This window comes from Thunnus maccoyii, chromosome 22 (assembly GCF_910596095.1).
Source record: "Thunnus maccoyii chromosome 22, fThuMac1.1, whole genome shotgun sequence".
Lineage (NCBI taxonomy): Eukaryota > Metazoa > Chordata > Actinopteri > Scombriformes > Scombridae > Thunnus > Thunnus maccoyii.
The window spans coordinates 17,505,501-17,623,926 of NC_056554.1; the positions used below are offsets into that span (position 1 = coordinate 17,505,501).

General features: G+C 38.4%; 12 protein-coding genes across 28 annotated transcripts; 7 read left to right on the forward strand and 5 right to left on the reverse strand.

The window, feature by feature from the left end:
- The first annotated feature begins 399 nt into the window (after positions 1–399).
- LOC121889344 (macrophage mannose receptor 1-like) lies at positions 400–16,303 on the forward strand. Of its 3 annotated transcripts, none has more exons than XM_042401227.1 (8): positions 400–488; positions 1,680–1,738; positions 1,827–1,894; positions 3,265–3,305; positions 4,083–4,454; positions 5,993–6,334; positions 8,015–8,330; positions 15,999–16,303. In XM_042401227.1, exons 3-8 carry the CDS (start codon positions 1,830–1,832, stop codon positions 16,006–16,008), a joined length of 1,146 nt encoding a protein of 381 aa, XP_042257161.1. In that variant the 5' UTR covers positions 400–488; positions 1,680–1,738; positions 1,827–1,829; the 3' UTR covers positions 16,009–16,303. The 3 variants fall into 3 exon arrangements, with proteins under 3 accessions (XP_042257161.1, XP_042257162.1, XP_042257160.1); XM_042401228.1 differs by lacking the exon at positions 15,999–16,303 and adding an exon at positions 8,492–9,228; XM_042401226.1 differs by lacking the exon at positions 15,999–16,303 and having other exon boundaries at positions 8,015–9,228.
- LOC121889345 (C-type mannose receptor 2-like) lies at positions 13,049–18,276 on the forward strand. Its single transcript, XM_042401229.1, has 4 exons — positions 13,049–13,835; positions 14,589–14,936; positions 15,352–15,584; positions 18,139–18,276. Exons 1-4 carry the CDS (start codon positions 13,403–13,405, stop codon positions 18,274–18,276), a joined length of 1,152 nt encoding a protein of 383 aa, XP_042257163.1. The 5' UTR covers positions 13,049–13,402.
- A 1,870-nt stretch (positions 18,277–20,146) lies between these two features.
- Positions 20,147–28,452, reverse strand: LOC121889348. Of its 2 annotated transcripts, none has more exons than XR_006093503.1 (3): positions 28,365–28,452; positions 21,221–21,352; positions 20,147–20,906 (listed from the first exon to the last, which is right to left on the reverse strand). XR_006093503.1 is itself a non-coding variant. In XM_042401232.1 (3 exons), the coding sequence occupies exons 1-3, from the start codon at positions 22,079–22,081 to the stop codon at positions 20,602–20,604; spliced, it is 870 nt and encodes a 289-aa protein (XP_042257166.1). In that variant the 5' UTR covers positions 22,082–22,132; the 3' UTR covers positions 20,147–20,601. The 2 variants fall into 2 exon arrangements, 1 of the variants encoding a protein (XP_042257166.1); XM_042401232.1 differs by lacking the exon at positions 28,365–28,452 and adding an exon at positions 21,649–22,132.
- Positions 28,453–28,531: 79 nt separating this feature from the next.
- Positions 28,532–40,648, forward strand: LOC121889522 (protein mono-ADP-ribosyltransferase PARP14-like). Its single transcript, XM_042401533.1, has 15 exons — positions 28,532–28,862; positions 29,487–29,647; positions 30,013–32,151; positions 32,340–32,576; positions 32,707–32,931; positions 33,328–33,394; positions 33,757–33,903; positions 34,008–34,067; positions 35,143–35,319; positions 35,908–36,046; positions 36,177–36,232; positions 37,416–38,123; positions 38,300–38,433; positions 38,525–38,702; positions 39,946–40,648. The coding sequence occupies exons 1-15, from the start codon at positions 28,688–28,690 to the stop codon at positions 40,224–40,226; spliced, it is 4,884 nt and encodes a 1,627-aa protein (XP_042257467.1). The 5' UTR covers positions 28,532–28,687; the 3' UTR covers positions 40,227–40,648.
- A 1,054-nt stretch (positions 40,649–41,702) lies between these two features.
- Positions 41,703–43,228, reverse strand: LOC121889856 (complement C1q-like protein 4). The gene is made up of 3 exons (XM_042402075.1): positions 42,867–43,228; positions 42,448–42,576; positions 41,703–42,135 (listed from the first exon to the last, which is right to left on the reverse strand). Exons 1-3 carry the CDS (start codon positions 43,012–43,014, stop codon positions 41,846–41,848), a joined length of 567 nt encoding a protein of 188 aa, XP_042258009.1. The 5' UTR covers positions 43,015–43,228; the 3' UTR covers positions 41,703–41,845.
- Positions 43,229–44,742: 1,514 nt separating this feature from the next.
- si:ch211-63p21.8 (kelch-like protein 33) lies at positions 44,743–50,696 on the forward strand. The gene is made up of 4 exons (XM_042400329.1): positions 44,743–46,305; positions 46,417–47,365; positions 47,489–47,659; positions 48,277–50,696. Exons 1-4 carry the CDS (start codon positions 45,468–45,470, stop codon positions 48,794–48,796), a joined length of 2,478 nt encoding a protein of 825 aa, XP_042256263.1. The 5' UTR covers positions 44,743–45,467; the 3' UTR covers positions 48,797–50,696.
- Positions 50,697–50,701: 5 nt separating this feature from the next.
- Positions 50,702–52,781, reverse strand: LOC121888820 (autophagy-related protein 23-like). The gene is made up of 4 exons (XM_042400330.1): positions 52,126–52,781; positions 51,810–51,968; positions 51,316–51,456; positions 50,702–50,979 (listed from the first exon to the last, which is right to left on the reverse strand). The coding sequence occupies exons 1-4, from the start codon at positions 52,757–52,759 to the stop codon at positions 50,711–50,713; spliced, it is 1,203 nt and encodes a 400-aa protein (XP_042256264.1). The 5' UTR covers positions 52,760–52,781; the 3' UTR covers positions 50,702–50,710.
- Positions 52,782–57,051: 4,270 nt separating this feature from the next.
- On the forward strand, positions 57,052–65,442 carry LOC121889947 (C1q-related factor-like). Its single transcript, XM_042402191.1, has 3 exons — positions 57,052–57,196; positions 64,129–64,260; positions 65,162–65,442. Exons 1-3 carry the CDS (start codon positions 57,052–57,054, stop codon positions 65,440–65,442), a joined length of 558 nt encoding a protein of 185 aa, XP_042258125.1.
- Positions 64,885–71,613, reverse strand: LOC121889355 (kelch-like protein 33). The gene is made up of 4 exons (XM_042401238.1): positions 70,385–71,613; positions 68,099–69,038; positions 67,826–67,993; positions 64,885–67,204 (listed from the first exon to the last, which is right to left on the reverse strand). The coding sequence occupies exons 1-4, from the start codon at positions 71,346–71,348 to the stop codon at positions 66,682–66,684; spliced, it is 2,595 nt and encodes an 864-aa protein (XP_042257172.1). The 5' UTR covers positions 71,349–71,613; the 3' UTR covers positions 64,885–66,681.
- A 2,171-nt stretch (positions 71,614–73,784) lies between these two features.
- si:ch211-63p21.1 lies at positions 73,785–84,123 on the reverse strand. 2 transcript variants are annotated; one of them, XM_042400409.1, is made up of 7 exons: positions 83,746–84,123; positions 81,834–81,935; positions 80,598–80,687; positions 80,252–80,326; positions 76,565–76,635; positions 76,298–76,469; positions 73,785–75,962 (listed from the first exon to the last, which is right to left on the reverse strand). In XM_042400409.1, exons 2-7 carry the CDS (start codon positions 81,900–81,902, stop codon positions 75,750–75,752), a joined length of 690 nt encoding a protein of 229 aa, XP_042256343.1. In that variant the 5' UTR covers positions 81,903–81,935; positions 83,746–84,123; the 3' UTR covers positions 73,785–75,749. The 2 variants fall into 2 exon arrangements, with proteins under 2 accessions (XP_042256343.1, XP_042256342.1); XM_042400408.1 differs by having other exon boundaries at positions 81,834–81,938; positions 83,746–84,122.
- Positions 84,124–88,748: 4,625 nt separating this feature from the next.
- Positions 88,749–92,425, forward strand: si:ch211-63p21.2 (FH1/FH2 domain-containing protein 1). Its single transcript, XM_042401338.1, has 8 exons — positions 88,749–88,830; positions 89,052–89,234; positions 89,657–89,776; positions 89,886–90,047; positions 90,422–90,684; positions 91,643–91,865; positions 91,961–92,069; positions 92,168–92,425. The coding sequence occupies exons 1-8, from the start codon at positions 88,795–88,797 to the stop codon at positions 92,194–92,196; spliced, it is 1,125 nt and encodes a 374-aa protein (XP_042257272.1). The 5' UTR covers positions 88,749–88,794; the 3' UTR covers positions 92,197–92,425.
- A 638-nt stretch (positions 92,426–93,063) lies between these two features.
- LOC121889408 (heterogeneous nuclear ribonucleoprotein C-like) lies at positions 93,064–104,141 on the forward strand. 13 transcript variants are annotated; one of them, XM_042401346.1, is made up of 9 exons: positions 93,116–93,206; positions 99,376–99,454; positions 100,389–100,663; positions 101,047–101,119; positions 101,277–101,327; positions 101,697–101,860; positions 101,942–102,055; positions 102,732–102,925; positions 103,046–104,141. In XM_042401346.1, the coding sequence occupies exons 2-9, from the start codon at positions 99,450–99,452 to the stop codon at positions 103,139–103,141; spliced, it is 972 nt and encodes a 323-aa protein (XP_042257280.1). In that variant the 5' UTR covers positions 93,116–93,206; positions 99,376–99,449; the 3' UTR covers positions 103,142–104,141. The 13 variants fall into 13 exon arrangements, with proteins under 13 accessions (XP_042257276.1, XP_042257287.1, XP_042257279.1 ...); XM_042401348.1 differs by having other exon boundaries at positions 102,732–102,889; XM_042401347.1 differs by having other exon boundaries at positions 101,280–101,327.
- Positions 104,142–118,426: the final 14,285 nt, after the last annotated feature.

Here is a 118,426-nt window from a genome sequence, read left to right on the forward strand (position 1 = left end):
CCGGTGGTTCCTCCTTCACTTGAATGGGGAACACAGACATGCACAGAGATACAGGCAAACAACTATGACTAATGAATTAAATTACAAATAAATAAACATTACATTACAGTATAGATGCTGAACAATGCTGATAATTGATTAATTGCTGAAGTCGTTTTTCAAGCAAGAATGTCAAACATTCATTTGTCCCAGCCTTTATAGTGTAAGGATTTGTTGCTTTTTGCACAGCTTCTTTGATAATTGGCTGTTGGTTGATGGCCTCCTGTAGAGCGCAGTAAAAGATATGAAACACTTTAGTGTTTTACTGTGGAATGTTTGAGAAATTGGTGTTTGGAGTGAAATGGTTAAATAGCTGGGATACCATTCACAACAGTAGAGGAGCTTGGTCTTTCCTCAGAACAAGAGCGCCAAGAGTTGATGAACAGCATTCCTTTGGTTATCCAAGAAACAAGGACTGAGACACACATACCTAAGTTGTGGCTACGTTTGTAAGCAGTACTAGAGAAATACACTTCCTTTTAATAACTTGGACTAATGTTACTCATGTAATATGTGTAAACGCTAGCTTATCAGGATGGCTAATTTTAGCTAGCATTAATGTTAGCCAAGCTAACAAGCTAAGCTCGTACCATATAGTGCTTGGTGACCCGCCTAGTTTATAATTAATGTTAACATTACAGAGAGCTTTAAACTTTTTTTTAACTTTTAATATTAGTTAAGTTAGGTAGTTAAGCTAACTAATTTGTGAGGTAACAGCCTTAAAGGGTAACTACCATGAATTTATTATAAGAACTGGATACCGGACTCAAAGATGGCGCCTATTTAATCGAGTGAGATTTGCTTGCCTGGCATATGAGCTAAAAAAAGTTTCTACCTTCCAAGTTTACCTCCATGTTGTGCGTCCCACTGAATATGCACAGTAGTGTTTCTCTTGCTGGTCCTGCCCTTGACTTCCCACTTGGCCCATGAACTTTACATTGATGACGTCACAAATTTTAAAAAGGCTTTTCTAGACTCTAGGAAAGTTTTACAAATATAAAACCTTAATGGATCAAAATTTCATGATAGCGGGTCTATTACGAGAGACTCTCCGGTGCATGTATGTCTGTGGGGGAGTATTAGTATAAAGCCATAGCCCTGCTGTTAGCACAGTTATTGTTAGGCTCATGTGTTGTGTTTACTGCCACAGAAAAAGAATACATCTCTTGTATCTTATGTTGAAATTATCACGCTAAAGAAACCGAGACAGTTGCAGTGCGAGAGAAATGTCAAAATAAAAAAAAACCTGTACTGGTTGAGACTGGGTCTGGCTCGTGAGGGAGCATAAGGTATCAAGGAGTCTGATGTAGCTTGGCCCTGATCCATTGAGAGCTTTATAAACGAGTAACATTATGTTAAAATTGGTTGAGATTAGGTCTTTACAGATTGCAGAGGCACAGTGCTGTAGGTAACTCTCCTCTTTAGTAGCCAGTAACTAATAAGTGATACCTTTTCTTTCTGCTTGTTAACAGTCAACGCTGCAAGTGAGACCAACACAATAAACAGTTCAATTTATGAATGAAATGTCTGCAAGAGAGGGTCACTGTAAATAATTCATGTTTTAAGCAGTTTGCTCAGGTAGTATTTTGTGTAATGTACATTTTATCTGCTTGTGTTAACTTTGTTTTCCATTACATTAGAATATGTCTGTCAACAAGGACAAGGACTTACTGTTGTTAACAATGGACAATTCCTGGAAGTAATAAAGATCTTATATCTCCACATTTTCATATTCAAAAGCAGACGTCAATGTGGCAACAGGACTAATACTATTGTATGCATAATAGTCTATGTCAGTGCAGAAGAGAGAGACATCAGAGCAGAGTGAATCTGAGGAGAGCAGGAATCAGAAAATGTAAGTTAAGACTCTGTATCATGTCAAATCTAAGTCTTCTTTTAGGTATTCTGAATTTTGTCTTTTCAAGTGATTTGAACAACTTTTTTTTAATTATGTAGTGTTCAGTATTTTACCTCAGGTAGACTTAAAGACCAAAACACCTGTTACTATATTGCAATCAAGTACAATCCCCCTTCAGTAAATATGTGAAGCTTACTGTGTAATGTAAAGTTTTGGTTGACACGGTGCCAGAGGGGTATTTTGAATTAATTGTAATATAACTCAATGTAGTAATTGAATTTTCACTTTCAAACATGTCTTATGAAACTCAAAGTAATAAGAACTAACATAGATCACTAAATGTGCCAATTATAATAATTACATTTTCTTAAATAGGTAATCGAATTTTAAAAGGGAATTGTAAAATTTAAATTTAAAAGGTTTATACATTTAACTTTTTCGTTCCTCAGATCATCAAGCATGTGTCTCTTAAATGTACCGACAGTTAAATCAGGTGAAGGTGCATTAAGTCACTATGTTGTGGTTCTCTGGAACAAACCTGATACCTGATGACCTGATATCTGCTACAACTGTATCTTCTTTTGAAAGCAGTCTCGAAACATTGCTTTTTTTTCTCAGACTTATGTGTGTGTGTGTGTGTGTGTGTGTTTGTCTTTGTGCACGTCTGCTGTCGTCCATTAGTGAGTGCTGTTGTAGGAATAGGACAACATTTGTAAAAAGCTGTACTTTATGTGTGTGTGCATTGTATGGGTGGCTGAAAGGTTATTTCATTTATATGGAGTATTTTATTATATATGTGTTTTCTATCTCATCTGTTTATTGTTTTCTGTCTTTTACTGTAAAGCATATTGAGCTTACCTGTGTGTGTGTGCTTTATAAATACAATTGATTTGACTTGACTTTTCATCATTCCATTTACCAAAGTGCCTGCTGATCATCTTCCATCTCACAATCCATTTGTCTCCTGCTTTAACATTTACAGTTTCTATTTAAAGATGTTGCAGCAATGTGCCACCTGAACAGTACAGTAACTTAACCCACAGAACAACAGCTGCAGCATCCTCACCATTACCACTACCATCATCCTATTCATCACTAACATCCTTTATATTATATTTATATTTGTACATCAAATCTTACACTTTGATGGGTTTTGATGGGGTTTCTGAATGTGAACCACTGTTGTATCTGATTTGATTATGATTTGCACATTTTCCACTGTATTCCTCTTTCTTATTAGACTTCTGCACAAGCCATGTGTAAGGGGAGAACTACAGTTTATTTAGCCTGAGCTTACAGTGTGTATTTATGCAAATGGAGACAAGCTGTTAAACTCACTGTGTTAAAATATCAGTTTCATCCAACAGGGCAAAGATGCAGTGGAGTCTGTTTCTGCTCATTCTGATGGGTAAGTGGATCATTGTAAAATGTAAATGTAAAACGGACAAAACAGACACTGTTACTGATCCCACCCTCACCCACACAAAGAAAACACACACACAGACACACAAACACACACACACATACACAAAGGAGTCCCACTCACAAGAAGAGACACTGCAATAAGAGGTTTCTAAGTAAGGATGGATGTTAATGACAATTTTACAACCAATGCATGCAACGTGTTGATGTAGTCCAAATAATGCTCCTTTCTAAGACTATGTGTGATCTCATACCATAGCCTCAACAAAAACAGATACAAATACAACTACTGGGCCCTCTGCACATCCCTAATGCACACACACACACACACACACACAAACAAAGGACTCCCACTCACATGAAGAGACAATGCAAAAAGAGGTTTTCAAAGTAAAGATGCATTTTTATGACAATTTTACAACCAATGCATGCAACGTGTTGATGTAGTACAAATAATGCTCCTTTCTAAGACTATGTGTGATCTCATACCAACCAATGCATGCAACGTGTTGATGTAGTACAAATAATGCTCCTTTCTAAGACTATGTGTGATCTCATACCATAGCTACAACTCACTAGCTTGATTCATAAAACAGTTGGACTGCTCACTCTGCTTATCACATAAAATAACCAAGTTAGTGAGCTCAGTCTCATTAAATTAAAAGGATGGTGTAAGTAGTGGGTGTGAGCTGGGATTTTGTTTTATTTATGAAATGCTTGAAATACTTCAGCTCCAACAATGCAGTATTTTCTCTGTTTTTAGGTTCCTTCTTAACATGTCAACAATATGAGTACCACTTTATCGAAGAGAAAAAGACCTGGTATGATGCCCGGAAGTACTGCAGAGAGAACTATACAGACCTGGCCACAGTGTATGACATGACAGACGTGACACGACTCTGTAAGTCTAAAGAGAATCAACAGGAAGCCTGGATTGGGCTGCACAACATGCCAGGCATAGAAAACACGAAGTGGCACTGGTCTCTGCCAGGGGTGGAGTATGATGCAACTGAGACAAAATTGTGTCATGGACAACTAAGGGTTGAGAGATGTTTTCGGATACTTGACTGTATAATTCGCTTATACTGGAGTCCTACCCCTTGTACTGAGAAACATGGATTTATCTGCTATGATGGTGAGAATAGTTTTGAGCCTATTTTGTACATTTTGGTTTTCCAGCAATTGCGCTATATATGTATGTATCTTTTTGGGTGAAAATGATTTAAAACTACATAACTACCTGAGTTTGTTTGTTTCAAAAATCATTCCAAAGCCACATGTATGTGACTTTTTTTTGTCAAGAACATGAGATTAATTTGTAAGTTTGGTGAGATACTTCCACTTGCTTCTTTAACTGTATTTTAATCAATTTCACTCGTGATTGAAAGAATAATAAGATAAAAAGAACCACTCTCATGTTTGTACAATTAATACAAATCAGCCAGTTAGCTCAGCTTAGCTTAGCAAGACTGGAAACAGTGAGAAACAGCTATTCTGTCTCTGTCCAAAGGTAACAAAATCCACCTACCAGCACCTCTAAAGCTCACTAATTAACACATCATATCTCATTTGTTTAATTCATACAAAACCCGCAGTGTTAGAGTGACACTGAGGGGTTTTTGCTGGTACGTTATGGGTCAGACTATTTCTTGAGCAGTAACTTCCTGGAGTCTGTGAAAGAAAATTGAATAGTAGGTTATCATTTTATAAATCTTTTGTATATATGTTACAAATGTTTTCAAACTAAAGAGTCAATGTTTGTTATCAACTGAATGTGACGTAATGTCATTGTCATTTTGGGGATACATGTTGGTGAAGAAATCCTACTCTTAGGCTAGTTGACCTCTTGAACCTGTTTCTATCTGAGGGTTGCTTGCTGACCTCTGGGGTTAGCTAGAGATATCTTTGTCTTAAGCCTACTGTTTTAGAGACCATACTTGTTTGTAAGAAGGTGTAACGGTTTGTGGAAGTGTCCATTTAAGGACCAGAGTGTTTTTAGCTTCTGAAGAGGTATAAAGCTGTCTAGTTTGGGTTCACAATCTTTAGAGAAAGGGCCAGCTGAACAACATGCTTTCTCTCCAAAAATACAAGATGATTGTATTTTTGTTTGTGTTTGGACATTTGTATAATTGTTACTGATGATGTGATGGATTGTACAGTGTTTACAACTGCTTCAACAAGTAACAATGTTTAATGCTTTCTTTATGTCTCCATGTGCCTCTTTCTCGAGAGAAAATTTCCACAAGTCCCTGCTGGGACATAACCCTTCATAAAAGAGCTTATTGGTTTTACACCTCAGTTTTGTATGAATTAAACAAACAAGATATAAAATGTTAATTGGTGGGGTTTAGGTGTGCTAGTAGGCAGATTTTGTTACTGTTTCCAGTCTTTTGCTGAACTAAGCTAACCAGCTGCTGACAGGAGCTTTACATTCACTGAATAAACATGAGAGTGACATCTGCAATAAAGCAAAGAAACGTGTTTCTCAAAATGTTTAACTATTCCTTTAAGTAATCCACCATTCTGTATCTCTCACACACTTCTAGAAAATATCTGAACTGCACTAATCAAGTAAACTGAATCCATTACTTTGCTTTACATTACTGAATAAATGTGTATTTCATAAAAAAGACAGAATATTAGATGATGCAAGTTTTTCTGTTTACTCCACAGGAAAGAAGCCACACAAAAAATTCCACGTGATTCAAATATCAATGACGTGGCAAAAGGCTCAGAGCCACTGCAGGGAAAAACACACGGACCTGGTCAGTGGACTCAACCAGCTAGAAGACAAAGAGCTAATAAGAGAGATACAACAATATCCTTTTCGTAGGTATTGGGTCGGAGATACCTGGATGTGGTCAGATCAGAGTCCTTCCTCTTTCAGACACTGGGATCACAACTATTTTGTCATTAAGCCAGACAAAGAGAAATGTGCAGTGACCATGATGGATGAAACAGGCAGATGGAAGACTGATGACTGTGGTGAAGAAAAATCCTTTTTCTGCTATGACGGTGGGTTTTCATAGTTTGCTCCATGGGAAAAGCACTAAAAACAGTCTGAAGATCAATCTGGATTCATTGATTTATTCATTCATTTTACATCTAGATTCTGTAGCCTATGTACTCTTACCTCACAGCTACATGTACATAAACTAAATCTGTTTTGTTTTTGTTTTTTTTACAATGATTGGTTTCTTAAATTGTACAGCTTTCATTTTATTAAGTCTTGTTTATGTCAGGATGTCAAAGATAATTGTTAATTATTAAAAAATAAAATTATTAATCAGAATTAATAATAATGGGGCACCACCCTGGACTCAGGGAAAAAGATAGCCAATTCGGTCTCAAAGTTTACTAATCTATGAATTTGGGACTTTGATAAATAATTAATTTAATTTAATAATTATAAACAAAATCACCATATCAGTAGTTAATTGTGGTTGAAGGATTTGGAGTTTTTTACAGATCAAAACTCATTCTTGTGCAACATTAAAACAGACAACAGGTATATCCAAAAGCATTTATTTAACAAAGGGTAAAAGCAACACACAATACTAATCTAGCTAAGTATACCTATATACAAGTGTGTGTGTGTGTGTGTAGGGAAGACAATAGCAAGATGGCTGCAGTCACCTGGTGACTGAGCACATGGCATGCCGACAATTTGGCTGATAAAGGGAACTACAGAGATAAAAGGCCAGACCATGTGGTCACACAACACAACAACAGTTCAATGTATAACCTTAAGCAAATCAATGCACGTACAGTACATTGTTTGAGTTAAACATTCTTGCTTAGCCGTACTATGCTTCGCTGTGTTGCTAGGCTATGCCCAGTTGTTACCAGTCCATGAAGGAAGAGATGCTTTGTGGCGTTCTGCTTTGTAGCCGGTGAATCTGTGGGTGAGTCAGGCTGAGAAGGCTTTGGCTCTGAAGCTGAAAGATGCAGGCGTTGCTGGGGAGACAGCATCTCAGTCGTGCAGGGGGCCCAGGTCACTCCTTTGTGTAGAGTTAGCGGAAAGCTAACTCCATTTCACGGCTCCTGTACTTGTTAAACTGGCCAGCAGACTTGTGTGTTAGCTGCTGGCACAAGGAAACTTAGTTTCTGAGTCTTAGACAGGCTCTTGTGTCTTCTGCCGTAAAGAAGACTGTGTGTGTCTGCTGTGAGCAGGCCACACAAGAGAGCAGAGAGCTGCTCCAGCAGCTGCCGGAGGTGTGAAAGAGCAAGCAGCTGCTCCTGCAGCTGAAGGAGAAAGAGAGCAAGGAGCTGCTCCTGCTGCAGCTCGGGGAGAAAAGAGAAAGATGAGAGGGGAATCTCTAGTTCTGATAACCTGGATCCATGGATGGAGCTTCACTCTTTGGGTGCGAACCCCCAGGGCTCAGGTTTCTTGGAGTCTTGAAACATGTGGTAAACTGTGGTCCACATGTAGTCCCAACATTTACATCAGTGACCTTGTGTTTATCAGAGATGCTGCTAGCTCTAAAATAATTCACATACAATCATTTTTTTTAGGATTAAAATAGTCAAAATTAAAGATATTTAACTTTGAAACCAAACATAATATCAGTGACTACAACCTACTTTTTTAATATTAGCTTTTGAAAATCCTTATTGGAGCCCAGAGTCCTCAACAATGAACCAAACAAAACTACTAGTATGATCCTGTGTTTGTCTCAATTTCTTCCATGACAGATAAAGTGATCCTGATCAGAGAAAATAAGACCTGGGAGGAGGCCTTGTATTACTGCAGAGAGAAATACCGTGACCTGGTCTCCATCACTAACCTTCACCAGCAGAATTGGGTCAAAGAGAGAGCCAAGATCGCTGACAGTCCCTTCGTCTGGCTGGGACTACGCTACACCTGCACTCTGGATTTCTGGTTCTGGGTCAGTGATGAGGTCGTCTCCTATAAGAACTGGGACTCAGATGGACAGAAGGACGAGTGTGACATGTCTGGAGCCATGAAGAGAGAAGGACATAAGTGGTTCAGTCGGCATGATAATGAGAAGTATAATTTCATCTGTGCTCTTTAGTAAATTGTGAAATGAAATGTAAAATTACAAATTAGATGTTGCACTGCATGACTACTAAGAATGTTCACATTTCAGTAGCTGCCTGGACAATTATTAATATGAATATATATTTTTCTGTCTCCTTGCCCTGATTCAGGAACATCTGAACTCTCTTTGTCATGCTGGATGACATATAACTACATTGTTTATCCATTAGGATTTTATTACATTTTTCTTTTAAAGTGTGGGCTTTTTATTCATCTTTTGAGGCTATATTTTCCATCCCATCAGGGTGGTAGTATGTATACAAGAGGAAATAGAAATAAATATACCAATCCATACTGGTGTGCTATAGAAAATATCTCATATACTCACTCTAGAATATTTTATCTTAATTTTTAAAGTTTTGGTTAAGATCTGGTGATGGTGACAAAATGTAAAATCATATTTCTTTGAGTTTTATGTAAACAGATACTTGATTTATTTGATGCTCAATAAACTGTTAAACTATGTAGTGTTTTCTTCTTTTTTATGTTCAACCAGTGATGCCTGATTTTATAATGAAAATGCAGACCATAATGTACAGTGTGAACGCACTTGTTAAAGAAAACCATCACAATAGAACTTAGCAAAGAGTAACATTAATGACTGCAAAACAAAAAAAAACAATCCCAAATCTGAAACTGATTTACATATAATTCACTTGTTTTTAAATCTTTCTGGCAGTCATTCTTAAATGACAGTCGATTAAGAGAAGTGGTGGAAGACCTACACAGATCCTTTATTTAAGTAAAAGCACCAGTACCAAATAAAAAAACTCCATTAGCAGTAAAAGTTCTTCATTAGTAAAGGTATGAACAAAATGTACTTAAATTATCAAAAGTAAAAGTTTGTTCAGAATAATGGCTCTGGTGGTGACTGATACAATATATTATTATAGATTGTTTTTACTAATGCATCAGTGTTAATGCAGGTGGTAGCACCACCTAGTGGAAAAGTCATGCCGCACCACTGGTCACAACTCAGTCAAATATGTCCGAGGGGGGGCACACAGTAAATTGGAAAATTTCTAAATATACCAAAGCATAAAACTGAACTAAATAGCTAAATAACAGAGCTGCTGTAAACAACTTCATGCTATCAGCTGCTAATTGAAGCCAGACTAGTGTATCCCAATTGTCTTTTGCCTACTACTTCAACAGCAGAACTTCACTGGACTCTTGTTTCTTAACTTTGACATTCGCATAAAGCAAGTCAGCAACAGTCGACTACTGTACGTTAACCTAATTTGTATAGCAGCAGTCATTTCAACCTGGATTTTTTGACATCAGTATTAGCCTTTTTGGAGGGATTGCACTACACCTGCACTCTGGATTTCTGGTTCTGGGTCAGTGAAAAGTTAGTGTGCTATGAGAACTGGGCCTCAGAGGGAGGGGTGTGACATGTCTGGAGCCATGGAGAGAGGAGGACGGCATCAGTGGTTCAAAAATATGATAATGAGAAGTTTAATTTCATCAAGTTGTTGTAATCCCAGTTGTAAAACCCACTCTTCACTGGTGACAGACTTTATATTCACCTACCCAGCTTGCTGTTTAGTGGTGTGTTTTTCTCGAATGAGAAAAGCTTGCAGCACTGTATGTGTGTTCTCTGGCATAGTCAATGGTATTCAGGGAAATGTATGAATCAGAATATGAGGAGGAGACAAACAAAATTACTATGAGATTTGCTAACTGCAGATTGTAGGGTCAGGAAAAGGTCACCTGGAAAACTTATTGTTCTGTCTCATTTTGTCTTATTTTGATTCAGCAACATCTGAATGAGCCTCTGTTATTCCCTGAGGTTGATGCTATATTTTTCCTTTCATTTGATGTTATATTTTGCATCCTATATAATGTTAAATACGTACTTATCTCTCCAATCTGTGTGGTATACAGTATATTAATATATAAAGGCGAAAAACTGGTACAGGCCTGAATGCTCGACCCCTACAGTGAGGGGATCTGGTGGCTCTGTTATGCTGTGGGAAGCATTTTGCTGGCATAGTTTGGGTCCACTTGTCCCCTTAGAGGGAAGGGTCACTGCAAATCAATACAAAGTTGTTCTGAGTGATCACCTTTATCCTATGATGAAACATTTCTATCCTGATGGGAGTGGTCTCTTTCAGGATGACAAGGCCCCAATTCACAGGGCACGAGAGGTCACTGAATGGTTTGATGAGTATGAAAATTATGTAAATCATATGCTATGGCCTTCACAGTCACCAGATCTCAACCCAACTGAACACATATGGGAGATTTTGGACTGATGTGTTAGACAGCGCTCTCCACCACCATCATCAAAACACCAAATGAGAGAATATCTTTTTTTTAAAAATGGTATTCATCCCTCCAGAAGAGTTCAGAGACTGTAGAATCAATGCCAAGGCTGAAGAACACCATTTTTGAAAAAAGATATTCTCAGATATTGAGCAGAAAAGGCAGTTTTTACACACAGTATCTGTATTGTTGGAGAAATCTCCTGTGTTAACATCATATGCCAACATAACATGTGATTATGCTTACAGCATAAAATAAATAAAATGATTTGGCATGTAGTCACCCTTTAACTGATATTTAACATTGACATCCAGGTTAACTGACTCCTTTGAGCATAATTGTATCTTATGTTGAAATTCTCACACTAAAGAAACTGAGACGGTTGCAGTGCAAGAGAAAATTCTAAATTAAAAAAAACCTGTGTTGGTTGAAACTGGATCTTTACAGATTGCAGGGGCACGGTGCTGTAGGTAACTCTCCTCTTTAGTAGCCAGTAACTAAAGAACAGTGACACCTTTTCTCTCTGCTTGTTAACAGTCAACAACTTCAAGTGAGACCAACACAATAAACAGTTCAATTTGTGAGTGAAATGTCTGCAAGAGAGGGTCACTGAAAATAATTCATGTTTTAAACAGTTTGTTCAGGTAGTGTTTTGTGTCATGTACATTTTATCTGCTTGTGATATCTTTGTTTTCCATTACATCAGAATACCTCTGTCCACAAGGACAAGGACTTACTCTTGTTAACAATGGACAATTCCTGGAAGTAATAAAGATGTGACATTTCCATATTCAAAAGCAGACATCAATGTAGCAACCAGAGAATATGTACAGGATTAACACTATCGTACAACAGTTTCTTTCAGCACAGAAGGGAGAGACATCAGAGCAGAGTGAATCTGAGGAGAGCAGGAATCAGAAAAAGTAAGTTAAGACTCTGTATCATGTCAAATCTAAGTCTTCTTCTGAATTTTGTCTTTTCAAGTGATTTGAACAACTTTTTCTTTCTTTTAAATCATGTGGTGTTCAGTATTTTACCTCAGGTAGACTCAAAGACAAAAACACCTGTTACTATATTGCAATCAAGTACAATCTCCCTTCAGTAAATATGTGAAGCTTACTGCATAATGTTAAGTTATGGTTGACATGGTGCCAGAGGGGTATTTTGAATTAAATGTAATATAACTCAATGTATTAATTGAATTTTTATTTTAAATGATGTCTTATGAAACTAATAAATAATAAAATAATAAAAACTAACATAGATCATTAAATGTGCCAATTATAATAATGTTATTTTCTTATTTTATCTTTAAGGTGGGAATTGAATTTTAAAAGGGAATTGTAAAATTTAAATTTAAAAGGTTTATAAATTTAAAATTTTGGTTCCTCAGATCATCAAGCATGTCTCTCCTAAATGTATCTAGAATTAAATCAGGTGAAGGTGCATTTAGTCACTATGGTGCTGTTCTCTGGAACAAACCTGATGCCTAATGACCCGAGATCTGCTACAACTGTCTCTTCTTTTAAAAGCAGTCTTAAAACATTGCATTTTCCTCCAGATTTTGGTAGTTCGTGTGAGTGTGTGTGTATGTGGTCTGCCATACGCTAACCTTAGGGACAAATTTCAGACTTAGGATCAGTTAATTGGGATGGTTTGTCCAATTGGGGAAAAAAATTGTGTCCCCAAAAGGAAAAAAAAGCTGATTTTTGGGTCTATGTAATGTCCCCCAAGTGACCATTTTATGTGTGTTCATTGTATGGGTGGCTGAAAGGTTATTTTATTTATATGGAGTATTTTATTATATATGTGTTTTCTATCTCATCTGTTTATTGTTTCTGTCATTTACTATTGAGCTTACCTGTGTGTGAAATGTGCTTTATGAATACAATTGATTTGACTTGACTTTTCATCATTCCATTTACCAAAGTGCCTGCTGATCATATTCTGTCTCACAATTCATTCGTCTCCTGCTTTAACATTTACAGCTGGAGTATTCTCACCATTACCAATACCATCATCCTATTCATTACTAACATCCTTTATATTATATCTATATTTGTACATCAAATCTTACACTTTGATGGGTTTTGATGGGGTTTCTGAATGCGAAGCACTGTTGTATCTGATTTGATTATGATTTGCACATTTTCCACTGTATTCCTCTTTCTTATTAGACTTCTGCACAAGCCATGTGTGAGGGGAGCACTACAGTTTATTTAGCCTGAGCTAACAGTGTGTATTTATGCAAATGGAGACAAGCTGTTAAACTCACTGTGTTAAAATATCAGTTTCATCTAACAGGGCAAAGATGCAGTGGAGTCTGTTTCTGCTCATTCTGAGAGGTAAGTGGATCATTGTAAAATGTAAACGTAAAACAGACAAAACTGTTACTGACCCTTCCCACCCTAAGACACACAAACACACATGCACATACACACACACACACACACACAATTGACTCCCACTCACACGAAGAGACACTGCAAAAAGAGGTTTTTAAAATAAAGATGCATTTTTTTTTAACAATTTTACAACCAATGCATGCAATGTGTTGATGTAATCAAAATAATGCTCCTTTCTAAGACTGTGTGTGATTTCATACTGTAGCTACAACTCACTAGCTTGATTAATAAAACAGTTGGTCTGCTCACTCTGCTTATCACATAAAATAACCAAGTTAGTGGGCTCAGTCTCATTAAATTAAAAGGATGGTGTAAGTAGTGGGTGTGAGCTGGGATTTTGTTTTATTTATGAAATGCTTGAAATTCTTCAACTCCAACAATGCAGTATTTTCTCTGGTTTTAGGTTCCCTCTTAACATGTCAACAATATGAGTACCACTTTATTGAAGAGCAAAAGACCTGGTATGATGCCCAGAAGTACTGCAAAGAGAAGTATACAGACCTGGCCACAGTGTATGACATGACAGACATGACACGACTCTGTAAGTCTAAAGAGAATCAACAGGAAGCCTGGATTGGGCTGCACAACATGCCAGGCATAGAAAACACAAAGTGGCACTGGTCTCTGCCAGGGGTGGAGTACAATGCAACTGAGGCAAAATGGTGTTCTGGAGAACCATGTTGTACATTTCATGAGAGCTGTGTGTATATGATATCTCCTAAGAACTGCAGACGGGATGTGCCTTGTACTTTGAGACCCATTGGCTTTATCTGCTATGATGGTGAGAATAGTTTTGAGCCTATATTGTACATTTTGGTTTTCTAACAGTTGCACTATATATGGATGTATCTCTTTGGATGAAAATGATTTCAAATTACATGACTACCTGAGCTTGTGTGTTTCAAAAATCATTCCAGTTTGGTGAGATACTTCCACGTCTTTATCTGTATTTTAATCAATTTCACTTGTGATTGAAAGAAAAATGAGATCAAAAGAACCACTCTCATGTTTGTACAATAAATACAAAGCAGCCAGTTCGCTCAGCTTAGCTTAGCTTAGCAAGACTAGAAACAGTGAGAAACAGCTATTCTGGCTCTGTCCAAAGGTAACAAAATCCACCTACTAGCACATCTAAAGCTCACTAATTAAAACGTTATATCTCATTTGGATTAAACAAACAAGATATAAAATGGTGGGGTTTAGGTGTGCTAGTAGGCAGATTTTGTTACTGTTTCCAGTCTTTTACTAAGCTAAGCTAACTAGCTGCTGACAGTAGCTTTACATTCACCAAACAAACATGAGAGTGATATCAGACATAAAGCAAAGAAACGTGTTTCCCAAAATGTTTAACTATTCCTTTAAGTAATCCATCATTTTGTACCTCACACACTTTTCACTAATTTCTAGAAAATCTCTGAACTGAACTAATGAAGTAAACTGAATCCATTATTTTGCTTTACATTACTAAATAAATGTGTATTTCATAAAAAAGACAGAATATTAGATGATGCAAGTTTTTCTGTTTACTCCACAGAAAAGAATTCATCCAAAAAATTCCATTTGTTTGAAGAAAAGAAGACGTGGCCAGAAGCTCAGAGCTACTGCAGAGAAAATCACACAGACCTGGTCAGCGGACTCAACCAGTTACAAGACGAAAAGCTAAAGGAGGAGATAAAAAACACTACTTTCAAATATTGGGTCGGCCTGTTCAGAGATAACTGGAGGTGGTCAGATGAGAGTCTATTCTCTTTCAGACACTGGGATCACAGCTATTTTGTCAATCAGCCACTTGAGAAGAAATGTGCAATGACCATGTTGAATGAAACAGGTAGATGGAAGACTGATGACTGTAAGAAAACCAAATCCTTCTTCTGCTATGATGGTGAGTTTTCATAGTTTGCTCCATGGGAACAACACTGGATTGAACACTCTGGATTTATTGATTTATTCATTCATTTTACATCTAGATTCTGTAGCCTATGCATTCTTACCTCACAGCTACATGTACATGAACTAAATCTGTTTTGTTTTTGTTTTTAGAGTGATTGGTTTCTTAAAATGTGCAGCTTTCGTTTTGTTAAGTCTTGTTTACATCAGAGACCTTGTGTTTATCAGAGATGCTGCTAGCTCTAAAATGATTTACATACAATCATTTTTTTAGGATTAAAATGGTCAAATTTAAAGATATTTAACTTTGACACTAAACATAATATCAGTGACTACAAACTACTTTTTTAATATTACCTAACAAAGCTACTAGTATGATCCTGTGTTTCTCTCAATTTCTTCCATGACAGATAAAGTGATCCTGATCAATGAAAACAAGACCTGGGAGGAGGCCTTGTATTACTGCAGAGAGAACCATCGTGACCTGGTCTCCATCACTAACCTTCACCAGCAGAGTTGGGTCAAAGAGAGAGCCAAGAAGGCTGACAGTCCCTACATCTGGCTGGGACTGCGCTACACCTGCACTCTGGATTTCTGGTTCTGGGTCAGTGATGAGGTCGTCTCCTATAAGAACTGGGCCTCAGATGGACAGAAGGATGAGTGTGACATGTCTGGAGCCATGGACAGAGGAGGACAACATCAGTGGATCAGACATCTTGATAATGAGAGGTTTAATTTCATCTGTTCCAAGTTTTAAAACCTTTGATTTTCATTTACTCACTTTGTTTGGTTGTGTATTTTTCTTGAACAATTTTATATTATTACTGTTCCATTGCTTCATTCAGTTTTAGAGAAAGTACGACACTAAAGTCAATTACAAGTACTGCAGGGTTACTAAACTTCATCTGTGCTCTATAGTAAGTTGTGAGATGAAATGTAAAATTACAAATTAGATGTTGCACTGAATGACTACTAAGAATGTTCACATTTCAGCAGCTGCCTGGACAATTATTATTAATATGAATATATTTTTTTCTGTCTCCTTGTCCTGATTCAGGAACATCTGAGCTCTCTTTGTCATGCTGGATGACATATCACTACATTCTTTATCCATGATGATTTTGTTACATTTTTCTTTTAAAGTGTGGGCTTTTTATTCATTTTTTGAGGCTATATTTTCCATCCCATCAGGGTGGTAGTATGTATACAAGAGGAAATAGAAATAAATATACCAGTCAGTACTGGTGTGCTGTAGTAAATATCTCATATACTCACTCTAGAATATTTTATCTTAATTTTTAAAGTTTTGGTTAAGATCTGGTGATGGTGACAAAATGTAAAATCATATTTCTTTGAGTTTTATGTAAACAGATAATTGATCTTTTGATGTTATAAATAAATAAACAATAAACTATGGAGTGTTTTTTTATGTTCAACCAGTGATGCCTGATTTTAGAATGAAAATGCAGACCATAGTGTACAGCGTGAAAGCACTTGTTAAAGAAAACCATCACAATAGAACTTAGCAAAGAGTAACATTAATGACTGCAAAACAAAAAAAACAATCCCAAATCTGAAGTTGATTTACATATAATTCAGTTGTTTTTAAATCTTTCTGGGTGTCATTCTTAAATGACAGTCAATTAAAAAAAGTGGTGGAAGACCTACACAGATCCTTTATTTAAATAAAAGCACCAGTACCAAATAAAGTTCAATAGCTCCAGGTAGTAAGATGATTAACTAGCATAAGAAATAAGAACAAAGTTCTGCTATGTCTGTTAATCTGTTTGGACTTTCTACTAATTGTTACTGTTTCTGTGAAATATTGGAAAATTACACCTCTATTGGCCTCAAATAATTATTTAAATCTTTGAAGTTTAGAACAGCTAACTACACCTGAAATGTGACAAGGGCCCCAACAAGATGTTTTTAAGCCGTAAATGTTGGAAACTTGTTTAATCTGTAACAATGTATTGTGTTTTATAAGCTTATCATACAGCATGTTTTTTTAATGTAAAAGTTTTATATGCAAAGTAGCCTAACAGCTGTCACATAAATGTGGGTAAAAGTACAATATTTCTCTCTGCAATGTAGTGAAGTACAAGTAGGCTATGGGAATGCTCAAGGAAGTAGGAAATCATGTTTTTGTTGTTGTCGTCCTTTTAGTTACTGTAAGTTAGGTTTGTTTTTGTTGATCACACCTTGGGCTATTTATTAAATTTGATAGAGGGCGCACCAAGGCACAACATCAGCAACCACCATCAGCAGGTGCCAGCAGCGCTTCACTCTAACATGTTCAGACTCGTATTTGTTTATTAAATCTGTCAAGGGTTTACACAATGGATGATCCTTATGTAACCTGATGAGGGTTTGTCTAAAAACTCAAGTTAGACTATGTTAAAAATCCGACAACGCCATCCTGGGAATTCCACCCAGGGAATACATCAAATGAATTCCTACTTCGATCACACAGGTAAGTTTCACAAAAAGAATTAACAGAGACGTGGCTTTTAAGGTATTAAAAAAAGAGTTGTTGTTTTTAAATCTTCTTCAATGATGCAGCATATAGTAAATGGCAGTAAAAATAGAGGATGTAAAAAAAAAAAAAACATCAAACTGAAGAACATTGGTAAGTGTCTGTGCTTCAGTGATCCTAAAATAATTAAAAAAAAAAAAAAAAAAAAAAACATACTAAAAGAGATAAAAAAATAAATAAATAAATAAAAAAAAATAGGGAGATGGAGGAATTGACTAAAAAGGGAAACGTACAAAGGTGTTACAGTTTGGGTTGGTGTAACACTACAAACAAATCACAAAATATATAAGAACACAGGAGGTATAAATAAATAAAAGCACAAAGCCACCTTTTAAATGTTAGCACCACCTCTGTATGAATCAGCTAGTTAAAAAAAACAATAAATAAGTTACACCAAGTAAACTTCACAACCACCACAAAATGTAAAACAAATTAGGAATATCCTAAAAAAAAAAAAAAAAAAAAAACATAAATACACTAAGATCACTGAATAAAACCTAGCACTTAAAACTCAATAAAAGAAATTAAAAATCAAGTGAGTGTCAGGTATAACAAAGCAGCAGTAGCAGTCACAGCTGCAGAAACAAAAAAAAAGCAGAGGTTAGTCCAATCTTCTTTTTTTTTTACATTTACTGATACACCCAATGATAAAATAAGGTTACCTTTGCTGTATAACTCCAATCAATACCATCAGACTGTGGGGGATACAAAGTGTGAGAGTATGGCACCAAACAGAGCAGCAGCAGCAAGAGGAAGACAATGGATAACAGTGCTACTCCCTGTGTTTATGTGCCACTGATTGGGGAAACTTGGTTCAGGTGTGTGGGACAGGAAGGGACTGGGATACTACAGCTATGTAGCGACCCCAAATGGTGGGGAAAACTCAACCTGCCGGTTACACTTACAAGTATCATATTGTCTTCAAGGGTCCCTGTCTGGATGATGGGAAAAGGAGGAGAATATAAAACTATTTCTACATTCACAGCAGATCAGCAGTAGCCTTACAATGGTAGGTACAGTTACATGAGCAGTTACAATGTAGAAGTCTCAACCCTCAATCATCAAAACTGATGTATACTGTATCTTTCCAACAGCAGAGTCAGTGGTCCATTCTTGCTTCAAGCCTGCCATCAAGTGGTGAAGAATATGAACTACAACTTAATACTTACCTCCTCTGTTACCTAAAGCAAAGTATCAAGGCTGGGAAGGAACTTGAGGGAAAACTTGCCTCTGTCTCTAACAAATGGAGAGATCGTTTTTATGACACTAAATGCATAACAATGATTTTAGCTGCATTTTAATTGTTTAAGTTTATTTTATCCTCGGAGTGACAGCTAACAGTGTGGATGATTTTACACTCTGATTCCATCACTGAATCTCACAATAACATGAGACAACTGTGTGATGACAACTGGAAATAAAAATGAGATATTGTTTTTTATTAAAAAAAAATAATCCACACACTATTAATTGTAATATAATAACCCATGATTATCAATGCAACATTTCATTCAGATAGACCTCATCACTCACTTTTCCCCTCTTTGCTTCGGGAGAAGAAACAGTCTGACATTACTTTTAAGTTTCTTTTTTTGACATATTCAGAATGGTTTCTTCATCATCCAACTAAATAGCAAAAATACACACTCTATATATAAGTCATATACAATAATTCCTACATTTTAAGCCTTAGCCTACTTTTAATATTTAGAAATTATATCTAGTGTTTCTACATACGTTGTACTACGTTGTAATTGATTGATTGTTTTCTGATCTCAGATTGAGTGTGTGAGAAACATCTACCTGTGGCATGCCTATACTGTGTGTAGGCAGCGTATACACACCAAGAACGGTGCAGCTCACCTTGGGGAGAAGTTTCTCTACCATGGATCATCAGCAGAGTCATGCAAGTGCATTGAAAGGGACAGATTTGACAGGAGCTTCGCAGGAACACATGGTAAGGTATGGTGTCATGTTATACTTACTGTAAGCCCCTGAAAAGTTGGTTTCAAAGCTTAAGTATTTGTATATAACTGTATAAAGTTGGGAATAAAACATTGTTAGGTATTATTTAGTACGAGTTCAGTCAAAAACCTTTCTAATCTACTTCATCAGGACTCTGTGAGTGTGGTTTTATCAAATACAATTGATCAGTGGCGTGGCAACGTAAGCCAACAACCCACAACTATCATCACGTTTTGATTCAAATGTTGCTAAATCCTGGTTGGTGCATTAGTGCAGTCCCACCTACAGGTACTGCAAACCTGTGAGAAGACAAAAACACAAATATGTAACTTTATTATGTGAAGTAACCCAAACATTTCAAAATTTTGGAGAAAATTGTGTTTATGTAGAATCCCGTCATTCTGAGTCAGGCATAAGGCCATGATACAGCAACGTATATATATGTTTCTATCTTATATATATTTTGGGGCATTTTATCCCTTTAATGGACAGCAACAGTTTTTCTGTCAGTCCTACAGTTAGAAATCTATGTATTTAGCAGAGTGATTTCAGTATAGTTTCAATATTTTGATTCTCACAGATTTTAATATACAACACGTAATATTTGTATATAATATAAAATAAAAACACATTACACAACAATCATTGTCACATTATGAGCATAATTGATACACCTTTATTGACAATTTTAATAGCAGCAAACCTTTCTTAACAACGCAAATGAGATTATGATTTATGTGGTACATGATGATTTAGGGGTATCAGAAAATGGTTTCAATCATATGACTAATAAATGAAATATCAGCACTCATGGTGCATAATCAAACTATGCTGGATTATTCAAAATGGGCAAAGTCTAAACTTCATTCATTTGGTTATGAGAAGTGCAGAATAGACACTTATTTCAATGACATATCTACCATTCATAAAAGAAACAACAATACATATTCAAATTTTTAAAGTTTTTAAAAGGTAACTGTTAAATCAATTAAATTATACAAACATATAAGTCTTATTATTGCTTCAAATGTGCTCCAGTATAAATCTGTAAAAAAAGAGCTGCATTCCCATTTTGAACTAAGACAGAACATAAAGTGTTTACAGTTGCAGATGGTCACATCACATTTTATAATCTTTCAATCATTATTAAAAGTTTGATCTATTTGAAATCATAATATTTTTGCGGGCTCCACATGGGAAAAAGCAAAAATCCACTGAATGTTGAATATTTATTTACATTATCAGCAATGTTCGCACCCTTCCAAAGACGAACATTGACCTTGTCCCCAGCTTGTAGCTGCAGTACAGCGCTGTTAGATTCAGAGTTAGAGTGTGATCCAGTTTTACCATACCATGACACCACTTTATATCCATTTCGATACAAACTGCCACCAGAAGTTCCATGCCACCAGAGAGAAGTGAAGCTGAAATAATAGACTCCTTGCACTGGTGCAGTGAAATAACCTGTGTCAAACAACAACAATGTAGTATAATTATAATAAAAATGTACACATTTTCAAATTATCTATATACCAAGAGTTATTTGGCAGTGTTTTGGAGAGCAATTTGAAAACCATTTACTGTATATTTCAAAGAGGATTATTGAATTGAATTACAACAGAAGAAGAGGGCGGGAACAGAGAGAAATACTTTTATTATACCAGCAGTTCTCTTTAGATCAACAGACCAGAAGACACTTTCATAGGTGGTTTGTTCATAGGAAGGAGACAAAGTAGAAGAGGGTAACATCGGATTGATTCAGCACACTGAATACTGACCTGTGATTGCGCTGTAGGAGTTCCCAATGTTTGACACAACATTGTGGTACATCAAAGAGTAAAGATTACTTGCAGGACCAATGGTACCATCAGCAATTGGGTTGGTAGCAGAAAATGCCACCCGAGGCTGTCCTGGGAGATATAATTATACTTATCAGTATTATGAACTTTTCAGTTTCAAAATGTAACACAACTGCACATCAGACTGTCATGATCAAAATTACACTGGTTAAAATGAAACAAAACAGTATCTAAACTGTTACCCATATTAAACTGTATCTATGCTGCCCAGGCTGCAGTGCACAATCATATCTTACAGGCAGACCTGCTCTTGTCTCAAAAATAAATTTGCTCATTGAGGTTTTGTTGTTAGGACAAATAAAACTGTACTACAATCATTGTTTATTTTTCATTGTATATTTTATTACCTCGAACCATTGTCCTCAGTTCAGTCACATTGCCAGTAAATGCAGCCAGCTGCCTCTCACTGGCCTCAAGCTTTCTGTTTGTTTCCTCCAAGGCTCTCACAGTGGCATCCAGCCGCTCTCTCATAGTCGCCAGCTCCTTCCACAACATATAGATTGGTGGCTCACAGCCTGCCTGGGTCGTTGGGGTGTCTGTTGTTGAAATAACTAATGTTTCTTGCCTTTGCTTGAAATTCTGGGTATCATTTTTCTCTGCCAGGCCTTCTTCTGTCTGCTCAGTGAGTGTCTCACTCTTGATGCCTTCAGCCTGATAGTCAGATAGACCAACAAGCAAGCACACAAGTATGATAACTGATATTTTTGCCATTCTCCAGTTTAAAGGTATTTGGATTTGTGGGCTTAATATATAAGTGATTGACTGTGAGACGAAACACATTTATAAGCATGTCCGGGTTAATTATTATCATTTACGGTTTTATCTATTCCAGAAATAGTTAGTGCAATAGAGTTCAATACACTGAGAGAATACAACATTGAACTCAAAACATTTTAGCCTTTAAAATGTTTGTCATAAAATACTTTATAACAACTCATAAACTGGTAGATAAAAAGTAGAGGTGGGTCATGCAACAGATGTTGTTCAAACTGGATCATTTCCATAATCTTGTATTGCATATTAACTGGATTTTTTGTTCACTCATTTATAATGTGTGGCAGTTATATTTGTCTATTTATGTTTTATATTTTTAATTGTAAAATTATTTATTTTCTATACTATTTAGGACTACTTAATTGTGTGTATATTTTGACTGTTATGCACCACAACACCAAGGCAAATTCCTTTGTATGTGCAAACCTGCTTGGCAGTAAACCTGGTTCTGATGTTTGTATTTATTGTTGTACCAATGTTTATGCTGCTTTCTTGGCCAATTCATTCTTTAATCTCAGGTTTTAAACTCAATTAGACTTTTTTACTTGCTAAAGGATGAGAAAAGAAAACATTTCTGTGGATGTTCTGATTCCTTAAAAACCTTTAAATCATTAATAACCTTTAATTGTGGTTTAAAGGGGACATATTATGCACATTTCCAGATATATATTTTCAATCTGGGGTCAACTGGAATATCTTGATGATGATTTAGAGTTCAAAAAGCTCCTTATTTATCTGCAGAGGCTACACCAACAAACCATAAAACAAACTATAGTAGTAGGATTGCACTACTTTTTCTCATTCTTTACTCAAAATGTCAACTTCTCAAATACATCTGTACATGTTCAAGCCGAAATCCAAAATATGAGAGTGGACAATGCAAACAACACAAGGAAAAACCCTAGTAACCATGGATATGTAACAGAACAGACAGCTGTTCATGGGCATGCTTGACGAGCCGACGTCAGTAGTAGAAAAAAACCTTGAAAACAAAGTGTTCAGTGCAAGTTCACTTGCAGTGAGCATTTCTATACATTAACCTCAAGTTTTGGAACTTTGGCCATATTTAACATAGATATCCTTCGAGTCAAAATTGTTGTTTTCTTCTTGTGATGAGCTTCACTATACAGAGTTTGACACTAGAAGGCTGTTTTCACATTCATCTGCTGAAGGGAGAAAATGTCTCTGTTCTCACCCTAAATCTGAGTTTAACATGTGTCTCTATATGCAGGAGTAGATGTAATCATAAGAATTTTCACCTATCTTATTGAATTAGGAAAATCATATCAGAAACACATTATTATTCCAAGTAGATTATTTCTTTAGAGTGTGTCTTAACATTTATTTATTTGACAACTAAAGTAAAACTATCTTGTGACCTGACATAATTACAGTAGATGTGATCAGAGAGCAGAGATAGTCAGGCAGTTTTCCATTAATGTCTTACAGATAAATATTGTACAGTACAACTTCTGTCTGTTGGCTAATGAGGACCATGGCATGTTTTCAGACAAGATACAATGGTGAGTGAAGAATTTATTGCCTCTGATAAAGGCAGCACAGTGCACTGTGACCCTGACTTCTGAAGAGGCTTTAAGGTGGAGGAAGAGACATGCATATATTTGATGTCACCCTCAAATGTCAGCTACCACTATGTCAGAATCAGGCACAGTTTAACACATGTCTGTATATGGAGGAGTAGATGTAATCATAAGAATTTTTAACTATCTAATTGAACTGGAAAAACCATATCATAATCATTATTTTTCCACAGATAGTTAAGCAGTTTTCCATTAGTGTCTTACAGATAAATATTGTACAGTGCAATTTCTGTTTGTTGTCTAATGAGGACCATGGCATGTTTTCATACAAGATATAATGGTGAGTGAAGAATTTATTGCTTCTGATAAAGGCAGCACAGTGCACTGTGACCCTGACTTCTGAAGAGGCTTTAAGGTGGAGGAAGAGACATGCAGATATTTTATTGGTACAATCACCGGTTGTTTATGACATCGTAACTTTTCAGGCAAGGTGAACATGCCAGTAAAGTAGTCACTGCTAGCCGCCAGAATAACTTTGAACTGGAGGAAAACAAAAGCAGTTTTCAAACTTTGGCCAATATCAAATTATCATCAAAGATACAGCAACATTTTAGTTGTAAGAATGACATAAAGTGCACTGACCATGTAATAAGGCTCCATCCACATCCAAAATTACATCCCAGCCCACTTTTTCTGCCCACAGCTGTTCAATGGAGCCTGTCCTGCTAAGAAAAACATCACTATAGGTTGTAATGTCAGTCGACAAAAACGACCTATACTTATGTTTGAGTGACAGATGCCATCTAGTGACTGTAGTATTATGACCCAAGTGGTGCAGCTCAGATGATGTCTATAAAAGGTGACAAAGTTCCATATTCAGTGGTTGCAGGTTGGGTGGCTGGAATAAGAGACAAACCTCACCTTTATTTGCCCTACCATGTACTATGATTGACCTTTTGGCTTAGATGCTGATAAAAAAAATGTTTAACATGTGTCTGTATAGGCCGGAGTAGATGTAATCATAAGAATTTTTAATTATCTTATTGAATTAGGAAAATCATATCAGAAACACATTATTATTCCAAGTAGATTATTTCTTTAGAGTGTGTCTTAACATTTATTTATTTGACAACTAAAGAAATAAAACAAACAGAAATTGCACTGTACAATATTTATCTGTAAGACACTAATGGAAAACTGCCTAACTATCTGTGGAAAAATAATGATAATGATGTGGTTTTTCCAGTTCAGTTAGATAGTTAAAAATTCTTATGACTACATCTACTCCTGCATATACAGACATGTGTTAAACTGTGCCTGATTCTGACATAGTGGTAGCTGACATTTGAGGGTGACATCAAATATATGCATGTCTCTTCCTCCACCTTAAAGCCTCTTCAGAAGTCAGGGTCACAGTGCACTGTGCTGCCTTTATCAGAGGCAATAAATTCTTCACTCACCATTGTATCTTGTCTGAAAACATGCCATGGTCCTCATTAGCCAACAGACAGAAGTTGTACTGTATAATATTTATGAGATCTGGAAATGTGCATAATATGTCCCCTTTAAACCACAGTTAAAGGTTATTAATAATTGAAAGGTTCTGAGGGAATCTATGGAAAATAATTTACCTTGTGTAAATAGTCATGCCAGTGTCAGCAGAAAGACAGTACACAGGATGGTTAACTTGCAAGGGAGCCAAGGCCAGGTGAGCACTCATGGCTAGCACTTGTGATGTTTGTTTGATTTTGATTAAAGGCTGCAGGCCCATTTTATTTTTAAGTGAAGAGAAGTTCCAGGAACCATTATCTCTATACCAAATTATAATTGAACCATGGCCAAAATGTAAAGATCACTGATGATGTCATTATGGGATGAGTTTTACTGGAAATGATGTTATCAGAGGAGGAGTTATCAAAGAAACCATAGCAACAATGGTAGACAGTTATTAATATGAATTAAAGAGGGTGAAAACCTTGAAAATAGGCTCCACAACAGGAGTTATGAAGGGTTCATAAGATGATGTTTATGCTTTTTAGGTAGGTTTTTCTATCATGGAGTTTACTCTACACTTGATGCACAGTAAACCTATTCACATTGATCTCTGCCAATTTAAAGTGTGTTTTTTTTTTAGTCTGAATATGTCTGAGTTTTTTTGAGTTTTAAAAATTTTGTGGGAGACCTGAAGATTTATTGGCTCATCTGAAGATTTTCCACCACAAATCCCATCAAAACTATGTTAGCCTTCCCTTCCTGTTAGCTTCTGAGTTAGACACTCTGATTAGCTGCTCTCACAGTAGCAGTGGGAGTTCCATTCAGCTGGGATTGTGTTTTTGAGATCACCTGCACGGACCTCCAGCTTCAGTTCCAGAGAGGCAGCTGGATGCTCACTTATATACTGTATGGGACACATGTATTCGGTAGGCACGTCCTGATTGGCCGGCTACATACATGCAAATTTCAGTGGGCTAATACATGCATGTGATTGGAGAGAGTTATTACCCATAGAGTCCAGTAGAGGGCTCTGCCTGTGTTTATAGAATTAGGGTTACAATATTGTAACCTTCATTACTTCTATACTAAGGATGACATGATGAAATTCACCTACAGGTAAAAAGAGACAGAATCAGTCCACAAATATTCTCTTCTCACTTTCATTAACCCAGATTTTCACACAGATGCACAACTGTGATCTAACCTTTAAATTGATCACATCTTTACATTTATTGCACACATGCTAGTTATGACCCTGTGCAGGACAGTTGGAAGAGGCTGGCTGACTTGCAGGAGTTTAGAAGTAACTTCTCAGTGGTGGTATATGAGGAGCACCTTTATTTCATTGGTCAACACTAATGTAGACTAATGTAGGAGGTGTACAACACTGACACTGACTCCCAGAGGTAACATTAATGCTTGAAACAGACTACCTGACATACCATCAACTTTTCAAAGCAGAAGTAAACCCAAATCTCTGCACCTCCAGTACTGGCATATTTTGACTTTGGCACAGGTTCACCCATCTAAGTTGTGATACATCTTTTAAGTAAAGATGATTGCATTTTAAGACAATTTTACTACCAATACATGCATTGTGCCAAAGGATGTTGTCAAATCTTTTTTGATTTTCTTTCTAAGATTGTGTGTGATCTCATAGCTACAACTCACTAGTTTGATTCATAAAACAGTTGGACTGCTCACTCTGCTTATCAAATAAAATAACCAAGTGAGCTCAGTCCCATTAAATTAAAAGCATGGCGTAAGTAGTGGGTGTGACCTGGGATTTTGTTTTATTTATGAAATGCTTGCTATTCTTTAACTCCAACAATGCAGTATTTTCTCTGGTTTTAGGTTCTTCCTTCTTAACATGTCAACAATATTGGACTGGATTGGACTGTACAACATGCCAGGAACAGAAAACATCAAATGGCAGTGGTCTCTGCCAGGGGTGGAGTATGATGCAGCTGAGGCAAAATGGTCAGGTGTTAGTAATAATGAGAGCTGTATGCGTGTGATGTGGTATATGTACTGCAAATGGGATATGCCTTGTACATGAATACATAGATTTATCTGCTATGATGGTGAGAATAGTTTTGAGCCTATTTTGTTGGATTTGTTTGGTTTCAATCACACTATATATGGATGTATCTCTTTGGATGAAAATGATTTAAAACTACATGACTGCCTGTGTTTCAAAAATCATTCTCAAGCCGCATTTATGTGACTTTTTTTTTTATTTTTATCAAGAACGTAAGATTAATTGGTTTGGTGAGATACTTCCACTTCTGTATTTTAATCAATTTCCAGCACATCTAAAGCTCACAAATTAACATGTTATATGTCGTCAAAACTGAAGTGCAAAAACAACAATTTGCTCTTTTACTAGGGGTTATGTATAGGACTCTTTCTTGCCTGGGAGCAGTTGCCAGGCAAGAAACACTTGTTAAAGAAAACCATCACAACAGGATTTAGCAAAGAGTAACATTAATGATCAAAAAAAAAAAAAAAAAACATGTCTGAACATGTTATGAAATCCATTTATGTTTTGTAAATTATGTTTTTTTAAATTTTCCATGGATGTCATTCTTAAATGACAGTCAATTAAGATAAGATAAAACCTACACAGATCCTTTATTTAAGTAAAAGCACCAGTACCAAATAAAAACACTCCATTATGAGTAAAAGTTCTTCATTAGTAAAATTATTAACAAAATGTACTTAAATTATCAAAAGTAAAAGCATGTTCTACAGAAAAATGGCCCTGACTGTTACTGATACAATATATTATTACATTTATATATGACATTATTGGGTTGTTTATTTTTATTTGTTTTTACTGTTGTAACTAGTTGAAGTGGAGCTATTTTTTATGTCTATATGTATATTTTAATTCAATGGCTCCAGGTAGTGAGATGATTAACTAGCATAAGAAATAAGAATGACAAAGTTCTGCTATGTCTGTTCACCTTTTTGGACTTTCTACTAATTGCTACTGTTTCTGTGAAATAGCGTATTGGAAAATTACACCTCTATTGGCCCCAAGCAATTATTTAGATCTTTGAAGTTTAGAACAGCTAACCAAACTTGAAATGTGACAAGGGCCCCAACAAGATACAAGATGCTGTTTTTTTAACCAAAAACGTTGGAAACAAGTTGTGTAATCTTTAACAATGTATTATGTTTTATGTAAAAGCTTTATATACAAAGTAGCCTAACAGCTGTCAGATAAATGTGGTGGGTACAATATTTACCTCTGCAACGTTGTGAAGTAGGTAGCCTAGAAAGTAGCAGAAATGGAAATACTCAATTAAGTAGGAAGTCATGTTTTGTTTGTTGTTGTTGTTGATGATCTTCTTCTTCTTCTTCTTCTTCTTCTTCTTCTTCTTCTTTCAGTTACTGTAAGTTACGTTTGTTTGCGTCACCAATGGGCGTCCAAAATTTGATAGAGGGCGCATCCGAGTCGGTGTTGGCCATAGTGTTGGCACATCAGCTGCCATCAGCAACTGCCTACAGCGCTTCCGTGTCACATACTCAGACCTCTATTTGATTATTAAATCTGTCAAGTGTTTACACGATGGATGATCCTTACAAGTATCATGTTTTCTTCGAGGGTCCCCGTCTGGATGAAGGGCAAAAGAAGAGAATAGAAAACTATTTCCACATTCACCGCAAATCAGGAGGTGGTGACTGCAGCTCAGTAAAACATATAAATGATAAAGTTTACAGCGTCGCTTTTAAAGATCGAGAGGGTAAGGCATACGATTTTAAATATTTATCTATTAAGCTGTCTTTTTCGTCGATTTCTTGAATTATGTCGTAATATGTCTTGTGCTGGTGAAAGTGAAAGTATTTCTACACAGGAAACAGGTTGACGTTGCACTCGATTGTTAATATTTTTTTATGTCACAGACTAATTTAACAGCTTGCAGACCCACATCCAAACTTTCTAACTGCATATGTTCAGCTTATTTATATTTATCAGCTGTCACTGTCTAAATGCAGACACATATCGGTCTACTTTCACTTTCTCCTTTGAGTACGTACTGTTTTACAATAGATATTTTAGACTGGCGTATTGATATGTGTTTTGATTTCTCTGATATACGATCTCTCAAAATGAAGTAAATAGGTCTGCAAATCCTAAATAACATTATTCAAATATAAGCTCTAAATTAATAGAAAAGTAGGTCATGATCACAGTCACATGACTGATGTCAGATGATTTTATAATCTCTGGTTTTTGGGGGAAATTCTAAAAAATAGAATTGTTTTCTGTTTTTTTGCTTTTTGGTTTTGGTTTTTTGGATTATTCTTAATGTGTATTGCTACATGTTAATCTTTTATATTGTAATAATATCCCTTTTTTATCATAGCTCAGCAGAGAGTCCTGCAGAGATCTCAACATGTGTTGGAGTTTGCGGGTGGTCCTCTGGTGCTGACTGTACGAGACAACCCAGACATCTCCTCTCCCATCACTACCTCCACTCCAGACTACTCATTAAGCCCAAAACTGGACGTGACAGCCTCATCCCAGGTCAGTGTGGAAAATATTCTAAAATAGTGTTTCATCTCTCAGTAAATGTAAAAAGAAAGACAAGTGTGAGTGTCCAATTATTTCTATCAGTTATAAAACAAAATTAATGTAATTATTAGCATTATAAAACATCACAAGCACTGACTGGAAAGAAATCTCCAATTCAGGTTAAAATCAATGCTAATATCAATAAAAAAATGTAAAGATAACTTAAATGAAACAAAGTTAAGGTTAATGAATGTTGATAGTTTAGTCTCATAGGTCGCAATACAAGCCATACAATGGTAGTTATAGTTACAATGTAGAAGTCTCAATCATCAGTCATAAAAATTGATATACAGTATATTCCATCTTTCCAATGGCAGAGTCTGCAATCCATTCTTGATTCAAGCCTACCATCAAGTGGTGAAGAATATGAACTACAACTTGATACATACCTCCTTTGTTACCTAAAGGAAAGTCCCAAGGCTGGGAAAGAACTTGAGAGAAAACTTGCCTCTGTGGCCTGCTCTGCTCAGCTTTACCCAGAAGAGGGGAGGGTTTTAGTCAGGAATTTAGATCAGCCTAGAGATGGAGTCAAAAAGTGGGAAGCTGAGGTGGACAAACTGTTTGAAAGTGTTAAAGAACAGTACCTCTGCCACTATGAGATGGACCCTCACAAAGTCAAAGCTTTGCTTCGGTCCCGCAGCTCTCATCAGACGACAGATGAGGTGAAGTTGTACAGCGAGGTTGGGGTGGCTGTTGTGGTTGGGGAAAGATCTCAGGTCAATGCCAGATTGATGGATGTAGAGGACTTATACGTTAAAGGTCGAAGGTCACGTTTATGTGAGAGGCAAACCAGCATTCGTCAACTAGGCAAGGCCAAGCTCAGCCTCCTCTGGAAAGAGATTGAGCATAGTTTGCCACGAGATTTCCCAGGAGTCAAGGTGACACAGGGAGATGCAGGACAGTTAATCCTGGAAGGTTCTGTGGAGGAGATTCTTAAGGCTGGAGATTGGATCAGTGAGAAGGAGAATATAGTTTTAGATAGATCTGTTTCCAATATGAGCCCACATCTTTTGACCTTCCTGAGAAAGGCATATGGAGGTCCAGGGCCTCTAGGTGACTTTTTAGGGGTTGGTGACAAGTTGGAAATAGAGTTACGAGACACAGAGCTACACCTTTTCTCCCTCTTCACTGATAATCTGGATGACACAGAAAAGGCACTGCAAGGCAAGTTCAAAGAAGTAAATATTGATGTTCCTAACTGCTCTGCTGTGCCATCTGAGCTTCGTGAAACACTTGAGTCCAAGGTAAATGAGATGAACCGAGGACAATGTAGGGCTCGGGTTGTGTTTGGTGCAGGCAACACAGTGTGCTTACTGGGCCACACCAAAGAGGTTGAAGAGCTGAGTGAAGCTGTCACACAGTTCATTTTGGACCAGTCAAGCGTTGAAGGCAAAGTTATACTCCCTTTCCCAGATTCAGCACAATTCTTACCAGAATTGCTGCAGCTGCACGGTTTTAACTATTCAGGGGTTACCTTCCACCCTTTAACATCTTCCTCTAGGCCCATGGTGATATTGGAAGGACCATCCAGAAAAGTGACTGAGGTCAGGAACAGGCTGGGTCCGTTTCTGGACTCCCTTGTTGAGGACAGAGTTGCCATTGGCCTGCCAGGGGCAGTGAGGTATTTTGAAAGTCCCTCCGGAAAAGAGAACCTTTTAAGCGTTGGTCATTCTCAGAAGTGTGTAATAAAGCTTCAAGAACAACCTAACTCTACTAGACAGAATTTGGCATCTGGATTTAGTAAAGGGGGAACAACATTTGCCAGCTACTGCCTTCGTGATGGGCTCCAGGTGCTGGTGTGTCAGGGTGATATTACCAAACAGGATGCTGATGCCCTGGTAAACGCTGCCAATGAGGATCTGGACCATTGTGGAGGTGTTGCTGCTGCACTGAGTAAAGCAGGTGGCCCTCAGGTGCAGAAGGAGAGCAGTGCTATAGTAAAACAGACTGGAAAAGTTTCTACAGGTGATGTGGTAGTGACCACAGGGGGGAACCTAAACTGCAAGAAACTGCTGCATGCTGTTGGGCCTGTTGGTGGAAAATCAGGTGGGAAAGAAAGGGTGTTACTGGAAAAAACAGTCGAGTCTGCTCTGAATTTAGCAGAAATGATGGAGCTCAAGTCCATAGCCATGCCCTGTATCAGCTCAGGTGTATTTGGTGTCCCTGTCAGAGTGTGCTCAGAGGCTATTGTAACAGCTGTTGAGAAGTTTGGTAGTCAGGGAGGGCGAAGTCTGAGCAGAATCATCCTGATTGATAACAGAGTAGAGGTGGTGAGAGCCATGCAAGAAGCATGTGACAGGCTTCTCCAAGCAATAAGCACAGGAAACAGTACATCAAGAGATTTCGGTTTCCTGATGGATGCTGTTCCCCAAGACACAACAAGAGGAGCCATTGCTGGAGCTCCTGGAGGTGGTGTCAATGTACAGATCGTTCAGGGAACCATTGAGACCCAGCAGGTGAGAAACTTTTCTAAGATGTTGAAGCTGCATTGATATATTTATTTCTACTTGAATCAGGATGTTTCAGGATGTTGCTAATTTGCCATAGCTGCTGGGTACTGGTGACCATTTGCATACATATAAGTTAATTGTCAGGACCATTTATTTGTTAACTCTAATAAAATTAGATTATTTTATTCTCCTAGGTGGATGTCCTTGTATCTCCTATGGCTAGCCATGATCCTCTCTCTACCCGTGTTGGAAATGCTTTGTCCAACGTGGTTGGACCTCAGCTCACTGCAAAGTTTCATATGGAAGCAGGAGGAGCAACACTGCCTGGTGACACAGTCCTAGTGGAGGGCTTACCTGCACTTCGATCTAAAGCAGTGATCTTCCTGAACCTCGTTGCTTGGGATAATAACCAGCATGGAACCGCAGTCCAGGTGAAATAGTCTGTTCAGTGAATATGTTTTTGTAGGTTTTGTGCAACCAGGTTTGTCATCTGTGTTTTGTTTTCCCTACCCTTTTAAAATCTAAGGGATGCAGTGACCTTGATAACCTTAAATCTTCCAGGTTCTGAGACAGGGAATCAACAAAATCCTGGCTTCCTGTGAAAACAAAGGTTTTTGTTCAGTTGCCTTCCCTGTACTTGGGACTGGTGCTGTCCTGCGTTTTCCTCACAGTATGGCATCCAGGGTTCTCCTGGAGGAGGTTTGTGTGTTTGAACAGAGCCGAGCTAGCAGAACATCTTTCGTCGTCCGTATCGTCATTCACCCAAATGACAAAGAATCTAGCAAGGTAAAGGAAATGCATTAGCAGTTCTTTTAACAAAAGAAGGAGTACAATAAAATTTACCACATCTTAATGATTGTCTCCAGGCTCAGAATTTGTAGGTTATGCTCTTTGTTATCTATTAAAGAAACACTAAAGTTATACCTACAAGGAACTATAGATATTTATTTTATTTGTCTTAAAATCCACTTAAATGTGAATAATTTAGCCCACAATCAGATTATCAACATTTTTAAATTCTTACATCAAAATAATTGCCTGCAAAAAAGTTAATTAAACTTAAACATTAAATTAATGTTGCTGTTAACCAGCATAATCACTTGCAAAACAACATCCAGGTACCATTTTTTGTTTTGTTTTGTATATGGAACTGGAATGAAACCTCTTGCTGTGCCTTTACAGGCCTTCCAGTCTGCTCAGGAAACTTTGCATCTCAGAGGGTTCACAAATGATGCTAACCCAGATCAAGGTTGGTATAATTAGTTTCTTTTCAATTTTAGGTTGAGCAAGCCTTTTTGTTAAATTACTTAACTTTAATTTTAAAACCACAAGGGGGCAGAACAACATCACAGAGATTCACACAGCTATTAATGTATAAAAGTTACTGCCAGCTAATACAGTAGCTACTTAAACATCCAGCAGAAAACTCTGTTTTGGCCTCCACAAATCCTGAGATAATACCTGGCTCTCAGCTTTCTAGATGATAAACTGCCTTCCTTATCCTTATTCCTGTCCCTTGCTTCAGTGTTACTATCAAACAATATTTATGCAGATTTAATACCAAAACATTAAACCATAATCATACTTTCTTTTTTATTACTATGACTTTAGCTTCCTTTTACCGCCATGTCTCTGTGACTAATGATGAGGTCACAGCCATGCTGGGTGGAGTTAAGCTGCAAATGGTCCGTGGTGACATTGTGAATGCAAGCACTGATGTCATTGTCAACACAACGGACTTCTCTAACAACCAATCTGGTACAATCTAAATGTCTTTATTGAAATATACAAAACACAGAAGCACAGCACCTCACAGTATTATCCTAGGTTGGATCTTAACTGTGTATTCACAAACTCCACAGGTGTCTCCAAAGCCATTCTGACTGCAGCGGGGTCCACTGTCCAAGCAGAGTTAGCACAAGGTAAGCCTTAATAATGGATGGACAAATGCTGTGAAAATACCTTTTTGAGGATGTGAACAATACTATCTTGGCTATATGAATACAAACCTCAGCATGTTAACGTTGACTCTCTCAAAGTGTTTCCATCCACCTGTTTTAAGCCCATGTTCAGTTCACGTATATAAAAACCTGAGTGGAAACACCAGAAATTTGAAAAAAAAGTTGAAATATGGCAAAGATACATGACATACATTACGCAGATTTACGGCAGATGAAAACTATTAAATCTGTGTCAACCAATGAAGAGACTGTAACATCCAACATTTTAATACATGAAATAAACATAAATGCAATATGTCAATCACGTTTTCATCATAGTTTTCCATAGTTTGAGATTTGAAAGTGCTCCTTTAATCATGTCATCTGCATTATACACTCTTCTTCTGCAATTTTTAATGGAATCTGACTGGAGAATTAGTGCTACCAACTGGTTGTCTCAGTGTTCTCAAGTCTTACTGTTCACACAACGGTTTTGGATGAAAACACTTATTAATTTGCATCTTCTTTTGCAAGTTCTCCAGAAATTCGGTTAAAATTTTGCTACATTTGGATGGAAACTTAAAGTAATAATCTTGAAGATTTTCATTTAAATGAGGTAACACAATGGTGATTGAGTCTATGGCCCACTGATGAAAGCCCTTGTATTTGCAGTATAATGATTATTATGAACTGGGAAAAATGGCAAATGGTGCACAGTTAGTGATGTGGTTGGTCTGCCAGAGATGGTATGCAGAGCTAATGCGACTCACTTGCTCTTCAACTCACTTGTGTGTAAGCCGCCGTACTGACGGCACACAGGCAACACTGTTTGGATCTCTGGAAAGTGAGGTCCAAAAACACACCTGCAATTACAGCTTATTGCCATAGGTACTGCCAAAGAGAATGGAACAGAGATATTCAAGGTTGTTACTTTAACCTCAGTCACGTTCTCTTCTTCAACTTAATCTAACCCACCCAAAATCTTATACAGAAAAGAAATCCAACATGATGATTTTTTAATCCTCTGAGATGTTTTTTTTTTTTTTTTTTTTGTCAGTGGGGACTCCAGCAGACTACATGTGCACCACAGGATCTGGGTTGCTTGGCTGTAGGGAAATTATTCACGCTAGTTTTAAGTGTGAACCTCAGACGATTCGCAAGAACTGCAAAAAGATACTGAAGCAGTGTGAGAGCAAAGGCTACCGCTCAGCAGCCTTCCCAGCCATCAATACTGGTTTGTATTGTGTGCATGTGTGTGTTTTGAGTGGTTGTTTGCAAGGTCATGTGTACTAGTGTATTCTGTCAACATCGAATGTGTTTGTGTCTTAATCTTTTAAATATAGTTTAAAAAACAGGATTGTATCTGGTTAGTGGCTTTGATTAAAACCTTATGTGTAAACAAATATAACAACACATAACAACACATAATAAATCAAGAATTGGTGGATTGTCTTTTGGACTACATGGTAGAAGTAGCCAATGTTTTTCCTTTTCTAAATATAGTATTTTATATACTCTAAAATGATAAACCAGGTTATGCTGATATTATTTCTAACATAATTTGTCAAGTGTTTATCAGTGTACAGTTTTTTGTTATATTTTAGTATTGTAATGGTTGATTTCTGATTTATCATTTACAAGCCGATATTTACAGAAGAAAAAATAGTGGCTTTCTACTACAGACCAACAGACTGCAATAGGCCATAGTATACTTCTAAAATAAAGTGGAAAGGTTATGATAAGTCACTGCAACAATGTAAAGGTCATCATGGGTGGCATTGGTCCATGTGATTTCCCAACTATTGTCTTTCTATCCCATCAGGTGTGGCTGGTATGGACTCTATTCAAGCTTGTAAAGCCATGTTGGATGGCATGGCCTCGGCTATTACAGACTTGAAACCAACTTCCCTCTCACTCATTCGCATTGTCATCCTGCAACAACAGGTCTTCCAGGCTTTTAGGTCAGAAATGAATCTTGTTTATCCAGCAACAAACAGTAGAAGTGAAAAATATAGTTTTAGCACAGGTTGCATTCATTAACCGGTCAGACTGCTTGGTTTAAATTACCTGACTTGTAATATGTTTTTGCAGATCGGAGCTGGAGAACCGATTTGGACAAACCGCCCCTTGTCGCCTCAGCCTGAGAGGTATGTATTTATAGGTCAGATGATCACCAAAGTCTCTGTAGGTTTCCTCCTCAAGAAACCATGCATTTTTACACAACATTTCATCGCAATCCATCCAATGGTTGTTGAAATATTTCAGTTTGGACCCAAATGGTAGATTGACCGACTGGCTGACATTGCCATCCCTAGAGTTAACCAATTACAAGACTTCATGTGTGGGTGGCGTACTGCAAGTTGCGCGGTGCTTGGTTTTGGCTCATCCGTTTTCAACATTGCGACTGCCTCAAGCTTTCTCATATTATGGCAAAGCAGTACACTGCAATATGTTTCTGAAAAAGGCAATGCAGTAACATAATCTTCATTCATATTTGATCATGACTGCCTAGTTTGAAAGTTTGATCTGAGTTATGTGAGTTTCACTCTCCTGTTGAGTTTTATGGCGGGTGGCAACCATAAGTGTTGCATTACTGACATCTTCTGGACTATCCCTTGCCCCATCTATTCCGGCATTGCCATGGCATGTGTGAAAAGGTGCAAGATAGAAATGTTCCTGAATGTATGTGCATGTGTGAATGGTGAAAATCACTACTGCTGCCTGAAAGGTTATCCCAGTAATTTACCTGGAACTATGTGTGAAAGAGGCTATAGACGCTACAACTGACTATCCCTGTAACAAATTGGCCACAATTTCACACATTGACCATACACAGTCCAGCCATATACTAGGTTTTGAACTAGTCTTGTTCTGACAAGTGAATATAATCAAATATCCCAACATTTCTCGTCAAATCATGCAGTTTTCCTTTGCACCATGAAAGGAGGATGCTGTTTATGCTTTTGCTGTTGTCCATGACTACAACACTTACAAACATGTGAACTACAGACAGTTTTACACAATACAATTGTCCATTCCATCTGACTATGATATAAAGAGCTGGGTAAAAAGAAAAATTTCCAGACTGATTTTCCTCAACACAGAAATATAAAAGTTGTTCTTATTAACTGATTAATGTTTAATAACAACCAATAAAGCCATTAGTTAGAACCTTTTATGCACAAAAGAAGACAAAGAAATCAAATCAAAATAGTAAGATTGGCACATGAAAGAAGGTGAATTTGCTTGGTAATCTGGACTTGAATAATTGAAATGATGAGGTGTCACATCCTCATTTGTTGTTGGTTTTCTTTTTGCTCTTTTTTGTAGAAAAAGCAAAACAAAAGCTCAAGAAGTGGCAAGAAAAGTATTCAAGAACCTCCACATCTTCAGCACCAGAAGGCAAAACCTTCATCTCCTCAAAGCCCCAGCCAGCTGACATAAGGGTGATTGGTTGTGGTTCAGACATCATCAGGACCATCAAGATAGATTTGGAGAGGATCCTGCAGCAGCAGCTGATAGAAAGAGAGGTGGATGTGCATCATTTTTCCAAGCTTGATGCCATGGAGCTGGAGGCAGTACATGCAAAAGTCAAACAACTAGGAATAAGCCTGGAACACAGGAGACGTCAACATTATGACAGTGTGAATGGCAACAGAGCTAGAGCTGAAGCTAGAGACTGGTCAGCCTCAGGAGAAGATGTCTATGTGCTGAGAGGCCTAAAAGAGGATGTTCTGAGCGTCACTGACCTGGTAAACAGAGCAGTCCAAAAAGCCCTTTACGAAGACCTCCAAGATAAAGATGAAGCAATGTTGGCTCTTAATGTCCAGTGGTCAATGCGAGATCTACATGGAGTCTGGCAGGAGCTGAGCCTGCATGACAACTCTGAGTTGGAGAAGGCTCGTATGAAGAAACAAGTGTCTGTAGATGTGAAGGCACCAGGTGGCATGATGGTGAAAGTAAACCTGACAGCACAAGAAGCCACAGATTGGATAACAGGCATCACTTTCAAAGTGAAAAGGAGCGAGACTGAATCAAGTATGACACATTTTGTAGTTTCCACTTTTTACTTCAGATTTAGCAACTCATGCTGTACTTCCTCCTTGAGTATAAAACCATCCACATTTTTGAATTTGTCAAAAATGCTTAACTACTTCGTTTAGGTAAGTATTATATTAAAACCATAACATTCATTTCTGTGATTTCTATTTTAGACTTCGAGTTGCCACAACACTGGGAACCTATGCATGAAGAAGTCTTTAAAAAGGTCGAGCTGCAACCTAACTCAACAGAGTACCAGAACATAGTCAAGGGTTTCTGTAAAACAACTCAATACAACATCCATAAAGTGAGTAATGCCAACAGAAAAACACACTTTTTAAGCATTACAAACCTGCAGTACGGTAACATGTAATTGATTGATTGTTTTCTGATCTCAGATTGAGCGAGTGCAAAACCTCTACCTATGGCATGCCTATGCTGTGTGTAGGCAGCGTATACACACCAAGAACGGTGCAGCTCATCTTGGGGAGAAGTCTCTCTACCATGGATCATCAGCACAGTCATGCAACTTAATTGAAAGGGACAGATTTGACAGGAGCTTTGCAGGAACACATGGTAAGGAATGGTGTCACATGTTATATTTACTGAAACGTTGGTTTCAAAGCCTAAGTATTTTATATAACAGTATAAAGTCATGAATAAATAAAAAATTAAAGTTGGGAATAAAAAATTGTTAGGTATTATTTGGTTCAGTCAAAAACCCTTCTAATCTGCTTCATCAGGACTCTGTGAGTGTGGTTTTATCAGATACAATTCATCATGGTGCAGTCCCACCTACTTCAAACCTGTGAGAAGGACACAGACAAAAACACCAATACATAACTTTATAATGTGAAATCACCAAAACTTTTCAAAAAATCGTATCTATGTAGAACCCCATCATTCACAGTAGTAAACTGATTGAGAAAATACGTTTTCAGGGTCTTTAAAATTTGCTGTAAAGTACTGTAAACTCAATTAGGTCATTATTTTGTTAAAACTTTTTTCATTGGCTTCCTTACTGTTTTATCTTTTTTTTTCACAGCAGTGATAGAAAAACCTTTATTATCACATAGAAGGGATACAGATTTGCTTGTCTTTTCATGGAAAGAAATATTTTCCAAAGACAAGATTATACATGCTCACGGTGCAGAAGCTAAAGTGCAGAAGCTGTTGATGCTGAGACAGTAATTAGAGTTTGTTTGCAGTGACCATTGATCCCAATCAGTCATCTAATTATTTCAATATCAACGCTGCCCAAATGCTGAATGCAGTTCACTGGCGTCAAACACTTTGATTTCTGGGTATACCACTCACCCTGTTGCCATTTTGGCTCACCATTGTGCAAACGATTACACCAGTTACTTTAAAGTAAAAAAATCCAAAAAAACCCAAAAGTAACTAGTAGCTATTTGCAGTTTTGTACAATGTGTATGTTTGAGGAATAGTTTGATATTTTGTGATATAAATCTGATTACTTTCTTGCTGAAAGTTAGATGAGAAATTTAATACCACTCTCATGTCTGTATGATAAATATGAAGCTACAGTGAGCAGCTTGTTAGCTTAATGTAAAGAAAAAAAGGGGGAGAAATAGCCAGCATGGCTCTGTCAGCACCTCTAAAGCTCACTTAGAAACGATGAAATGTTATATCTCATTTGATCCAAACTGGCCCAAGTTAAGCTAAGCTAACTAAACATTAGACTGGCATCAATCTTCTCAACTAACTCTCAGCAAGAGCATGAATAATTGTATTTCCCAAACTGCAAAACAGTTCCTTTAAGTTGATATGGTTGTTTTCTTATGTAATTCTGTCACAGCTGCTGTGTTTGGAAAGGGAGTTTACTTCGCAGTCAATGCAGACTATTCGGCCAGAGGATATTCCTCAGCAGATGCAGCAGGTCTGAAGCGGTTGTATGTTGCTCGTGTCCTGACCGGTCGTTATACAGTTGGTAAATCCTCTATGAGAGCCCCCCCTCCCCGTGGGTCTGACCCCACTGACTGCTACGACAGTTTGGTGGACAATCAGCAGCAGCCCTCCATGTTTGTGATCTTCCACGATGACCAGGCCTACCCAGAATACCTTATCACCTTCAGCTAAGTAAAAACTGTGAAAAGTTATGGTTCAGTATTGTATGGTGGTGTCACAATGACCCGTTTTAAAATAGTAATCAGCTTAGAATGTGCCTTAAATCCCTACTTTTGGTTAATGCTGTAATTTATTTTTTCCTGATTTGATTTTGAGCGGTGTTGATTTCCCAGAAACACAAAAGCACTTTATAGTATAACAAAAACAGCCAGATGTGGGGACAAATAAACAAGATGTCATCTCTGCTGAACGACCACAGCACTGTAGAGTGATCAGATTTTGAACATAGCATGTAGTTAATTATAACATTAACCACCTGTATTGAACAACCAGTATTGAAGGACTGTTACCACTGAAACATACCTTGAAATTATGCTTTTTTGGAAATCCATTTTATTTTCTGACCTACAAATGTCTTGCTACAGTATAAAAAATATATATATATATATATATATATATATATATATATATATATCTGATAATTTGCAAAGCTGCAATACATTAAAATATTATGTTAGTGCAATGTAAGTCCTATTAAGCTTTATGCAGTAACAATTTGCAAAGATTGTTCTTTAATGTTACTATTCTTGAATTAAATTTATGTTATTGATCAATAGAAAATCTTTTACCTTTAACCATTTTTTTCCCTTAAAAATCATTTTGATGTTTAACGGACAGCAAGTTTTCCTGTCAGAGATAACAGTATATTTTTAATTACAGTTAGAGATCAATGTATTTAGCAGGGTGATTATATAGATCATATAGTTTCAGTATTTTGTTTCTCACAGATTTTAATATATAGTATGTATTTTTTAGAGTTTTTTTGGCATTATTCCTCCAGTTACATTATTTCGAAATTTTAATATGTTAAGTTTACACACCCAGCTGTTGTATTGCGTATTTGTATGTAACAATGTTAACTGATGATCGTTGTTAAACAATAAGAAATAAATAAAAGTGAGTAAATCATTTCTTTGAGTCAACAATGATGATTGTGTGACAGAAAAATCCAAAGTGTCTGTGTTTTAGTAACAGTGGTATTAAGTTATCAGATTGTATATGATTAGAAAAAAACACATTATACAACAATCATCGTCACATTATGAACAGAATTGATAAACCTTCAATGACAATTTTAGTAGCAGCAAACCTTTCTTAACAATGCAAATGAGATTGTGATTTATGTGGTACATTATGATTTAGGGGTCAGAAAGTGGTTTCAATCATATGACTAATAAATGCAATATCAGCACTCATGGTGCATAATCTAACTATGCTGGATTATTCAAAATGGACAATAATAAAGTCTAAACTTCATTCATTTGGTTATGAGAAGTACAGAATAGACACTTATTTCAACATGTCCTATCTACCATTCATAAAAGAAACAATACATATTCAAATTTTTAAAGTTTTTAAACGGTAACTGTTAAATCAATTAAATTATACAAACATATAAGTCTTATTATTGCTCCAAATGTGCTCCAATATAAATCTCTGAAAAAAAGAGCTGCATTCCCATTTTTAACTAAGACAGAACATAAAGTGTTTACAGTTGCAGAAGGTCACATCACATTTTATAATCTTTCAATCATTATTAAAAGTTTGATCTATTTGGAATCATAATATTTTCATACACTCCAAATGGGAAAAAGCAAAAATCCACTGAATGATGAGTAGTTATTTACATTATCACTGATCTTCAGACCTTCCCAAAGACGAACATTCACTTTGTCCCCAACTTGTAGATGCAGTACGGCGCTGTTAGATCCAGAGGTGTTGTGTGGTTGTTCACAATTATACCATGACACCACTTGATATCCGTTATGGTACAAACTGCCACCAGAAGATCCATCCCCTCCCCACCAGTAAGAAGTGAAGCTGAAATAATAGACTCCTGGCACTGGTGCAGTGAAATAACCTGCATCAAACAACAACAATGTAGTATAATTATTTAAAAATGTATATAATTTCAAATTATCTTTATACCGAGTTATTTGGCAGTGTTTTAGAGAGTAAACAATTTTAAAAAACATATACTGTATATTTCAAAGAGGACCGTTGAAATTGCAACAGAAGAAGAAGGAGGGAACAGAGAGAAATACTTTCATAGCATCATCATTGTTCTTTGGCTCATGAGACCAGAAGACACTTTTATAGGTGGTTTGTTTGTGGGAAGGAGACAAAGTAAAAGATGGTAACATGGGATTGATTCAGCAGACTAAATACTGACCTGTGATTGGGCTGTAGGCATTCCCAATGTTTGACACAACATGGTGGTACACCAAAGAGTAAAGAGTAGTCACAGGACCAAGGGTACCATCTACTGGCAGGGCAACAGAAAATGCCACCCGAGGCTGTCCTGGGAGATATAATTATACATATCAGTATTATTAACTTTTCAGTTTCAAAATGTAACACAACTGCACATCAGAGTTTCATTATCTAAATTATACTTTCTTATACTTTTTTTTTTTACTAAATTATACTATTCAGCAATACAGGACTCAAAAATTAAACAAAACCCATTGTAAACTGTATCTTTGCTGCTCAGGCTGTAGTGCACAATCCTTTCTTGGAGCCAGAGCTGCTCTGGTATTAAAAATAATTTTGCTTTGTAAAACCATTGTTTAGAAAACTATATTTTATTACCTCGAACCATTGTACTCAGTTCAGTCGCAGTGCTGGTAAATGCAGCCAGCTCCTTCTCACTGGTCTCCAGCTTTCTGTTTGTTTCCTCCAAGGCTCTCACAGTGGCATCCAGCCGCTCTCCCAAAGCCCCAAGCTCCTTCCACAACATATAGATTGGTGGTTCACAGCCTACCTGGGTAGTTGTTGTGTTTGATGTCGAAATAGCTAATGTTTCTTGCCTTTGCTTGAAATTCTGGTTGTCATTATTCTCTGCCAGGCCTTCTACTGTCTTCTTAGTGAGTGTCTCACTCTCGTTGCTTTCAGCCTGGCAGTCAAATAGACCAGCAAGCAAGCACACAAGTATGATCACTGATATTTTTGTCATTCTCCAGTTTAAGGTATTTGGATTTGTGGGCTTTGTGTGAAGAAACACATTTATAAGCAAGTCCAGGTTAATTATTATCATATATGGTTACAGTGTGTGTCGATGTCAAATGGAGGTGTGCCTTCACTGGTCCTTGGATAAAAATTTAAAAACATGCAGCAATTCCCCACAAAAATGCATTTCGTAAGAGTCTCCCTTATGGAATATCTTATAGTCTATGGTGCACGAGGGGAAGTGTTTTGCGTCAGTGTGTTGTGCAAGACCAAGGACACACACACCTGCGTGCCGACGGGATCTTCTTAAGTAGATATTATTCCAGGATTGTGCATTGAGATGTAGCTTGATCATGCACACGCACACAGCCTCTCCATGAGCCCGGTCAGAAATTATAGACCGTGAATATATAGAAATGCAGCCACACACACTGAATGTATTGTTTGTCTTTCTTGGTTGGAATTGCTGGTGGGTGTGGTGTTACTGTTCATATGTCAGTAGCAGTTATATCAGAATAATATAACATATCGACAAACTTGAATCCTGGTGGTAAAGCATTGTGGCTTGTTTTGTGGTTTAAAGGGTTAGTTTGCTCCAAATCTCAGTCCAGTCATGCAGATAGTTTTATGGGTTTTATCTGATGTGGTTTTGAGATATCTGAGATGTGTGCCTCCACCCCTAAAACAATGGAGGAGAATGGAATTTAATCTGTGCTGCTCTAACCAATGGAAATCTAAGTTTTAAAAACTCAACAGCAGCGTGTATTTCCAGAATCTGTCACGTTACTCTAGATAGCTGCAGATAATGCCCCACTGTGTGACAGTTATCTCTGACACTGTTTCCTCAGAGGAAGTAGACAGTATATGCTAACTGTAATTTTTTGGTCAGTTTCACAATGTCACTTTTCACAGCTCTGGGCAGCACAAATAAAATTCCATTCACCTCCATTGTTTTGAGGTATATAGGTAGAAATGTCCAAGACATATATCTCAAAACCTCAACAGATAAAACCAAAACTCTCACAGATACTTTTATGTATTTTTTTAAGTACAACAATAATGGGGGGGTTTTGTCATTTGGGAGAACTGACTTTTAAACACAACTACATTTTTTTAAATGAGCAAAATATTATTTTCTATATTTCTTATTTTTCCTGCTGTACCAAAAAAATACTGAACCATGACCCCAAAACCTAAGCACATACCGAACTGTAAATTTTGTGCATGTTATGGTTCTGTTTTCAGTCTGACTGTGTCCCTAGCTGCCATTCTCCACTGGCCCTCCAGAGCCCCTCAGACTTTTCCCTTTTTGTTTTGACTAAAGTGGGTGGGAGATGGCTGTTTTGAGTTGCATCTTTTAAGACTTCTGACATGATATCATTAAAGTTGCTCAATCACTAAAGTGTTTTGGGGTTTTTAGTTTTCTGCCACGTGTTTTTAATCCTGTGTTCATGTACTCCTCCACAGTTTGCTTTTCCCTTCACACCTGCCCTGCATTCAGTCTCGTTAGCCTTGCCCTGCTCCCCGTGTCTTCCCCAGCCTGCCTTAGCTCTCAGCCTGCCCTTGTGTCTTGCCACCTGTTCCTTGTTGTTTCATTAGTTCACTTTGTATTTCAGTCCTGGGTTTCAGTTCAGTTTGTTGGATCCTTTGTCCAGTTTGCTCTGCATTGTTCAGTTTTTCTCTGCTTGGTTTGGTTTAGCACTGCTGGCACTCAAGCCTAAATCAAGAATTTATTCTTCAGTCTTGCTCTGCATCTGGGTCTGCCTGTTCTACTCTTAACAGTGTACTGTTACACCCCTAATAGTCACTGACAGAATCTAGAGCACAAAGTAAAACCCATATTGTTTTACCAGTCTTTGTACTTTTATGTCTTTAATTGAAAATTGTCATCTAAGCCAAAAGGTCTATTATAGTACATGATGGGGCAAATATAGTTGAAGCTAATCTCTATGTCCTGCCTTGGTGAAGGTTACAATGACGTGCATGTTGAGATTCTGCTGAAACGTAATCTGTCTGACCCAGTAGCCATGAATAGCTGCTTGTTTATATCCAGTGCCATTTCCTGGCACTGGATATAAACAAGCTGAGTCTGAGAAAGAGAGACGATTTGATCTTAAGAGAAAGATTTGAGAAGGCAGAAAAAGTAATTATGAGAAACAGTACTTGATTCGTTTTCAGTTTTGCAAGATGTAATTGTAATAACCACTGATAGACAGACGGAGTAAAACAAAAAAAGATATTGCTATGGAGTTTACCAGGCGTTACCTGCCAATGGAATGGGAGGAGCGATGGAGGAGAGAGAAGGAGAGGAGGAAAAGAGCGATTGAAGAAGGTGGAAAAGAAGGGATAGAGCAGGACAACCGTGAGCTGAGAAGCATCGTGGCCTACAATGACTCCAGGATGGGGTTGATGAGTGGAAGGGGTGAGAAAGAGGGGTCAGAGGTCCAGGTGAGGTATGGCAGTGGTTCTAGTCAGGAGGGAATTGGGGAGCATATGAGCAAGGAGGCTTTCAGGGATGAAGGACTTGGTGATAACATCCACACATACTGCAGCAAAACCTATCCTAAAGACGTTTTCATGGGCCTTAAGGATTTCTGGGATTCATCACTTCTCACAGACCTGACAGTGACCACTGAGAATGGGAACAGCTTTGGTGTGCACTCTCCTATACTGGCTGCTGTCAGCACTTTCATAGGGGAGCGACTGAGGGAAGAAGGTGGAGTGCAATCAGACAATGATAAGAATAAAGAAATCCATAAGTGGTCCGTGTCTCTGGGTCCAGAGGTTGATCATGTTGGGTTACAGGCAGTTTTGGAGTTTGCCTACACTGGGGTTGTATTATCTTTAAACAAACACACCGTGGCCCAGATTAAGGCAGCAGCTCAAGCACTGGGGGTTCCTAGAGTTCTCGGTCTCTGCATCAAAGAGGAAAGGATGAAGGAAGGTGAAAGTCCCAAGAAGGAAGAGCGAAAGATCTCTGCTATAGAACAGTTGAAGATTACTCTTCAGTCCATTGAACAGCTGTGGGCAGACAGAGTGGGCTGTGATGTAATTCTGGATGTAGATGGAGCCTTATTTCATGGTTGGCACACTTTATATCATTCTAACGAATGTAATTTTGCTGTATCTTGTTGATAATTTGATAGTGGTCAAAGTTTGAAAACTTTATTTGAAAACCTCTTGTGTCTTCCAGTTCACAGAGTTATCCTGGCAGCTAGCAGTGACTTCTTTCGTGGCATGTTCACCTGCGGAATGAGGGAATCCCATCAAACCTATGTTGCCCTTCCCTTCCTGTTAGCTTCTGAGTTAGACATTCTGATTAGGTTCTCCTACAGTGGGACCCTTCCACTCAACTGGGATTGTGTTTTTGAGATCACCTGCACAGCCCTCCAGCTTCAGTTCCAGCCTCCCATCTCGCTTTGCCTTGACTTCATGCGACAGGAAATAGAAGCAAGGTCCTGCCTGGATGTGTTGTCTTTCGCTGAGGCTTATGGGATGACAGAGCTCCTTGAGGAAGCCTATGACTTTGTACTGAGGAACTTCTGGGAGGTGTCAGCCACTGCAAAGTTTCATGACCTACAAGCAGAGAAGCTTCTAGACTTTCTACGCTGTGATGGTCTATGTGTGCCCTCAGAGTTGGCGGTATTTCGAGCTGTAATCTCCTGGGTGGAGGCTGATCCTGAGGATAGATTGGGTCAGGCTGGCTTACTGATGAAGGCAGTTCGCTTCCCCCTCATGACCTTTCGAGAGTTCAGGGAGGTCAGGGCCATTAACCTGCGCATGGAGTGCTTTGGAGACCAGGAGGTGGAACTATATGGCTCTGCACTCAAGGAATTTGGTTTCAGCCTTCCAGAAACCCAGGACCAGTGCCGAGTCAGGCGACCTAAAGATGCTCTGGTTCTGGTCGGGGGAGACCAGCTTAACCCAGATGAGGGTCATCGCATACCATGCAGGGAGCTGTGGTTTGCAAACTCTCTACGCAGTGGTACAGGGTTGGTGAAGAAAATAGAGTGGAAGAGGCTGGGTGAGATGCCAGAAAAGCCAAAGTTCAGGCATGGAGTTGCAGCAATGGGGGGAAGACTGTATGTGGTTGGAGGATGTTACTTCTATACCAAGAATGACATAATGAAATCCACCTACAGGTAAAAAGAGACGTAGTCGGTGCACAAATATTCTCTTCTCACTTTCAGTAACCCAGATTGTCACACAGATGTACAATTGTGGTCTAACTTTTCCCATCTTTACATTTATTGCACACATGCTAGTTATGACCCTGTGCAGGACAGTTGGAAGAGGCTGGCTGACTTGCAGGAGTTTAGAAGTAACTTCTCAGTAGTGGTATACGAAGAGCGCCTTTATGCCATTGGTGGAGATAAGGAGATCAACACCAATGTAGACAGTGTGGAGATGTACAACACTGACACTGACTCCTGGAGGTAAGACTAATGCTTGAAACAGACTACTTGACACACCATCAACTTTTCAAAGCAGAAGTAAACCTGCATTTCTGTACCTCCAGTACTGGCATGTTTTGGCTTTGGCACAGTTTCACCCACTAAGTTGCGATATGTAAAAATACTTACACATGGTATTATCTGAGTAGCCTGTTTAAAGTATATTAGATGGACACATGTGACCAAGATTTCTCATTAGCCACTAGCCTTTCTTACAGTTGGTACCTCTTACTCACCTAGCTATCATATTGTCATAATGGGTGTACGGATCAACACAATAATATTTTGCTGAAGTTAAGTAGTTGATGGATGCTGTTTTCTCCACAATGGCACATAATGACTGAGTTCAATTAGTCAAGGTGCAGCTGATTCATGTTTTATTTTTACAACCACTATTTTTATGTAAACTGCACTTTATGACTGGCAGCTGATACCACTTTTACCACTCACCATTTTTGTCTCTAGGTCTAATAGTGTATGTTAAAATATTTTGCTTTCAACTCTCCATCCTGTCAATGTGACTGGAAACTTCTGGAGATTGATTTGTTTCACCACTTCACTATATTCCTGTCTGATGCCTATTGTTTTGCTCCTTTCAGCTATGTCCAGCCCCTGGACCAGGCTCTGAGTGGCTATGCTGTCAATGTCACAAATGGAGGAATCTTCATCTCTGGAGGTTTCAACTGTAAGTATGTGTGTCTGGTTTCCATGTTCCTGTACCACCCAGAGACCGGAACCACTTACTTGGCAGACATGACCCATGACCGGGCCCAGCATTGCATGGAAGCCCTGCAAGGTCATCTTTATGTTGCTGGTGGTGTATGTAACCTGCAGAAGTTTTACACCGACCAACAAGCCTGTGAGGTGTATGACCCTGTGGCTGATTCCTGGACTGCTTTTGCATCACTGCCTGTGCCCCATGTGGGTGCAGCATCAGCTGTTCTGGAGGAGAAGATCTATATACTGGGAGGATACTGCCAGGATGACTATAGTGAGTCTGGACTGGTCCACCGGTTCAATCCCAGCACACAGCGATGGGAGAACATGGGTAAACTGCCTGGAGCTGTTACTGACATTCGGGCCTGTCTGATGCGATTGCCCCAGCACTTAAGACAGTAACAGGCTGGACAACTTCAAGGTGAAATCCAATTAGACACAAAAACAGGTTATGGCAATCAAAGGTGTTAAATATCAAAATGTGGCGAAAATTATATTAATTGTTAGAAATTGACAGACTTTTTGGTGTGATCTACTAGCAAACATTAATGAATTATACTATTAGTTCTACTTTTTCATGTCAAAATATAAATTATCGGAATTAAAGTCCAGGATGACTTTTGTAAATGCCAGATCCTTTTTGAAGAAGTAGAAATATACACTATGATCAAGCTCAGATTACCAACCAGGCAAAGCAGGCAACTGTCCAGGGGCCCCAAAAGCCCAGGTTTATTCCGTATCAGTCGGGTTTACATAATTTGATTAATTCAAATCAAATTTCCTAGAAATTTGCACCACTGAAGTACCACAATATAGTAATATCAACTATGAAAGGTCCTCCATCTAGTGGCCCTGGTCTAAAAGAGGGGGCTTGTGTAAAAATTAGTATTAAGACCTGAATTGTTTTAGTTTATATTGTAAAGTTGTACTTCATCAAACTGCACACAAAAAACCTGGGGCAAGGTGGTATTATTCAGTCATAGTAGTACTGTATGGTTGCAACAATTCATTTAGCAGTATGTTTGTTCAGTATAAAAAGATCAGAAAATAGTGAAGAATGCCAATAATTATTCTCTGAAGCCCTCTCTGAATCAAAATTACTTGTTTTGTTCTGAAAAACAGTCAAAATCCCAAAGATGTTGAATTTACCATCATTAAAAAGTGTGAAAACTAGAAAATATTTACATTTGAGAAGCTGGCACCAGTGAATTTTTAGCATTTCATTTTTGAATTTAATCCATTAATCAGTTAATCAATAAATCATTTCAGCTCCAGACTGCTATCATTTATTGTGGGGGTCACTGGGGACCCAACAACACATTTTTGCCCTGGGACCCCATAGAAGGTTAATTCAGCCATGACTATGATCATCTAAACAAAATCAGTCAGTTCCATTTTGTATGGTGTTTTATTGTAGAAACAGATGATCATTTTGTATGTGAAAGAATTCAAAAACACAGAATCAATAACAAAGGAGATAATAATGCTACATTTTACACACTTGTAACATAAAATTGAAACATTAAGACTGAATTGTAGAATTTTAACAAAGTTAATTAAGTTTTTGTGATGGTTTTGATTATGGTTTACAGAAAATCTATATATACTCCTCAATTTTTAAAATATTTTTAAGAAGTAATAGTGTCAGTTGTTTATTTGTCTCATGCAAGTGCCAACCTGTAGTGGATAAACATTTGTCAAAAAAAAATAAAACAACAAATGCAAAGAACATAACTTTCCATAGTACATATTTCAAGCTCTACAGATAAAATGGGCCATGAAAAGGTTTAATTCCTAAAACAGTTATCATACCACCATAATTTAAAGCCCTTAAATCATCACACAATTAGCAATGAAACATGAACATGAACTTCACCTAAATGACATAACAAACACCCTTTTTTTCTTAAGGGATACTACTAAACCTACTATGGTAGTAGTATTCAGTAGGATTCAGAATTCTGGATTATACTCATGAAATGCAATAAGTATTTTAGATAAAGTCCAGGCCTGTACACCTCATCATTTGCATGCAGGAAGTAAACACAAAGTACAGTACTATCCTCTCTGTCAGGGAAAGGCATATGATCCTTAAATTAATGATGTTTTTTTAAGTGGACCCATGATTTAACCCATGTTTAATCATATACATAAAAATACATTCTTATTTTTTGGATTTCAACAATGTATCGTAATAAATCAACACAATAAATAAAGAAATCAATCTCAGGATAATTGCACTCACAAGAGAAATTGCTGAAAGGAAGAAAAAAACAAGACAAAAAGCATCTTGTCCACATTCTTAACCTCAAAAATCTATGATGTTGGGAAAACAAGGAACCCACTGAAGACACTTGTATGTATTTTCCCACCTTCCCAAAGGATGATGTTTACAGTGTCATTGGCATTTAATTCAAGAATTACTGTGTTGCTGGTGGTGTCACTGGCATCCGGTCCTGTGAATTCCCAGGTGCTCACTTGGTATTTCCCGTTTTTCACCAAGATGGCTCCTGAGGTGTAGCTGTTGTAGCCAAAAGTCATGAAGGAAAAGTGGTAAACCCCTTTCAGTGGAGCAGTGAAGCAACCTGAAAAAGAGAAAGTCATTTCACATGACTCAAATTATAACCGGATTTCCATCCTTGCTTGAAAGGATTTTTTTCCCGTACTTTACTGGTCTTCTTAGTTTGTAGGCTAAATATTAAGCTTAAGCCAGCAGTTGGTTAGCTTAGCTTAGTTTAGCATAAAGACTGAAAACAGCTCTAGCCTGGCTCTTTGGGAAGGTAACAAAATTCACCTATCAGCACATTTTTTAATATGTTATATCACATTTGTTTACTCTGTACAACAACAGAGGTCACTATTTCTTTTCATATCGGGCTGTCATTGGTCAGTTTTTTGGAGATTAAATATATTGAACATACCTGTTTTACTGTTGTAAGCGTTGCCAATGTTTGTGAAGACTCTGTTGAAGATCAGAATACTGCTGGTGCTGGCAGTTTTGGGTCCAGTGAACACATCACGAGATTCGATTATAGTTGCAGAAAATGCCACCTTAGCATTGACTAAAGAATGGAAAGTAAACATTGTTTAGTTGAGAGCTATTTCACCTTTAAATATTTTACCTTTATCGCCAATTACATGTAGAGTCTTGAAATATTTTTTCTGCCCTTATCTTCTGCTTTAAGACTATCCACCTTCAGTTTTAGTCTATTTTGTTCCTTAACTTTTCTCTCAATGTTTGTTATTCCTATTAACAGAAACAGATCATTATTTTAAAAAGGTAATTTCACATTTTCCCCAAACCATTCAACAGTTATGATAAACAGCAACATAGAGCCGTAATCAGTCTAATAGATTGGTCTCTTTATTTTCAAAAATGTAGAGTCAAGGGATATTTAATAATCTTTACACCTACCTGCAGTTTTGCTCTTGAGAGTGTCAACGTCAGCCTTCTGCTGGTTGACTGTAGTGTTTTGTATTTTCAGCTGTTCGTCAACATGCCTGAATTTGCTCCCAGTTTCTTCCATAAATTTACTGACTTTAGCTTTTTGTTGTTTGAGTTTTGCACTGAAAGCTTAGAACAACAATAAAGTCATAGCAATTTCATAGGAATACATTTTATTCAAGACATTTTCTCATCCAATTCATGAAAATTATTTTTAATAAAGGTTGCTCTATGCACATATAATTTGGTAGAAGTTAACATAAATATTAAATGTTTTAAAAGTTACCTTTACTGTTGTCTTGTATTTTCTTCAGTTCAGTATCAAGGTCTGTCTTTGTGGCATCCAGTCGGGCTTCAACTTTGCCTTCAAGCTCCTGGGTTGTTGTGTTAAGATGGGACAGTCTATTTTTATATAGATTCAGGAGTTTTTGTGTGTCACTGAACGCACCCTTGGTCTCTGTCTCCAGATTTTCAAGCTTGGCTTTATTTTCCCTCAACTTTCTCTCAGTTACATTGAGTCTCTCTTCAATCTCATTGATGTTTACTCCTTCTCTTTCCCTGGATTTGCGCAGTTCTTGAATCTCTTTCTTCAGGCTAGAAATGTCATCGTTGTTTTCTTGCAGCTGTGTCTTTGTGTGGTTGATTTCCATCTTAGTTTGTAACTTAATCCTTTTAAGCTCCTCTTGTACACTGGAAAGAGTCTCAAGATTTTCTCTGGTCTTACCTTCAACAGCAGCAATCCTTTCTTGCAGCTCCTTTTGGTTATCTTTGAGTGTTTTATCAAGGTATTCAATGTTTTCATAATTTGAACAACGAGTTGGTGAATCTTGTTTTGTTTCACCCTCACACTGCCGTTTATGTGGGAGCTTGGAAAATGCCAGTCCAAATAAAGCAAAAAGGAAAAGCATCTTTGTGGCCATTTTCAGTGATAAGATATGTTCTCCTCTTCTCTTCTGTACATAACAGCTGTCTGCAAAATTAGCAATAAGTTGATGGCTCTCATGAGGCAGCTCCTTTTATCTTTGACAGGACAGCCCAAATCTGACAATGAGGGTGGAGGAAGAACGTTCTCACACAAATGTCATTTAGGGAATGTCCCTCGCCACTCAGAGCAAACAACAAGGAAACAACAGAGCCAGGAAATCTCTTTAATTTTCTGTCTTGTGTAGTCTACTCTTACCCTCCTTCTGCCTCTCCCGTGTAGAAATTAAGCTGAATCAAAATTTTAACTGCAACTCATTTCCTTGTTTTTTTTTTTGTCCATGCACGACACACTCACTTTAATATCCTAGTACATTTCTTGATGTATTTTGGTTGTGTGAACCATCCATGTGTTAAATATATGCATGTGTAGGTCTGTTATGTTGTTGGTTGTATTCAAATTGTGTTATTTTAAAGCAATAACACAATGGGATAAGTCCTTTTTCGCAAAAACCCTACAAATTCAGTCATGTCTACCATCAGGTCAAGCATTTCAGCTGACAGATCACATATAAATCATATGGATTCAAGGATTGAGTGACCAGTGGGAATGCGTCTCAAAAGTACTTTACATAAAGTACATTTAAACTGTTGACTTCAGTCTACTATTGATGTTCTGTTATGTCTTCTGTCTGTCTCCTTTGTCAATGTAACCTCAGCTGGTACCTCAAGCCCTTACTGTCAAAAGAACCTCTGTGTTGTTGTCAAATCCAGCACAAAATTTCTGGAAGTTTTTAATTTCAAAGAATTATATGATATGAGATGATCTAAACCAATCCAGAGCCAAACCATTCATTCATATATATTTTATGCCATGTAATATACATAATGTGTATGAGATGCACTTTCTGCCCATTTTAATTCCGTAGACTTGAAACATGCTGAATATAGTGATCACCAGCGCACAGTGATAACAATGTTCACACCAGGGCCAAAAGCATCTGATAATATAGTACTTACAGTATTAGTATCACTAATAAATTTTGAAAAGTTCCACTGAAATAGTCACTGCTGTTATTATGAACAAGGAAAATATGTATGATGCATGTTTCGTTTCAAAGTTAGGAACGAGGAACATGAGGCGGAGAAAAACATGCTTTACGTTGGAACGAGGATGTAGACAAGAAAAATGCTGATCAAAGTGATAACTGATGACACAGGTATGCTGACAGACAGACCACATTAACCCAGTGATGTAGTGTATGCAAGTCAAACCAGTCTAAAAAGGTTGTACAATGTCAGCTACTTTGGGCTGAAATAGTTTAATTTTCATGAATTTGTGTTCATTAAAATTACATTTCTTATTGTAGGGCAGTAACTTATCAGTTCTATTGTAATTTTGAAGAAACACTTGATGTAAATTAACCCTATATCCTTTACTTTTTGCTTTTTCATATTAGGGCTTTGGTTTTGATTGAAACAACTACACACATTAACAACTTCAATGCATTATACTGTGGAATACAAGCACCAGGAGGTTAATTTTTTCCTTTGTTTTTGGATCAGTGTTTTTCAAAGTCCACCTTTTATACTGTACAGGTCGCCACATTAACACATGCACACATTTCTGTTTTTACGCAACACTGCTCCCTGTTGCTCTACGTATATAGCACAAAGTATGATGCAATTTGCATTTTTCATCTCTCTCTCGGCCACTCTTGCTTCATTATTTGCTTCTTGCAACTCAAAGCTAAGCCATTAAACAAAAAAAGTTAATAAACCTGAAGGCTTCAAGGAACATAGACTTGTCCAGACTGAACTGTATGATCATTTGCAAGATTTGAATTGCTTTGTGGGAAATCCTAAACAGTCTAACATCATGCATGTGATGTCTCTTGATACTTTCCTTTTTATATTTTGTTTATTGATTGATTCTTAATTGACATCTGGGAATATGAAACCAGCTGTATCATTTCACTTCAGGCAAACCCAAGTTGAACTGACAGTAAACATTCTTAAATAAAGACAAAAAGGCCCTTAAAACAAATATTTTAATAACTGTGTTATACTTCACTTACACTAAAAAAGAGACAGGCAGATAATCTGACATTGAAAAAGTCTCTGAAGTGTCATCACTGTGCATCATCATTTTTTTTTAAAAATGACTGACTGACTCCCAGAAAATCAATCCTGCTATAATTTTGTATGCACAGGCAATAATCTTTAAAATCTGATATTTTCCAATGAAATGAAGCCCTTCTCATTTGAAGCTGATTGAAAACATATACAGTGTGTGGAAATACACTAAGTCCCTTAACTGGAGAAGTTCTGATACTACTTGGTACTGGGTTATTTCGGTATGAGTACCGATATCTAGCCCTACACAGTTTTAGATATTTTACTGGTACACACTCACAAAATCCTCCCAGTAGGCCTGCCAGGACACGACTTGAACTAGCACCTCAACACTGCTTACTCACTGACACCTAAGCACCCTCCTCAATGAAGAGAGCAGGTATATAAGCCTCCACAGTCTGCAAGGAAAAATATCCAAGATAACACAAAATCACAATTGAAGAAATGGAGTTCAGGTCTTTGCTTCTGCTGACCCTTTTGGGATTCTTGTTGGTGGACGGCAAAGTGAAACATGTAGAAGAATGTCAGATTGATGTTAAAGCACTGAAGGACAGGCTCATTGCGACTGAAGAGGAGGTGATGACACAGAAAGCTGAAGTGGACAGACTGAAGAAAGAGAATGAAGGTATGAGAATATAATTATCACAGATATTTCTGCTGAAATTATAAGGAATGCGTTTATTCTTTGTCATTAATTGACTTTAAAATGTACTTTACAGACATGCAAATGAGACTGAATGCCACAGAGGAGGAGATTGACAAGCTGAAACAGAATGTTGGTAATGGTAAGATGATCAAATATGAAAGTTTGTGTTACCACTGTTCAATATTGTACTTCAGTACTGTATTATTTTAATTATTTAGATTTCAAGTAATTAGTAAAATTTTCTGTGATCATGATGTATACACTGTATATGTATATGATTATATTGTTTATGTTGATAAAACTTTGAAGATTTGGAAAAAAAAAAAAAAAAAAAAAAAAAATACCACCTGTGTGTGTTCTTGTCTGTGATTGTTTTTATGTTTATAATTTCTCCATGTAACTGCCTCTCCACAGATACTCCTAAGATTGCATTCTCCGCCTCTTTGGTAAATTCTGGCGAGATTTACAGAGGACCGAGTGCAGACAAGACCCTGGTTTTCAAAAGGGTCTTCTCAAACACTGGCAGTGGTTACAGTCAAGATACAGGTACTGTAGACTGTGTGTGTGGACCAAGTATTCCTCATAGGAACATAAATCTGTTTACGCTGTCATGTTGTGGGGACCCACCTCCCTTATGGGGACAAAAAGCAAGTCCCCTTAACGTAAATCAGACTTGGTAAGTCAATGTTACGTCATCTCAAGTTATGAAACACTAATGTGTGTGTGTGTGTTTGTGTGTGTGTGTTTTCCTGTGTGCACCTCAGATGTATTTGTCGATAAGTCAATAAGTTGCACTAAATGTCCTAAGGCTGTAAAACTAACACATCTGGTTCTGGTATTTCAAACAAGATCAAACAGGAATTTGCTAATGCTGTTTGACTCAAGTCCCTACTGTGTTCTTGTGCTTTTTGTGGTGCTGACTGAAGTTTAAGCTGCACTAATCAATATTTTCATATTAACAATGGATAAAATGACTAAGTGTTATATATAAGTTGTCGGTTTTACTGACAAACCCATAGAGAATTATTACCCGACTGTTTTGTTCTTCTCTGTTCTGTGTTTTTGTCTACTTTGGATCATTGTTTTGGTTTCCTGGCCTGAAAAGCTACTCTCATAAACCTTGTTTCCAGAAGAAGCAGGCAGTTTTTTTTTTGTTTTTTTTTTTAGCAAAAGACTCTGATAAACTGACTGTACCCTACCTGTACAGCACCAAATGGCAGGCAGACAAAGTTAGCAACTACCTGAGGAACATGGTTAAGCATCTAACCGCTAAAGAGACAGATATTTGCCTCAAGCGTTAGTAAAAAAAACAAAATAGAGCACACAGATCCACACACTAAGGTTTGGCCCTGCCTCTCAGAAAAATGTGAACAAAACTCAAACCTACTTGTAATTTGAATAAAACTTCTTGCATCTGCTTGTTTTTGCTCTGTTGCAGGAATCTTCACAGCACCAGTGAACGGTCTCTACTACTTCAGCTTCAGCACCTATGGCTACAACACTCATGTCATGGGGGCCATTTTAATGAAGAATGGTGCCCGTCAGATTTCAACCTATGATAACCTTTCAGATGATGGTTCAGATAGTAGCAGTAATGCTATTGTTCTGCAACTGGTTGCTGGCGATAAGGTTTACATGGAACTGTGGGACGACGGTAGAGTGTTTGATAACCATAATGCGCACACAACCTTCAGTGGTTTTCTCCTCTTCACTGTGTAGATGATCAGATATCACACATTTATATTATGGTTATATCCTGAGGAGAGACACTCATGCAACAATTATAATGCTTGTAAAACTAGTTCCTTGAGATCACTGTCGTTAGGCATATGCTGATATGAAAATTCAACATTATAATCATCTTGGCTCAGATAAGATAAACATGTCTACCTACTGTTCTATCACTTTGTAAAGCGCTGAATTGCTTTTGTATGATATTGTGTTATAAACATGAACTATTAAAAAAAAACTTTAAAAAAAACTTAAAAAAAAAAAATACAAAAACCCAACACCTATTTCAATGAACTTTCAATGAAAGAAGAGTTTGTGAACATCTTCAGAACAATAAATGCAAAATAAAAAACTTTTTACATTGTCTCCCTTCCTATGTTTGGTGACTAAACACTGCTCTCTGCACCATCTGAAGGTGTGATGTAGGAACAGCTCCCTCTTGTTTTCATAATTGGTTAAGGCAGTTATAAGATAGGATTTCTGGTTTCACTAGTGACTTCAGGATGTCAGGACAGGATGGTGACTATCATTATAGTCAGAAAGTCAGAAGAATGAATGTCCAATATTCAGAGTTCAGTGAATGGTGATTTATTTATACAATCTTACACAATCTTAAAATTTCATTTAGCAGACGCTTTTATCACATGGTAAAAAACAGACACACATGGGCTGGTGAAAAGTTGAATATGAGGATATGGGGAAATACAAACAAAAAAAACAGGAGGTTAAAACACAATTAACAATGCACATGAACACAATAAATCAAATTCAGATCACTCTTGAGGTATTCACACTTTAAAGATAAGGATAAGTATTTAAACTCTTTTAGGTAACTTACATACTAGTAAAAGATACAGACATGGCAGGAATATAATAAACATTCAAGAGTAAAATGAAGTTTGACTTACCAGTAATCATGAACAGAGACAATGCAGCAACTTAAGTTGCAAATTAAGCAGGTAAACAAGTGGAGGCAGGGACCCAGGTGCATTCTGATCAATTGGGATCAATTGATCAGAATGCAGGGTGGAATGGAAAGAATTGGGAGTGAAGGTAGTGAAGGAGCCAAACAAATAGGAAATGGTGATTTCTTCAGTACAGCAGTAAAGGGTGTAAAAATATTTTATTAATCTTTAGTTGTTATTGAAATAATTATTGTACCATTCCAATTTAAACCATGAACACTTTGAATACAGTACCTTCAATCTGAATACATAGCACCAAAAATACACTGTATAACAGCTGTACAGTGTAGACACTCAAATTTATTTAGACCTAAACGTTGTCCACATGAAACTCTGTGAATCAAACTCTTTAGTAATTTGAAACAAAATTTGGTTCTCAACTCTAAAAACTAAAAGGGGACACAATGAACTCTACAAACTCACCTGAGTCTCACCTGTACAAAAGTACCAAAAGATATGTGCACATAGCAACCTACACTAACTTTGATCAACTTGCCATTACCGCCACTCTGTTTCAGCTTGTCAATCTCCTCCTCTTTGGCATTCGGTCTCGTTTGCAGGTCTGTAAAAGTACATAATGTACGTAGTTAATTAATGACAAAGAAAAAGTGCATTACTTACAATTTTGGGCAGAAATACGTGTTAATTTCATTCTTGTACCTTCATTCTCTTTCTTCAGTCTGTTCACTTTAACTTTCTGTGTCATCTCTACAGTGGCTTTGAGCCTAGCCTCCAGTGCTTCAATATCATTCTGACATCTTTCAGTTTGTTGTCTATGTTCTTTATTAACTCCATTTGAGTTCTCAGCCAGTCACTAATGTCCATGTTACCTATCTGTCCAAAACCTGGCTCCACAAACAACAATCCCGAAAGGGTCAACAGAAGCAAAGACCTGATCTCCATTTCTTCAATCGTAGTTTTGTGTTCTCTTGGATATTTTCCTTGCAGATTGTGGATGCTTATATACCTGCTCTCTTCACTTAAGAGAGTCCTTAGGTGCCATTACCTTATATGATTTACGGTTTCAGATATTTTGTGATGCTCTATGACTCAAAAGTGACCTTGCAACTTAACCTACAGGTAAACATACCTGCACACGTCACAGTCATTAGGCACAATGAGTGAAACGTATCCGGAGGGCACATGATTCATAATCAATCATGCTCTATTAATCTAACAGTCATTTTAAAGGAATGATGATGCACAGTGATAACCCTTCAAAGACTTCAGTTCACAATTTCAATTTGTTTTAAGGGCCTTTTTTTGTTGTTGTTTAAGAATGTTTATTGTCAGTTTAGCTTGGGCTTGCCTGAAGTGAAGTGGTACAACCGGTTTCATATTCGAAATATAAAAAGGAATGTATCAAGAGACATAACATGCACTATGGTGAAGTACTTTTATGTTAGACTGTTTGGGATTTCCCACAAAGTAATTCAGACTTTGCAAATGATCATACAGTTCAGTTTGGATAAGTCTACATTCTTTGAAGCCTTCAGGTTTATTATTATTTTTTGTTTGATTTAATGGCTTAGCTTTGAGTTGCAAGAACCAAATAATGAAGCTAGAGGTGGGCGAATAATAAATAACAAATACAAATATGTTATTCAGCAAAGCACAAATAGTGGGTTTTTTATGAACATTTATTTCGTACAAATATTTTAAAAATCATTTGTTTTTGGGAAGAAAAAAAAAACATGTTAAATACCAGCACACAGGTCGGTTACATCACTATCTCTGTCTTTCTCCTCCTCTGCTCCGCTGTTACGTCTATCAGCAGGTTTCAACTAGGGGGGTCACATCTACCTGCTACATGATGCACATTTCCTTATTTGGACATCACTCCCAGAGTTGGGGATGTTCCCCCGAGATTAAGCTGAGCTACTGACACAAGTGAAGTGCTCTCAAGGGACTCTCCATACCCTGTTGTTCCCTTTCTCCTTTCCACAAAGTTAGGTTGTAAAAAATAGGCAATAAATGAAAAATGCAAAGCAAGAATTGCCTTTGAAGTTCTTCACATTACACACTGTGCTGTCTCTAAGTTATGGGTGTATAAATAAGTAGACATCTGGCTGCACGTTTGCAGAGAAGTTGGTTTTAGTTCAGTAGTCAGCGCTATGACTATGACTATGATCTGGGAGACTCAAGTTCAAGACCCAGTGTGGGGACCTCCTTCATAAGATAGTTTATTCATAAACGCTTATTTTAACAAAAAGATGAAGATACCCCACACAGCAGTGCCTCTCCCCTAGGTGCCAGCTGATTCAGGGCAAATTACAGTAAGTCAAAAAAGGTTTCCAGTGCACACCTGGATACTAGGATAGACACTATTTATTAAGGGATTACATTAAAAAACAAAAGGAGTGAACTGCACGTTTCGCATGTTGCTTCATCAGATTCGCTCTGTTACTTTTTTGACTTATTTTAACACATTAATATCCTAAAAATAAAAGTGTAATAAAAACAAAAACTGTATTTTTACAGCGATTTCCACTTTTACTAAAATACTAATACAAATATAATTAATTTTGCTGCCTCAACAAATATAAACACAAATACAAATACTGGGCTCTCTGCATATCCCTAAATGAAGCAAGAGTGGCTGACAGAGAAATGAAAAATGCACATTGCATCATACTTTGTACTATATATCTGTAGAGCAGCAGAGGGCAGTGTTGCTTAAAAACAGAAATGTGTTTGTGTGTATATGGCGACCTGTACAGTATAGAAGGTGTGTATGTATATATGATGCTCTCATATATACGTAATCTTGATACAGGCTTATTTTAGATTTCTTTTTTCTTTACCAAATGTGTTTGACAGTGTTGATCTTGATTTTTTTGGAGTTGTTGAATTTGATTTTAACAAGTATATTTTACCTGAGACATCAAGACTGAACTTGAACTTGATCTCACAACTGCTTTGGGTCATGACACCTGAACTGGAACAACCTCCCCACTCAACAGGTTTAACTTTTTTAAAGAGAAGTTACCATCAACCATTTATTACAGAAGTTCCCATATTCATTTGTTGAATTGCTCTTCATTTAGTATATTGTTTCTATTGGACTTTGAAAAACACTGATCCAAAAACAAAGGAAAAAATTAACCTCCTGGTGCTTGTATTCCACAGTATAATGCATCGAAGTTGTTAATGTGTGTAGTTGTTTCAAAGGGAACCGATGAAAACAAAATCAAAGCCCTAATATGAAAAAGCAAAAAGTAAAGGATATAGGGATAATTTACATCAAGTGTTTCTTCAAAATTACAATAGAACTGATAAGTTACTGCCCTACAATAAGAAATGTAATTTTAATGAACACAAATTCATGAAAATTAAACTATTTCAGCCCAAAGTAGCTGACATTGTACAACCTTTTTAGACTGGTTTGACTTGCATACACTACATCACTGGATTAATGTGGCCTGTCTGTCAGCATACCTGTGTCATCAGTTATCACTCTGATCAGCATTTTTCTTGTCTACATCCTCATTCCAACGTAAAGCATACCCACTGTTCTTCTGCACCTCATGTTCCTCATTCCTGACTTCAACACGAAATATAATATGTCTTTTTTTTTTTTTTTTTTACAAATTTTCGATCTGCCATCAAGACAATATACCTCAGTTTAGAGCACATGGCTACAGAAACTCTTGATAGCAAAACTGGATTTGACATCAACAAAGAGGTTCTTTTGACAGTAAGTGCTTGAGGTACCAGCTGAGGTTACATTAACAGGAGATGACACAGACAGACAGAGGACATGAAGGAACATCAATCATACTCTAGAGTCAACAGTTTAAATGTACTTTATGTAAAGTGTTGTGGTAAAAAAAAAAAAAAGACTCAAATAAATACACTGGAAGCTGGTAGACTTCAATGTGAATAGGTTTACTCTGCCTAAAGAGAAATACAAAGCAAACCGTGGCCTTGATCCCGGGATAAAGAACCTAATGCAAAATCATAAAACATTAAATTATATACCTCTCATAACCCCTCCTAATGCAGAGCTTATTTTCTAAACTCCACCTCGCTTGACCTTGACACTTTGGTAATAATCCAGACATGATTCATCTAAAAAAAAAAATTGTGTCTCAAACTGCCAGGTACAATCAATTGTACCTGGCATTTTCCACATTTCTCACAATACACATGGCCTAGCAGCCCTCAATCATTGCACACAGAAAATCAAAATGTGACATTACAGGTCATCCCCTTCCAAAGTCCCCCAGGAACCGTCTCTTATTGACATAAATGCTATCTTTGCACAGTTGCACACATGTTGCACAGTTACTAGCATAACTGATTATCGAGGACATCTGTCTCCATCACAAAAGTTTTGAGATGCATCCAAATGAAGTCACTCAATCCCTGAATCCATGTGACTTTTTTGTTATCTGTCAACTGAAATGTTTGACCTGAGACATGACCAAATTGGAATGGTTTTTGTGAAAAAGGACTTATCCCATTGTGTTGTCGCTTTAAAATAACACAATTTGAAAACAACCAACAATATAATAGACCCACGCATGTTGTTTATGGTTCAAACAACCAAAATTGGTCAAGACATTTACTAGGACATTGTGGTGACTATTTAGTGTGTGGACAAAAAACAAAGACGAGTTGCAGCTTTTTTTCTACATGGGATAGGTAGACAAAGGATAAGAGTAGACTACACAAGACAGAAAATTGAAGAGACTTTCTGGCTCAGTTGTCTCCTGGTTGTTTGTGAGTGGCGAGGGACATTCCCTAAATGACATTCATGTGAGAAAGTTCTTCATGCATCTCATTATAAGATTTGGGCTGTCCTGTCGAAGATAAAAGGGGCTGCCTCACGAGAGCCACCACAGGAACACTAATTTGCCAGATAGCTGTTGAGTAGAGAAGCTATCTTATCTCTGAAAATGGCCATGAACATGCTTTTCCTTCTTGCTTTATTCAGGCTTGCATCTTCCAAACTCCCAGATGAACGGACATGTGATCCAGAACCACCCCAAGACACACGAACTTAGTGCTCAAATTACAAAAACACTTAACACCTTGATAGCATCCTGACGACACTGCAACAAAAGGTTGATGCTCTGGAAGGTAAGATCAGACAAGATGTTGAGACTCAAGACAACACCTTTGACGTGCTAAAAAGTTTTTTTTTCTCTTCTCATTTTTTGGTTTACTTAGGTTTGTGTTTCTCAGTCATTTTCTGTTATTTATTAATGTAACTTGTATAAAAAGTATAAAAAATGTGCAATGGACTCTGAAGTAAACAAATGTCTGGAAGATGATAAAGAAAACATTGCAATAAAGTATTTTAAAAAATTAGGGGTAAGAAGTATTTAATAATCTTTACACCTACTTGGAGTCTCGCTCTCAAGAGTGTCAGCCTCCTGGTGGTCCACTGTAGTGTTTTGTATTTTCTACTTTTCATCAACATGCCTGAATTTGCTCCTTGTTTCTTCCAGAAATTTAATAACTTCAGCTTTTCGTTGATTGAGTTTTGCACTGAAAGCTTAGAACAACAATAGTCATAGCAATTCCATATGAATACATTTTATTCAGGACATTTTCTCATCCAACTCATGAAAACAATTTTAAAGTGTAAAACTTTCTGTGTTTCTGTGTTCAATATTATGCACCCAAAAATAACAGCAAATGATAATCATTATTTTATTAAAATTTTCTGTGATCATGCTGGCATAAATCTTTGAAATTTTAGTAGACAAATTACTCTAAATGTGGGAGAGATCCCTCAACCAAAAGAGAATTTATGTGCATATGATTATATTGCATATGATGATAATACAGTTGAAGAACTTTAAAATTAACCACCTGTGTGTGTTCTTGTCTGTGAGGGTTTTAATGGTTATAATTTCTCCATGTAACTGCCTCTCCACAGCTGCTCCGAAGATTGCGTTCTCCGCCTCTTTGTCAAACTCTGGTTATGTTTACAGAGGACCCAGTGCAGACAAGATCCTGGTTTTCAAAAGGGTCTTCTCAAATACTGGCAATGGTTACAATCAATATATAGGTACTGTAGACTGTGTGTGTGTGTTTGCCTGTGTGCACCTCAGATGTGCTTGTAGATAAGCCAATAAATTGCACTAAATGTCCTAAGGCTGTAAAAGATCAAATAAGAATTTGCCAATGCTATCTCAGGTTTCTACTGTATTCTTGTGCTTTTTGTGGTGCTGACTGGAGTTCAAAACTGCACTAGACAATATTTTTATATTAACAACGGATTATACGACTAACTGTTATGTGAAAGTTGTCAGCTTTACTGACGAACCCATAAAGAATTATCATCGTTTTGTTCTTTTTGGTTCTGTGTTTCGTCTATTTTGGATCACTGTTTTGGTGTTCTGGCCCAAAAAGCTACTCTCATAAACCTTGTTTCCAGTAAATGCAGGCAGCTTTTTCAGCAAAAGGCTCTGATAAACTGACTGTACCCTACCTGTACAGCACCACATGGCAGTTAGACAAAGGTAGCAACTAGATGAGGAACATAGTTAAGCATCTAACAGCTAAAGAGAAATATTTGCCTCAAGAGTTAGTAAAAAAAAACAAAATAGAGCTAAAAGGAGAGTGAATATTGAACTTCATTAATGATGCTTTAAGTTGCACAATGGACATACAGTAGTGTCATTGACTGAGTCAAAATTCAATTGTGTGGGCCAACTTATCCTGAGTAACATTATATTTACAATAAATAAAGGAAAGACATTACAGCTATAGACTATTCTCAATCATAAATGAATTGGTAATATTATGAGTCTCCTGTTAGCTAACTCTGGTTCTGAAAAAACATAATTATTTGACTGCACACGCTAAGGTTTGGCCCTGCCTCTTAGAAAAATGTGAACAATAAAACTCAAACCTATTTGTAATTTGAGTAAAACTTCTTGAATCTGCTTGTTTTTGCATTGTTGCAGGGATCTTCACAGCACCAGTGAACGGTCTCTACTACTTCAGCTTCAGCACCTATGGCTACAACAGTCATAACATGGGGGCCATTTTAATAAAGAATGGCGTCCATCAGGTTTCAATCTATGATCACCGTTCAGCTGACGCCTCAGACAGTAGCAGTAATGCTATTGTTCTGCAACTGGTTGCTGGCGATAAGGTGCACATGGAACTGTGGGATGACAGTAGAGTGTTTGATAACCTGAGTGGACACACAACCTTCAGTGGTTTTGTCCTCTTCACTGTGTAGATGATCAGACATCACACATTTACATTATGGTTATATCCTGAGGAGAGACACTCATGCAATAATAGTAGTGTTTGTAAAACCAGTTCCTTGAGATCGTGGCACTGTCGTTAGTCATGTGCTGATATGAAAATTCAACATTATAATTATCTTGGCTCAAATAAGATAAACATGTCTACCTACTGTTCTATCACTTTGTAAAGCTCTTTAAATTGCTTTGTATGATATTGTGCTATAAACATGAACATGAACTATCAATATTAAAAAATTAACTTTGATTGAAAAAAACCTCAAAAACCAACACCTATTTTTCAAGTAACTTTTAATGAAAGGATAGTTTGTGAACATCTTCAGAACAATAAATGAAAAACAAAAAACTTTTTGTATTGTCTCTTTTCCTTTCTTTGGTGACTAAACACTGCTCTCTGCACTCTCTGAAAGTCTGATGTAGGAGCTGATCCCTCTTGGTTAAAGCAGTAATAGGAGTAAAAAATATTTGTATTAATTTTCAGTTGTTATTAACTAATTATTGTACCATCCCCATCCAAACCATGAACACTTTGAATACAGTGCATTTAATCTGAACACATAGCACCAAAAATGCACCGGATAACATACTGTAGCCTATATATTACAGTAAGCATGCTAAAAATTTAAGTAGATAGTAGATTTAACTACATAAATTCATCATGATCAAGAATCATAGTATTGTATGATTCTAAGAGTCACAAACATCCTTACATCCTATACAATGAAAGAATGTTTGCTTCTTTTTTTTTAAAGCTACAATATGCAAGCTCTGGAAACCAAGCTAGCGCTAGCATGAAACTGAAAAGCAAACTACTCTGCTCCTTTCTCCCCTCCTTCTCTTTGCTCCGTTGTGGTCCTCAAAGCCCTTTACCTGTACTCTCAGCTAATGCTAGCTTGGAGCCCCGGTATGAGAGGAGTAGTAGGCAATAAGTCGGTTCATGTATTGATTGACAGCCATGAGCTCCCACCCCTGACTTTGGCCTTCTCTGATTGGTTAGAAGGGTGAGGCTCGCTTAAAAGCGTAAGAAGGAAATATCACTGTACTGCTGCCAGGCTGTTCAATGAGCCTCTCAATATTAAGATATGCTTTAGAGCATATTTCAATTAAAACATACTTCATAGCTTTAACAAAATACAACTGTTACTACCATGCAATAACTAACCTGAAATTCAGCATCATTAAACCTTGACATTTGACATTTCCTCCACCTCTTACAATCGCATATGTAATGGCAAACACAGCAAAGATGCTCGTATGTCATTGTTTGGCCCAGGCATCTTGCCCATGTTCTCCCATCTGTGTATGGCAGGATCATAACGATGGACTATCTTAGTTTCACTAAAGTCCTCTTGGCTGTACCCGCCAAGCACATAAAACTTCCCCTCCAAAACAGCACTTCCTGCTCCGACATGTGGCACTGGCAGAGATATGATGGCAGTCCAGGAGTCAGCCATTGGATTGTACACCTCACAAGCTAGGTGGTCTATGATAGTCATGTTAGCGTCTGTGGTGATTCCGCCTGCCACATAGAGACGGTCACCCAGGGTCTCCATGCAGTGGTGAGCACGTGGTTGAGTCATGTTTGCCAGATAGGTGCTTCCTGTCTCTGGGTGATACAGAAACATGGATGCCAGACACTGGTAATCACTGTTCAGCCCTCCTGAGACGAAGATCTGCCCTTGTAAAACCTTTGCAACATGCCCGCTTAGAGGCAGATCCAAAGGACAGGTAAAGCTGAAACAGAGAAGATATTTGAGTATTTACTTTCAAAGGTTAAAACTTTGAAATCTAAGTTATTTTCCCAAATGCTTTTATATATGTGATTTTTCCTACTGTGACATGTCAAAATGTCCTCCATGAAAAGGGCCTACATCTGACAAACTTGAGCCTCTCAACAACATCCAGTTAATTTTCATTAAAGCCTTTACTTACACAGAGACAACCATGACTGTTGTTATTTTGTGATATCACCCAAATTCAGCATAGAACATTTTTGTGCTAGGCCATGATTCTCTGTCTTGTACAGTTAGCATAGAGCATCCTCTGATGGCTGTATTTAAAGTCCCTTCTCTTTTGGAATCATCGGATTTGAACACCTGAAATTACTGAATTGCTTTTGGAAATAATTTTCAAAATGTACCAGATTGTTGTGGTACAATAAAAGATTGTAGCGAGCAAAGCATTACGTTTGGTCAGCAAGCCATCGATGTCTACATAGCAGACAGATGCTAGTTGGCCACATCTATTAGGTACCAGGTACCAGGTGGTAGATGGTTCCTTGAAAATTGTTGGCAAGACTCCAAATACATAAAAAATATAGCACACTTTAAAAACCAAATATTCCTTCCAACATACCCCCAAGAGTTTGCAGTGGGGCTGTACTGTTCCACACTCTCTATATAGTCAGGGTCACAATGTCCGCCAATGGCATATATGTTTCCATCCAGCACAACAACAGAGAAAGCACATCTCTTTTCTTGCATTTCAGCCAGTTTCTCCCAGCTGTTTTGAAGAGGGTCATACCTAGTTGTGGTTAAAGGAGACACATATGAGGTCAGAGACAGTAAAACAAGTATTAAAAGCTGTAAATGGCATTTTTTGATGGGATCCAAAATTACCCTTTCTCACCTATAAACAGAATCCAAGGTGTCATTGATGCCATAATACCTCTTGCCTCCAAACATGTACAGTTGTCCATTGAGTACAGCCACCTCATGTCTAAACCTTGCTGGCTCTGGCATCTCTCCCAACCTTCTCCACTCCATGGCCTTTTTAATCCCTGTATGGTTCACCAGGGAATTCCCAAACCAGAGTTCCCTACTGATGCTGCGGTCACCAAGGTCCTCGCAGATCTGGTCACCTCCAATCAAGACCAGACTGTCTTTCGGCAGATATATGCGGCACTGACTTTGCGGTGCCGTCTCATTGGAGCAGAAATCTTCAAAAACTGCTTCATAGAGTTCTGCTAGGCTGTGATCAGACCACATATTCAGAGACTGAACCTCTTTGAATTCTTTAAAAGTCATCAGGGGAAAATGGATGGTTTTCATTAGTTCGTTGGCGAGTTTCACCCTTCTCTTTGGCTTGGCTTGGATCCAGGCAACGACTGCTTTGAATACAACAAGCTCAGATGGAACACACAGTGAGCAGCTGTTCAGGTACTTAAGGAGGTGTTTGGCTGGCAGGTCCTTGAACTTTGAGGTGCTAGCCACCTTTTGGAATTGCCGCAAGACGAAATCATCAGCGACTTCGAGAAGCGGCACCATGTCATAGGCCTCAGCAAAAGCTGCCACATCCAGGCAGGAGTGGGGATTTATTTCTTGCTGCAGGAAGCTCAGGCACAAGGAGAGGGCAGGTTGGTACTGGAGTTGAAGGGAGGTGCCAGTGATTTCGAAGACACAACTCCAGCTGAGGGGGACAGCACCACTGTAGGAGCTGCCAATCAGAACTTCCAGCTCTGAAGCTAAAAGGAAGGGGAGGGTGACACAAGGCTGAAGTGACTCCCTCATCCCCAAGGTGAACATGCCACGGAAGTAGTCACTACTTGCAGCCAGGATGACTCTGTGGACTGAAGGTAAAATGGTTATAAGTACAATGTAAATCCACTGTAATCCCACCTAACATATCAGGAACTCAACAGCAATTCAGTTTTTTAATAAAAGAAGTTTCAAAAGCATCCTACATTTTATCCCCTTTACCTGAACGTGATAATCAGTAATGACCTGAACGTCAGTTACACTGAATATTTTTAAAAAAAATAATAATTTTATCTATACTGATTATTGTCTTGTCAAAACACAAAACACATACTGTACGTGTCAAAAAAAAAGAAATGAAAAATTGTTTAGTTAGCTCACTCATCAAGGAGACGATTTGGATTTCAGTCCTAAATTTAATTTAGTAACTTCTTGAGGGCAAAGACATGTATCACGTGTATCACACCTGACAACACTATTTCAGTTGGGAGAAGAAGGATATTTAAGGCCTCTTAAGTGGGTATAGGTGATTCAAAGTAGGCTATTAACTTATTTTCACATAAATGTCTTGTCTAAAGGTGTGTTCAGACAGAGAGCAAAGCAATTTTTTGCTGTGTGGCTATGACTTCTGATCAAGTGGAAACCATGGCTTGAAGTTGAAGCCAATGTGGAAGTACCTTAAAATGCAATGCCATTAGAGGCTGGCTCCAAACATTCCCTGACTCCAGCAGCCTCCCATTCAAAAAGTGTCAACTTCTCTCATGAAATACTATTGATACATTTTTTCAACAACTTGGTCTCAATTGCTAAATTCTGCCCTCTAATAAGTGTGCAAGTGTTTATTTTGGAAATGATCTCTCTGTTAATTAGATTTGAAGACGTATAGTAGTTTTAATGTCTGCCGTGTGGCTATTGATTGACAGCTGTGATAGCTGTGACAGTTGGCTCACTTGCTGCTCTCCCCAGCTACTGGACTCACACTGAGTCAGTATCTTGTAATGTAATATATTGCAATTGCAATATTTCACTAAGTTTAATTCCTGCTGTGTTAGTCAGCTAATGTTAGCCCAAGTGTGCACCGCTTTGTATTCCCAGGAAACTAGCATTAGCTTCATTCAAAGGCAGTAGGGCATGTTTCTAGACCATGAAAGTCAACACCCCACACTCCTTATTTGGAAGGTCCTGGCTCTGGGCAACTCTGTGCTTCAAATTGCAATGCAAAACAATTTGTGACGAAAAATTGTCAAAATTGTCGCTCAAGTTAAAACGTATTCAACTTAAATGGTCTTCAGGTCAATTTGAGCCACCCTGGGTGGATTGGCATCTAATCAGGTCTTCATATTAACTTGCATGCAATTGTGCTGCCTCCAAAATTTGCTTTGTGTTCTGTCTGAACACACAGTAATGCAGTTTTCTAACTCTTTGGTGGCCTACTCACCATGAAATGATGCCCCGCGAGCTTTTAGAATGACATCACAGCCCACTCTGTCCATCCATAGCTGTCTGATGGACTGAAGACTGATCATCATTTGTTCAGCAGCAGAAATCCCTTCTTCTTTCTTCTGTCCTCCAGTTTTTGTTGACTTCTCCTCTTCCTTGGCACAGAGATCCAACACCCTTGGAGCACCCAGTGTTTTAGCAGCAGCCTTTATCTGGTCCACAGTATCCCTCTTCAAACGTGATATGAGTCCAGTGTATGCAAACTCCACAACCGCCTCTAATCCAATGTGATCCACCTCTGGACCCAAAGACACTGACCTCCTCTGCACTCCAACACTTTTGTCATTGTCTTTGATTTCATCAACTTGATCATTTTCTACATCGCTTCCACTCAGACTTTCCTCGATGAGGGAGCTGACAGCAGCTAGGACAGGGGAGTGTACATGGAAAGTCTTCCCATCCTCTGTGCTCAAAGTAAGGTCAGTGAGAAGGGAGGATTCCCTGAACTCTGTCAAGATGTGGAATATATGTGTGGGGTAATCATCTTGGCAGTAAATCTGTACCACATTTTCACCATCACTATCTACGTCTTCATCCACTGAAAGTCCTGCTTCCTCATCATCTGTAGACTCTTCCTCTTGCTCTTGAAGTGTGTCTTCATGCTCTTGAAACTCTTCTTCATGAGTTATTGAGTCTTTTCTTTCCTTAGAAGTCCATGCTCCGGGGGTGCTGTTTTCATTCCTCCATGACTTTTCATCAGGATCTAGCAGTTTCTCAACAACTCTCTCTTCATCCTTCATTCCTTCAAAGTTGCAAAATTCATTTGCACCTTTTTCCATTTCATCCTCAAATCCTGTCAAATTAGAATCTTCATCCTCATCCCTCCATCTCATCCTCCCTTTCTCCTCCATTTCTGTCTTCCATTCATCCCACTTCTGGGGGTGTAGATTAGCTAGTGCCATACTGCCCAGTATACTTACAATCTCTACTAATCCCTTTAATCCCCCCAAACATTAGCACGTCAAGGATGCCAAAAGATTGGTTGGTCACTTACTTTTTGTACAGTTTACGAGAAAAGATGCAGAGAGAAAAGCATGTAGGTCCAGCAGTAATCCACTGTTGGGATGTTGTTGTTATTGTTGCAAGCAGCTCCACCTCTTATCCTGTCTGCAGACACCAGCTGTGTTGTCTGTTTGATCCTCTCCTGCCTCTCTCTCTCCTCCTGCACGTGAATGTTTGAGAAGGGCATGAGTACCCATGAATCCTCATATAACCAAACAAGTGGCTATACTCAGATTACTATATCACTACGTCATTGAAATTCAAGACTATTTGGGGTATCAACCTACGACATAACAGGTTTGTGATGAGTTGATGCACTAAATGCATTTTTAACTTAATACATTGTTCAGTTTTTTTCCTTTGTTTCCTCAATTTGCTACCTAATTTTGCATTTTCTCTTGTATCATTTATGATAACATATTTTACAGACCATGCAGTTTATTCTATTTTCTCCAATTCCTTGTTCAACAGTTCTTAAATTCATACTGTAAAGATTTGACTCAAGCAAGTAATAAACAAGGCAGTGATCTAGACCTGCAGGCAGCTGGACCTCTGCCTGTCTGAGACTGAACCAAGATTCTTGGGGCCTTGGCAGGCATTTTTTATTCTGGGCCATACGACTTGGAGATTAGTATCCTTGTGACCCTCTAGGCATTTAGTATTAAATGCCTAGAGGGTCACAAGGGGGGTCCCATTGGTCCTCCACAACCAAACACTGTGGAATCTGGGTCAAGGATCGAGAGACATGAGGGTAAGAAGGAGGCCAAGGGGGAATGAAAGAACACATTTACACCTGTTGCCCTTTGTGTTGTCAGAGAAAGCAAACAGCTGGGTCACCTTCATTTGAAAAATAGCCAGGTCACGTTCACCAGCAGCTAACGGTGACCCTCACAAATATGCTTCTTGTATTACCACGTTGTTACAAATGTCAGCTGATGTTTGCTTTTGAAAACAGCTCTGGTAACGACAGAAAAATCTTTACAGTTTTCTTATCAGGTTAAATCACAGAAACTTGAAAAGAGAATCACTACAGTAGACACAAGAGTCAAATGTTTTGGATGATGTTACCAAGAGACATATACTGGATTTGCTTGGTTGATAGAAGAAACTTTCGGTCAATCTGGACCGAAACAATTGGAGATAAAGTAAGATGCTTTTGAAATAGAGCTTGAACACACAATATTTGTCTGTGACTCTCCTCCAATTATATTTTATTAAGAAAGAGGGCAGGTTGGATGGTTCACATCAGAGGTCAGAGGTCAAGCATCTGTAGAGCCAGTTGGTAGAGAGTGTCTGACACTTCAGGGCAGCCACTTTCTTTTCCTTCAAGTACAAACCCAAGGTCCTCTGGTTGAATATCTGATCTCTTAAAGCTTTGTTGCAATTTTACCCCACAAATGCCCGATAAGATCACTGGAACAACACCTTCATTTTGTCAACACACAGTGAGTTTCTATTGAAAAGCTTTGAAGATGAAGCACTGTGAGTGGGTGTGCTGGACAGGAAACTGGTGGGCAACAGCATCACTCTAAAACACACTCCTACCTGAGGACAATGACTGCTGTTTTCACAGCCACTCACGTGTTAGCTATCACACACACACACACACACACACACATGAACACACGGTGAGGTTTAAACAAGCAGACAAGTGAGTCAGGTTATTATTCAAACCTACGCAAACAGACAAGATGGAGGCATTTAAATCAGAAGAAAACTTGAGCACACAATGTAAGAATTCAACGTTTTGAATCATTCTGATGAGATACATTTCTCTTCAGACTGAGTAGTAACAATGTTTGTGTTTGTAAAGGTCCACCTGCCTGCAAGCTGGTTTTACACCATAAATTTAGCCTTTAAATTTACTTCTTGGAGCACATATGCATATTAGGGACATTCTGGTTATAGGTGCTTATATCGTTTGAGACAAAGAGCACAAATGACACTTTTCCACAACAGCTACATTACAAAACATAAGTTGATCTGGAGCAGAACAGCTTTTAATTAACAAATTAAACATGTTTATTTACCGTCATGGTCATGGTCCCGACTTAACACAGCAGATGTGCAGATGTTGCTGTACTCACATTATCACCTACAAGAGTGTTTCGCTCTAGGCAGCTCACAATCTACTTATGAAAAGTCTGTTTCTGCTGCAGTCCTGATTGTTACCATGACGACGCACGCAGCGAGAGGGGGAGTGAAGAGTGCTATAACCTCGTTATGGGACCCTCCCCCTCAGGCCCTTTCCTCAAGAGCAGCAAGCACTGCTGGGACTGCGTTCATAAGGCCTTCTTCTCCTTCTCATAGTTAATGAGGCAGAAGATGCATCGTCATTTCATTTTAAATGTCCTTTATACCACACATACAAACCATCCATCACATAGCATAAAGGAAACTTTTAGTCAAAATACAATCTAGTTTTATTGAACTGCTATGGCCCCATGAAACACAGAGGTGAACATACACACAAATAAAATTCAAGGTGGCAAAACAGGCTGGAAGAGGAAAAAGGTCCTAAACATGAATTAAAATATCTAATAAAGTACACCCTGATCTTAATTTAGAATCAACATTTCTCTACAAGGATGCAAGCAATTTCAATGTGGTGTGAAAACAAAGAAACAAAAAAAAAGAAATCATAACTTTAAAAGCATACAAAAACAACATAACATTAAACATACAGTACAGAGAAGCCACGGCAAAATGGCTTTTTCCAGTTATTTCAGCTCGGAATAAGTAGCATGACTGATTGTCAAGCTCACTTTTGTTAAATAATACCTCACAAACATAGACATAAAAATTCTTAAACATGATAATAACACGTGTCATCTTTAAGACTGAAATAGTGTTTAAATTGCTTTAACATAATTAAGTTACAATAAAGCTCATTTTATTTGAGGTCAGCTTATTTTACTAGAAACACACGCTAAGTGCAGCCAGGAAGAGGACCAAACAGTTACAGGATCCACCTGTTTTTAAATCTGTCTAAAATAATACATGTAATCCAGTCATTAAACCAACAGATGTACTGTACATCATACACGATGGGAGCTATATCCGATCTCTCCTGCTATTGCTTTTCAAACTGGGTCATGCTCTATTTTAGAACCTTAAGTCCCTGCATTCATAAAGTATATTCCTCAGAGAGAAAAGGGAAGGGGCCAAGAAGGTGGACGAGACGAAAAGGACATACGAGACGTTCCTTAACAGCGGTTAAGATGCCACGGTAGGAACAGAGGAATTGCATAGTTCAGCGGCATCGTCGTTTCAATATTTTCCTTGAGCCTGTTATTTTCCTGTTTGAGTTTACCTGCACAGCCCTGAAACCTTTTCCCCACACATCGCCCCTGTGGCTCATTAGTGTAAGGAGCGAGACGAGAGGTCTATTTTTACAAACAAGGAGGCGAGAGAGTGACACGGAGAGAGGGTGAGATACAGTATAGTTGATGAATGGATGAACGTATACAGAGTGGCTTTAACAGATGCTCTATGCAAGACTTTAATATTTAAACCTGTGTTTTTCTAATGTTCATGGAGCCAAAAGGCAAACTGTCGCCAAAGATTAAGATCTTTAAAATCCTTCCAAAATGTGATTCAGTATATTCTAGGAGGAAAAAAAAATCTCAGACTCCAACGGGCCTCATCCAAGAACCACTCGTATGAACAGATTCATTCTTAAGTGAATTAGTTAAGAACTGAAGTTCTGAATTTGGAGTTTAAATATCTAAAATTTTTGTGACTCTCACATCCCCCTTGACTGCCTCAAATCTAAGTCATGGAACACTTTTCTTTTTTTTTTTTTTTTTACAGTTGACAGCTGTATTGTGTTCTCTTATTGTTCCAGGTCCTCTAATATCACTGTTGAAACTACTGAATTTGTCATGAAGCTCCACGGTGTGAAATTCCCCCTCCTTTTTACTCTTTGGTAACATTTTTGTAAATGAAACTTGCACATAAAAAGAGCAGAAAAGGTTTGCCTTATATGGCAATTTTCAGAGCGTTTATAACGATGATGAAATCTCACAAACCACTTGGAACACTTCTATGAGCAAAAAAGAAAAAAGTAAGCAAGATTAAGGATAAGCAAGATTAAGTATACAAAAATGTTCTTGCATGAGGCCCAGAATCTCTAAAATATGGAAGGTCAAATCTATTAGAACATCTTTAAGTGAGTCTACTGTCCTTTATAAAGCACCATAATTTGTTTCCATTTGTGCAATCCTCTACGTTATAAGAGCGGGTGGGACTTTGTCTAATTTTTGGAATGAAACTCTTCACTTAAAAACAGAAACGATGGGTCAAGCGCTGGCCCACGGTAGGAGGAAGGACATGATAACAATGACGAGGGAGAGCGAGAGAGGGAGCAAGAGGAGGAGGATCAGAGGGAGAGAGAGAGACGACGGCCACAGAGACATCAGACATTTGGAGCCTCGAGACAGTTCGACTGGATTCCTCTGCCTCTCCACGTTCGGCCGGCAGATGACCAGTGGCCTGACCTGCGATATGCTCTCCTGAAAGACATAAAGAGGAAAGACATAATGAGACCCAAACACAACGACCTCTCCTGCTCTTGTTAATTAGTGTTAAGACAGCTCTCTCTTTCATCCTTAGGTTCATGTTTCCCTCCTGCATCCATATGAAACATGAGAATTTCATTCGGCAAAATTGAACACGTGTATCTCAATAAGCAAGGAACAGATTTTCTTTTGCAGCCCTGCTTTATGCTGCACTACATCTGTGTGTTTACATAACAATCCAGTCTAGTGCAGCTATAACTGTGAAACGGTACCTTGGTGGGCAGATGTACAGAACGAATAATTAGTCTTTGCTTTGCTGCATTATCTACCTCCAATATAGTCCTGCTGTGTGCTCTGTCAGGACTTAGCCTGAGGTTCCAGCGATGGGATCTGTGACTCCTCCCACCATCGTCTTCGCTCTCGGTGGTGTCTTGCCGCGCCACACGTGGACGCTTACGTCTCCGTGAGCTGATTCGCTGGAGAGAACCGGGCTCCTGGAGTCTGAGGCAACGAGTTAAAAAGCAGGAAAGGTCAGGAAAACCTACAAGCGGAGAGATATTGTATGTAAAGAAGCACGTGTGTGTGAGTGTGAGCACCTGCAGTCTGTATCCTCTATATCAGCATCTGCATCACTCTCCCCCTGAGGGTCAGACAATACACAGTCCTCCTGCAGACGTATAAAACATGTGAAGCGAATAAATTACATATATGATCAAATATAAAAACATATATGTATAAAAACAGTAAAAAAATGTCAGTACACAGGAATATCTGAATGCCTTTTATCATCACAATTTTGAAGTTCTCAAGTGAAACGCTAACCAGCCCCGGTGAATCATCTACCTACTGCCACCATCAACACTTGGTGATGGCATTTGTCTGTGTGAGTTAGCTCATGCGTCACTTTTTATTATCACCATTGTTATTCGGCATGAATCAGCTGACACCTCTACACATGACTAATGAGCTCAGTGACTATTAATGTGCTGGTTGCTTCCTATTGCCTGAATTCATTAAACTCTGTACTGTATTTACAGACTACCATTAATTAATAATAAGTACTGTTTAGATCCATGGGTCGTGTCCGAAAACACAGTTCTCTACATAATAATAAATAATAATAATCTCATCCGTCGTCATGGTTTCCACTTCCACTGCTACGCCAATGAGGTCCAGCTCTACATCTTCACTAAATCCATCGCCACTGCAACTCACTCCACCCTGACCAACCGCCTCACAGAAATTAAATCATGGATGTGAGCCAACTTCCTCAAACTCAACTGTGATAAATCAGACATGATAATCATCGGCCCCAAATCCCTCATCAAAACCACTCACTACTTCTGCCCCACCATCGTTAAGTCCACTCCATCTCCCTCACCACACATCCGCAACCCTGAGTCATTTTTGACAGCAACCTCCCCTTTGAACACTACATCAAACAAATCACCAGAAATGCCTTCTTCCACCTAAAAAAACATAGCTCGTCTCTGACCATCACTCTCCTTCTCTGCTGCCGAAACTTTGATCCATGCTTTCATCACATTGACTACTGCAAAGTATTCTTTATGGCACATCATCCAAAGTCGTAAATAAACTCCGGTATGTCTAGAACTGTGCTGCTCGCCTTCCCATCCACTCCTGCGACCACATCAACCCTTTCCTCCAGAACCTCCACTGGCTCCCTGTCCAACAACGGATCCAATTCAAAGTCCTTCTCCTCAATCACAAAGCCTTCCATAACCAGGCCCCCCTCCTACCTCACCAAACCTGCTCCACCACCACACACTCCCTCCCGCACTCTCCGCTCCTTTGATGCCAACTTCCTGTCTCCACCACTCAGGACCAAGCACCGGACCTGGCGACAGAGCCTTCTCCATAGCTACCCCCTCCCTCTGGAACTCTCTCGCCAAACACATCCGAGACTGAACTGATCTGTACATGTTCAAATCAAAACTCACCTTTTCAGAAGTGCTTTTAATGTGTGATTAATGCTGTGTGTCATATGTTTTTAGTTTGTTGTTTTCTATGATCATTTTAACTCAACTTTTTTTTATTATTGATAAACATTCAACTGAGATTTATGAATCATCATCAGTTTGCGTCAGTGATAGATGGGGCTTGGCATTGAACCTTAATACTTTCTGGGTACCAACCAAAAATATGTAACACTGAGTATTAAAAGTATCGGAAGCTGGCATTGATTGATTGTCTGGTCAGATTCATACTCTTGTTTACTTATTCTTAAGTAAGAAATTCATTCATTTGAATCATATTTTTTGCTAATTTATACAGTATTTTATTTAGACAAAGCTCAGTGACTGCCTGTGTTTAGACGAGATTTAATATTTTAGAAGTTTGGCTTAAATGAAGAGAAGACTTTAAAAGAAAAACATGTTTTTATTCTTCAGTGTAAGAACTGTTTGGGTAGGAGCACTTCCCGGACTCAAAAATGAGTTTGTTCGAGGTGCTCTTTGGATAGAGACACATGTAGACACAAAAATACAAGAAAACTCCAAGGCACTTCCTTTTAAAGCAATTGAAATGCTTTTATTGTCATGGCATGGCCATATTAGACTTTTAAAACAATATTCCGACATATTGCATCAAGCCTTTGTCAGGGAGTCAAACAGATCTCATGAAACTGACCCTTATCTAGTTGTATTCCACCAATTCTACTTGGACATGGCGCTGTGGCCTAGAGAGGGTGTAGACATATACAAACTCCAGCAGATGGCGTCGTTTTGACCCACAGTATTCATCAAAGCTCAATTAAAGAGCAACATAGTGAACTTCTTTCACTATTTTGCTCTTTGATTCAGCTTTGATGAATACTGTGGGTCAAAACGACGCCATCTGTTGGAGTTTGTATATGTCTACACAAGTCCAAGTTGAAGATTCCTTTTGGTGGAATACTATTAGATGAGGGCCAGATGTTTCATGAGATCTGTTTGACTCCCTGATGAAGGCTTGCTGCTGTTGTTTTAAAAGTCCAATATGACCATGCCATGACAATAAAGGCATTTTAATTGCTTTAAAAGAGAGTGCCTTGGAGTGTGTTTGTGTCCTCAAAGTAAGTATAATTTACTAAAACTCTATCATTTATTGGCAATAATACTGTATACTTCAAACCCTACAAAGGCAAGGCATTGCATTGTGGAATTTTTAACAAAAAGGAGTATATACCATGAACGCTGCATTTTTCGTTCCACACTGGGAACATTTAGGGGTTCTATACTGAGCATATATTTTACACTCACAATTTCGTGACTTATAGAAATAGCTCAACATTTTGGGAACTACGCTTATTCGCTTTTTGGCAGAGAGTTTGATGAGAAGATCAATACCACTCTCATGCCTGTACACTAAATAGGTCTTGACATCACAGTGAGGTTGCCAGGCAACCAGCAGAGACTCCAGTCACTACACCCGGGCATGAAATAGTAACACATAACCCCCTGTAAAATCACAACTTGTCGTTTTTACATTTTGGAACTATTCCTTTAAATCAAATAGTGGGAAGTAAATGCACTGGTGCATAATGGGGATTTCAGAAAATCTACTCCCAATCCAATGTCTCATAGGATCATTATCATTCTCTGAGGTTTGTTTGTGACCAGGTCATAAAAGAATTTCATTAGTCTCCCATGTTTAAATCGCTCTTTCAGAGGCTTTTCTGAGGCTTTTCGGAGGCTTTTCGCCCTTGACGAGAACACATTTATGAGGGGAAACATTCAAGGCTCGTTAGGTTTTCGGCTGCACATTATTCTAAATTTATTTATTTATTTACACTAAATCTATCAGCAGCTATAGTGTCGAAAAGTTTCAAAAATTGTTTCCTTAAGCAATCAGTGTGCCAAACCCATACGCAGTCCAAAAATTGTAAGGTGATTTCTATTTCCCAAGGACTCAAAACACTGTACAATACTCCCTTTAAAATTTCTTACTTTTATAACATTTTTAAAAAGTACATTTTGATTCCAAATTGGCTCTTTAACCCCATAATAAAGTTTTGAAGCTAACCTTTCGAAGCAGAAATCTACTCTACATATAATGAACACTGGCATTAGTCATGCATGTCTCACACAGGGCTGTGTGATATGACCAAAATCTCATTTCCTAATAACGATACATATGACGATATAGCACATTTTCTGTGAATTCAGTGAATAAATAGTTTCCTAAAATAAATAGTTTCACCTCCAGATACAACACTCTGTAACTGTCAGAAGTAAGCAGTTTGTCAAGACATAAAGAAACACATATATGCACTCGGACATTACCTCTGTGCCGTATCCCTCAGAGTACCTGGTTATCATTACTCTGTTTTTTCCACAGTGTTCACACAGTAGTGTGTCCTGAGAGCAGAAAGTGAGGAGAAGAAGTCGAAGAAAGCAGAGACTGATTTACTTCACAACATTAAAAGAATACAAAGTGACAACTTCACAGTTCTGTGGATTGTACAGTAAAATATACAGTAAAGAACAAAGGTAGGTGACGGAGAGATGGAGGGATCAGCAAGAAGTTAAAGGCATGTATTTAAAGCGCTATTACAGATGAAGAAACACTCTGATCTGAGCGGGTTGAGCGATGGCCACAGACACTTAAGTGGTAAGCCTGAGTACTCACCGGCGTAGGCGTGTGTGCTTCTGAATAAAGTGTACAGGGACCGGCCTCGCACAGACACACGACATCTACCTCTCCACAACTCGCCTCCATCTGAGAGATAGAAAAACAGAGGAAGAGAGGATGAAAAGATGTGATCTATTGACTTTTTCGAAGCCGCTCGGTCCTTTTATCTTCAGCCGGCACCACATTAACAAGGTAAGTAAAGGACAAAGAGTGACGCACACGTTCATATCACGGAGTTAATAGCTAAAGCCATCCTTATCTGTTCGTCTCACCCGTTTCCCTCCCCAGCCTACGTTAAATACTCTGATCCTACTTTTAACCCACTCAATCCTCCCTCCTTTATTAAGTTTTATGCACACCTCTCTCATCTCAAATCATTTTGACATTGCACCTCTTAGCCGACCTGCCCGCTGTCTTATCCATCCACGTCTCTTCTAACAAGGTCTACAACTAACGCTTATTTTCCCAATTAGTTGTCTAATCATTTAGTCAATGAAATTTTAAAAAAAATTGTGGAAAAAATGGCATTCACTCAATATTTCGGAGGCAATAACAACGTGTTATATTTGTCTGACAAACCAACTCAATTAACAGTCATACATGAAAAGGGAAAACAACAAATCTTCACATATAAGAAGCTGGAACCATCAAATGTTTGGCATCTCTGCTTGGAAAACGGCTTAATCGATTAGCAAAATAATTGATGATTGACTATTCTAACACACAAAGTAGGTTTTTGTGGGCATTTATTACAGTTAAAGGTCAAATAAGTGAGATTTAAACTTCCCTAAAGAACAAAAAACAGCATTTTGAGACATCTGTATGTCCATCAGAAATCACCAAAACAGTATAATAACAGATGCAATGAAAGAGTATAATGTAGAATGACCATGAAGATGATCGATTGTCGAATATCATCAGCGAAAGTTTTAATATCATGCGTCACTGTCGGTGGCTCAGTGATGAGATTTCTGGCTTTTAACCTTTTTCCCCACCCACTCGGGTTTTTAGCTGCTCAACAGGGGAGGATGGTTGACTGGTACCGGCCAGACATTTGAGTTACGGAGGCTGAAAAATCCATGATTCAGTCAAAGGAGTGAATAAAATCCGAGTTAATAATTAAAAGACCTCTATTACCTGCTCACCAGATGTAACAAAATGTAATTAAAGTCAATTTTTATGTCACATTCCTGAGGTATGCGAGTCACAGTTATAAATATAAAACGACCTCACCTCACAGTCATTGTCAGATGTCTCTCCGGAGGAAAAGAGGCCGTGGGAGTCAGATTCCCTCCGCAGCATGACCTCTGACCTGGCTCACACGCTCACATAGACCTGCTGGCCACATAAACAACACACAAATGTTGTCATGACCTTACACTGACGGTTGAGGGGGCTTGTTTATTGTTTTACAATGTGAATCAGACTGGAGCTCTCTGAAAATGATGATGATATTATGTCGTCCAAATTAATGACCCTGAGAAAGCTGTAATTAAAAATGAAAAAAATGAGTCATGTAAGGATTTGTTTAACACTTTAGAAATGTTTTGTGGAACCTCAGTCTCATCGTTGTAGATGTAATTTTGCACTACATATGTCTGTATCAGATAAATATTCAGTACAGTGTTTATTAGTTGTGGCTTAATTAATGTATAATAAATCATTTAGTAGTATTTATTGATTGTTATATATTAATATTGAGTAAAATCTCTTTAGCTGGTGTTCTTCTCCAGCGTGACATTAATAAATCCCCTTTATAGAAGGTGCCTTATTAGAAAATGGTTGCAAATATTATTGTTAATATAATGATACTAATTGTGATTTCAGATCATATTGCCTAGCCCTTTCTAAATACATAACCTGACGTGCCAGATGGTTTGTTACACAGAACCATCTGAGAAGTCGTCCTTGGAAACTGTTTGGAAAAGGGCAGGCGCTTTCAAAAAAACATACTTGGCTGGTGATTGGATGAACCATCTGTCTATCACGGGCTAATTTCTCGCTGTTATCGCACCTAAACCGAGCCTGTAGCTGACAGTAGTTCCTCATAGGACCCTGATTGGGCCGAACTTCTGTTGGTTCGGCTAAAGCGCGAAACTTGAAGTCTGACAAGATGGATTGTCAGTAGATTGATCCAGCTGCCTCGCGTGGTAACTAAATACATACTCCTAATTGCAGCAACTGCAACTAACAATTATTTTCATTATTGATTAATTGGTCGACTCTTTTCTCAATTAATCAATTAGTTGTAGGGTCTATGAAATGTCAGATGATGGTGAGAAATGTTGATTATACTGTTTCCCAGAGCCCAAGGTGACGTCCTCAAATGTCTTCGTTTGTCCTGACCAACAGTCCGCAACCCAAAGATATTCAGTTTACTGTCATAGCCGACTAACGAAACAAGGAAATATTAACATTTGAGAAGCTGGAATCTGAGAATGTCTTTTAAAAAAATGACTCAAAACGATTCAGCGATTATCAAAATAGTTGACGATTAATTTTCCGTCGATCGAATCGGGTTGCAACTCTAACCGTGATTGATAGTCAGTCAATACCATCACTGGTTTGCAAAGATAAATTAATAAAGGCTATAAATACTTAGTGTCACCACAAGTAAAGTGTCAGAACATACAGTAGATTTTATTGTCAAAATATATGGAAAGTCACTGAAACGACCTACGGACTCACAGTAAAGTCTCTTTTTTTAAACTGACGTCATAGACGCATTAATTCTACAGTTCCCATATAAACGCTTGTCCCCCCCTAAAATGTGGAGGATTATGAACTAATAATTTCAAGTTTTCTTCTTCTTCTTTTTCCTTACAGTGAAGAAATAACTTGGTGTTACAAATGATGCTGTATTAACGCAAGAAGTGGGGTCGTATTAATATCAGAGATTTGTCATCGCGGCACATCTGCTCGGCAGTGTCTGTCCGCACTCCCGTTACGTAATAACCTACGACAATCAATGTGAGAGCCGGACAACTTTTCACATAAAGATGAGAAGGGAAAAGATGCTGTCAACATTAGAATTTCATGTTTACTGATGATTCAAACACACAGAATGATTTTCAATTAGACATCTACGTAAAAACAAAAATAAGTCAAAGAGATCATAAAAAAAGAACAGAGTAACGCATCTTACCTTAAACGCATCCTGTCGAACATGTATTAAAGCCCATAAAAGGTAACTGGAGTTTGGTATTTAGAGAATGAGCAGGAGCACGCGGCGATGCTTCTCATTGTGGCGCGGGGAAGCCATGAGCTCGCGCTGCTGCTTGTGGATGTTTGACATTGTAGCAAATCCTGTGTGTGATGTCAGCTCGAGCGATGACAGGCAGCTACAGTCCGAGAGGTGCGCGCCGCCGCTCGCCGGGACACCGACCGAGCGTTCCCAAAACATCGCGGGAGCGCGGAAAGCGCCAGGAGGGACTTCCGTTTAGCGCTATCAAAATAAAAGGAGTATTGGCGAAAGTGGAAGTTGAGGTTCACTATTTTATTGAACATCAAGATCAAACAGACACTCAGCAGTTATAGAGAAAATGTGTATTCATCTAAATGTAATTCAAAATATCATTGTGCAAAACATATTTATTTGTCAAGTGAATAAAAGTATAAGACATATGTATTATGAATAAAAATAAACAAAGTAAACAATTCTATGTTCAATTCTATTCAATGTATATTTCTATCCATATATATTTATGAAAGATAATGGAGCTAACTAAAATGCAGGTTGCTTATCAACTAGACGTCACACATTCTGAGCAACAAATATGAACAGCAAGAGAGTCATATTGTCATGGCTGTAAATCTGGAACAGTACCTGGCTCCAGATTTGCTGTGTGGTATTTGTATTAAACACAAATTTAGGAAAATGCAAACTATTTGAAATATGCAAACCTGAAATACTCAAGGTTTTAAAGGACCAGTGTGTGAGATTTAGTGGCATCTAGCGGAACAGATTTGGCAGAAATTAAATATAATATAAGTATGTTTTAATTAGTGTATAATCCCATGATTACCTTGGAATGAGCCTTTTATATCTAAATAGGGAGCAGGTCCCCTTCCAAGGAGGCCACCATGTTGTCGATCTTTCTACAGTGGCCCAGAACAAACAAACCAAACAAGAGCTCTAGAGAAGGCCTTTCGTGTTTTTATGCTAGTTTCGCAGCCACCGTAGGTTCTCTTATATGCTTGGAAGGAGAGGGGGACGGGAGGGGTATTCAGTTGGTTGCAATCTGCAACCTCAATGCTAGATGCCACTAAATCTTACACACCGGCCCTTTAAAAGTAGACTTTGACACTTGGACTCTCTTCAGAACAAGCCTCAAGATCTGGCAATAAAGAAGAACCTTCCTTAAGGACTTTATCATGTTAATTGTTATTATGCTTTAGTGGCACATACTCACAAATACTCAATTACTATTGGTAATCAAGCCTTGCATGACATTACTTACCATCTCTGGCTTGGTTCTCACCTCTGGATCATGTGGAAAGTGGTTTTTTGAAACCCCTAATCATTGGGTCCAAAGGAGGCAGCCTACGTTCATACCATTGCCGGTCACAACTGCCACTGCATTGTTGCAATAAATGGTCGGTGCATAGCAGTGTGGTACACCGGTATGTAATTGTCTTTCGAGAAAATGAGATGTTTAGTTGCTTAGAGACAAATGGTGCACATTCAAAGGTGTGTGTTGAGTGGTTTCAATTGAATTCAAGATCTTGCCATGAAATATTTATAGAGACTCATGAAAAGCTTAAAGCACAACTCATCTTATCTTCTGCAATAAATTGGACTTGGTGGTGGAAAGGCACAACTATTGCATTGAGTTAAAATAGAATGATCATCCATACTAGCACATAAAATGCACAACAAAAAGTCCTCTCATTATTAGGCCCATACACAAATCTCACAAAACTGCCTGTGGCCAAACTGAAAACTCTCCACTTTATGTAATTGGATTGATGTATCAGTTTCCCAGTTCCAAAATTATCTTTATAGGGAAAATCCAAACCCTGGCTTCCGACCTTAACGACCTGTAACCGTTAATAATTTCAAAGCAAACTGGGAGTAATTACTGTACACACCATTTTTGCACTGATATTTATCTTGTGCCCAGAATGAGTTGGACTACTTTCAGTACATGTGGTGGTGGGACAGAGGGAGAAAGAGATAAAAAAAAAGATACAAACATTAAAATATACAGCCAAAAAAAAACACACACACACACACATACACACACATAGACATAAAAACTCGGAAGTCCCAGGGCAGTTTCATCAAAGGAAATCACCCGGAAACGTCTGTTCCCACAGGGAAATCTGTCTGTTTTAGTAAATGCGCCATATCATCACTACTGCAAAGCCAGGTTAATGAAGAATATGCCTGGTATTTAGCTCCAAACATCTTGGTAAAATTTGGATTAATCTTCATTTGCATGTATTTCAATAAACACTGGTTGGCACTGGTTGATGGATTATAAAATATCCAAATAATAATGCTGAAAAAGGAAATTCACCATCTAAATCCTCCTTTGCCGCATGCTTGGAAACCTGTCGATAAATAAATGTTGAGAGGAGCTTTCCAAATAGAGCTCATTTTGGCCTAAATGTCCCATGAGCCCCACTGCCGCCTCCAGACAGCAGGGCCACTGAACAAGATAAAGTGTAATTAGGGGAGACCTAATGGCCGAGGGAGGGATCCTCATTAAGGCTGCATGTCGACCATGCAAATGACCCCTATGAACAAAACCGTATACTGTATGCTTTGGAGCATTGCTGCAGAGTTTATAGACCTTTCAGGATTGAAAGATATTTCCTTACAACGTTGTTTGATTCCCATTAGTTTCACCCAGTTAGGTTGTAATGTTTTTGCAACTGTTGCTCTGCACTCTGTAATGTTTTATTAAAGAATATTTCATCCGTTTAAAGATGATGTCGGCACTGCTTCTTATGCACGACTGTCCATAATCATTCTCTCTGCAGATTAATTAGTTTTTTAGGGTAATGTTTCACATACTTACAATGAAACCAATACTGTACTTATGCTGATATGTTGTCCACTGTGTTGCATGTAATATGAAAGTGATGCAGGACAAAGTTTGGTCATTTGTGCTCATTTATGTACTCACAGGGGAGAAGGGGGGGTGGAAGAGGAGGGAAATAACAGATCTTGAGAGGCAGATAGAGTTTTGTGTATATACAAGAAGCAATACAAACAGGAGATGCAGGCTTGATAAGGAAATTAAGGGAAAGGGTGCAACTCAAATAAACCAAGACTGATGCACCAACGGACCAGTGCACCTCTCTCTCTCTCTCTTTTGCTCTCACTCTCTGTCATTTACAGAAAGAGAGAGAGAGAGAGAGAGAGAGAAAGAGAGGGGGGAGAGAGAGATGGAAGTCAAGGGATAGCTGCAGAAGCACGTCATTTGGATAATCTGGAACGGCTGCAGAGAAGCGTTCTTTGGATTTTCTCACCAGAATTGGACACAGGACTAAACATAGCCTATCAAAACTCATAAAATTCTTTCTTCTTGACTGAGGTAACAGGTTTCTGGCACGCACGCAAGACAACAGTCAGCTCCTGGATCAAAGCATCAAACTCAGCTCGCCACTTTGATTTGAAGGACAAACACTGCACCCAAGGCAATTGCAGGTTACAGTGCTGCGAGAACACCCAGAGGTGGTGCAAAGATTGTGATTTGGTAGTGCGAGTTATGCACTTCTGTGGCCAGAAAGTGAGGCAGAGCATCCACAGACATTCAGATGCCTGTGAGCGTCGTTGAGTTGGTTGCCAACTGCACAGTGAGAAGAAGAGACAAGGAAGGAATGAAGTTTAGCTGCTGTGTCAAACATAACAGACACTAAACCAAATATGCAGTTCATCCAAACCGATCCAGAGAGGATTTTCAGATACGAAGAAGGAGTTTGCTTTTAGGAGTCATCTTTTTTTCAAGATAAGGAAAAATTGTGACCTTATTTGTCAAGTGAATGCTACTGAATTTCAGTCAAGGACAGCTGTGAAAGTCCAATGAAGGAGTCGGACCAAACCAGGGATAGCCCCCTGACCTGGGATTTAGATCAATCCTGGAGTTCATTCCTAAAACCTGCTGCACGTCTCTGCCTCAACACCTTGGATTTCTCAGACCTCTGGGATGAGGAAGACCTGGGAGCAGACAGCACAGAAGATGAGGGGATCAATTCAACCACTGAAACATCAAAGGGTGTCCAAGTGCCTCCAGCACCCCCTCCTCTTCCCCCTCCTCTTCCTCCTGTTGCCCCACCTTTGTTCATGGACTCCCCAAAAGGTACAATCAATAAATGTCGCACCTTGAAGCTCCACTGGAGGGAACTGCACAGTTTGGCTCCCCTTCCCAGGATGACCCGCTTTGGGACTCAGACTATTTGGGCCAGGCTCGAGCCAGTCAATTTGGATACAAACCGACTGGAGTACCTGTTTGAATCTAAGGGCAATAGCAGCTGCTTTAATGTGGTTTGTGGACAGCGGGTAAGAAATATAAGACAGAATGATGTTTCTTTTCTAAATTTAGCAGAATCAGTTTTTTTCTCTGAGAAAATGCAGATTGATGAAGCACCTGTGAGCCAAGCAGGTGCTTCATATGGTAGTATTGTGTAACTACAGTGCTGGGATTTGAGGTTTATTGAGTTTTACCTCATTAGGTCAGTAATGTAATACATCTGTTGCCATTTTTTCCTCCATTTTTTTGCTCTCACATGTAACCCTTTTGGGAAATCAGGTTTCCCCAATGTGTTTATATAATCATTAAATAAAATGGTTGTTTAAGATGTCCTGATAGTTGCCCAATGATGCCTTCACATCAGGAGGGTTTTGAGCATGGAAGATCAAATCCTCCAACAGCAAAGTTTGACAAAGAGCTGTCCTGTAACGCGTTAAATAGTGAGCTTTAGAAGTGCTGGTATGCAGACGTTGTTACTTTTCGACAAAGATCGGCTAGCTGTTTGTTGCTGTTTCCAGTGTTTATGCTTCGCTAAGCTAACCACTTCCTGACTGTAGCTTCATATTGAAAGGACAAATATGAAGGTGGTATTCGTCTTCTCAACACAGAAGCAGCCGTCAGTCTCAGTGTTGGGGATGAAGCGGAGTAACATCATAACCATTGCCCTGAGCAGCCTGCCGCCTCCCCGCCTCCTCCCCCGTGCTATATACAGCATGGACAGCAGTGTGCTGGACAGAGAGGACGTTCAGGTACAGTAAAGGTCACATCCTCCAGAATTTTTAAGCCTCATCATTTGATTAACCTCCAAAGTTTGCTTTTGTCAGATAGGCAATTTGATATCTTTACCATTTCTTTATTAATGCAAAAATGAAACCTGAGCATGATGCAATGTAGGAGAGAAACAGCAAAACATCCCATTTATGAGTCATGAATAATCCTGCATTGTCTTTCCACATTCCCTCTAAAACAGCGGCTTCAAGCACTAACCCCAACAGAGGAGGAACTTTGTCTGATTAAGGAGGCCAAGGCCCAGAACCCCCAGTCCCCTCTGGCCTCGGCCGAGCTCTGCCTCCTTACTTTGGGGGAAATCCCTCATCTGAGCACCAGGCTTCAGCTGTGGGCCTTCGCTCTGGACTATGACTCCTTAGAAAGGGTGAGTGAGAGTGGAGGTGAAAATGCGATGGAATGAGATGGAAAGTAGTTTTTGCACTTAAGTATATATATATATAAATCCATTCATAAAGCTAAAGTGATGCAAAAGTGATTCAGTCTACACTCTTTATGGGTAAACTGTATATTTGCAATTGGAATGAAACCAGCAAAAAATTGGTGGTGGTCTAGCTAGCATTAGCATTAGTATGACCACCATGGTACCACCTACAGACACCACATCATCGAAATCCAATTCACAGTGTTGCCTTCATCATTTCATTGACGGTGCAAAAACATCATGGCAATGACTTTTTTTTTATCACCAAAGATGTTGCCACCTAAAAATAACACACTGATTTGATGGCTCACTTAGTCTGTATGAATCATCACCCTGTTCTCTAACTGTGTCCCTCCTCTTAACAGGAAATTGCTGAACCTCTTTTCCATTTGAAGTTAGCCATGGAGCAGCTAGCAGCCAGCCAGACCTTTAGATGTATTTTGGCTACAGTGTTAGCAATTGGTAACTTTCTTAATGGATGTAAGGTGAGTGTGCTGGGCGTCTTTAAGCTATTGATCTTTTAATGAACTTTTGAATGATAGTGAGGCTTTTGTCTTTTCCCCACATACTCATAACAACTGTAAATATGCCCAGGCCCGTGGTTTTGAGTTGAGTTACCTGGGGAAGCTGTCCCAGGTGAGGGATACACACTCTCGGCAGCCACTACTGCATCACGTCTGTGTGCTACTGCTGCAGCTCTACCCACAATCCTCTGACCTCTACTCTGACATCACTGCTGTTACTAAAGCTGGCAAGGTGTGTAGTTGTGTCTAACGTGTGTGTGTGTGTGTGTGTGTGTGTATTTGTCTCCTGAGTGTATTTGATATTCTGCATCACAGTCTGAGGCAGGATTATTGGGATATGGATAACAAAAAGAAGGTGAAATAAAGGTCACCACGGATTCCAACTCATTTTGAGCCCAGACAATGTCAAAACTTGGATCAAATACAATCCTATTTGAAAACAGCATTTTAATTTAGTCAGAATTAATCTTTGTTCAAGAATAATATAGATATAAGTATCAAACCACTGTGAATCCACTTGTATCCACTCTACTCTTAGAGATCCAATTAATTATATAACATTAATTCTATATGTTTGTCTAAATGCACTTTTTTTCATCTTTATAGTGTGACTACTCCTTGGTCCAGTCAAACCTTGCCCAGTTAGAGGCCATGTGCAAAGCATCATGGGATCAGCTGAAGATTTTGGACAAGGCTGATGATAAGAGGAAAGGGGGAAAAGGGGAGAAGAGGAGAGGAGGAGTTGGGGGAGGAGAAGATGAAGCTTTGGCCCCGGATGGTTCGCTTCGTCGTAGGCTGCCAAAAATCCTGAAAGAGTACGAGGAGAGGCTGAAGGTCCTGAGAGCTGTTCATCGTCGGGTTATCAACAGGTATGCTAAACATCTATGTTTGTGTAAACATTTATGGAGCAGTAGTGTTTCCAAATTAGTTTTAATCATGTTGTCCTGCACCAGGCTGCCCTTGCTTTATTTTAGGTTTCATTGTTTTTATGTCTCTTGAGCTGCCAGGTATTTCAAACAAACTTCTGTTTATGCTGCCAGCTATGTAAAAATGTTGAACACTATGTTAAAAATTAGTCAAAGATATAAAGTGAAATACAACACACATTGTTATGTAATAATTCTGCAAAAGAAGATCCAGTCAGTCACATTTTGGCATGGTCAATATGTCTCCATCTCAAAAAAGGAAAAGGTTCCCTTGCACCTCATTATGGAAAGGAATAACAGTGCTTTGTATTTAATATTATATGCATATACTGCCCTCTGATGGACAACACTAAAAACCTCCTCACTTTGCTTTCTGCGTTGTTTTGATTTGTGATATGGAAAATTAATGTCACAATGGAAAATTATTCATCCAGTTATTAATTATTAAAGCTAAAAAAATGTCCTTTCAACATGTTTTTCATTGAATTATGACACAGTAAATGCATACATCAAAGGAAAATACATGTAACAAAGTGCATCGTATTTCACTTTTATTTCTTTGTTTTATTTGTTTCTTTTTTTCATGCGGGCATTTTAAATCTTCCATACAAACAGCAACAGAACTGCAAAAGCAAGCTTTTTGAAAGTTGGTAACATAAAAAATACATTCACATTTGCAGAATGTGTAGTGTGAGCATAGAAAAGGAAATGCAAGAGATAGCAATAGAAGTACTGTGAATATTGATTAAATCTGTTACAATAAGTAATTTTAAAAAGGCTTCAAAAGCATCCATTATAAAATTGTCTGGTAAGGTTCAGCCCTTTGTCTTTCTTACTGTTGCTCTAATTAACAGTTAAAAATTGTTGACTTATGTTTTCCTCATCATTTTTTTCTCTTTAGATTCCACTCTTTCCTCCTATTCCTAGGCTACTCCCGAGCTATGGTGAGAGAAACCAAAGCTGAGGACTTCTGTAAAACCATAAGTAACTTTTCACTGGAGTACAGGGCCATACGGCAGGCTATCCTCTTGCAGAGAGAGCGGGAAAAACAGAAGACTGGAACTGAAAGCCCAGGCCCCAACACTCCTGCAGCAAGAAGGAAACATCAGCAAACTCCAATACAGGTAAATGAAGCCCAATTCTGGACGAAATTATGAAAACAAGCATTTACTTATCACTCAGATTTTGTTAATTTAGCTGCTATCTGTTGATTCACCAGGAAAGTGATGAAAACGACAGATTGGAGGAGGTGTTAAGAACACCTGAGTCCTCCTCAAGAACGGACGTCACTATGCCTCGAAACCGCCGGAGGACATCAGAGATCCAAGGTGATACACATATGCTTTTGCACAAACCCAATCTGCTTCTCTTGATTTTCCAATCTTTAAAACATGTTAAACTAAACCTAAATTTGTTTACCTCTCAGGTCCATTCATGAGGAAAATGAAGTGGTGAGCCCTGCCGATATGTTTTGTCAAAAGTTTGTTCAGTCACTGGTGTATTCAAACAAAATTGTCTGTGATTGTTATGTTGTTATTTATGACATTTGTTGTTACGGTCAGCTTTTTGCAGCATGATGTTGTTAGCAGGATGGAAATAGACAGGTGTAAATTTCACATGCCATTCAGTTTTTTAATCATGTCTGAGTTTAAAAGTGAAGATGAATTAAAAATTGTTTTGATAAAATAAATGAAAATGATATGCATTTGTCTGTGTGCTCTAATGAATCACATGATCACAATAATAACCTAAAATAAAATATAATGTCGCAAGATATAAAAATAAATGTATAAATAAACGAGGACATAAGCATTCCGCCAAAATCTGATGTGAAAACCTGAAAACTGTCATCCTCTTCCTCGTTTGTATTATTGTTACATTGTATCACATTACGTCACATTACATTCTATTCTGAACTACATTCGGTTACAATGTTTCACTGTGTTCTATTGTAGCCTGTATTCTAGAATGCTAATAGAGATGTAGCAGAGAGGGGCGGTCTGTGACGTCACTCCACTACGTTACAACGCATGCGCAGCGCGTTGACGTCTCGCTTTCAAACAGCTGCCAACTACAGCGTCTGTGTCATCTTATATCCACAGAATTATAGCTTCAACGTGTGAGTCTCGCGCTCAATGTGTTGCCAATGTTTGCGTTAACGTATTAGTAAGTCTTAACTCAAATAAATTCAGTTCAGTATTCCGGTGTCGTCACTCACGAGCCGGACTGGCAAAAGTATCTGCCAATCTGTGAAGGGTATATCCACACAGGGAGGTGTAAAACAGCCAATCAGAAACTGGGATGGGGCAGTGGGCGTGACCCTTGCGTTGTGTGTACGAGTCGACGCCATTTCGTGTCCACTGGTTTCAAGGTGATACAATCATCCTGCAGAGCCGTAAGCGGATATTTACCTACTCAAGTAAAAACAGCGTTGAATTTTACTCATTTTTAGTGTTAAGCTCGTGGTGAGTATTTTTAACCAAGAGATTTTTTCCCCTATTTTTTTTTTATTTTTTCCCTGACTCTGAGCCGTCTTTGGGACTTTTTTGTTTTTATTTTTAATGCATTTTTCCTGGCTGGTATTCCTGAGACTGTGTTGGCTTTAGTGGCGTACATTTTGTGATGGCAATATGAGCTGCGCAGAAACTAGTTTTAAGTAGCTTCCACAACAAGATTTTTGCTTTTGTTTTTCGAATAAGACATTTTAAAACCTCTATTTTTTTTCAGGGCTGCTGTGTTATCTCGTTGCTTATCTGATTGTGGTCATATTTTCGAGGAAAAGAAATATGGAAGATTGGTCCAGTCTTTTCTGGACAGTGTTCAAAACGGGTCGCCCTTTTTCTGGAAATATGTTTTTAAAAGGTTTTTTATCCTCGTCCTTTGTTTCACACCCACCTGTAACTTGATTTGCAGTCGTTGATATTGACTCATAAGACGTGTTTTTCCCCCCTATTTTCTTTTGGCAGTTTCGAGACAGTATATTTTCCGCAGCAGATCTCTCAGGAATGATGTAATTTTTCAGGCAATTTGTTTTTTTTTTCCCCTAAATGAGAAGTGGGGGGTGTTTTTTAAGGAACAGTTTCTCAACAGTTGTCTTGATGTATCATGCAGTCAAGGGATTTCTGTGGCAGTGGTGCTACATAATTTGTGCATTTGGTAATTCTGATAAAAAAAAAATATATTTATATATATATTTAAATCCGTTTGCAGATTGAGAACCTCATTCATTCGGTCTCAGTTTACTCTGAGCTGTGGAGCTGCTTTGACCCAGGAAGGAAGCGTACAGCGGGGGCCTGTAGTGAGCTGTATGACCAGAGTTAGACCTCTTATTGCTCTGCTCTTGTTTTTTTATTTTTTTTTTCTTGTAGCTTCATGACTAATCAGTTGCTTATATATATATATATATCTGTGAGAAAAAAAATCAGCCATAAATGTTTATAGTAGAAAGGCAGGGTAGACTTGCAGTTGAAGATGGCCCCAGAAACCACAAGTTCCAGGTTTTGCCCCCCCCCCCCCCCCCCCCCCGACTGTACCCCACCCCCTTTGGCCCCAAGTGTGTCCTCTGGAATTGTCCTTGAGCAGGAAACCCTCCAGGCTCCAGGGGTGCTGTTCTGCAGCCGACCCTTTGGCCTCTGCATGGAGAGCAGGCAGGATGGAAAAAACAGGGGCCATAAATTCCCTCAGACTAGTGATGCTCAGAAATACTATTACATATATATACATATATTATTATACTACTATTAGACATGAATTTAGTTTCTAAAGAAAGACACTTTGTTCTATTACTTCTTGGTTGTATAACCAGTCAAAGTCAAGTCAAGTCAAACGTGGTTGTACCTGAGCACCTGTGCATTTGCCATAATTATTTAATGGATTATTAATTGCTGTTTATCAGAGTTACTCCTAATTATACTATTTTGAAGTTGTTACCCTTATAGCAATTCTCCTTAGTGTCAGTCCTGGGAGTCAGTGCCACGTACATGTGCTTACTGCCACCTTTACTGGGTTTATTTTTGACATAAAATTGACATTTTATACATCACTGTTTGGAGAAAGTGTAGCATTAAAGTGAAATCAAAGCAGTGCCAGAATAGTAGGTTATGATTAAGAGTAAGTATGATAAACACAAATCAATCGTTCATTAAATAATTAGGATAAATGTGTTGGTGCTCTTTTACACCCAAATTTATCGCTGCTGCTGTTTTACCAGACACATCTATGGAAGTTTAAATCTTCTAGAAGCCTGTCAGCCAAGACTTTCAAAAAACTTTTTATGTAAACTCTTGAATTCTTAATATAGTTAGATTGTATTAAAATATTAATATAATGGCTCAACCCTAAAATATTAGGCTAACATATATAAGAAGTTTTTATTACTGTAGTGCAATGTTAGGAAACGCTTGAAGCCTTACATTTCTTTTTTGTTTCATTATGAATCAATAGTTCTTTGTAAACAATCAATTCTGTCGATAAAGTAAAAAAAAAAAGTTCCCATTCAGTCCATAATGACATAACTGGGGAAGACTGGTAGAAACTAGTTTTAAATTAAATAAAGACTGAAGTCACTGAGGAAGTCGAGCCAACAGAATTTGATTTGTTGTTTTTTTTTTTGTTGCTTTGCCCTCCCAGTCCCCCCACCACCACACCCCTACACCCCTCTTTGTTTGTTGTAATAACAGTTCTAGTTCATTTTTCAAAGGGCTTCTTCTCTAATATTACTTTTTTGTTTCCCCTGTTTAGTTTTTGAAGCCACTTTTTTGAACGGCAGCAAATCGTAAGTTGGTCTTAACCTTTTTTTTTTTTTTTTTTGGTTTATTTTTCACCTCAACTTTTGCATCTTTTTTTTTTTTTTTTTTTTTTTTTTTTTTTTTAATATTCCAGTTTTGTCTTCACCCCCATGTGATTTAGCTTATTTCCCCTCTCCCCCCCTCCCTTTTTGGATTTCCTAGAACAAGTAGCATGTAGTGTTTTTTTTTTTTTGTTTTTTGTTGTTTTTTTATTGTGCTGTGATAGAAAAATTAAATACTTGATTCTTAAACTGGTTGATTCTAATGGCCTCTTAAATGATCTTCCCACAATATCCCAATTTATGATAATCAAACGCATCATGTCCAGTGTTGATTATGAGAGGCCAGTAGCTAATTGCAGTCAGTCCTGGGATTAAGGACTGACACTGGCAAAGGCAAAAAAAAGTTCCGATTTTTGCTGCCTTTGCTTTGTAATGTTTTTTGTTTTGTTGTTTTTTTTCTTTTTGTGAGTGTGCATGTCATTTGATGGAGTCAAATCTGATTTGTTACCCACACAAACACAAAGTTACCTTGTTTTTAGAGGCGTTGCTCTTAACAGTAACACTGATGTCACCATTATTACCCCCTATGATTAGTTTGTGCCTATGCATGCCAACACTAAACACTCATTCATTACTAACTGATTCAGCAATCCCTAATATGAAATGATGAAAAGCAATAGGATTTTTTTTGGTATACTGTTATCAAATCTATCAGATTTATCAAGTATTTTTATTACTAGCATCACACAGTCATGAGTAAACTATCAGGTTAACTCCCCTTGACCATTTCTGCTATAAACAACCCCCCCCCCCCCACAAAAATTACACACGCCTGCATATAGGTGGCACCGTACCTGCTGCAAAGCTGCTTTTCATGTCATTTTGGCTCGTCTGTCTTCAAGCATGATTCCTAAGAAATGCAGTTGCAGTGTCACAGTTGAAGCACAAACATTAAACCAACACTCTCTCACACCACTGAATTAAAAAAAAAAAAAAAAAAATTGGATGAACCCACAAGCCGAAACGGGACCGAAGGTGTACCAGTAACAGCTGGCTGTCATAACAATAAGGCCCAGATAGGAAATGTTAACACCAGGTATGAGCTACTATAAGTGGACACTGTAGATAAGGCTGGCTGCGGTAATAGCAACCCTTAAAGTGACCATGTTACATTTTTGATATTCAAGGAGTGTGCAAAATACCAGGAGGACTTTGCAATATAATATGACCGAATTTAATAGTCCTGTGATATATGTTACCTTTGTGAAGCTCAGGTTTTTGTTGAGATTATTAAATGCTGATTCAAACTGATGCGTTCCATGCAACTTCTAACTGGACACTGAACTTTATTCTTTAGTTCCTTTTTTTAAATTGTGATTTACAGATACTGTAGTTAACACAAACACCAAATCCTACTACGCCAAATCATATTATGTGGCATATAGTAAAGTCTCCGAAATTTGATCGAATGTACCAAACATTGGAGAATTAAACTAGCAAAACAGGACCAGTGTTTATAAGTTAAAGAAAAAAGGGATAATGATCATCATGTTGAATCAACACCTCTAACAGAAAACTTATGGGCTTCACTGTCTACAACACAATTATATTGTAAGATGTTCCTGTTATTTTGTCCACCCTGTTTGCAAATATTTACCCATCTCTTCAAATAAAGACTTTCTCTTTTTTCTGTTACTGTCCTTCAACAGCAGAGCCTGATTAGTTGTGTTCAGTTCCTGTCATGACAATCACACAGAGGGCTTGTGTATAAACCCTGGATATTCCTACTTGAACCCTCAACATGCCACAAAGAATTAGAAACATTTGCTAAGCGCTCGTGTGATAGTCCCCCTCCTGAACACACCCGTTATTGTAGACAGCCTGTCAGCTTGCCAGGCAATAGAAACATCCCGGCCAAATCATGTAGTGGAGAGCAGAGCTTTAAGCTTTGGCCAGACAGCCTGCTGCAAACCATGTAATCCCCTGCTGGTAGCTACTGGCCAGAGAGGGAGAGGCTTGCACTGCTGCTGGGTTACAGTTTAGCCTAGCTGGCAGCAGCGTTGTGTTTTGGCAGGTGAAATACGGCTTTGCATTGGCGGAAGGGTTTGATTATAAGATGAATGGCTCCCAGAATTGAGAGGTAATTAGCGAAAAAACAAGACGGGCACACGAAAGGTCAATGAAAAGGCCCATTGTTGGCTCATAATGGGGTTTATGTGTTATGATGCTGAGAGAAAATCCCCACAAAATTTGCAAAGTAAGAAAGTAAAGGCTGTATTCATCTACAGGGGAGCGGACAAAATAAAAGAAACACCTTATAATATGACCCTGGAGTAATTGTTTCATTACTGAGGCTGTAAAACGTTTAGCTTTTCTATGTCATAATTTGTAGTTTTATTAAAACAAATATCCAATAAGTGTCTTCCGGTCAGTGTTGGTGAGGGTGTATTCTTGTGATGGCTGTTATTCACATGCTAGTGTATAGTAGTACCAACCCCCCCCCCCACCCACCCACCCTCAATGTTACATAACTGTGCAGTGTCCGCAACTAATGACAATCTGGACTCTTTGTACTTACAGTATAGTAAAGCTGACATACTTCACTCTGCTAATTGTGTGACACGCTAATGTGACCAGCTTGTGTGTTTGGGACTTATAACAACTGACGCCTGAAAGGTCGGCGCATTAGTCGCAGATGCCCTAAATTTATGTAGAACAGCAAGGAGAGAAGTCTGGAAAGTCCTCATTACAATTTGAGAAACACAAAACTGTACTAAAAGGAACAAGATCCTGAACAAGATCTGTATTGATTGATCAAAAACATTCGTGTCACAGTCATAAAGACAAAAAAATGCAGATTCCAATATGTGTGTCCCCATTTTTTTTGTCTCCATGCAATACACCCTCATCAGAACTGATTGAAAGACACTTAATGGGGTCAACATCAAAAGCAAACTGTTGCACACCAGGAGACTCATGAACTATTGAAAGATACTGATACATGTCTATCATGTTAGGTAAACCAACCAATATTTACCCCAAAAACAACAGTTCTGGCAAAACACACAGTTTCATTAAAAACTAAACATTATAAGCTTCGGCAAAGCAGTCTTTAGAGCTGCAATGATTAGTCAAATGACAGAAAATTAATCGGCAACTATTTTTAATAATTGGTTTGACTCATTTTTTCAAGAAAAAATGCTAAATACTCTGGTTCCATCCGCTTAAATGTGAATATTTCCTGGTTTCTTTAGTCCTCTATGATGGGAAACTGTATATGTTTGGGTTGTTGACTGTTGGTCAGGACAAAACAAGACCTTTTAGGTTGCATCTGGGACTTTGGGAAACTAATTTTTCACTATTTTCTGACATTTTGTAAATTAAACAACTAATTAATTAATTGAGAAAATAACCAACAGAATAATCAATATGAAAATAATGAAAATAATCACTAGTTGCAGCCCTAGTGGTGTTAACTGCGGGGATATTGCAAGGTGTTTCGCATTGTCTTCCCCTTCTGTGGTGACACTGAAGTTTTTGCAATTGCTTATAAGTGAATGATTAGGACAGTATGAGGTCTATTAAAAGCAGTTTTCTCACTTAAATGCAATATTTTGTTTTGTCATAACACACATTTATCCCACAGGTTTTTTTTTTTTTTTTCCTTAAATGAACGTCTCCATTTTTTAAAACATTTTACCTACTCTACCACCTCCTGACCAGAACCTCCCCCCCTATTTTTAAGCATTTCTTGGATTTCTTTCCACTAAATCTAAGAAAAAAAAAAAAACTTTATGGAGGTGTAGTAGAAGTCTCCCCAAAGTCACTGACTCCATCTCTCGTAGTTCCTCGACGACCCTCTTCTCTCCAACAGACTCAGACAGACAGGCAGGCCTCCACCGACCAGAGTACAGACACAATGGAGTGAGTGCTGGCTGCTTCATGACCACGATCACACTATCTGTCTATTCTGCTCTCTGATACCTGCAGTACTTTTTTAGATGCCCCTGTCTCCCTTTGCATAGTGGATGAAAGTGCAAACACACATTTAGTGAGTGAGTGAGTGAGTTTGTGCGTGTGTGTAGAATATGCAGAACTACCCCTCTTGACTGAATCCCCATTCACTGTAGAAGTTAAAAAGGTAGAAAGTCACACCTTGAGTTTTGCATATCAATCACTACAACAGCATTTTTTTTATAAGGATGAGTGCATGTGGTTGTCCTGTTTAAATGTAAGTAAATGAGTGTGTGAGGTGTGTTTTCACACTTTGATTTGACCTGTTAATAGTGCTGCAATGATTAGTTAATGAACTGATACATTGATTACTGATTTAAGTAAAAAATGCCAAACATTTGCTGGTTCCAACTTCTAAAATATGAGGATTTTTTGCTTTTTTTCTGTTTTATATGATTGTAAATTGATTAGATTTGGGTTTTGGACTGTTGGTCTGACAAAACAAGTAATCTGAGGACTTTGGCTCTTCAAAATTATGATCGGCATTCACTGACATACAGTATATACACTAGACGATTAATCAAAAAATGAATGTAGAGATTAATCATTAGCACTTGCACCTACTTTAAGCCCACTTTTTTTGCTAAATGTTGCTAAAAGTTCAATGTAATGATGTTGAAAACCCATACTACTGTACACTATGAACTCTCACATTCATATGAGCATCAGTTGAACCACAACTTTGGCAATTGAACAAGGTTATCAGGTTGACCATGTTGCAGAAATAGTCTGCAAATCAGAGAAAGTTTCAAAGCACACGAGAAGTCCTCATCTCTTCATCTTCTTTTCTTCTCCCCTCCCGTACTCCCTTCCCTCCGTGCCCACCTCTCTGCCTCTCGTCCAGTTGGTCGTCGTCGTCGTCCACCACCTCCAGCCTGATGGCCAGCAACGTGACCAACAAGACCGACCCGCGCTCCCTCAACTCCCGCGTCTTCATCGGCAACCTCAACACCCTGCTGGTCACCAAGGCCGACGTGGAGGCCATCTTCTCCAAGTACGGCAAGATCGTCGGCTGCTCCGTCCACAAGGGCTACGCCTTCGTCCAGTTCTCCAATGAGAGGAACGCCCGGGCGGCCGTGTCCGGCGAGGACGGACGCATGATCGTGGGACAGGTGTTAGGTGAGGTGGAGGGAGGGTGGGTGATGGAACTGAAGAGTTGGGGAGTCAAGTACTGGTTGTCGGTATTGGACTCCTACACATAACCTCCCTTTTCTCTTAAACTATTCCTTTGAGTAAAGATGTACATTTTCTGGCCTGTGTGGTGCTGCAAGCAGATTAAAATAAATATGTTAATTACTGACAAATGCCACCATGGTTGGGGTAAAACCTGTGTTAGCCTTCCACAATAACATACAATCAGGTGGAGGAGAAGGAGTGATAAAATGTGTGAACTGAAATTTAACACATTCTGTTCATAGCGCAATTTCATGACCCGTCCTCCCACTCCTGACAACTCTAAAATCCATCCTTCCTCTACTCTGTGTTTTTTTTTCCACCCTCAGACATCAACCTAGCGGGTGAGCCGAAGCCTCACAGATCAAAGACAGTGAAGCGTTCTGCAGGAGACATGTACAGGTGTGTGCAACGCTGCTCAAGCTCACGACGAATATTTTTTTATTTCAATAATTCAGCGTCCAGACAGGTTTTGAAACACAGTCAAACAGTGATACGTCATGTAGACAAGTGTGTTTTGCTATAGTTAATCTTTCTCCACCATCTCCCGCTCTCTCAGCAGTTCCTCTTTTGATTTGGACTACGACTTTCAAAGAGATTACTATGATAGGTAAGCTGTCTATTCTCTTCATTTTTCAAAATGTTTTTTTTAAATCAACAAAATCTCTTGTCTTTTGTTGCCGAAGCCCTCAGTGATCATGTGATTTTTATGGTTCATTTATACATTTTCACCATTTTTACATCTGCGAAAGGCTTTTTTTTAGTGGTAAGAAAAGACAAACAAGCTACTATTAATGTTTTATTATCTCAGTGTTAGTGAGAGCTCTGTGAATTAGCATTTATGTTAAAACAAACAATAAAAATGCAAAAAGTGAAAAAAATGCTGCCTGAATATCATTGTAGAAGTTAATATTATGTGACACTACAAGAGTACTACTCACATTTCTCTTGGTACTTTTTATCACTTTGGTACTCTCAGGATGTACTCTTACCAGTCCCGGGTGCCTCCTCCCCCTCCACCCCTGTCCCGCGCTGTCATCCCCTCAAAGCGTCCGAGGGTCAGTCTGAGCGGAGGAGGGAGCCGACGAACCAAAACCAGCTTCTCCTCCTCCTCCAAGAGCAGCCAGAGGACTTCCCGTGCGAGTAGGTCCCAAAGGGTCACGTTCGAATACCGATCACACCTACTGAATACTCTCTCAGAGTCTTCTATTCCTCTTCTCACAGTGAAGGTAGATGATCTGCAGACCATCAAGAGAGAGCTCACTCAGATCAAACACAAGGTTGACTACCTGCTGGAGAGCCTAGAGCGCATGGAGAAGGACCACGGGAAGAAGTCAGGTGAGCCCAAATGAAACGATTGTCGTTAAATCTGGTGTTGAATTAAAGACTCTGATGTTTCATTCAGTGCAGAAATTAGTTAAAATCTGCCAAAATCATTGCTAATCAGCTTCACAGTTACTTTAGGGAGTTTCCTTGCCTTATGAATGCAGAGTGATTGAGTGAAATGGCCTGTTACATGACATTTGACAGCTGTAAAGCCTATAATATGACCCTAGTAAAAAAGTACAATCTTATGTGTGATTGCTACCAAAGGAAACCAAATCTATCACTACAGAAGGATCCTATTTTTGAAAATCTCACCATATTCTCGTCCTCTAAATGACAAAATGTTCTCTGTGACTCATGCAGCACTAACATGAGTCATGAGAGAGGCATATGCAAAATTCAAATATATGAATTTCATCCAGTCATATAAAACCTCCATGTTTATTAAGCTAACTAGCAGCAGTAGCAGTTTAGGTAGCTCATTTCAGCTTACAGCAACATCATCAGAAGTTTTCTCCACTGCCAAATTCCCAAACATCTGTTCAGCATGAAAACAAACTTTCTCCTCCTTTACCTCCTCTATAAGTTGGGGTAATAGAAGATGGTGGCGAGTGACCGTCTTGCAGTTCTCGGCCCTTTCTACTTCTGAACTCACCCACCTCTCTTCTCTCTTTCACCATCTACTCAGAGATGAAGAGCTCCAAACCGGAGCCAGGTGAGGTGTCCCCCCTCCACTCATCCACCTCCAGCAAGAAGGACGACAGCCTGAAACGGGACAGAGAGAGGGAGAGCCAGGAGCTGAACGACTCCGAGGAGGAGGGAGATCTCCTGGAGGACGAAGACGAGGTGAGGAGCGGGAACTACAGAGTGACTTTTGAGCAAGTGAGGAGCATCTCTGTTATGGTGTGGGTTTGACAGTAGTGTTTCGTCTTCGTTGTAAAAAGGTTTTTAACTAATATGTGATAAATAAAGCGATACCCGTCCACTTTTCCCTCCTTGCAGATGAAAAGCAGAGGGAGAGACGAGGATGAGGAGGAGGACGGCGAGCAGGAGGAAGGGGAGGACGACGGCGATAGTGCCAACGGAGACGAGTCCTAAACACTACGCAGGCAGACAGACACACACATACACATGCACAAAACGATGTGTGTGATTGTATCTCCACTCCAGACGTGTACACAGTGGTCATGTGCTCATATCTGCTGAACTGACTGGACGTTTCTATAAAATGTATTGTAGATAGATCTCACACAAACATTCTCAAAAGCATAAATATGTCAATTTTCTTTCTCCAGTTGTCTTTTATGTTGCTCATTTGACTTTATCTACTTTTTTTTTTTTTTTCAGATGTTTTTTATTTGAGCATTTTATAGATATTTTCTGGTATCGGATAAATGCAAACTGATGTGTTACATTCAGACAAAATACACGTTGAGTTGACAAATGTTACATATTGTATATTTGAACTAAGGGCTGTGAGCCACTCATGTCTAAAAAAACTGAAAGAAAGTAAGCTAAGCCCTTATTGGTTCTTTAGATGAATGTGTTGACTTGATGCCAAAAAAATGAACAAATTACTTTTTACTACTAAATTAACAGATTATCACCTGTTACTGACATCAAAACAAAACTGGAATAAAAAGGATGCTCAGGTGCAACAGTTTGAATTTAGAGTCAGTCTTGCGGGAGAATACCAGACATGGTATCACAACCCAGATGTGAAGGAATTTAAAGATGAATATTTTAAAAAAAAAATATGATCCAGCTGCTGCACAGCTGCCTCTTTACCAGCAGGTGGCAGCGTATCCTCACAACTGGCCCACACAAAAGCCCACAGGGACTCATTTCTGTTGTTCACAGAAAACCTTCACCTTATGCTTGTCAGACAACAACACGCGTGTACAAAACCTCATGTCGAACTGCACAAACGCTCAAACAAAGAACTCACCGTTTTGAAAATAGTTTTGTTCGTCGCCGAGGTGTGGCGACCTTAACTGACCTTGACTTGTGTAATGCGGTGTTCGTCTGTTTCTGTTGATGTTATGTTTGTCATTCAGCTGCACTGGTGAAAGTGAATAAACATGTTTTCCAAGTTGGACCCTGTTTGAGCTTTTGGTACCATCCACATGTTCAGGTTCATTGTGAGGCTCTGTGTGTGTGTGTGACGTGGTGAAGGTGGAGGTTTATAAAAGGTGAAAGAGAAATTATGGGTTGTGCAAGAGAGCGAGAGTGTGATTAAAATATATGTTGCGTGGGTGGATGTTTTAAGTGCAGAGCGGACAGGTTGAGGCTGGAGCGAACTTGAAGCGTTTTATTACCTCGTGGAAAAATCTTACAAGGGTCGGTATTTTCTCACATACCTTTAGATCCAGCCATGCATGTATAGTTTTGCCTTTATCTGCCTATGATTTGAGATATTTGTCTAGTAAAACCAAAACTATCTGCATGGCCAGATACCACTAGAAGTACGTGAGAAAAAAAGTGGATTTTTTTAATAAAACTAAAACTCTTTTCTCAATTGTAAACTTTGTAAACCTTTCGATTCAGTCTACAGACCAGACATTAGACGGCAGAATGGAAATTAATCTTGTAGCGAACAAGCTTGTTTGTCCACAGTTTCATTACTAATGACCAAACAAACATCAGCTTCCTTATTAATATACATTATCCTGCCGGGAGTCTGCCGAGGCCTCGGAGCTGAGTAATGAATGCGAGAACAGACAGCCAGCAGGAATGAAGAGGAATGCGAAGAGGAAAAGAGGGATAACTAATCAATAAGCAGCAGTGTTCCACGGTGAACTGTGATTAACGAGGGAGCGACAGACAGACAGACAGAGGGGGTATGTTGAAAAAGGGTGGATGGAGAGAGGATGGATGGATGAACAGACCACAGAAGAGTGGAGACAGATGGAAGAGTAGCTGACAGATGGAGAGATGACAGGACGAGCGGAAAAGATTTTGCGCTGGGGGGTGGCCGTGAAGAATGTGGAAATGGTGTTAACAGTTAATGTGAGTGATTGCAGAGCAGTACCTTTTGTTAAAACGTCGCCTAAGCACTGGTGGCTCTTCTTTGTTTCCTTGGAGAGAGAATATTTTATCATTTGTCGCCTTACAAAACAGAAAAATACGGTATGTCTGCATTTTGAAGCTGTCAGAGCTTTATTTACATTTGTCTTTATCATATTGGATGCACAGCATTATCCATGCTTTCAAGAAACTATATGAAGAGGCTGACATTTTCATGATCAAACGGCCGGATTATATCATCGAGCCGAATTCCACAACAAGCCTGAAACACAGCTGCTTCTTTTTTCTTTGTAATGAATGACAGCATTTTCAAGGAAGCTGTAAAACTCTCTGCAGCAGCTGGGACAATGGGTCGCTTGTTTTCATGCTGTGCACTTATCACTAAAGTACGTTTTTATGCAAAACCCTTTGCTCACATATTTGCGCAATACATTACATGCACAGGCGTGATGATGTCCCCTCTTCAGATCAATTTTGTTTTAAAATGAAAGTGTGAATCCACATGACTTCATGGGACGCTAGTTAAGATAGAAAAAGCTTGTAGTCAGAAGATCATTGAATTGAACTATAGAGAAACATATAGAAAATGAATGTTTAACTAACAGAGCATTCATTCACATCTTATATGTTATACCATATAATGCAAATGTGTGTATGACTGTGGCTAAATAAACATTAATGAAATGAAAGTGAGAACAGTGCAGTAGGAGGTTAATGTATTGCAGTGGTGTGATCACAGCTACATGGGGAACATTTACCGAGTCCAGACTAATCGATGGTGCAGCCACTCAGGGGAGCTTCACGATGAGCATACTTTCCCTCTCTTTCTAGGCTTTCTCACACATGTAGACACACATATATATGCTCGCTGGCCACTTTATTAGGTAAGTTTTTGCTGACATGGTCAGAAAAGTGATAATTCTACTTTATGTTTACTATTGAGGTCGTAGTGGCGGTGGTGTTTTACTTGACTTCATTATAATGAAAGGTGTTCCTAATATTTGGTCCGCCCTATTTATATACATAAAGGGGTAAAATATTAGAAACAGGAAGAGCACATTTAATAACACATTAATAAGGGCTGCTTTCCTTTTAGGTTTGCCAGCTGAGCTCTCATGTGTGCATGCCGGCACAAGCAAATGTAGCCATTAAATCATGTTATTAGTCACACTTGTGTAACTAATAACATTACTGATGACTCTGCTATTAGTTATGGGATAGCAAAGGTGTTGTTAGTTACACCTACCCCTGCTATTTGTTGCTGTAAGTTACTGATGCTTCACAAAATACTGTATGAATCATACAATATTAAAACAAAAACAACAAGGATGATATGGAAGATAAACAAGGTGTAGTTTTGGCATTAAAGTAACTCAGTGGAAAGTAAATCTGTTGTGATTTTCACATTTACTGATAACGCTAACATCTTGGGTTCAGTGTCTAATCTGTAAAGACATGTTCTGCTGTGAGCCTTAATTTGGCAAAACACATCCAAAAAAAGCTGTGACCATGTAACATTGGCACATTATCACCTTGAAAAGTTGTTATGGTGAACTTTTTTAGCAAACACTTTCCTATTTACACATCCAGCAGATACAGAGCAACATTATTATTCATTTGGACTCGTGTTTCTGGCCAGCCAATGAATATAAGTCCGATTTTCACTCTCCTATTAGCTCTGTTTTGGTCGCCAACAGTATTAAGCTTTTTAGCAGCTAAATGCTCCACTATGTTAGCTAGCTAGTTGCTAACCCTGTCTGTCTGTCATGCCTAAACTTAATTGTAAGTATTGATTTGATGAATTTACAGGTGGAATAATGTTTAGATGGTAAAAAAGCTTTTAGCTTTGAGTGATCTAGGTTAAATAGACTATATTTCAATGTCAAACATGTCAAATATAATCATCAAAGTGCTGTTGAAATAACGGCTAAACCTCTACAAAACCCTCACTTTTCATCTCATTTTATCCCAAACCTAGATAACTATACATCAAGTCCAAAGATGTCCAAATCAGTATTTACTGGGGACTTTTGCATGTGATAACCAGTTGAAAATCTCCAACTTCTTTTGCAATATAATGCTACTTTGCCATCCTAATACTTCACATCATACTGCTGTGGTGGAGGAAAATAACATAACTTGACGTTATCCATATCCACGATCTACATTCAGTTTGTGCTCTGTTCACAAATCCCTTTAGTGTAACATCAGTTCATGAAATCTGCTTAACGTTTGAGGTTCAGACTCACGTTATAATGAAGGGAACAGTCCACCAGAAACACATGGATGATTTTGACATCAGTGTTCTCATCACTGTCTGGTGGGAAAATATCTCTAAAAGTTAAAGTTGGTCTTTAACCATCCAAACATTGAAATAATGATAATAATAATAATTTAACAGACCAAATGATGCAGAATTGCAGGTGACTGATGTGAAGGAGGGAGGGAAGATTAAAGCGACACAATAATCTAAGCCACAGAGAGGTCACGGCCGAGACAGAGACAGAGGAAGAGAAAGTGAGGGATGAGGAGGGTGTGAAAGAGAAGAGGAGGTGAGAGATGAAAGCGACGAGTCTTACAGGGCTACAGAGAGGTTGAGAGGAGGGGGGGGGGGGAGAGGTGAGGATGGAGAGATGGAGGGATGGAGCTGTAAGCCTCCAGGGTGATTTATCAGTGTCACTGGGAGGTCTTTGTGTGAATGTGTGTGTATGTGTGTCTGTGTGTGTGAGAGAGCGAGAGAGAAAGAGAGAGAGAGAGAGAGAGAGACAGAGCATGAAACGAAAACACGATGAAAGAGAGCCATAAAAGTGGATGGGCTTATGTGTGTGTGTGTGTGTGTGAGATTCTACGAGTGAGTTCATGTTTGTGTGAGAGATAGAGTTAGGGAAACACAGAATGAAATATGATAAACATCAAGAGAGAAATGTTTGCTGCCTGAGGATGTATTTCATTTTGATTTCAAACAAAACAGCCAACTGTTCTGCGTGTGTGTGTGTGTGTGTGTATGTGGATGCCTGCATGTGTGTAAAAGAAGCAACAATAGCAGGAAGGAAATTTGTACCTGTCATATGTCAATTTACACCTCCATATCCCTGTTCACCAACTTTAGTAATTACTGATGAACTATCTGTCCTATTAAGATTTGGAGATGCACGTATTTGCAGTATTTCAAACAAAGAAAAACACACCCACATAGTGACCTGCTTCTCTCTGTATCTTTGTCTCTCTCTCAAGTCTACACTGGATATCGATTCATATTGATCCCTAGGCAGTTTGCATGGAGCGTTTTTCATTTTTACCAGTAAAAACACCAACATGGATGCAGTGACTTGTTTGTTTTTCACCTATATGTGGCACTTACTTTACTTCTGGTCCATTCACATGGCTTTACCCACCACCACCAGTGAGGGAGAATTGACATGTTACAGCAACATAAGAGTCAGGCTAAGAGGCAAGAAAACAGAGGAAGAGCTTAAGAGAAATAACATTAAAGGATTAAGGATTTGGGCAAATATATATGTACAGTATGTGTAGAAATAGTGTGCAGCAGGTACAGTCACTTGTTAGAGCTCTATTAATGTAAAAAGCAAAACAGGAAGCCATGGTGCATCAACAGCACATAATAGAAGTATGAATAATAAATATAGTACACATACAAATATATGGAAGTATATAGGCTAGTGTCACACATGCTATGTGCTGCATATCTAATGTAGGTTACTACAGTATTACACTATACAATAATATAAAATGTATGTGTTGAAAACACTGATACAGTACAGTATTGTTATAAAGTGCATGTTTCAATGTGCAACTGTTACAAACAATGGTTGGTCCAGAGATGTTGATTTGCAAAAGTTGAACATCTTCAGCATCCTTCAGTAATTTGAAATAAAGACAAGTTGAGAAAGATACGCGCGCCCTCCAAAATTTGTGATTGGATGACTCTAGAAACTGTTAAATTCCATTTTCACAAAGTGTGGTTTTAATTAGCCTTAATAATATAATTTAGAAACAGAAGTCATTTTCTGTATATTTTTATTTGTATTTAGACCCCCTCGGCCACGGCTGTGGAAGTCGTGTAGAATCGTTGTTAACCGCAGTGTGAGGTATAAATAACCAATCTCAACTCACGCCGAAAACACTTTGACTTTATTTGAATGAATTTATAAATTATTCTTCAGAATTTCAAGAGTTAAATAGTGTAAGTGAAAACAGCACGTTTTCTAGTAGCTACAAGTTTGTGAGCTTTCTTAACTTAACGTTAAATAATCAGCAGTGCTGGCTAGCTAACCAGCTAACGTTACCCCTGAGTTTAAAACCTTTTCACTAACATTTTCTTGTTCAATATTGATATTAAATGCAATATTGGACAATAAATATTAATAATTAAAGTGTTAATGGTTAAAGTATAATTCAATTATATTTGTAGAAAGTTACTGATAGGATGAAAACAAATAGAAGCTGAAGTAGATGATTACTGGTAACAACTTGGTTTGGTGTGAACATTAACGTATGCATTGTGAAGCTGTGTCCTCTCAAAAAAAAACTGCATGATGCCTCTGGCTGTATTTATCATTTGTTTCTAGCAAGTCTGTTTCTTCCACAAAGATTGATTTTGTATCTTTATGGAAGGTTTCTATTAGATAAACAAAATTTACAAACCGTAAGCTGCTTCCTGGCAGCTTAGTGGCCAGCTGGCTTGCTAACTTCTCTGCTAAAGTGTTGTTCTTCCCATTGCTAGTTTGTTTTATCGCAACCTAGATAACCAGCCAAGTTGGACAAATTGTGGCCAAGTGTCGGCCCAGTCAGCTGTGTCAGTACACCAGAAGACAAAATGGAACATTTGGCTTTGTGTTGTTGCAAACTTGAAATTGAGCATCTGAAGCTAGCACTTGAGCTAGCTTTATGACAGTGTTGGTCTATGGAAGTTTATTTGGGCTGCAGCGATGCGGTCAGTCAATTTTATTAATGATAAATCTCATTTAGTCAATCATCAGTCTAGAAAATGTGATAAAATGAAAAATAAATGTATAAAAATTAAAATCACAGGTGATGCCTTTAAATTATTTGTTTTATCTAACCAAATAATCAACAAATACTGTTTGTGGAGGCTGAATACAAAAAAAATTACCAATCACTTTCAAAGCATTTAACACAAATATGCTTGTAATGAAAAAAAAAAAAAGTTCCTCTGTTTTGATTCAGCTTGTTGTGGCTGCACTTAGCCTTACAAAGAAAAGCCCAACTGTACCAGTGTTTGTGTATGTGTGTGAGTGTGTGTCTTGAACATTATTGTGCAGTGGTTGCCCTGTGACTAGCCCCATAGCTGGTGTGAATATAAATGAGAGAGAAAGAGGGTTTCCACCGAACACAAAGGGGAAAGAGGAGAAGAAGAGGAGGAGGACGAGAGGAGGAATTGTTGCTTTAGGCAGTTTTGCGTCCTGCCTCCTTTTCTCCCTTTGGCCATGTTCAGCAAAGGGAGGGAAAGTTGGATTATCTTTCTCTCTCTCTCTCTCTCTCACTGTGTCCCTCTCTCTCTTTTCCTTTATCTTTTTTAATCTGTTTGTGTGGTTTTCATGCTCTCGCCCTCCCTCCCTCCCTCCATCTCTTCATCTCTTTCCTTCCCGCTTTCTGTCTCCACCTTCATTCCTTTCACTTAGTTCATTTCAGTTGTCCTTCAGCATATTTTTTGCAAATTTGAAACATCTTCTCCCCTCACCTCACATCTTTTTCTGCTCTCTCCTCTTCCTCCTTTTCTCTCTATCCATGTCTCATAGCATTTTCTAGACCTCTTTCCATTTTGCTCTTTCCCTCTCAAGTCTTTCTTTACCCATTAAACACTATCGTTGACTTTTCCCTCCTTCCATCCCTCTCTCTCCACAGCGATTGTTGACTGATCCAACTGTAGTGTGAGATTAGAGCCAACCCCACGGCTGTTATCAGCCCTCAGCATCCCTGTTTCTCGCAGATAATCTGCTTGTGTTCACGAACACAAAAATCTGCCAATACATCTGTTTTCTGTCGTAATACATTTATACACCACACTGATGCTGCTGCTGGTGGTAGCTGAGAACACTATGCAGAAGATACCACTATAGTGATATCAGCGGTTGCACGATGCACATCTTATACTGACTTACCGGTAGAAATACCACAATGTAAAAATACTATATACTGCATTCAAAAATGTACTTAAGGTAAAGTTTAGTCAACCATAGCCAAAGAAACAGAGCTGCAAAGCTGTATATAATTATATATATGTTTTAATGTTGTGTTATTATTACTGATTACTACATGTAAGCATCATTTTAATGTAGGATAATAATGTAGGGTAATAATAATAAGTAATAATGTAGGATACTACTACTTTTTATAACGGTTTTATCTATGACAACATCATACTTTTTTAGGTGTTTTACATGCACAGTCTTAATCTGCATAGTAATTATTTGCTATAGTTGCAGTAGTGGAGTACAATGTACAACATTTCCTTACAAAATGTAGTGAATTTAAAGCATAAAATACTGTGAAAATACCTCAGAATTGTACTTGACACTTGAGTAAATGTGCTTAGTTACTTTCCAAGCCTGATTTACTGATGCAAATAAAATGTATTGCACTGGACAATATTTACTACATGCATGCAGTGTGTAATAGTGTATTTCTTTTGTAAATTTACTCTGCATTCACAGTCCGAATTCCATTCTGGAAATTATGTTTCTGTAGATTTATATAATACTAATTAGCAACAGCAATAGTCGTGATAGATTAGATAGATAGAGCAGGTCAAAAGACTTTCTTTATCTAGACTTTGACGTTAAAGCCGGGCTGAATTTGGTTTTAAAAAAATCGAGTCTTTAGACGTCTCGGTTACATCATCATCTATAAAGCTCTACTGTTAAAGCTGTCAAATTACCTCAGATCTCTTCTCTCATTTGAAGTATAACTTGCATCCAGGACTGGATTCAGGCACTATGCTCATTATAAATGGCAGAAACAGCAAACAGCTCTCAAGCTAGATAATTAAAGCTTGTTATCTGATGTTTGTATGAGCCTTTTAATTGTTTCTATTCATTCTATGTGTATCTTGAAAAAAGATCTTGCTTTCAATAAAACTTGATGAAATAACATTTCTAAATATAACCGTTGTTTTCTCGACAAAAAACACAGAGGTCAGCACTAAATCTCTGTTATTTTGGTCCCACAGACCCTTTCTGTCCATATGGTGGAAGCCTGCCTTCTCGTTTTGTCATGTCATCAGGGCCAGTGCTGCTTTCCAACACATTAATATTCATCAATATAGCTTTAATCTGTAGAAATTGGGTTATTGGCAATGGTAGATGGCTCTGCCTCTTGGCTCTCTTTCCTCTCTCTCTGCCTCTTTCTCCCATTTGACTCTATTCCTGTGTGTTTGCATCTGTATAATAGGAAAAGGGGAGGAAAAAGGGAGCAGATAAATTTAAAAAAAAAAAAAGAGAAAAAAATGGGGATTGGAGAAAGGGGAGAGAAGACAGAAAGAGACAGGAAGAAATTGTATAAGAGAGCGAGGAAGGGGATGGAGAAAAGAGAGACATAATGATAGAGGCAGCTGTGACGTCATGGCCACTTTAAGTAGGTCAGGCACGAAGTTGTGATGTCACTTACAGTGGAAACGGTCCACCGGGCCAATCGCATGCAGGGACACACCCCCTTTTCCCACCACCACACGAAAAACAAACTACAACTCCCTCTCAACCCCCTCCTTTTTCTGCAGCTGTCTCAAATCACACACACATGCACACACCCAGTCACAAATACTTGCATAGATTCCCGCTGCTATAAACAGTTACACTGACAATAACAGCGTTGTAATCACTGTAGAGACGCAGTAACTTTTACTCGTTTTCCCCTCTCTTCTTCTTCTTCCCCTCTTCCCTCCCTCCCCCTCCCTCCGCTTCCCCTCACAAACTCTCACCAAAGCCTCTTACTCTCTCAGACGGCGCTAAAGAGCATGTCTGCGCCGCACATTAAAGCGGAGCTATTTCTGATTTTCTTTTGATTGGTAGCATCAAGCTGTTGTGGCAAATTTTGCAATTCCGCTCTGACAAAGAGGAACAAGACAAAAATCTCAGAGAAACGATCAGAGCACAGTACACAGCACAAAAATTAGTTTTTAGTATGCACACAGATGACAAACTGTTCACACCATTTATACTTTGGAGCTCTTCCCTCTTGTCAAGGCTGCCTCTGCCAGTAAACATCCTTATCTGGTGTTGTTCCCATCTAAGGTACTGTGGAAATCTTGCTACCCTCTGACGCACCTGGCCTTAGCCCTTCTAAACAGTTAACAGTTGGAAAATGATCTGCTCACACTCCTAAAGACCAAAATATCTGTGGTCATACACGCTCCATGAACCCTTCTGTTACACTGATAGTACTGAAGTATGTAATCTGGTTAAGGTTCTCTCAATTGGGTTACACGGTAAGATTCAGAATGATCAAACATATTGGAAATGAAACGTGATTACATGTGGAGTAACTGTATTCAAACATGTGCAATAAAGACGTTCAAACTTGATTATATGTGTAGTTTGTGTAATTTCCCTCACAAAACAAATCCACTCGTCCTTCATCATGACTTGATTGCGGCGCATTCAAGTCTGGGTTTGTGTATAGGAGTGTATGTGTGTGTGTGTGTGTGTGTGTGTGAGTCTGAGCAGTGGCAGGCAGATGTGCGCAGACCCCGAGGCTGAGGTGAGGGGTTTGTAACATGAGTAAATGTGGAAAATGAGAAAACTTAGCAGAGTAAAAGGTTAATGTGACACAAGATTTATATTTCTGTTCACATTTTTTTTACTCATTTATGAGGTTTGGTACAGTTCAAGGAGCAAAAAGATGAAAGAAAATAGAATGCAAAAATTTAAAAAAATGAATATTTCTGTTTGAACAGCCATCAGCCTGATTCACACACAGGAAAAGATAATAACATGACTCCAGTTGGGGTCAAATTAGCAGGAAAACAGTCTTCAGTATTCTCAGATGATGAAAGAGGAAATAATGAGACAGTGACATTTAATGTGAACTTAATTATAACTCCAGAGTTGTTGTTTTTTTTTTTTTTGTAGAGAAAGTTCACATATTTACCACATATGCTCAGACTGCAAATTAATCAGAATAATGACCAAACATGATACTTGAAGTTGCACTAATCAAAGAGTCATTGTCAATTGTACTGTAAATAAATGAGGCCTTGATTGATTGATTGATAATTTCTATCTGGCAACAGTGCTTCTCAAAATTACAACCACATTTCCAACAATCCTTGTTTCCAGTCTCAAAGAACATGTTCCTGCAGTACTTTAGTCTTGCTCAAGAACGTTTTGCTTAATGGTTTAATGCTCTCTGAAAATGGGGACTCTTATTCACTCTACAAGAAAATGACATAAGATATAACACATGGCCAACACCGAGGAGAGCAGAGAGGTAATGATGTGGGTATCTAATAGTGCCAGAGATTTGAACAAAGTGTGAAGACCAGACAAAGTGTGTAAAGATTCAAATGTATTACCCCCATAGGCATTTATTTCACACAATGAAATAAAGACATCTGAACATGTAAAGTTGAAAAAAGGTTGAATATGAAATTCCCATTTGTTAAGGCAGACATCTCATCTCCTACATTTTGCAATAATGATAATGAAATAAAATTGACACACTACATTTAGCTCAAGGCTTCAGTTACTGTACTGTAAAACATCAACTGAAACATTATACATACTGTATAAAAAGTCTGGACATATAATGTGTGTGCGTATTTTTATGATGTGAAAAATAGCCGTGCAAATCAAAAACACGGAAAAACACAGCTCATAATATTAAGGTCACATGAGTAATTCACCGCAAACTGTTACATAAGGATGCAGTTAAAGCATTTGTAGCATCTCTAGCAACACTAGGAATCCACTTGTGCTTTTTTAAAGATGTGCTATGCAGGATTTTATGAGTTGTTGTTTGTAAGCACAGCATTCGAAATTGGCCCCTCCTCACCGGCTCAACGACACCAGAGCGAGAGAGAGAGAGAGAGAGCAGCGGTGGTCGAACTAGCAAGAGCAAAGCAGTGAATCAGATAAATAAAACGTTATTTTCGGATTGTTTCATGGCGGTTATGTTCTAAAACACAAATAAACACACCCACACCTCTGCACAACCCTGCAGGAACGTGCCGCATTGCCAGATTTCATTTGAATGAAGCCGAAGCGCATGCTTCATCCTGTCCACTGTGGCCTCTCTGCTCTGTGTGTGTGTTTGTGTGTGTGTTTGTGGAGCTCAGCCCTGCCCTCGGTCAAACAGACACACAGACAGAGAGCAGAGGAGAAAGATGGAAACAACTATGTAACCTGATCGCTACATTTTTATAGAGTCCCTGTGCACTGTTATTGGCTGGGGGCTACACACCCACTGCCCAAAGGTCAACGCCCAGATATGTCCTGAACACAGCAAAATAATAAGAAAATAAAAAAATACAGGCAGAGAGAAGGGTCTCAGCAAATAAATACACTGCCACACACTTCTAGTGGGTCATAAGTGATGATTGAGAGGGATTTTGTATGAGTCTATACATTGTTTTTTTAGGAAAATCCTGCATAGTATGCCTTTAAGACACACAATTACTGCATTTATATTTTTTTGTTGAATTTCTTTTGTATCAGATAAAATCGAGAGGAGAGACTTCCACCGGATATTTGAGCAACAAATGGAGACCAGATGGCTTGTTTAACATTCTGGAGTAATAACACAGTGACAGAAGTTTGAAGTTGGTATACCCAGTGTCCTGATTTTTTTGCTTTTGGGTTACAAGATCAATCAGAACAAGGTGTCCATCAGGGGAATATGTGCCAAGTCAAAGTGTCCCTGAGGAACACACCGATTGTCTTCCATCTCATTGGCTGCCTCTGTGTCTATTTCCAGTCTCATTACAAGGTGAGTGCATGGTTCTCTAATATAATACCTACCATTGTAATAGGCTTTGAAGCAGAACATAAAAGGCCGACTGGTTCATTAAAAACAGAGAAATTCTTGCTCTATTTTTTTTTCACATTTCTTTTAATGCATTAACTTTCTCTACTGTATGTTTTGAACAGCTTTCATGCACCAAAGCGTTTCTGAACGTTCATTTCAAGCTGAAGCGTACAAATAGGAGGTTTTCGCCAGAATCCGACAATATGTTGCTGCAATTACACTCACTCTCGCTAAGAGCATAATCTCACCAATGTAATCACAGTATGGTGTGAGTATGGGTGCGGCCTCGCTTAAATGTGGGTCTGTAAATGTGGACGCTCTTAATCGCTCTGAATAGGAGTGTCAGCTGAACAGCCTGACAAAGCAAATGTCATTGTGGTGTAATGTGTCTGTATTAGAGGATTGTGGATTGACACTGATGTGCAACTAAAGAGTATTTCGGGACTGGATGGCTGTGAGATGAAAAAGCAAAAGACGTCATACTGTAAACAGAATCCAGTGTACAACAAGGACTGTAGATTAAGAAAATAATTAGTTAATGAATCTTTCTAAATATGTGCATGTTTTGTAATTAATTCCGAAGATATTAAGCTGCTTGAAAAACTTTTAATAAGGTGTCATTTGGCAACGTTATTACCTCAAAGAGGACATTTTAGCTAAATGTTGCAAATATTGTCCGATATCACGAAAAGTAGTATTAGTACCTTCCAAATAAGGAGTGCAGGATGTTGGCTTCCACGCTGTGGAAACATGCCCTGGTACTGCGGACTGAAGCGAATGCTAGCTAACTGGGAACACCTAGCGGTACGCACTTGGGCTGAAATTAGCTGCTTTAGCTAAAGTATGCTAACGGGGCAGGTATTGTAATCATGTAATATTAAACTTAGTGAAATATTGCAACAACAGTCCAACTCAGTGCAAGTCCCAGAGCCGGGGAGATTAGCAGGTGAGACAACTGTCAATCACAGCTGTCAATCAACGGCCACACAGCAGATATCAAAGCTACATAGAGTATAAGTTTTAAAATCTTATTAAAGGAGCAATAATTTACAAAGTGTCCACAAACACACTTACTAGGGGGGCTGAATTTAGCAATTGAGACCATAATGACTTGTTGAAAAAAAATGATTGATTTAGTATTTCTAGAGATAAGTTGATGCTTTTTGAATGGGAGTCAACTGGAGCATCTAGCTGCCGTTGGTGGTTTTGCACTTTAAGGCACTTCCACATTGGCTTCTGTCTCAAGCCAGGGTTGCTGCCACTTGGTATGCTCACAGAAGATATTTACTGGAAAAAATTAATACCTTGATGTCTAAAGTACTTCAGTATTTTCTGTGGCGCACGTTATATGGAATGCCCATTTGTAAGCTGTTATATGTATTTAGTTAAATCATTCTTTGGAAAACAGAAAGCAAGCCAGACTGGCTTTAGATCATTAGTATGGAGGTATTTTCCACTCTTATTTTCATCTCCTTCCACCAGCATTAACCCTGGTGGACTGCAGCCAGCAGGAGGTTGGCTGTGGAGGGTAAAAAAGAATGGAGTGTGACTGTGTGTGAGCGTGATGGCGTGTGTGTAAAAAGGGCAGGGGTCATGAGGTCAACCGCAGTGATTAAAAGGAGCCTGGTTTAGCCGATCAGGGCCACCAGTGACAAACCAGAGCTGCAGCATGTTATCCAGTCTGACTTGAAGTCATCGGGAGAAGAGGAAGAGATGGGCAGGCAGGCAGATCAAAGAAACTTTATTCACAAAGAGCTTTTTTTTTTTTTTTTTTTACAAAACCAGAGCAGAAGGAGGACAAAAGCAGCTAAAATGCTGAAGTGGAGCTGAAGTGGAGGAGATAAAGGTGGTGTAGATGAAAGTTTAAAACTGCAGGCCCCCATAGGTCTGCTTCAACATCCCCACAACAGCCAGGATGGAGGAGACAAAGATTTACAACAATATGGACATTTGATTGGACCGAAACCAGAGGATCAAAGGCCTCTATGTCTGGTGCCTGATTGTTCTTCCTCTTGCTCTGAAAGAAATATGGAATTGATGTGAAGTCTTTCATCTTTGAATTTGTAATCATTAACCTGAAAAGAGCACACGGCATCTGCAACGATGGATAAGAGGATCAGGAGCTGATGATCATGATGATGATGAAGGTGATTGTCACTCTCAGGCCTAGGGTTCTGCTGATCGTGGTGTGGAACAGGAACACAGAGTTCACCGATTTTGAATTAGCAGTGATAGTGTGAAATGAGATGTCCGTTAATCAAAAGGAATTACCGCATATATTTTTCATGATGAAAGCACAAAATTTAATTAAGAATAAACTCTTGGTGGGTTCTTTTCAAATAAGGAGCTTAAGAT

Bases quoted from the DNA above. Each gene is read 5' to 3' on its own strand.
- LOC121889344 (XM_042401226.1), top strand. From the start codon at position 1,830: ATGTCAGTGCAGAAGAGAGAGACATCAGAGCAGAGTGAATCTGAGGAG. The intron at 3,306-4,082 runs GTAAGTGGATCA...CTCTGTTTTTAG, and splicing joins GTTTCTGCTCATTCTGATGG to GTTCCTTCTTAACATGTCAA. The intron at 6,335-8,014 runs GTGGGTTTTCAT...CTTCCATGACAG, and splicing joins ATCCTTTTTCTGCTATGACG to ATAAAGTGATCCTGATCAGA.
- LOC121889345 (XM_042401229.1), top strand. From the start codon at position 13,403: ATGAAATGCTTGAAATTCTTCAACTCCAACAATGCAGTATTTTCTCTG. The intron at 13,836-14,588 runs GTGAGAATAGTT...TTTACTCCACAG, and splicing joins TGGCTTTATCTGCTATGATG to AAAAGAATTCATCCAAAAAA. The intron at 14,937-15,351 runs GTGAGTTTTCAT...CTTCCATGACAG, and splicing joins ATCCTTCTTCTGCTATGATG to ATAAAGTGATCCTGATCAAT.
- LOC121889348 (XM_042401232.1), bottom strand. From the start codon at position 22,081: ATGTGTTTCGTCTCACAGTCAATCACTTATATATTAAGCCCACAAATC. The intron at 21,353-21,648 runs GTAATAAAATAT...TATATCTCCCAG, and splicing joins ACTGAGGACAATGGTTCGAG to GACAGCCTCGGGTGGCATTT. The intron at 20,907-21,220 runs GTCAGTATTCAG...TGTTTGACACAG, and splicing joins CTCCTACAGCGCAATCACAG to GTTATTTCACTGCACCAGTG.
- LOC121889522 (XM_042401533.1), top strand. From the start codon at position 28,688: ATGGATGATCCTTACAAGTATCATGTTTTCTTCGAGGGTCCCCGTCTG. The intron at 29,648-30,012 runs GTCAGTGTGGAA...TTCCAATGGCAG, and splicing joins ACGTGACAGCCTCATCCCAG to AGTCTGCAATCCATTCTTGA. The intron at 33,395-33,756 runs GTTGGTATAATT...CTATGACTTTAG, and splicing joins TGATGCTAACCCAGATCAAG to CTTCCTTTTACCGCCATGTC.
- LOC121889856 (XM_042402075.1), bottom strand. From the start codon at position 43,014: ATGTTGTGGAAGGAGCTTGGGGCTTTGGGAGAGCGGCTGGATGCCACT. The intron at 42,577-42,866 runs GTAATAAAATAT...TATATCTCCCAG, and splicing joins ACTGAGTACAATGGTTCGAG to GACAGCCTCGGGTGGCATTT. The intron at 42,136-42,447 runs GTCAGTATTTAG...TGTTTGATGCAG, and splicing joins TGCCTACAGCCCAATCACAG to GTTATTTCACTGCACCAGTG.
- si:ch211-63p21.8 (XM_042400329.1), top strand. From the start codon at position 45,468: ATGGAGTTTACCAGGCGTTACCTGCCAATGGAATGGGAGGAGCGATGG. The intron at 46,306-46,416 runs GTTGGCACACTT...TGTGTCTTCCAG, and splicing joins AGATGGAGCCTTATTTCATG to TTCACAGAGTTATCCTGGCA. The intron at 47,660-48,276 runs GTAAGACTAATG...TGCTCCTTTCAG, and splicing joins ACTGACACTGACTCCTGGAG to CTATGTCCAGCCCCTGGACC.
- LOC121888820 (XM_042400330.1), bottom strand. From the start codon at position 52,759: ATGGCCACAAAGATGCTTTTCCTTTTTGCTTTATTTGGACTGGCATTT. The intron at 51,969-52,125 runs GTAACTTTTAAA...TGTTGTTCTAAG, and splicing joins AATACAAGACAACAGTAAAG to CTTTCAGTGCAAAACTCAAA. The intron at 51,457-51,809 runs GTAGGTGTAAAG...TCCATTCTTTAG, and splicing joins TCTCAAGAGCAAAACTGCAG to TCAATGCTAAGGTGGCATTT.
- LOC121889947 (XM_042402191.1), top strand. From the start codon at position 57,052: ATGGGGGCCATTTTAATGAAGAATGGTGCCCGTCAGATTTCAACCTAT. The intron at 57,197-64,128 runs GTAGAGTGTTTG...GCCTCTCCACAG, and splicing joins CATGGAACTGTGGGACGACG to CTGCTCCGAAGATTGCGTTC. The intron at 64,261-65,161 runs GTACTGTAGACT...GCATTGTTGCAG, and splicing joins TGGTTACAATCAATATATAG to GGATCTTCACAGCACCAGTG.
- LOC121889355 (XM_042401238.1), bottom strand. From the start codon at position 71,348: ATGGCACTAGCTAATCTACACCCCCAGAAGTGGGATGAATGGAAGACA. The intron at 67,994-68,098 runs GTGAGAAAGGGT...AACCACAACTAG, and splicing joins ACCTTGGATTCTGTTTATAG to GTATGACCCTCTTCAAAACA. The intron at 67,205-67,825 runs GTATGTTGGAAG...TCTCTGTTTCAG, and splicing joins CCCACTGCAAACTCTTGGGG to CTTTACCTGTCCTTTGGATC.
- si:ch211-63p21.1 (XM_042400409.1), bottom strand. From the start codon at position 81,902: ATGCTGCGGAGGGAATCTGACTCCCACGGCCTCTTTTCCTCCGGAGAG. The intron at 76,470-76,564 runs GTGCTCACACTC...TCGTTGCCTCAG, and splicing joins ATAGAGGATACAGACTGCAG to ACTCCAGGAGCCCGGTTCTC. The intron at 75,963-76,297 runs GTAGATAATGCA...TATGTCTTTCAG, and splicing joins ACAGCAGGACTATATTGGAG to GAGAGCATATCGCAGGTCAG.
- si:ch211-63p21.2 (XM_042401338.1), top strand. From the start codon at position 88,795: ATGGACAGCAGTGTGCTGGACAGAGAGGACGTTCAG. The intron at 89,777-89,885 runs GTGAGTGTGCTG...AAATATGCCCAG, and splicing joins ACTTTCTTAATGGATGTAAG to GCCCGTGGTTTTGAGTTGAG. The intron at 92,070-92,167 runs GTGATACACATA...TTTACCTCTCAG, and splicing joins GAGGACATCAGAGATCCAAG to GTCCATTCATGAGGAAAATG.
- LOC121889408 (XM_042401342.1), top strand. The intron at 101,328-101,696 runs GTAAGCTGTCTA...TGGTACTCTCAG, and splicing joins CAAAGAGATTACTATGATAG to GATGTACTCTTACCAGTCCC. The intron at 102,056-102,731 runs GTGAGCCCAAAT...CCATCTACTCAG, and splicing joins GGACCACGGGAAGAAGTCAG to AGATGAAGAGCTCCAAACCG.